Genomic DNA, 143,140 nt, shown 5'->3' with positions numbered 1-143,140 from the left:
CAAAACTTTGACTGAGAGGCACATCCTACTGTGCAGGTCTCCTGCAAGCTGTCCCTAGCCGAGTGCCAGTATATGCGGCGGAATGGGAAGCCGTACCCTTCAACTGGGCAGCCCTGGAGCTGAGATACTACCTCTCTGGGCATCATTCTACCTTGGACCACATACCCCTTCACGGGACAGCCAGAGCCAAAGACACCAATGTCCTGGGTCACCAGGTGCTTCCTTATACTCCAAGACCTTCAGTCTGCAATACAACTCCATGCCAGGGTGACCCATGGCAACGGTGATGGCATGTCAAGCACGTATGACGGACAGACTGGCTGGGCCACTTTGGCATTTCACAACTCCTGCCTTTCTGGTTCTTCCCTGTGGGGGGACTCGTTTAATGCTTGGGGTTGAGGCTGTAATACCAGCATTGCTGGGAAATCAATGCATAGCCAGAAAAAGTAATGATCAGGTGTGGCATTGCCGAGTGACTCCCAGGGGCTAATCCAGCCACTCAGGCCCCCAGCCCACTGTTAAAATAGCGAGCATGACAAGTGGTGAGTGCGGCTGCTAATCGTGTGCATTCTGCCAAAAGTCCCTTTGACGATCGCTCGCTGCCAAAAGAGCACTGCTATGGACAGACAGCCTCAAATTAACGCACGGCAGCTGCCTGGCGGGCTTTTACCTTTGGGATCATTGTGGGTGAGCAGCTGGATGTTAAACTCCTTCGCAAAAGCAGTCAGGTCAGGAGGCATAACGCAACAGGAGGCCAGATTCACCTGATTGCTGCTGGGCTTCACCTGAACGCAGTCGTGTAGAAAGGAAGAGACACAAAATTCAAGGGTTACCAAAGGAGCACTTCTGCTGTAGCAGGTCATGCAGCATATTCACATTCACAGATTGCGTTAAAAGGTAAAGCAGGAATGACAGGCAGCGTCTGATTTCCAGTGCACAAAAGACGCAAAGCCACATACCTGAGCCCAGCTGTACAGCTGCTCCAGGAGAGCTTTGTCCAGATCGGATGTGCCGATGGCAGCAATCTTCTGGCTCTGAACCAAAGCCTGCAGATCCCTCCAGAGGGGCTGAAGGTGCTCCACAGACAGACTCTCTCCTTCAGCCAACGGAGGAGGGGCGATAATCACAGAGTCCAGCTGCGATACACCCAGTGACTGGCAGGCTGGATGCAAAAATAATCAATTACCAGACAATCACATTCATGCTAGATTGAAACAAAGCACCTGGAGGTCGCAGTGACAAGCAGCACTTTGAAAGGTCACCGAGGCAGAGAAGATCTTCATTTTGCAGACCATGGCGTCACATGAGAGTCAAAACTCACACGCGTAAATATGCGACTCACCCAAATTTACAGCGTCCCTGATGGATGAGCCATCAAACCGGCTGAGAAACAGCTTCACTAAAAGAAGAGAGAAAGCAAGTCATGTACAGGTCATACGCCAACACTGCAGCACGGCACGAGAAGGAAAGTAATGCAAAATCACTGCTCAAAAACATCTCCTCCTGTTCCTGCAAGTCAGTGTGAAGAAATACCTGGCCAAGGATGTACTTCACAGCGCCGGGAAACTGACCCACTAAAACACATCTGTACTGACAAACAGTTACCTTCAGGTAAAATCACCCAAGGCAGAAGCCTGATGTTCTTGTAATCCCACCAAAAAGGAGCAATATGGTTCTAAACTTACTTTGTCCAAAGCTGTGGGAATTGTGGCATTCCTGAGAGTCACTTACCAGACACCTTGAGCTCCTCTCTCTCTTCTAATGCAATAATGTCGGCAGCTTCGGCAACAGAACATTCCAGAGTACTGGGCAAGCCCTAAAATCATTATTCAGTTACCACCACAGATACATTAGGCTGATCAACAGAGGGCATAAAATTCCAAATTAAGTGTAATATTAATATTATACCTTAATATTAATTACTATAAGTGTAATATAGAATTACAAGTGTAATAATGGTACATGTGCTTTTCTGGGCAGGCTTGTTCTAGGGCCTGTTTGGGAGACTCACACTAAACTTTCCTATGGGAGTTTAAGATGGTCCCTATGCTGACTGAGCATGCCGCTGTGGATTAGCTGACCGCAGCAGAAATGAGGGGGAATGACCACCCACCCCCAGAGCGCCCTCTCTGGTCGTGCGGAAGGTCTCATATTTTACCAGTCCGAGGTGGGGAAAAACCCCACTTGAACAATATAACTAAACTGGGTATCAATGGGCCTCTTGCAATACATATTTGCATAACCAAAATATCACACATACACCTGCAGAGGGTGATATTCCAGTGAAGTGTTTTTAATATATGTTTAAAGCTGAGCCTTTGTACACTAAATCCACGTCCAGCTGCCTCAGTGCCTCATTTTGCAGTTCCTGCAGGCATGTAAAAACCATAAACAGATTATTATAACAACTGGAATCTAACATCAAAGTGACTTAGTCCAGTTAATATTGGGTGAGGAATTAAACCTATTGCTAAACACTGGCTGTAAAGTATTATGTCGTGCCCACAGCAATGTGGAATCAGCTCTGGGTACTGCCAGTGGATTACACTGCAGTCCCTCACTGCCAGGATTCCCTCCCCAGGGTCTCTGTGTGTGGAGTTTGCATGCATTTCTTCCAAGTATCCTAACGCCCTTCCACAGGCAAAACATATGTGGTTTAGCTGCAGCGGTTACCACTCTGGGTCACACCTCCATGGCTCTGGCTTCGATTCCTTCCTTCGGTTCTGGATGTGGAGTTTGCATGTTCTCCTTGTGTTCATAGGTAAACTGGTGATTCCAAATTGTCCGTGTGTGTGTGTGTGTGTGTGTGTGTGTGTGCACGCGTATATCCTGTGATGGACTATCATTCCACCCAGGGTGTCCCCAGACTCACCAGGACACTGTACCAAATACACAGTCAGGGACTGATGTTCTTGTAATCCCACCAAAAAGGAACAATATGGTTCTAAACTTACTTTGTCCAAAGCTGTGGGAATTGTGGCAGACCATTCATTCAGGGTGGCTTGGATACAATCTTGCAGCTGAAACGATAATGTATTGCAAATAAGAGGCACTCTCGCTTAGCTGACTGATTAGAAAGAAAGGTTTGATGTACATAAAGGCGGGACAGGGAAAAAATACCTTATAAACAAATATGCCTACACATCATGACTAACTTCATCTTCCTGGTGGTTAGTTTTCAACTAACAAATCAACAAGCTAAAAGTATGCTGTGTTCCATCAATGGGACTAGACAGGGAGGCCATTTCAGCATGAATTTCATTCAGGTTTCATTAGTTATCCAGTCACCATCAAAAAGGGTAAAGGCGTCTGGTGTCCATTTCAACATTCCAGTGAGAAAGCGATCAGACTTTCCGCTTCACTCTCAAGGCCTTCCATCATTTGTATGCAAGTTTTCCCTCATCACATCTCCAAATTCAGCAAAATTTACCTGAAACTTCAATATGACACAAGAAAATTTTATCTAGGATATCAAGGGGATAGGAAAAGATTTTAAGTCCAATATGGGCCAGGACCATCCTATGCTACGATCTGGGACATTTCAAGGATGAAGGATTTTTATTCATCGTTGTACCAGTGGATTACACATTTACAAGGAAATTTAGTAACTGCCGCAGCAATGACGTACAATCTACCCAGAATTAAAATGCTATACAAACTAAGACATGGCAGTATATATTATCTATGGGAACACAATGGGGGGCGGCATGGTGGTGCAGTGGTTAGCACTGTTGCCTCACACCTCTGGGACCCGGGTTCGAGTCTCCGCCTGGGTCACATGTGTGCGGAGTTTGCATGTTCTCCCCATGTCGTCGTGGGGTTTCCTCCGGGTACTCCGGTTTCCCCCCACAGTCCAAAGACATGCTGAGGCTAATTGGAGTTGCTAAATTGCCCATAGGTGTGCATGTGTGAGTGGATGGTGTGTGAATGTGCCCTGCGATGGGCTGGCCCCCCATCCTGGGTTGTTCCCTGCCTCGTGCCCATTGCTTCCGGGATAGGCTCCGGACCCCCCGCGACCCAATAGGATAAGCGGTTTGGAAAATGGATGGATGGATGGATGGGAACACAATGAGAAATATTTTCAGTGAATTGATGAGGCAAATCAGTATAGCGAAAAGAAACATGACACTCTCGTTTGACAATCTAATGACGCAATAAGCATGTGGTCGACCAAGCTGTATAGTGACTGCGCGCAATTAAACTTTTTTCTGTGAGCACAGTGTATTTGAACTTTGATAAGGGGGCATTTTCTACACACTCCGTGACAAGTCACCGTTGCATTTACTATGGTCTTTTTGAAACCTACCTATGAGGATAATAAAGACCGCTTATAAACAATCTTTTTCAATATGAAAGTTCACTTGGCAGCACATTAAGCAACCAGACCTCGGCATATATATCCATCAATGACATTAACGAAATACCGCATCGTGCACAATCATCTTAACTGATACACTTATACAAGTTTTTCATTTTTATCTTTTTAAAAAGCCCTCAATGCGGATTTCAGCCTCTACTCAAACCTAGCCCGATAATAAACAATACCCACAGCTGCACCTGTGTAAAGAATAGGTACAATAAAATGAAACATTAAGACTAACAATTCCCAAAGCAAGTTCTGATTAGATATTGGCACATGAGCGTGAAACTAAGGGAGAATACATAATTCACTATACAAATTTAAAGTAAATAACTGTCGTAAAATGATCTCACTAGTTAAGCAGCCAGTTAAGCCCCCTCTAAAAAAAATGACGGATCCCGCTAGTTACCGGCTTGCATCTACAATACAAAAACTATTCCTGAAATATATATCTATATATAGTAAAGTGCACTGATCCAGTAAAGGCGCCCGCAGTGTCCGGAGCGCCGACCCGCGCACTGCACCATGCAAGGCGTCCTCGGCGGAAACGCGGATCTCCGCGTCGCTACCGCGGCCAAGACCGGAGAAGCGCCCGCTGCAATATGACTGCCAGATGACCTGCCCTGTTTAACAGAATCAAGGCCTCCGGCGCTTTTACCTCTTCACTGGGAGAAGACGGACACTTTCTCTTCAGGTGGCTCCGGTTCACCAGGTTGCCCGTGTGGAGGTTGAGGGTGGTGGCGTGGCTGAGCAGCAGCCCGATCTTGCAGGTCTCCATCCCACTCCTATTGTAGCACGATGACTTTGCATTTGCCAAGTAATAACAAGCAGCACACCCACTGTAACAGTCCGATTTGATCCAGCCTACTCCGTCAGCGCTCTGGTCCTCCCCGCCACCGAGGAATGCGTGAAAACGCGGCGTGGATCACAGTGGATCGACGCGGAAACTCAGCGTGCACAAAGGAGATCGGCGCGAAAACACGGCCTGGATCACAAAGGAGCAGCACACACGTAAACCCAGAATACCCTTTTACAGTATACTATATACCAGCAGCGCCAGTTGAATCCTTTGTGAAGACCCCCCGAGGAAATTTCAAGCTTGTCTTTATAAGCTCCTCACACACACACCTGGTTGTTATCCCATTGTTTGAGACAACTAATTCAAATATGGCCTTCAAATGAACTGTTAATCACAGAGGTTCAAATATTTTTTCTTCTCATAAAAATACGTAACATTGGATCATTTTCCTCAGTGAATAAAGGAACAAGTGTGATATTTTTGTCATTTGTTCATTTGGCTTCTCTTTATCTAGTCTTCTGTTTACATTATGGGTGATATTTATGCAAAACTGTAGAAAATACTGAGGGCTTCACAGGCTTTCTAGCAGTACGGTACAAATGAAGCTACATTTTATTAAACATTTCTTTGAAAAAATACTTACACAGGAAATGTTTAAAGTGGTTACAATTTCTCAGACGTGTGAGCTGGATATGCACCATTCATTAATGAGTCACCAAAGTTAATTATCACACAGCCATACAATGCGTCAGACATATAAGACTGGCAGCACCAGTGAATATTCTTTATTCACTAATGTACTGATGCTTTTAACCATTTCACTATACTACACATATTCAATGTATATACATTATTCAAAAGTGTTATAAATATCATGTATATATTACTTATGCCACTGGTCACTGCTGTATGAGCCAGCTATGAAAATTTGGGAGTACAATTCACAGCTTTATGAAATGCTTTAATACATCCATGCAGAATGCCTTGTTAATGGTTCATGTTCACCATTCTTAAAAAAAAACAGTGAGGCATAGCTGTCTGTTGTGTCTGCCTGATGAAAAATGAAGACCATGATGTTAGGCAAAATAGCCCCAGAGAAAGACATTGACAGTGATTAATATGAGAGCGTTGGTGTCGCACACTTTCTTCCAGACAGGCTCCTCTCTGATGCTGCTGAGTTTCCTCTCCAAAGCCAGCCGTTCTGCAGGGCTGAGGTCGGGCTGGCTTTGATCAGAGAGGCCGCACAGCCACAGGCCTGCCCGCCTCCAGCAGGGGGCAGTCTCTGCAGCGTGCTCCGAAGTGTCCCGTGTCTTGAGTTCAGGTGCTACTGACAGTGACCAGGGGTCTTCAAGTTCGACGCGCTCTTCCGCACTGTGTCTTGTCCACCAAGTCAGACGAACAAGCTGTGGCAAAATGAGACACATATCTTAGTGCTCCGACCTGTCAGCCATGTTCCTCTACCTTGTGCCCTGTGCTGCCTGGAATAAGGTTCTGGGTCTCCCATATCAACCTGTACTGGGAAAGTAGTGAGAAGTTGGATGGGTGAATAATTTGTCAAGGTATCTAAGGTTTTGTAAATATAATCATCCATCCATCCCTCCCTCCGTCTATCCATCAACTTATCCAGTACAGTGACATGGTATGCAATGGTATGGTATGATGGTATGCAAGTCCATTGCAGACTTATTTTTAATCTAATTTAATAATATTAATATTAATTAATATTAATATTAATAATAATTTAATAAAAAAAACCTGCAGACATGGGGAAAACCTACAAGCTCCACGCACTGTGGGTGTGAGGCAGCGGTGCTACTGGGGGGGGGGGCACCATGCTACCCCTAATAATAGGGAGGAATTTTTTTTTGCCTCATTTACACCCTCTTCTTATAATAGATTCATACCAAGCAAGCATGTTCGGTGGATTCAATTTTAACAAAACAAATAAGTTCATAAAATACAACTGCCATTTAACCATGACTTAATTGAGAACAGGCGAGTGTGAACTCTGTTCCATATAAGGTGGACAGGCGCAAAGTCTGGCATGTGAGGTGTGCATGACGATGTGCTCACATGTTGGTCATGGATGGCTGGGGTACAGAGGCTAACTGCAGCAATGACCAGGGCAGTGACTGCTAGCAGGATGAGAGCAAAGTACAGGTAGTGCACGTCCCTGAGGATCGCGGGACGCCGGTCCTCTTCACCACAGGATGGCGAGCCGTATGCAAATTCGGTGATCATTCGGGCAGAGCCCAGGGCCAGCCCTGCCATCAGGCCCCAAAAGGCCCCCTAAGACAACAGCCAATGGACAAAAATGTGCTAGCATATGAGCACTGATCCATCACGCAGAGCAAGGAGTGGATTGCTTAGATCTGAGTGTTACTGCCCAATCAGAAACTAGCAGACATTACAACTGGGAGCCTGATGTCCAGAATAGTCCAGAAGAGCTAAATGTGCAATCAATGCGGGATTAAATTATGGCTTAATAAAAAGTCACTCCACATATGCAACAGAGGAAAAGGTGTTTACACTTTACTTGATGGAGCACAAGTAACTTAGTAACTCAATACTCAAGTACAAATCATGAACAAATATAACAAATGTATAAAATATATGAACTGTTATGATTGATTAATGACGAATGGACACCGGATGAATAAAACTAAACTGACATAATACATTCAGTGTACTACTACATTTTTTTGTGCCTCCTCAAGTAAAATGTTACCAAAAAGGCTGACATACTCTGGCTGAAACACAAGAGTACGTTATATTTGACAAGGAAACTGTAGGGATACCTGTTCGTTGACACGTTTCCAGAAGATGGCCATGAGGAACACGGCGGTGATGGGCGGGGCCAAGTAGCTGGTGATGGCCTGGATGTAGTCGAAGAGCTGGCCGCTATTGGCTGACTGGATTACAGGGATCCACAGGATACTGAGCACCACCAGCACCAAGATGAACACCCTAGAGGAGCACCACCATGTAGCATCACTCAAATTTGACAGGGTTTACGTCAAGCAATCAAGTGCTGCAATGGAACATGCCTGTGTGTGTTTAGCTGGAAGAGCCAACTGTGCAATTCAAACAAGTGATTTAAGCCTAAATCATGAGGTGAATTTTTCGCAACACAGTTACCAAGGCGCAGAGCAGCTGCAGGAAATGCAATGTTTGACCTCATTTTTGGTCTGCATTTTGCAATCAGTACTCCTCACTTCCCCTATTAAAATCAAAGCCTGACAGATTGTGTGTTTACAATACATTATTCATTATATGTATATATAAAACATCACTCATTACAAAGTCAATACAATTGTGTGTTGTCTAAAATTATCCATATTTACTTCTATTAGGGTGACCAGCCCTGTTACACCCCCCACGACCCAGTAGGATACGCGGTTTGGATGGACGGATATTTGTTACATTTAATGTTGCTAATTCACATTAACTCAGAGTCAATCCCCAACCCTTTTTTTTCTAATTTTCATAACGCATGCGTAAGCACAGCACTTCCCCAACATGTTTTGCTAAAGTGAGCCTGAAAATCACAAGGTCCAGCAGACACACCTGAAGCGTATATAAATGCCGAATAGCTCAGTGCAGTATCTTTACCTGCCCACAATCATCAGCTCACTCTCAGAAGCCTGGCGGCGGATGCGCTGCCATATATCCATGGTAAAGAGCGTACTGCTGCTGTTAAAGATGGAGGTCAGCGAGGACATGAGGGCGGCCATCATCACTGCAATCATAAGTCCCCTCATGCCTAGGAAACACAGGTAGCAAGACATGCAACGTAATGAGGAGGTTTGGATAAACACTGTTTCTGAGCAGCAGATATGTTTGACGCTAGAAGAAATGGCCATGAGTTACTCTACCGACTGGCATGAGATTGACCACGAGTTTTGGGTAGGCAATGTTGGAGCAGCCCACAGTGGCCCCACAGATCTTACTGCACTCCTCAGGAACGACACAGCCGACTTCATCTGGGGGTGGAAAACAGCATTATACCTTAGCTGAGTTTGGGGTTTATGGGGTCCACCACAAGCCTCACGCTATGCTGCTCTGAGACCTTCTACTCTGGACGCACTGTAAACTGTATTTTACATTTACACCTCTAGGTCTGTAGCTTCACCACTATTCTTCTTCTTCTGTGGTGGCACTGACCTGGAAAGAGGGCTCTGCTGATCATGCCTGGCATCACGATGAAGAACATTGGCAGCATCTTCAAGTAGCCGCCCAGCACCGAACCTCCTTTGGCATGAGACAGGTTCTTGGCGGAGAGCGACCTCTGAACTATGACCTGGCGCCAGCAAGAGCACAGGCGTCGATGGCAGAGAAGAGTCCCTGATCAGGTCATTATCAAAGGAGCACCATATACACATATTCCCATTTTGATTTGGACTGCAAGGATTATGTTACAGCACTACTAACAGTATATCTGGAAAAATGTACAGTCTTAGTTAAAAGTTGATGAAATAATATACCATTATCAGCATATGCTATGGTGAAATTAGGGGAATTTGCAATTGGTGAAAAATAAAATAGCCGCTTTGTTTTTAAACTTCAAATAGGGATCTAAGATTGTAATATTTACACCTGTATTTAACATATTGAAGTGTATAAATTGACTGCTACTTTGGACTTCTTCTTCTGGCCTAAAGAGGATACCTCCATCCCAACCCCCCACCCACACTTCGAGTCTGGTTCCTCCCAAGGTTTTCCTGGCTTTGGACAGGAATAATGCAAAGTGCTTTGAGACAATTTAATGCTGTGAAAATGCACTATACCAGTGGTTCTCAAACTCGGTCCTCGGGCCCCACTGCCCTGCTTGTTTTCCTGCTATCCCTGCCCCACACACAAGTCCCAGCTGTCTTTCAGCTTCTGACTGGCTGAACATACCTAATCCAGGTAATCAGCAGTGTGTAGGGCAGGGATAGCTGGAAAACAAGCAGGGCAGTGGGGCCCAAGGACCGAGTTTGAGAACCACTGCACTATACAAATAAAACTGAGTTAAGTTGTATAATATTTATTAACACTGATTTGTCCTATTTTCCCCATTTTAAATCTGTAAACTATCCTCAGTCTGTCAGTGCAGAACCTGGTCAGTACACCAGTTCCAGGTGGCCAGCACAGTGAGGCCGAAGACCAGGCCGGGCCAGGGCAGGTCTCCCGTCAGGGGGTCCCTGAACATCTGGAAAGCATCAGGGCGAGGGAGGTGGCAGGTGGTGTTGGGCACAGTGAGGCTGGGCACTGCCACCTTATACTGCGCCAGCAGACCTTCATACCAGCCCACTCTGTCAAATGCTGGAGGAAGAGAACAACATGTACCAAGAGTAATGCAATCATGAAGCTACGGTGCTACAGTTATGCTGGGTTCAAGTTAAACAGGAGATTAGCCATGTCTTCCTGCTGTTTGGATTGGTACGAGTGGAAGAGCTATATGATTCCTGCTTTGACATCTAATCTGTGACTCTTCAAAGACTAAAAAATAAATCGAAAGATGAGGATATGCGAAACCAGAAAGGTTCAGGAAGACCCAAATACATCATCTAGATGTTGACAAGCTGATTGTAATGACCAGTGTAAATCTGCCGAATCAGGAATATGGAAGGTATCCATACTAATAGAACAATAGGAACAATACCGCTACTCTAGGTGCAAATTCAGAAGTACCAAATGACAGGGAAGAAATAATCTGCCTGGGAAATTGTAATAACTACCTATGAACATGAGAGTGAGGGCTCCTATCACCATGATGACAGTCTGCACGGCGTCTGTGTAGATTACTGCCGTCAGGCCTCCTGTAATGATTGAAGGCACACAAGTAACATCATATTCCATATGGATCCAGAGCTGTTACTTATTTGAAAATCACCCATCACCTGCTATAGTGTAGACTGCGGTCACTATGAGGAGCACTGCGGTGGAAAGGTACAAGTCCCATCCAAGAGACACCTGAATGAACAGCGCTCCAGAGAAGATGTCTGTCTGGACAGGAGCAACAGTGAAGAAACAGCCCGACTGAATTAGCCAATCCAACATCAAGACCCGAGATGTCATAAATCCAGGCGGAAGGTTCTAAAAGTTGCCGCATATGTGTCCAGCATGTTAAACTGGCCGGACTATAAATCGACGATGTCTTACTGATATCTTGGTGAAGATGTAGAGTATGAGAGAGAGGACTGACAGGTATATTCGAATACGCTGCCCTCCAAACCTCTTCCTTAAGTACTCCGGCATCGTGACCACGCCAGCGGAGATGTAGACAGGAACAAAGATCCATCCCAAGGCAATGAGGACCCATGATGCCTGAGAGAAAGCAGCAGTATGCAGGCCCTGCTCACACCTTTACCCTTCCTGAGTATAGATATGGTCGCATGACACAGCTATACTATTGTTGTTTTTGAGGTTGGGATGGTTCCACTTACATTCCACTCAAATCCACCCACAGCAATACCTCCGGCGGCCCCAGTGCCGGCGAGACCGATGAACAGGCCACTGCCCACATTACTGGACATTAGAGAAGCTCCAATCTGGGCAGAGAGGACATCCACATTGCAAAATGTACACTATGAGTCATCTGGCAGGCTGGTTTGCGCATGCAATCCCACATCCCGTTCACTATGTTTTCGAAATTCACATATCAGTGAGTGCGAAAATACAGCTCTGGGAAAAATTAGGAGACCACAGCAAAATTTTCAGTTTCACTTATTTCTCAATTTATGGGTATGCAAACTCCTGCCTGACCCTTCCTTGCTTCTCATTGACAAAGCGATTCTTCCTTGCTTTATGGGTCTTCAGTCCTGGTTCTAGGAGCCTGTTATGAATTGCCCTAGCAGTGCACTTCACACCACTTAATGTTCCCAATTCCTTTTGAAGGTCACTTGAGGTCATGCTCCAATTAATGGGTCACTGCCAGATAAGTTGATGGTCAACTGTCACATTAAAAAGTCACTTCTGCTGTCTCCCTGACTGGTTTTAGGTCTTTCCCAGTGCCTCCTACTTCACCTTGTTCTTGCCGTTTTAAAAACTTTGAGTCTGGAAGTAGCTGCCTCGCAGTGTAGCCTTCTGCCAGCAGAACCAGGATTAAATCAGGATTTAAAAGTGCAGATTCTTAAAAAAGGTAGAGTGGTCTCTTAATTTTATTTCCAGAGCTGTACATGTATGAGCATAATATAATAAATGCCAAGACTATGAACAGCTTCTAAATATTTCCATGAGACTATCTTTTGTTCGTTTATTGACCTTGAAGCTGTTCCAAAACATCTAAGCACATTTAAATGTAGTTTCTCAGATTGTCAGTCATCCTGCAAGTCACACAAAATTGACTTTTTCCAAATATTCAGTACAAGGATACTAGTTATCGGAAATATCGAAACAATCCTTGACATTGCAGGAAATACAAATGGAGACTTAAGAGAAAATATAAATACTTAGCATATGATGACAGAAGAGCTATTTTGACACAGTGCAAGCTTTTTATGTTGAGCTAGCCGTAATGGAGACACTTACAGGCCACCACGTCATGGACCTCCCGGCCAGAAAGTACCCCCCTACCGTTCCCTGATTCGCCCGGATGGAAGACTAGGAAGGAGTCGAGACATTGAAGAGGAGAGCAGAACACATGACAATGATCAAAGGAGGAGAGAAGAGCACGACAATGGTCAAAAGGGTCTGCCTGACACACAAGGAAACCACTGTGCTTCTACAGAAAACTAGAAAAGCTACCAATTGGAAAACAGGACACATTCATAGTCAGCATCCAAACAAAGATGCTCATTAAACACATTCTCACACTAGCAAATCTTGCTGTTGTTTTCCAGTAAACTTACGTTTTCACACAAGTATGTTACAAGCCATCAAGCAGCAGCTACCCCCAAAGAACAAAGCAGAAATGACAGCACCCTGCAGCAAGCAGTAAAAGCATCACTCGCCCATTCGAGAAATTTGGCGGGAGAACATACCCATATTCCCACACCAAGGACAAAAACAAAATAGACGACGATAACTATGATATCGGGAACCTCTAGCGTAAACTGCCCATTCGTTTCTGGAAGCGAAGTCGTTGCAGGTGTGGCAGTTGCTGGAGTCATTTTAGCAGTGACAGACCAATGTGTATGAACTTTGAGGCAAGGGAGTAGTTAAAAATTAATAGTAACCTTATCGAAACCAGATAATAGATCACATATAACCCAGAAGATCTTACACCAAAATATCGTGAAATAGCTGCACAAGGTAAATAATAAAAAAAAAAACACAAAAAGAAAGCACGATATGAATTTTATATAGCGGCCCATTTTAAATGGTGAGGCTCTTTATTTTATGAAATACATATTACATAAACTTAAACACTCGAAATGGTTCAGTGAATAAGAATGATTAACAATAAGGAAAAGGTTCACATCTGCTTTATTAATTAAAGCGCTATCACACTCTCTCACGCCCACACACACAGACTGTGAAATCTTCACTTTGAATGATGCTAAAGTTCCAAACAGGAGTCATTTTTTCCAATATTTGCTGTAATCGTCAACTTTGAAATCATCCTCAAACTCCTCCGCTGCTGGTCTGACCTCCACTCTCTTCTGCTCGTGTTTCTTCAACATGGCCTTCTTCTCCTCCTCAGAAAGCGTGGAGATATCCAGCGGCATCTAAGCATGGCAAAAAAAAACATGCTGTGCATCCGGTGTGGAAAAAAAAACTAAAAACTGCCATGCAGTTTTCTAGGAAATACTGGTAATGAATGTCTGTAATACACTGGATTCATTAAATTGCATGTGCTGGAAAGACAGGAAACGAATATGCCAGGGATCGAGTCTTAGTTCAGTGAAATATTTATTGCACATTGATCAAGCTGGATGGAAGTCTCTTACACGGTTGCCAAACTTAAATTTTTTGTTTTCACTGACATGCCATATTTTCTCCTATTATACCGCACACAGTGGGTATTTTACCCTATTTATTACTTTAAAAAGCTTTCAAATGGACTTACCGATTTACATACAATGTTTCAGACTGTCCGTAAATATACAAACGGCTGGCAGCCCTGGTCTCTTACCATCAGGATCCTCCTGGGCTCCTTGTATCTAATGCTGACGGTGGAACCGTCGGGGCGCACTAACAGCACCGGGTAGCTTCGCTCGTATTTCCATCTTCCACTGCGTGTTACGGAGATTTTATTCGAGTTGTGCCGAGTCGCTGTTGTGTGGTAAGTACAGGCTGGAGGGAGCAGACTCTCAGCGACCTGAACAAATCTGTCAAAATATTCATGTCCAAAAAAGTTTGCACAAACAACGGAGATATTTCTAGCATAGTGGATCGAAAAATCACATATCACTGACCTTGTTACCCAAATAGGTAACACAAATATAGACACTGGCGATGTAGTAAAAATGAGCAATATCTAATACACGTACATAAAAATCTCTCAGCACACATAGGATTTAGCTGGCGAATTCTAAATGAAAGGTAGGCTTACCTACATAATGTGCCCTTTGCCGTCCATACTTTATGTAAAGCCATAGTCTACGACGGGAACAACGCAAATATTATTATATTTATCTAAGAAGAACATACACAACGCTTCATTTCATGCCCGCCGAATAAGGTCAAGAACAGGAAACAGTCCGTGGCAAATATATCCCGTGTATCGAAAAACGCGCATTATATTGGTTCCGGTTCTCTCACATCATTCGATCCGTTCATTTTTTTTTATGATATCCTACTCACCATAGTTTCTAAATTATAAATAGTGGTTTATTTAAATGAAGTACAGATTTACCGCGGTGTTATTATGGCTTTTTGTACATAACCGTTTGGATACATAAGTGGGATGACTACTTTTATATGAAATGTTTCATATTACATGAACGCCTGGTTTAGAATATGCCAAACAACTTAAAAAAAAAATGTAAATGTGAATGAATGTAGTTATATATATATATATATATATATATATATATATATATATATATATATATATATATATATATATATATATATATATATATATATATATACATTCATTCACATTTAGTACACATACAGTACAGGGCTGCCAGACAGGAAGCTCTAACGTCTATTACAGGGAAAACCTTGTAAGGCAGAGGTTTTCAACTGGTGAATCAGGACACACCATGCACAGCGGCTGAATAATGCTGCATTAATGGAAAGTGTGCCGTGGCAGAAAAAAAGTTGGGGAAACACTGCATTTTACACACAGTGAACATTGAGAGACACTGTTCCACCACACTGCAGGTTTTTGGGCTGGATACTTATATGTTCTACAGACGGGGGAGGGATTCACACCAAACACTGGGAATCTGGAGATGTAAGCAGCAATGGTACCTGTGTAGTCACCATACCACCATCCATCTTCAAAATGTCTGTAGGGATGGCAACTTTCACGCATTTGGCGTGACACTTATGCTTACATCAAAAGGTAATAAAACCGTTACATAAATGTAAATGTCTGTGTATGTGTGTGCAGATTTGTCTTGAATTGAAAATCTTATACCACTCAACTGACCAAAGTTGGAAACCCTAGTGAGGGGGTCTGGAGCCTATCCTAGGCAGCACAGGGCACAAGGTACACCCCGGACAGGATGCCAGTCCATCACAGGGCACAAGGTACACCCTGGACAGGATGCCAGTCCAGCACAGGGCACAAGGTACACCCCGGACAGGATGCCAGTCCATCACAGGGCACAAGTTACACCCCGGACAGGATGCCAGTCCAGCACAGGGCACAAGGTACACCCCGGACAGGATGCCAGTCCATTACTGGGCAAACACACGATTAGAGTAGTTTAGACATGTCAGTTTGCTTAACTGTGTGGTTTTGGGTTGCATAAGAAAATCAGAGTACCTGAAGGAAAGTCACATGATATGAAGAGAAACATGTGCAAACATCACACACCGAACAGAGATTTGAACTTTCAACCCTGGAAGTGCGGAGGAACAGCACCACCCCCTGAGGCACCATGCAACCCACATTACACGACGTAACATCCCATCTCACCTCACCTCTAAATATACAATGTAAAAATAAATTCACTCATGGTAAATGTCACATATAATACTGGGTATTAAACCACTTGCACTAGGATGCACTATTGCTGTGTCAGTGTCTTTCTTTGCATTGTCAACATGATAAAAGCTTTAGAAAACGTAATAGTTTAAAAAATATATATTTTTATTAGTTCCAGTAGTTTATCAATAACTTGCATAAACAAAATTGGCCAGACAAACATTCTTCATTTTGCACTGCTAATATTAGTATTACTATATTAAAATAGCACTTAGTAGACTATATTTTAATTTGATATTTAACATAGCATAGTTTAATTTCTAGAAGAAAAACTAACAAGCCTTGTCAGTTGTCTAGTAAATCAATTAGTTTTAGCTTGAAGCTAAGCATCAGAGAGTCTTTGAATGACGTCATAGTACTGTTTGAATGACGTCATAGTACTGTTTGAATGATGTCATAGTACTCTTTCAATGACATCACAGTACTGTTTGGGGCTCCAGAGGCTCTCCTTGGTGCTGAGCTGGGAGTGGGCAGTGTGAGGCAGGAGATGCCGCCTTTCCGTAATGCTGAACAAGCCTCTGTGCTTCCCTTTGCCCAGACAGCAGGCCCCCCTGCACTGTGCTGTACAGGCTCTTCATGGTAGCTTCTCCAGCAAACAGCACCTGGAGATCCTGAAAACAGTCCGTAGAAGTCCCCAATGCAACGGGGCATCATTAAAACAGTCAACAGGTGCAAATGCCAACACATTTGCAAAACTGCCATCAAAACAAATAGGACAAGTGACAGATGTAAAAACATGAAGGTAAAATATTTAAATGATCTCCATCCGTAAATAAACATCAGACCTACCGGATTGGTGGCCTTGGTGCCAGAGAGGGGCAGTGCCAGCGTGTCCATAACCTCAGCGTCAGTGCCAACGGGGAGGTAAGTGTAAGCCCCCCGGGTAAAGGGGTTACTGTGCCACTGTGTGCGGAACATGCTTTTGGGGGGAGGGAGAGATGGGTTCCCTGGCCGACCACAAAAGAGGCATTTCAGCATGTCTTTGTTAGTGACATTCATTTTACCTAGACCATCTTAAAAACTCAGTATTCATTTTCCATTACATGTCACCATTACAGGCAGTCACCAGATTACAAATAAAATCCATTCCCTAAGCCTGCATTTAAATCAGATATTTTTAAGTAAGTCAGAACAACAACAACAATAATAATACAGTAATAAAAGTAACTACATAGAGTACTGAACTGTACTTGGAGTCAATGGACTGCTGATGAGCGTCACACAGTAGTGTGTGCATTCGTTATTATAAAACATTGTATTTAACTCAAATTTTTTATAAAATAGCCTTGAGTTGTCATTAAATCACACATTCATAAGTAAATGCTCTGAGGTGTTCAGGGATACTCACGAGTAAATGCTCTGAGGTGTTCAGGGATACTCACGAGTAAATGCTCTGAGGTGTTCAGGGATACTCACGAGTAAATGCTCTGAGGTGTTCAGTAATGGCCGCCAAGAGATCTTCTTCCTTCATGGTTTCTGTCAGCTCCCCAACCCTTCCTGCACACCATCCAATTAGAACATTGCCAAATCTGAGGAGGCAGATTTGTTAGAATTGTCATATATCCATTGGAAATAGCACAGATTGATAGTTCAGGTCAAAAAAAGTAAAATTGTGTACTCTGGATTTGTATTTTCTGGACCGGAACTATCCACCTCTGGGAAAGGGTATCTACTACAGAATAATAAAATGTTTTAAAAGGTGATAATGAACAAAGAGCTTACTTCTCCTTGGGTTTCATGACGGAGAAGAAATGTAAGCGCTTAATCCAATGGGCAGGGTCAGCATCCAACGAAACAGGAGACTCATCCTCCCACAACAGACTGATCTCACTCACATCATCGCTCCAGAAAGCCTCCTCGTACACCAAGAAGATCTTAGTGAGCACGCCAAACCTGACATGGTCAATGGCCTGAAGCTTGTGTTCAGGGAGTTGAGGACTGAAAAGTGTGGAGGCCTGTGCTTTCAGGCAGCCTGCGAAAAGTGATTCAACTGTGGTGAGCAGGCACCAGACATGCACACTGATCACATCCTGTGATAGATTTCTCGAGAAATTACAGAATTTACAGGATTCATTACTCCACATAACATGTTTCCACTGCGCCAGTGTCCAGTGTCAGTGCGTTTTTACACCACTCCATCCGACACTTGACATCGCGCTTGGTGATGTGAGGCTTGCCCTGTTATTTTATGTGTTCTGCCAGTTTATGGCTCAGTTTCTGAAATTCCTAAATGCTTCCACTTTGCAATAAAACCACTTACAGTTGTCAGCGGAATATCTAGCAGGGAAGAAACTGACTGAGGTGGCATCCTATAATAGTACTATGCTTAAATTCACTGAGCTCTTCAGAGTGATCCATTCTTTCACAAATGTTTGTAAGCTCCTGGATTCGGTCCCGGGTCCTTTCTGTGTGGAGTTTGCATGTTCTCCCCATGTTCGCGTGGGTTTTCGTCGGGGTGTGTTAGCGACTGCCCAGAGTTGGTTCCCGCGCTACGCTTATTGCTCCCGGGATAGGTTCCGGTCCCCCCCGTGACCCCAGTTGGGATTTAGCAGTTTCAGAAAATGGATGGATGGATGTTTGTAAGCCTGACTGCATGACCAGGTGCTTGATTTCATATACCTGTGGCAATGGGTCTGAATGAAACATCTGAATTCAACAATTAAGAGGTGTGTCCCAATTCTTTTGTCCATATGGTGTGTGTATATGACCATGAGTGTGGACATACCCAAGGAGATAGTCACCACAACATGATCAGCAAGTATCTCCTCCTCATCTCCAAACTCCACACGCACTGGGTGCTGTTCTCCATTCCCAGTTCTGAAGGAGCCATCCCACTCAATCTTCCTCACAGGCTTCTTCAGAAGTAAAAATTCATCTGGAAACTCCTTCAGTAGTTTGGATGGCAAATCAAACATGTACCTAAAGCGTAAAGATAGACCCAATATAGATCAAATTATACTCAAGCATTGCTTGAAAAATATACCATTACATCGTAATTTCACCAAACTGCAAAACATGTGGTGTTCGGAATACCCTTCAATGTTTAGATCCTCGTTATTATCGCCTTGGAAGTACTTCCACGATCCCAGTGATACGCTATTGAGGTCAGAGGCTCCAATGTCTATAAGCAGGTCTTTTCCAACAATACTCAAGATTCCGTTTATCAGCCTCTTTTCCTCGGTGCTGACCTCCCAGCTCGCTACCAGCTTTTGGGCCTCTTCTACAAAATGCTCCCCAATGCTTCTTTGGTGATCTTCATACCGCTTCCTGATGAGCTTTTCTCCTGCTTCATACACACGCTCTGCAAAGTCCTCATCGATTCTGCTGCCCTTTTCACTTAAAATACTCCACCTTCCTTCCTCATGAGGAACATTGTCTAAAATGCCAAATTTCTTGCTGAGGCAGTAAACAGGGTTTGTCTCACTGGTCCCATGGATATATTGAGCTCCTGTGTCTATCCAAGCTTTTCCTGTTGAAGCATTTGGTTACAATTTATAGAACACATATAACAACAGCTAAACCAGAAAGGTTATCTTAGCAAGTATTTATATGTAGTTGTATATAAATATAGTTTTTATTTCATTGTGTTCCAGTAAGGTTACTTATGTTCACTCCACACACTTTTACCAAAAGGAAGTGGAGGTCACAAGTTTTTTTGTCTTCTCAAAAAACACTGAACAGAATTTTCACATCACAAAAGCATGCAGTTTCGCTTCTCCTTTCGCTGAACAGAAATTTCAAGGTTTTTAAAGAATACTTCAGCTCCTTTGCGACAGAATTTGGATGACAGGCATTACTTCTGAAGAATACCTCCAAATGGCACATCAAGCACTTACCCAGCTGAAATTTGCCAATTCTTCCCCCAATCTCTTCCGTGGCTTCCAGGATAGTCACATCAGTGAATCCAGCATCCCGAAGTGCGGAAGCGGCTCCGATTCCTGCTATTCCTGCCCCCACCACCACGATCCTTGGAACCTTCTTCATCCCGAATACTATGAGAACTAAGAACTTTATTCTTGGAAATAGATAATGACGTTATTACTGTATATACTATGCACAAAACAATTGTTCCCGATGGAAAAAGGCACTATATATGTATAAACAATGATCCATCGTCTCGAATTACTGTAATCATAACACCTTCCTCTAGTAGGTTCGCAAACTCATATTTCAATGAACTCCGATACGATACTGCGAATTTGGGGAAACTGGGATCATTCAGTAGTTTCATTTAATTACCTATGTCCATGTCACAGTAAATGGCACACACTGAGTTATTTAAAACATACTATTGTATTTCCATTTAGTTGTGACGTCATACATTGTAAAGCATCATCGTTTTATATTATTATATCAAAGATGATAAGATCGTTATAGACATATTTACCCCTGGAAAAATCGACTGTGTTTTCCGTGGCTTGCTCTGCCGGAGCTGAAACGGCCCGCCTCTAACCCGAAATGCCTCCCTTTTCCTTAAACCCGATACTTTCTGGAAAGGACGTTCTTTCCCTTTAAAGGGACACATATGCATTGTACGCTAGTAAGATGAAGAAGTATCATCTACCAATTAAAAATTTAGATAAAACGTCAGCAATCACGCATTTAGTATAATGCATAGTCTGCTGCAATATACCGAAATGTTGTATATAAAATGTATCCTCTATACTAGTGCGCGTGGTGTCGTCCTACTTTTGACACATTTCACATGAAGATTCTGCTTTTTAATAATCATGTTTTTTTGTAAATGCGGGACTTTGGGGCACCTTTCCCCTTATAATTAGACAGCGAGAAACGTGGAGAGGGAAACACCACCACAGATCTAATGTGCTCAGGTCACGTTAGCCGCTAGATGGCAGCCTTATACAGCTCAGTGCATCACTGGTATCGCAAACATGATGTTTCAAAGTTACGTTTCAACACTTGACTACTTAATTTTTTTAAAGGTTCTTCAAAGTCAGTTTTCACAGCTATAAAGCCAACTGTTGTAACACTACAAAAACCGCACATGTGTCAGCTGTGAGTTAGAATGTTTACCCAACATCTTTCCATTTTCCATAATCGCTTACCTTAGTGCACAGCACAGTGGCTGAATGGGTAGTGATATTGCCTCATAGTTCCAGCATTAGGGTCTGGAATCCTGCTTGCACTCTGTATGAGTTCACATGTCCTCTCTCTGTCTTGCTCGTTCCTAACCACAGTCAAGATAATTGGCATCTCTACCCCATAGTCTGTGAGTGTTTACCCTGTGATGGACTGTCATCCCATCTAATATATCTCCACTCTTTGCTTCCTGGGGTTAATTCCAGGCCCCTTGTAACTCTGCCCTGAGTATGTGGTTGTGAAATCAATGGATGAACTTAGCCAAGCAGAGTTGCGGAGTGCTTAAAGTTGACTTCACAAAGCGTAGAAGACACCGTGGACTAGTTTCAAAGGGAAATTTAGATGCACCAATCACATCTGTTTGGAGGATAGGATGAAACAAGATTTACCCAAAAAACACAGGGAGAACATGCATATACCACACACAACCAGAGACAGGGTGAGGATCAATCTGACAGCCCAGAGGTGTGACCCCACAGGGTCACCACCTGACACAAACCTTCTACGCCACGGTATGTGATAAAATGCTGCAGGGTGACGCTTCCAAGTTCAGCTTGTTTGTTTTCTTGCTTGAGACACATCGATTTGACTTTTTCTTATTAATAAATAAATAAAAAAGCAACATAAGTTTTAACTGACACTTAATCACACCACAGCCAAAGGAATACAGGAGGGAATCATCGTTCCTGTAGGTATTCTATACAAACACACCAAGAATATACAAACTCAAACATACATACAGAGACAGAGCAGGGGCTGGGGATCGAACCCACAAATCTGGCAGTGTGAAGTGACTGGGACAGTCACTGAGCCTTTATTAATTAATGTGGGGGGTGAATGCAACATTTGTGATCAGTCATAGTAACTTCACTATAGTAAGATTATGTGTGTGGATCCTATCCCAGTAGGTCAGAAAGAAGACCAAACTCAACTCAAGTAATATAAATCTTCAAGAAAAAAAACTCTGATAGCAACCACCTGTAATCTATTCATCATCTCCAACCAACCTCAGACGTACCATCCGCAGCTGATCCATCACCCGCAGTGACAGACATGCAACTTTACCCACCTGTAGCCCGCTCCACACTCAGATACCGGATTAACAAACCTTTGGAGCTGCCAGTCTATCGTTCGGCAGGCTTAAAATCTGCAGATCCAGGACCTCGAGGCATCCGCACAGCCACAGAAACATGCATAACTTCAAGCAAGAGACGGCCTGAGCTGCCCTGCTGCTTGGAATGCAGTGAGATACCTTTCAAAGCCCCATTATATTCAGAAGATCCTTCCTCGCAGATGACAAATCCATCGGTCATGCTTACAGATGTCAATGCCCACCTTTCTCAGCTCTGCTGATGACATCTGCCTGGAGTGTACTCCACACAGACGACTGGAAAACTAAACTGGGTTGGCATGGAAACCAGCTGCCCATCAGACCTTCATGCCAAAAGAAGACCCTAACAGTGGGAGGAGAAATGGCAAAAAAATAAAATCGCCTCCTATTGCATGATGTGTGCGCCGCCACACTATTAGAATGGTACACAATCTTTTCAAGATTCAAAGATTGTTCAACAAGTGTTTTTTCAGCTAGATGTTCGTCTGCTTATCTCGCGTGTACAGGAAGCTCTTAGCAAGGCACCTTGTCTCATTTCCTTCACTTGGAAGGGCAGCCCAGAGGGCATCATATTCTCTCCAACATCAGGGTACTTAATAACAGCACCCTTTTCCACTGGAAGGGGACCCACAGGCGCCATTTAAACTAATGTAAGGGTATAGAGCACAGCATCACATTCTCTGCACTAGAAGAGAACTTCATAATGGCACCCTTTTCTATTGGGATCATTTAGACCGGGGGGGGGCGCACTTTTTCAGCTTGCGAGCTACTTATATTTATATTTATATATGTATCAGCCATGGAGACACCAAAGGAGGCTGTTGCCCCCCCCCTCCCGGTCCCCCTCTGAGTCCACCAGTGGACTCTTATTGACCTTAGAAGAAGCATCAGATCAGTAACAACTGAATGTTTAATAGCTCAAGCTGCCTCTAGGAGGCACCATTCTGTACCATAGTCCCATCTCCTCCACTTTATTGATATGATCTCCCAACAACTATCAGAACTTCTCAACCACCTCCTGTATTCTGACGAAAAGCTAACAATCCACATTTGACTTTTCCAGCCACAAAATGAAGACTCTGAACTTGCTATGCATGAATTTCAACATCAGCACTAACCATCCACTGTGCACACAAGCTATGCACCTACGAGAAGAGTTTATGCAGTTTGCATTCTGGTTGTGTACGTCACTCCAAATAAAAGTGTGCGCTGATTGCATGTTTCGAGTTACTAATATATTTCTTTCTCGCACCTGACATTTAATCTTCATTGTTTCTAGCCTGAGGCCTGATAGTTTTTTAAAAGCCAGGTAGAGATTAAAGTGTTGGCTTCAAAGGATGGAGGCACAGTCCAAAAATGGCAAATAAACTTACCTATCTATCCCAGTACCGGGGGCACTTATATGCCCTGTTCCAGAAGCCTCTCTGGCTAATATTATGCATTTTTAGCACCAGCAATACAATATGTTTAGATTGTAGATAGATATTTTTAGATATAACCAATGAAACTGTTTTAATAATTACAATAAGGTCTGAAAAAACTGCTTGGTTGATATGCCCATGAGTAAGACAAAGCTTAAACAAACATAATTCATTCTTTAAGGAAAATAGCAACAAAGTACTTTTTAGAATTCCCAGCAATGCTGATTCAGCCCCAATGAATGCCAAGAGAATGACATAACTGTGGCACTGAACTATTACACAGTGCTTTAAAAGTGCCTATAATTACTAAATAAAGACATTTATACAGAGCGGCGATTGTATGACTAAGCGTGAATGCAACAAAGCAAAAGCCTAACTGCTACAGTGTAAATAAAACATAGCTCTCCAATCCTGCATTTTAAAATCAAATGTAAAATAATGACATTCATTACTCATATTTAACATCAAAGGTATTTGCCTTTTCTAGGTGTTTTCTGCGAAAACTCACACCGAATGATACAAGTAATTAAAATAAGAAAATAGAAAGTAATTAAACCAGACAAGCATAATTTAAAAGTGAATGTAAGCTGGAAATAAAATAAAATATAACATGGGGTGCTTATTCTTAGAAATATAATTTAACAAAAAAAAAGGGGGAAAATGACCTTTTTCGCTACACATACAGTCCAATCGTGCATTTACAGTCGTGCATTTACAGTCATGCATTGGCTCAGGCCATTGTATTTGGTGCAGTGAAATCAACCACGATGAAGAACTAGCCTTTTATTCTTCTCTCAATTGCCTTAGCAGACATTACTGTCATGTATCATTCTGCTGTCCTGTGTGTGGTTGCAGAGTGTAGTATGCAGCAGGTCATTCCCTGTAGAGCAAGGAGAGTGGTTGCTAGGGTCAGTGGACTCCACTGTCTGCTTCCTACAAACGCAGCGTCATGAACAGCCCTATGTCAAGCACCTACCAGAGTCATCAACAGGGTGTAACATGTAAATGTAAGCAACTTCCTTGAAACTTCGATTCTCTGGTCAGGAGATTGAGAATAAATATTTTTATATGATGTTTCAGGTGTGTTTATGAGCTTATTGTCAAGTACCATGGCCTGTTTTTCAGGAAGTCACTTTCAAGGGGACAAATCAGACTGACGGTTTGTTACGGGTTTCACTCGGCACCATGCTGGCTTGTCAGGACAGGAGTGCCTAGGAATTATTCCGAACGTTACGTCTGTGTGCAAGCTGTGTGTAGCTGAACAGTTCCACAGCACTAGACCAAAGCAGATCAAATTGTCCCTTTAAGCCCCATTCTGTCAGAACGCTGATTAGGAAGAATCTGCCTGGCAGGCTGGTTTTGCTAGCGGACAGTGGGTACAGAGAAATTCGAGAGTCTTGAGATAAAACCTGTGAACTGAATGCATACTGATGGACACATGAGCTTTTTGTTTATATGTGGTACAACATGGATTCCACATATACAGGCCAATGTAGCACATCCACACTGACTAGTTAAGTCTTTGTACATATAAAAACAACAACAATAATAATAATAAAAAAAACTGTCAGTATTTCTTGCACGGTCATAAATGAGATGCAACAATCTTGTAAGTGGATCAGTTTTCTAAAGGTACTTGTTTGGGCAGTGTGAACAATGTCCTTATGTATGACTCACATGGTGGTACTAGAGTAGATTGGCACAAAGCAGACAATGCAGAACATCTAGGCCCTTATGTAGCTCTGAGCTCCGTGGGTGCCCTCATTCCTACACTGGTAAACAGGAATGCACTGCACACAATGCTGTTCCTGTTGTGTGTTTCTAAAGGACCAACACTGTTTCTGTCCATGACACCCTCCTGTCTTTGTGGACCAGTCACCCTGCCTGCACCTTGGCAGGAAAATCCCAGGCTGTATATTTTGCCTGACTGACCTGTAAGATTCTTGCAGCTGTAATTTCAGGAACGCAGAGAGGAAGGCGAGATTGTCACCATGCTCTGAGGATCGACACGCGTGTCTGTTTGATGATATTATTGACCTCAGACGCAAACCAGAGACGATGTAAATGCAGGGTTCTGTCATATATCACTATGTAATAGTAGCAACATACCAGCATAGCCCACATCGCAGAAGGTAAATTTAAATATAAGATGACATATTTGCATGCAGCTTTTCTCTGTTGGGTTACAAATGTAGAAATAAAAGTTTCTGTGGGGATTTCCTGGGGGTTGTGTAATGAAGACATGTTCATCTGACTCCTGAAGTCTTACTGATTCTGCATTCCCGTCGTGCCAAATTTTTTTTTAACAATCCCTGATTACCTCATACTAGCTTCCTAGTTGTGGGAGTTTCTGGCATTCCGACGTGTCTTTAAGCCGAAAAAAAGAAGAAAATTGCCTGCAGACACTTACAAAGCTGAGCATTAAGAAAGTAATATACCTAAGCTTTACTTAGTCAAAAGAATGACGTTCCCAAAGAGCGACCTTGACTAACCTTGACCTGACTCTTAGTCATGGGTTTATAGTCAAGTTATTAACTCTTATAACATCAACCTTCTCATCCAAAAGTCAAAAATGAAAGGGTAGAAAGTGTGGCTAATTTTTAAAAAAGTAATTTTTGTATGGATGAAATTTTCCAGTATTTCTCCGATGGTCAAGGATCATGTGTTCTTCATGAAGCGCCAATTCGTATTCTGGATTTTAGCGTTAATATTAGATTAATAGGGGTTTGACGTTTAATAATGACATCTGTTTTGGTACATTATGATCATCATCTTGTTATTGTTGTTCTTTTGTGGGCAAACGTAAATCAACGGGTTTTAGTTGCGTTCAACAAGAGCTAGTGTTTCGTACCAACTATAGAGCGTATTCTTATAAGGTAGCTGTGTAACATACATATCTCCAGGGGATGGCTTGCGGCAGTATGACAGGAATGCCAAACGGAACGCCTCGGAAGAAGCAGCTCCCCACATTCCGAGAAAAGAGAGAAAGGGATAGAGCACGGCGTGCCTATGTGCATGCCTGTGTGCATGCCTATGTGCATGCCTGTGTGCATCCTGACTCGCGCCCAGGGGCTGCCGATGCTCACCTCGCAGCGCGTGTCCCCTGCAGCCCGCAGGACTCTTAGTGTTTTGGCTGCGACTTCTACTCGCCGCGTTTATCAATCTGCACGGCAAACCCGCTGCAGTAAGAAATAAACCAATTTCCATGTGGACTGGTTGTTACTCTACACGAAAGTGTAGCCTTTAAAAACTGTGATTCGCTGCAGATTTTGGGGGCTACCTTCTGGACATTTTTTGGATAGCCTACTCCTTTGCTCAATTGCAAAGGTAAGTTTCATTCTTTTAAAATACATAAATCAGTATATTTAAAAAGTATAAAAGTTTTGCTGGCATAAAAAGTAGGTTCATGCAGTACATTAAACGGTAATGGTGAACCTGTACAGTTAGCAGTACAGTCTCTGCGTGTCTGCGAGTTTCATCAGAGTATTGCATTTATAAGTCTCAGAGGGGGGCAATAAAGGGAGACATGCATAAAACATTTCCATCTCTTGATAGGGAGAAGGTAATACATTGTAGTGGTTCTTCTGTGTGTCACGTCTTGCTTGTATGCCCAATGCAATCTCAGGAGACGCTGTGCTGTCATCGGTACTATTTCTGCCCCTCTGACAGGCGGCTGTCGGCAAGCTCAGGCACCATATCCCGTGTTTTTATGAGACTGTACACCCTCCTCACTTTACATTCTTGCTTCAAAAATGAAAACATTAAAATCCATTTTAAAAACTCCTATTCTGACGATGTCTGCACATCTTGATTCCTATTTTATATCCGTATGGGATGTTTGTATTTAAAGTCACAAGGAGCCTCTAGAATTCAATTGCTAAATTGGTTGCAATTTCAATAGTCGAGCCTTCTGGTAGTATTTATGAAGAAACCGCGGCACTGCGGTACAGACCCTTTAATGTGGTCCCTTTATCGGTAGGCACGTGGGAGAGGTGTCTGGGAGCGGGCTCTCTTCGGAAAAAGTCTGGCCGCAGTGGGGGCACTGCTACCCCAGCACCGTCTGACACAGTTAATGACCTCCGCTAAACCCGAGTATTTCCCATGCGTGCAACGAAAGAAAAACGGTGATGAAGTAATAAGTAAAAAGGTATTAATAATTTATTTTTAAAAAAGTACAATCATATATATAATTCCAAGAAAGCTTGACAGTATGCATGATAAAAAAGTGTCCCTGCTCAGTGCAGTTCGGTCCAATATAAATGAAAAAAATATATGCAAAAAAAAAAGAAAAAAAAAACTGACGAGATTTCAAAACTAAGCGGATCGATACCAGATGTAATGACTGCGGAGCCTTTTTGTTACTATCAGGCTTCTGACACGATGCTCGTCCCCGCGCTCCTGTGAACGCGCAGCATCCGCGGTCTCCTTGCCGCAGCCGTGACCCTCTTCGAAATTTCACAAAAATGATCGCTGGCAGAGCGTCAAGCTGGTTTTAAGGTCCCCTAAAGGATTAATGCACCATCTACAGGCATGCCCACTCATATTTTGTTGTACCTCATTACAGATGCAGTCCCTTCCTCAGATACGGATTTCTAAAGAGTAACGATTTAACCTTAGTGCAAAACGGAAAAAAAGAAATTTATTGTCTGGACAATATAAAGCCGTTACCTACTTATAAAACCTTTACTTACTAATCATGCAGAAAAAAATGCCCATCATGTTTAAGTTCAGATGTTAACAAAAACATTTCGTACTGTTCCCTTCATTAAAAACATATTTCATCCTGTTGATATCAGATTTAATGTTAAATGTGGTTTTTCTTGAACCTCATACCTCCATAGACCAGACCCTTATTATGTTCTAGAAAATACCTTTGCTCAACCTTAGCTGGATTCATCAAGGAAGTGTTATCACAGCCCATTTCCAAGCAGGGATCTAGTCAACTAACCAATAATCAGGCTGCTGGTTGACAGCCATGGTGTCATGGGTAGCCAGCACTTTTTGGGTGATGTTCACTTGCTCCAGATACTAATTATGTATGTCTAATCAGCTAAAAAACTGCACTCAATTTGCTGATTTCTTCTCATTCATTATGGAAGAGGCTGAAATGGTGACTGGAAGCATCACTTGGTGAACACAGGGGATGGTGACGTGTGATGAGCTCAGTCACCAGCAGGACTGAGTCCAGAAAAAAATCACTAAGGGCACATCTGACATTAACCAATCATTTTTCCTTCTGTGCAAGTAAAACTCCCATGAACCTGCAAAGCACCCATGTAAACCCAGGTTTGGTTCCCAGGAATATAAGAAAAAGACCTTACAGTTAGATGGAGAAAATGCCATTGGTGATAACTGTCATCTATAATGAATTGTGCTGCCTTCTTAAAAAGAGGAATTTACATTAAAACCTCCACTGTGAGGGGAAGTCTGGTCAGACCACGCTCATGATGCAGGCCGGATGTGCCCCTGACTCTGTCCTGCGCACCCCCGTGCCTTGGGAATTAGGCTAGCCTTCAAGGCCATGTTCCCAGGAACTGATACAGAGTTTCAGGGCTCTTCCTGTTTTGAGAAGGCCAAGGACCCCGATCCCAATGGGAACACTTATATCAGCGCATCAATATTTTTAGTCCAAGGCGCAAAAGCTTTTTTTTGTGTTCTCTTTTGACTGTTCCTTAACATGAGCGGCTCTTAATTTAAATAACTGCATAATTGGTGAATTAGTCGTAATAAATGATAATGAATGGTATTAACTTAGCTTAGGTCACACCGTATCTTTCCTTCTCTAACCAGTAACAGAAAATCCCCAATAAACAGCAGTTTAGTATCTTTCTGTTTACAATGTATCTGCAATCTGACATCTATGACAGTACATGACTATTACAGTCCACTTAACCACTATAAGTAGTGGAGTTATCATTTTTGAGGTAATGCATGAATGCATGTATTGAATCACTCATAATCTGGCAGTAGGGGAGAGTGGGGTAAGTTGAGGCAATTTTTACTTATAAAGTCCTCATAGGGAAATAAAATGAGACAGAAGTAAGATGAAAAGATGAGAAGAATGTTTGAACATCAGAATGTATCTATGACAAATCTGCCCGAAGAAAAATTATCTAAAAAAAGTGCCCCTTTGGCTGAATTTGCCCCATGTTAGGGGTAAATTTATCAAAGTCATCGTGTGTCTGCGGGTAAACTGACCCACCGAGTTTTTTAAGTTTAAACATCAGGAACCTGTGCATAATTCAGCGTACAAACATTTTCACAGATGTGAACTTCTGAGAACAACCTACAGATTATTTCCAAACTAGAATTAACAATCAAAACAGTTACTCAATATTTCAGTCGTCAAGGTTGCAGGGAAAAATGAACTGTCACTCCCTCCTTGCTGTTACACCAGCCTTCTGAGGTTGAGGTAGCTTCTTTAAAACATCACTCAGTGGAAAAGATGCTTCATCCTTCTTCTCGAATGCAAAGGTGGGTTTCTCACTGCCAGATTTCCCCCGAATTCTTCTGAGCATCTCAAAATGCTGTGTCTCTAAACTAGGTTGGAATGGCTTTGTAGTTCACATTTTTGACAGTCAGGGTGTGATTACTGATTCTTAATTACCATGCAGACAATTACAGACTCTCGCTATGTGGACGATGACAGACGATGTCCATGTAGCCGATTTGTGATGTTATGAGCAGTGAGCCAGTTGGCATGGAGACATCTTCTATAAACAGCCCATCATACATTCACTTCATCTGTACCTTTTCACTGATAATATCAGATTGGCCTCTGTTTTATTCTCTGGGACCACGCCTTCAGACCCTGACACCTAATCCCAAAGTCACCTGAAACCTAGCCCAAGACTTGGTATCCATTTGGTTTCCGTTTGTGCCAATTGTCTTGAAGGTGGAGTTGCCATACAGTATTTTTGTTTCTCTGCCTTGGTTTTGTTAAATCTGACTCCCCTTCTGAACCCAAATAATATTCCTATTCCATGCTTGCATCTGCACATCACACCATGCTACCATATTGCACCAGGAGAAACTCTTAGCTTGTGGGAGTTTACACTGAAATGTTCTGAGGGCACAATGAAAAATGATTGGTTCCAAAAGATAGCCAATCAGATTGTTGAGGAGGTGGGTTCAAGCAACTAAAGGAGGCAGGATCAAGACATTTGATTGGTTGGCCCCTCCTCCTCTAATTGCATGTAGCCACTTCCTCTACAATCTGATTGGTTACCTCTCAGAACAAATCATTTATCCTTTTGCCCTTAAAACATTTTTGTGTAGGTAAAACTCCCATGATCAGACCCTTAGGGTCATGATACACGGGGAAACCTTTTGAGCAACAGGCAACCAGGTGAGCTAATCAAGACAACTGACAGTTGGCATTTTGTAAAAAAAATTATGTCTAAATTACAGCCTGAGTACATTAAATTATGAGGCAAATTCCCTGTTTTCGGTTTACATATAAAAACTTACCAGTGTAAAAAGACAGAAGATTGTCTTCACTTTATTGCCATTGAGAGGCCATCATTTTTGTTGAATGTTCTTGACAGTCCAAGTCGGTCATGTGAGTGGCTGCTAGCAGTCTGATTGGAAGATATCAAAAAAGTTGCCCAATGAGATTAAAATTTTCCAGGTGGAATTTTTTTGCCCATTCTCAATGGGAAAATGATTGAGCAATGTCGCTCAGCAACACTGCCAGGCAACACTGCTAGGCAACACTGCTCGAAAGGTTACCCCATGTACCATCACCCTAACAATGATCTTACCTTAGGCACGCCAGGTCTGTAAGAAGAGCCTCACTGCTTCATAGCTGATATCACTGGTAACAGCGTACCACTGGCAATGGATGCCGACAGGCCCTGGGTGCAAGGTGGAATTTCTCCTGTTAGTATGAACATTTATTACTAGAGAGAAGGGGCTTCCCGGCCCGAATGGAATGCATGTGCTCTGCCATATTTCACATTGTCCTGGCAAGAACAATCTCCTTATTTGTATCTCACTGACACCTAAATAAAGCTTTATTAGTGTCCATTAGAATGTCAAATCAAAGTTTAATTAGAGCGATACTATATTTTGTTTTGCAAAAAAAGGGGATGCCGGGGGCAGGGTGCCAAGAAAGGCGTCAAAGCAACGCAAATACGCAGACAGAAAATATTCTGGGTGAAGAAAGCGAACGTCAACATGAAACAAAGCGAAATCCCAGACATTTCAGGCATGTTTAGGTCCCAAAAAGGAGGAAGAGTCTGGGAAAGAGGATGTATAGTCACTTTAGTGTTATTATAATATTTAATTTTAACTAAATATAAAAAATGCATGCATATATATATAAAGAAGAAAATATAGGCCTGAACTATTTATTTATTTATTTTTACCGTATCTGAATATGAAAAATAACTCTGTACCAGAGCTCTACTGTATGTGAAATCGCTGTATTCCTTGGCAAATCTGAAACACTCTCAAATCTCTCAACTGTCCGGAAGTCTGGGGTTCTCACCCATAATTAACATCTTGGCTGCATTAACAAGTCTGCTATTCCCAGTAAAAACTTGGCTAATTTGTTGTACATTGTTAGACATTGACTTTGACCTAATCCGTCATAGTGTTGACGGAAAAAAAAAGATTATGCTCGAGCACAAGATAACATTGAGTTTTTGGTTTCCATTTTTAGGAGACAGGGAGCAACAATTTCTGGAGTGTCAACCGTGAGAAATAATTTAATTTATTAGTACCTAATCACATTCTACAGTGTGCTATGTAAGAAATTATGCTTATTTTTCTATATTTCTGAACAGCTAACATGTTAAACTAATGTACCATTAGCATTTTCTGCTAAATCGTAGTTTTATTTTTCGAAAAGTATGAATGTCCTACTATAACTCATATGGGAAGTAAGAGGTGAAGTAGGTACATATAAATCTGATGAACCTCCATAATCCATGATGTAGGATAGGTGTGTGAAAAATAGCTTTTAAGAAGGTTCTGTAAATATGCTCATGTTTCAAATAAATAATACACCCTAATACAGGATAACACATAGAGGTAGTGGAGTGATTTAAGTCTCCTACACTCATATCTTAAAAGATGTCTATTTTCTGGTCATGCCTTATCTTTATTCAGTACAAAGCAGCAATTAAGTAATGAGTCTGAAGCGATATTTCGGAAATGCACGCATGACCAGCATGACACTGAAAAGTTAAGCTGCTTGTTGAATGGCTGCCAGGCCAGTGTTCTTCATCAGTATTCACATCAGTGCCTGTTTTAGCCTCTTATCTCTTATGCTGGGGCGGGGGGTGGGGGCACAGCTCGGGCCTAGCAGGCCTTGTGCAGCATTGCTATGACTCATGGCCAATGAGTCAGCGTGCGCATGGTGTGTCGTAGTCCGTGCCTCTCTCCACGCACCCCAAAGTCCCACAGACGACGAGCTTTCACACTGAAATTCCGGAACCTAGCCCTGCTTCCAAGTTCCTGGGCCGTCTCAACCAGGGACTTATGTGGCTCCTGGCCATTCTTGTGTGTCATTTTCACACCTCACAAAAGGAACTGGGATCTTCATGCTAAATAAGCTTGTGTGACGCAAAATGGTTGCAGGTTAATCTTCACCCATCATTTCGCACAAAACTACACCTCCAGGTAAAAACAATGGAAGATACATTTTTTTTGTTAGTTATTTGTTAGCTATTGGGGGGATTAATCATGATCAAAATGGGATACAGACTTTCATTATATTCTATTTTTATAACCTGCATCTATAACTCACTATTGAATCTGGCTAGCAGATCAATCTTTCGTTTTCCACAAAATAAAAAATTGATATATTTTGCCAAAAAGCACTGGTAAGTTTCAGTGCTGGCACCGACGATAATACACAAAAATACATTGGTTATTGATGGAATTAATTATTGCCATTGTCACCTCCCCAGTAGTTTGTATTCCAATGAAAAGTACCTAGTATGGAGTAGGTACTAAAAAATGGTTCCGGAACTGCCTCCAAGGAACTGCACTGGGGCTGAGCTCCTGAACTGTGATCATGACAAAAGTTGCTAGTTTCACAAAAAGGTTCTGGTTCCTGAAAAAAAAGTTCCTGTGGTGTGAAAGTTCCCAAGGACATTCCAAGGAACTGACAGTTCTCTAGAGATGGTGCTCTGCCTTTATCCCATTCACCGGTACCATTGAAATCCAATCCCACGAGCCACGAGGGTCAAGGAAACGGTTGAAGTTCTGGATCATCGCCCACACAATGTGTTTACTACAGTTAGTACTTACTTAATGTTCTTCGCTTTTGTGAAGTTGTGCTCAGGCCATGTGTGTATGTGCAGTAGGTAGGGCTGAGACTCTTGGTGGCCTTCTAAGTTCTCCCAGCCAGAGCTACAGGCTGATTCTCCACAGCGTCTCCACATCCCATTTAGAAATGCGCCAAGTAAAAGCATCCGGATCAAGTGAGAATCTGCTTCACCAGGAATGTCTGATGATGCCAAATGCAAACTACGTCTTAATGCACAGAAACACATAAATGCCAATCTTTGGACACCAGAGCATGTGGAGGAAGCCCACACAACATGAACCGAACATGCAAACTCCACACAGACAGAGCAGAGATAAGATTTAAACCCCAGCGCCGGTGGTGTGATACACCAGTGCTACCCGGTGAGCCACCATGCTATGATATAAAGAGAAATTAGTGTAACACAAGTGACATAGTCAATCCTGTGATATAACAGATTAGAGGATTTAAAGACCCCCGTATGTCCTGGATGCTTTGGGTAAACAGAAGTAGATAAGCATATACTTTATGCAGGCTAAGGACCAGCAGCATGTTTAACGATGTACTGTAACAGCGGCAATAGTAGCAACACCTGACATTCCTGGCAAGAAGATCTTTTCGTGATTGGCCGCCTTGAGGAGGCACTTTCGCAGACCGTGAGTTCAGCTGTGGTGGTCCTCGTGGAGGATCACTACGGCTTTACAGCCACATTGTTCCCCTGGGGCATTACGAGCCCTGGTTTTGCACCTCCAGCCTGATTTTTATGGGCCATTATTTAGGAATGCATTAGGGGTTATTAAAGTGAAGGGGGGGAGGTTGTTATCTGTGTCAGTGGCAGATGTTTGCATCAGGAGAAATCGGTAATTGGCCTGGACCAGGAAGGGTGTCAGAGGGTGAAAGCTCTTAATCACTGTCACTCCCAGAATGGTGGCTGTTCAAGCCGAGGCTGACCGCAGGGAGGGCTGACCCCAGCGAAAGCTCCCTGTTCAGCACCAAAGCCCAGTGATCCTCGTGCCCTCACTGGTTTTATGTCTCCCGGCTGACGCTCCGACCCAAAGGCTAACAGCGTATGACCTCTCTGCAGTGAACTGACTTTACACCACAGTAATTCACTTCAATGACCATGCTCTGGGCAAAAGAAATTGCACCCCACCTGGCATTCACCAACCGGCCCCCAGGGGCCCAAATACCACCTCACCCAAATCATCTGACTGAAAGTTAAAATACATGTTTATTTTTAAATACACAAAGTATAAACTGATAGCAGCATTCTGACAACAACCTGTCTGATACCGCCTCTAGATTAGGGAGAACTGTTGGGGGCAAACTAATCTCGATCTGGCACCCCTGGCGTCCTGACATCGAACAGTCCCAAAGTTGCCAACTCTTCCCCTTTGTGCGGATTTTAAAAAGAGCTGAAAGTTACTGGACAAGCCGGGAGTCTGGCCTCTCCCTGCTGTAACGTGACACCACAGGTAGAGAGGCAGCACTTGACAAAGCACTTTTGTCTGAAAGGTGATGACATGCGGTAACCTTTACCTGGCTGAGCTCAAATGATGTCTCAGGGCACTGTCACATGGGCGCAGATTTCAAAAGAAAATATACATTCATTTTTATATATCAGTAAAAATTTGCATGTACCATGGGGTTAGGATAGACATCCTCTACAAAAACATGTAACTGGTTTCAAGATAAAAGATTTGAGCGATACCCAAATGATGTCTTCCTGACATGTAGGGTGTGTAAAAACAAATCCACTAGAGAAATGCCCTATTATCTGGACTAAATCATTTTTATGAGTCTGGATTAGTCACAACATTCATCATTTTGTCAAAACTGCGAATGAATCACTTATTATTCAGGTCTGATGCAGCTGAAACCCTCCCATGGTCACTAAACCTCTGCATTTCCTTTATGGTTTTTGCCTTATCAGGGACTCGACCTGATCCTCTGCAGTCCTGAATGCTGTCGATTTAAGCCTCATGCTACAACAAACCTCCTGAGGCCCCCTGCACACCCACGGACGCCCCCCCCCCCAGGTGACACAGCTCTGTGGGAGAAGCGGAGGGCGTACCATGAAACACATGCCCATTTCTAAATGGCTGACCCAGCTGGACCTCCGGGAGTACCTCAGACTCTTTGATGAGGAGTACGATGGAGTGGAGGTAAGAGGTTCTCTTACGGCGAGGAGATCACCCCTGCAGGCCGATCAAAGCCTACATGCGACAGCAGTCATTGCGCTACATGTTATAACCCAAGGGGTCCAACTTACAGTAGAGTGTTGGTATTAGAGCAAAGAATATGACCCTGCTGACAAGTTACAGTTTAATAGTTGTACTTAATTCTTGCTCATTTATCAATTCCAATGAAAATTTCGTTGATAAAAGACGCTGTGTTTTCCTTGTCCGTAAGAAGGTTGAAAATCTTAGGTGAAGTAGCAGGAACAGGAACCTGATAAAGATGACACATTGATGTTGAGACTCATGACTCAGTACGGTAGCAGTTACGCAGTTACTCACTGAACTAGGGCACTGTTTCCCCTCTCGCTCTCAATGGCTGGCGGCTCTGCGTTTCGCCTCTCCTGGATTTCACTGCACTGCGGGCTGCCATTTATCACATGGAGACGTTATCCAGATCTCAACAGATGGATATTTGACACACTCTTGGTGCCCGCTGTGCCGGTTCGACACAGCTGTCTCCGCGATGCAGGGCAGAGGAGTCGGCTCACAGTGGCCAATAGGTTACCATGCCAACACAACCTCTGTGAGCTTAGTGGGGATCATACGATATGAACGTTTGGAGCAAACACAAAAAGAAAATGATCACTGTAGCCATGGAATTTGACAGGGTGTTATTAACAAAGTGTTTGGGACTTTTTTTGAGTAAATTAGTGAGGAAATGGAGAGGCTGACCTTAGTATGACGTTTTCCCAAAGCCTGGCATAGCCATGAGTCAGAGCACTTCATCCAGTTAACAGCTCGTCAACAGTGTGTCCAGGCTTCCGAGGCAAAGGTAGGAAGAAGCATTCAAATCGAGTAAACATGCCAGAAGTCTGTAACTCCTGCTCCCCATTCACTCTGAGTCATGGTTACTGTTTTTGTAAGAAATCGCAGGCCTTCAGTCAAGGCACACATCAGTGCCTCTGAAAAATGTGGCGCTTTCTGCACACCGCGTAAACAGGGGGCTGACTACACTAATCCACACACCTGGAATCAGGACCAAAACACTCACAGCAGGATGGATTTCATGGATATGTGCTTTTCAAAATGTCAGCAGAGTATGCTGGACGAAGGAATGCTTACAAATCACTACTTACAACATTTAATGAAACGTAAGTGGACACAAAAAAGGATGGAATTATGATGTCTTGTCCTTTAGCAGATGGCATCGTGTGTTACTGTTGGAGGCAGAGGCCGCTTGGCTTACTGTGTGGGGTCCCTTGTCCACCCGCAGCCCCAGGTGCAGAACTGACTCACTCCTGCTCTCGGCTGGAAAGAATGGGCTCGCTGTGCACTTGCGAGAGGTTGTTAATAAGCCTGATTCCCGAACGTGGAGGTCATCGCATCTCCTCACGTCCCTGCCATGCACTGTCATAGTCTGGGGACGATGACGCTATGCAAATGGTCACTGGAGAACGAACTAAATCCTGTGTCTGCCGACAAAGTAGGTCACCTGTTCTAGTGAAATGCTAGAATGCCACAGGGAAAGACACAAAAAAGTTGATGAAATAGCTATTAGCACTTGATGAACAGATAGCGCATTAGTAGCTGCATTAAAGTTTTCCATTTCCCCAGAGACAGCGGCTGCTCCTTAGGTTGTTTATCTGGAAAATGGGATCAAGTTAGAGGAGAAGTGCAAAGGACAGAATGTGGGAACACTTATGATGAAGGAAATCATGTATATGGGAAACATTCAGCCCCCCCGCACACCGGGACCCCTATGATTAAAGTTCATGGGGGGGAAGGGGGGCATATCATGAAATACAAGACAGATTATGAGCCGTACTGGTCCAAAACTTCAAAATTGGACACATGATTTTATTTTGAAAACAGAGCAATTCCATGAAACAGTGTTTCCCAATCCGGTCCTTGGGGACCCCAACACCAGTCCACGTTTTCAGTCTTTCCCAGCTTCCAGTAATGTGGACTGTCTGCCAGGGAGTTGGGAGGGAGGAAACATGTGGACCTGGGGGTCCCCGAGGACCGGATTGAGAAGCACTGCCGTAAAATACAGGATGATCCTCTGAAATACGGGACAGATAGCAGCTCTGCTTGGAGCTGGAAAGCAGAGTGCCAGTCACAGCCTGATCCAGCATGGGCCCGACGTGGGCAGGCGCTTGCTACTCCCAGACAGTGCTAGTCTGAAGCAGGCCTCGTGGTTATGGAATCCGTGGGCACTTTCTGTGATTTCAAAACCCCTGAACCACCCCAGCTTTTTACTGGAGAGACTTATCGTAAATCGCTGTTACAAGACGGCACACGCACGGCGGGGGCATACAAAGAGGTGCAGATCACTGCAAGACGTGCGTGTTCGGTACAGTCATCCCCCAAGCTGCCTGAGTTCCCTCCGCTTTCCCTCTGGAAATTCCCACCATCCGTGGGGGCATCCAGGGGAAGCCAATTCAGGACCGCCGGAGTGATAGCAGGTCAGAGGATGATCGCAGGGCCCCAATGGCAACCTGAGGCTCACTGTGCCTGTTGATATGGTCACAGCCCACCATGAAACGGGGCAATCAATTCATCTGCTTGTTATAAACGTAACAATAATCTTCCACCATGCTTCATTAAACCGTGGCAACAGGCATAGACTGTAACATAGTTAGCTAACAGACCTAACTTCACTGCACTGCACTGTACCGCCAGCCATGCTAACAGGCTGCAGCAAGGGACAATTTTCCAGTGTGTGAAACAACTAAAAAAAGGTAAATAAATAAATGAAAATATTTTGGAACCCTCACATAATATCAATGATTCAGTAATTACAGTATGTAAAGAGGCAGTATTAGATATGCATGGACCGTAATTATTGAAATAGAAGACGGCAGTGCTGTTTGTCTGCTCAGGTTCGGTGCTTCCCCAGTGAACTGCGGCTGTAGAGAAAAGATTCGCCTCTAAAAGAAATGTAATTCTGGGCAAGAAAAAAAATTCCACAAAAATGCAAATATGATGGGGATGGCCAATGGGATGGCCAGGTTTCAGTCTGGGAGGGGGCATTGCTGCCCCTTGCACCCCCCAGATCCGCGTATGGTTTCATATCTGATCGCATTTACTTTTCCTTATATAGACTACAGACCTACGATTTGCCACATAGTGGACGTGATTAGAGGCTGAGAGCTCGGGGCGCCCCCATCTGGCCGAAGCATGCACCGGCACTGATACTGTCCCTTTCGTCCTTCACGCAGGACCTGCTGGGCGTGACGGAGCTGGACCTGCAGCAGCTGGGCGTCCACAACCGTGTGCATCGAGTGCACATGCTGTCCAGCATCCGGGTGCTGCAGGAGCGCGACAGGGCCATGGGTAAGTCTCAGTAAGATCTACATCCGCAAGTGATTTACTCGACTATTTGTCTGAACGTAAGGATCAGCTGACTTGCCTGGGTCTTTGAGTCAAGCCATTGAGTTGGATACTCCTGCTAAAAAGGGTATGAATACAAACAAGTACCCTCACAAGGTGTCACTTTGCAGGGTGATGCCATTTGAGGCAATGTAGGGCCAAAAAACAGGATTAGGACTCGATATGGCAGCTTTTCTCTCTGTTTATACTGACGCAGAAACAACACACTGGGGAAGCGGGTGTTTTAAGCAGTGCAGAATCGCTCGCTTTACTCTAAAATCCACACGGCTGACCAAACAGGACTGCCTCTTATCGGCTAGATCTGCCAGGCCTGTTTTTACAGACCATGGTCAGGCCCTGTTCGCTGGGTTTCCCACCTCCTGTGCTCTGTTTATGTTGGGCTGCTTGTGCCTGACAGGGTGTCTGGACTGAGAGGGAAAAGAGCTTATTAGGCATTAACGCGAAGGCCGGGATCATGCGACGGGAGCTGCTGCACCCACAAGCTGAACCTCACCGGTCCAGAGATACAAGATGAATGGCATCATCTTCTGAGAAGGAAATCTCCATCTGCTACAGCACTGTAGACCACCCAGAGGAGCTACTGCACGCCCTCTTAATGACAATGCTCTTCAAAATCTGCCCAAACACAAAGCAGTCACCGCCTTCTTTGAAGTCAAGAGCACTTACTGGCTGAATTTCCTTCATGTGCATCCTTTGTTTGGCTCCTAATCCAGAGCATACTATTGAGCAGGAATTAATGTTACATGCTGACTGGGTATGACCGTGATTATTACAGTGCTATTAGGGTCTCAGTGAAGGCAATCGGGAGAACCGGAAATTCATTAGAATATAAATACGGTCAGAGAAGGGAGTGCCGATTGGCTGCCAGGAAAGAAAGACATAACACCTCATTACAGTAAGCACAGATAGCACGCGGCTCTGTCTCTGCCTGCAATGTAGACACAATGACATGCCCCAGCCCCCGCTCCCGCCCCCCCCGCCGGGTCAGAGGAAGCCACGGGTAGTGGGAGCGCATCCCAGTGTTCAACAGGTGATTATGCACTCGTCACCCCGGCGCTGGGTGCAGAACCGGCAGTCGGCCCTGCAGCAATGAGCCTCGCTGTGTAATTAAGCACTAAGGGAGCGTGTATAAATTATCGGTACGGATTGCAGGCAGGCTGCTGCTTGCTTGCGGCACATCGGGAGCAGGCAATAAGGAGATTTGCATTCAGAATCACTGGCTTGGTTAACAGGCTCAGCCCAGCAGGACTTTGCCAGGACGTTGCCTCGTTTCCTTACCTTCCGCGGGGGGGGGAGAGGGACCGGGAACCATGTGCAGGGGGCTTTTCAGTAACACTGGTATCTATTTACTCATTAATCTGTGCACTTTTAGTTTGACATGTTCTAGGGACATCAGACTTGTTGCTAGGAGCCCTAAGATAGCAGAGGTGGGGAACATATGGCCAGGGTTGCCTGTTGAAGTGTGTTAAAAGTCCGTGTAATAACTGACCTTTAATAACTAACCTTTTTCATCAACAGTACTAGTGAATATGCTTAGCTTATACTTATGCTTATGCTTAAGACGTGGATAGAGAACAACCTGTCGAATGTTCAAAATAACGCTACCACCATGTCAGCATTATTTTGGAGACCACGAATGCTGGGTTTCTTTAGGTAGGACCATGATGCGTCATCCTGATGGAGGAGGGGGAGCTCAGCATTGGGACTGTCGTACTGCGGCTTCACTGACATGTCAGGTGCCTGAGAGCTGCCCCTCTAGGCTAGATCTGTGCTCCCCTTAACTGCACCGTAGAAAAGAGATCCTCAGAGCAGAGGACAAAGACCTGGCAGTGTGCACTGGAGCAGCAACCCACTAACCTGAATGTGGACTCGAGTGAATGGCTGGTAAGCTGTCACCGAAAGAGGGAGACACAAGGTCCGGCTCACTGAAGAGGAAATCAGGGAACAGATTAATAGAGTGAGCAAATGAATAAAGACAAGGCCATCCTAACATGTCCGAGAGATAAAAATGGGAATGCAGGTTCCATTCTGCAAGTGCAAAAACAAGGAAACAGCAGAGAGTGAACAAAACTGGAAATGAGTGAAATGACAACACAAATACCACAGCAACATATGGACATTTCATGAAAAATATGATAAGGAAAGAAACCCATGAAAGGAAACTTAGATACAATTGCATGGTTTGAGGTACTATGAAAACAGTGTATAACTTCTTGTTTCAAGAGCATTTTGTATTAGATTTCTTAAATCATGCTCATTTCCTATATGTATCTCTATTCCTTGGTCAGGCAATATATATGCTTTTGGGACCAGTCCACCAACACTGCCAGAGACACTTCATTGTTAGCGCAATAACTCAAAAAGTATTTGACAGACCTTTTTCAAAGTGTACAATCACATTGTCCATATGATAAACTGGAATGGATAAAATTTTAAAACAGATCGCCTACTGATAGCAAACAAAATTGCACTTGAGCCCATTAGTGCGATAACTCAGAAATTAGTTGAAGGATCTTTTTCAAGCTGTGTATTGTATGGGTAACGATCTGGAAGGGTTCAAATTTTAAGACAAATCGCTCCTAAAATTGAAGCAATGCTGCTTAGCGGCAGCAAAGGGAAGGGTGACTGCAGGTGACATTTGACCTTTTATACAGGATAACTTTCTTTGGTTTTATTACTATACTTACTCTGTTCGATTTTTAACAGATGATTTTATGAGTGTTGTAATATTCATCACAAGCCCACCCCTCCTCTGCAAATTTTATCAGTAGCAGTCCACTAGCTGGTCGGCAAAATTTATCAATTTAACTAAATAAATATTTTTAGAAAGGTGGGGAGAGTGCATATAGTAGGCTTGGGTGGCATTATGATGATATTTTCCTTATACGGTACTATTTTTATTTTCATCTTAGATGAACCACCGGCTCAGTAAAATTTATCGTGGTGGAATTTGATCGTGTCATTTTGGCCTTATTCTTGACATTTGTGGAACACGAAAGAACAAGCTGGTGAACCTGATTACATTAAGACAAGTCAGACAAAGTAGGACTACATTAATAAATACAGGAAACCACCTACCTGATGAGGAAAGATTGTGCAAATTGGCATGTAAGCGGAATGTGCAATAAATTAATGTGTAGTTTCAGAGGAACCTGTCATGACTAGAGCTCAGAGCGTTTATTGGCTTTTACATTTCCATATGATCATTCCAGTAATTCTAGAAATTGTAGTGGTTGGGGGTGTGAGAGGAGATTAGATGGGGGGAGGGGTGGCAGGGCTGTCCGGGGAATACATTGTTCTCATTCTTACAGAATCTTTCCTAATTATTCATTAGCATTCATCAAGGGCAGCCTGGTGACTCAGTAGGTAACATTGTTAACATCCACCAGTAGGGTTGTGGGTTCTGATCCAGTTCCTACTTTCTGAGTTGTGTGGGTTTTCGTTGTGCATTTTGGGTGTCCTCAATTTTGGGATCAGTTACAACAAACTGGACAAAACGTAATTAAAGACGTGGATAGAGAACGACCTGTCGAATGTTTAAAATGACGCTACCACCTTGTTTGTTCTAGATTACACCAAATCCTAGAGGACGCAGAATGTTTTCGATGCAGCAGTCCCACATACAGAGAGCAAATAAAGTATTGGGGCGAGTGCCTGAGTCATTTTGATAAAGGAAATTACAGCTCTTTTGAAATGAAAGTTGCTCTATTAACAGCCACTATATACTACCAGGCACAGACAGAGAAGCCAACAATTTAAACAATAATTACAGTTATCGGATATAACAAAGCACACACATTTCATGGCAAACAGTACATGGTTAAGAAATTTGCTATTAGCAGAAATAGAGAAATACACATATTAACTTACAATATTTGAACTGTCGTGTGGTGTAAAGCATGCCGGTAACTGCATACTGTAATTAGTCCTGCTGACCAACCCCACAGCATCACATTTAAGTCATGGACAGTGTGAGAGATCAGATGCATTGGTGGACTTTAGTGCCATCTGAAGTATTCGCTAATCTGTCTTTGGTAGTCCAAGCACTTAACAGTATCCCATCATTCACACTTTTGACTATCATGTACTGTTCCTCTTTAAATCTTCTCTTGACCTCTACTTGATGACAATTCAGAGTAACATGAGAGGCCAGATGATGTTTGGTCATGCAGGAGCATGCAGATGAGCTGTTATTTACGCCTGACGGAAAACATTAGTTACCATGGCTAGAAGATTCCACGTCGGGTTCAGCTGAGACTCTGATCCAAAGATAGCATGTCACAGCATCACCAAGGATGTCGGCGTGCCTCCTTAGGTTTCCATGGGTTGAGATTTGCATTTGTAGTCCTGGATAAAAAAAATCTTTTGGGGACTGAAGTGAAAATATTGAAAAATATAGTTTCAATTGGAGGAAGTAAATACATGAAATATATCAAAAATAAGTATCACAAAAATATGAAGAACCACGGCGTTTCAGTACGCAAATGTCCGTAGCTCTTTCTGAAGTTCTGACGAAGCTATGAAATGCCTGTGTATCTACTAAATTCACATAGTTATCTACAATTTTAGTGCACAAGGCACTTCCAGTATCTGTCCATCACACTGTGTAATAAACTTCATTTACTCCGTTTTGTCATTTTAAAGTTTAGCTTTTCAGAGCTGTCTAAAACGGTCAGAACATCCGAGGAAATGCTGACAACTAATGGGGTCATTTGAGTCTCATTTGCGTTTTCTTTAAAGCTGTTTCTTTCAGCTTTGGTTCCTGTGGTCAAACAGACAGAGCATCTGCCCAGAAGAGCCAAAACAAAGTATTCTTATCAATGCTATGGCTGGTATTTTTATTGAATACTTTCTTTAGTGATTGACCCATCACAGACTGTCCAGCAGTTTATGATCGTCTCTCGCTTCTTCACGAGTCATAAATGAATAAATACTTTTGGCTGGAAATCAGGGATCAGCAAATTCCTAGAAAGTTTTCAGGATTAAGTATTTTGTCCCCAACTTTAGTTCTGAGAAAAGAGCTATTTGAAGTTTTTTTTCATGTTCAAAGCTTATTAATATTCGAGGTGGATAGTTAGGGTCCAGAAAGAAAAAAAAATCAGACCAAGATATTGTTTCAACCCACCAGTTGAGTATAAAGAGTCATAATTACAGATTACTCAACTGGTTGGTTGAAACAATATCTTGGTCTGATTTTTTTTCTTTCTGGACCTGAACTATCCACCTCCGATTAATATTCATTCCTTCATTCTCCATACCCACTTCTCCTAAGCAGGGTCATGGAGGTCTGGAGCCTGTCCTGATAACGATGGCAGGGTAAGGTTTATTTCAGAATCTCAGAGTACACGAATCTCTACAATACTTGCCAAAATAATGAAGCCTCCCTTTAAAAGACACGTTTCACTTATAGAGAATTCAGCACACAGACTGATAGCATCTTCCCTGCGATGGGGCTGGCCTTGCTGCAGGGCAGGTGAGCGGCTCCCGCTCTGCCTAGCTGGACGGGTCATGACGGCTCAGCAGCCTGGGGACGCAGAGCATCAGATAAGGGCAGCGTGTGAGCAGGCAGGTCCAGCTCCTGCTGGGCGCCGTGGCCATAAACCTTCTGGACACGGAATGAGTGACAGGGCAAGCGGGTAAATGACAGTGTGGCTCGTATACCATCTGCTATGCAGACTTTATTTTAAACGGTGCCTCTTATTAGCTGCCCGGACACCCGCCTGTTGCATGTAATAAGAAGGGATCATTCAGGCATCCAGGAAGCGCAGGAGTGTCAATGTACGACACAAAACAAAAAACACACAGCGTCTGCGTCCTACGTCATGGGGCATGGTGTTGGTGTGAAGCTGCTGCAGGAGGAACAGACAAAACATGGTGTTTACTGTGGCCCACGCTGAAGAGCTCTGAACAGATAAGGGGAAAAGAGAGCTGATTTAGCCACAGATTCTTTTTTTCCCGGATTTATGTTATCGTATGTGATCTTTCCAGCCTTGTTGTCAATGTAACTAGAGAATAAGCCTTTCTCTTAGTGGCACATTCGCAGTTTAAATACGCAGTGTGACTGCCTTGTGAGAGAGCACTGCGAGACAGTGTGAAAGTTTGGGTGAAGTTATAAACTTTCTCGGGTGAGACCGTTACCATCTGGCAGAGAGTGGGCCTGGTGCTGGGGGCGGGGCCTGGACCGGCCTGGCTCTCTGCTCTCCCTCTGTTTCCGCCCAGCGTGGAGGGTGTGGCTGGAAAGCTATAAATCACTGTAGTCGCGGGGAGGTCCCACCAAGCTGGGCCAGAGAGGGGGAAGAGAGTGCACTGACTCGGGAGGGGCCAGAACACCGGCACAGCGTAGCACAGCAGGGCTCGACCGGACCTGCAGTGCCCAGCACCGGGGGAGGAGATCGTGTGGTATTCCTGCTGTTGGGGGCCTGTCTGAGCACATGCAGTATTGCGGAATCTGACTCAGTCCTCCAGAACTGGACAAACCTTCCAACTGGATTTTGCAAAAGTTAAGAGAGGTAAGCTGTGGTGATGGATCTGCTCTGGGGTCAGTCAGACAGAGGTGCACCTTTTGCCTTAGGTGTGTTATGGAACATGCGGGGTAAACAGCTTGAGGTGGAATGACACAGAAAGACGGTTCGCATGCACTTATTCTACAATCTTTATTGGGTAAGTTACTGTGCAGATTCTACATTTAATACTCCTGGAATCTTGCTGGTGTGTAAAGTGAAACTTCTCAAGACATTTAGAAGTGAGTCTTAACAATAAGCGTAATAGAAGATGCAATATCTGATTCTTGCAAACTGGCAAGACAAAGAGCCATTAGGTAATTTTAATAAGTAAAGGGCAGATTCGGCTTTGGAGCTGGAAATGTTGACAGGAGTCTCATGGTAACGCTGGTGTGAGCTTGAAGTTTTCAGCCATATAATTTGAAAGAACGTAGGACAAGCCTGTTCGGGAATGACTTTGCGGGACACGGGCTTTGTGGGATAATGACGGATTATCTGAGGAGCCGTTTCATGTGACGGGTGGCGAGCAGAGTGAGAAAACACAACTACTGAGTGTAAACTAAACAACACAAAGGCAGTGCGGCGGCTCATCCTGCGTGTGTGTGCGTGCGTGAGGTATCACCAGGGCAGCCTGATTTAATGACTGGCTGATTAATATGTCACATGCAGTGATGCCGGCTGAAAGCCGCTCTGGGGGGAGCCCTTCCCACCAACACAAGAGGAGGCCATTAAACCCCCCCCCCCCAGTCTCAACAATGCAAAGATGTGAAAGCAGTATCGTGTGACTCGCAGTTATTGTTCCCCTCGGCAGTAAGGAGTGAGCTGGCTGCGTCTCGGCTGCGCTGCCTGTCTGCGTCTGCGCTGCCTGTCTGTGTCTGTGTGTACCGCTGCATGCTGCTGCTGTTTCCCCGCGTCTTGCCTGCTTATCTGCACTCTGCATTTTTTCCTGCCTCAGTGCTTCCTCTTTAACGAGCTCCCCAGTTCAGAGGAGTAATTAGGGGGCCAGGCTTGTCACATGTGTCTCTGAAACGTGTGCTTGCTGACGCACGAGCGGAAGGCCGCTGGGGCACCGGGCCGCTGGGGCACTGGGGGCGCCCCACGCCGCAGCCTATTGGCTCAGCACGCTCTTTATTTTTAAACTTCCCCTTTCCGCTGATAAGCCTCGCGGCGTGGGCTGCCCGAGCCCCCTGAAGATGTGGATCTGGTGAGGGTGAGCCAGGGCCTGCATGGAGAGACTGGAGTTCAGGAGGAGTGAAACAGATTTTGGAAGGACTGTCTGATATGTGGGTGACAAGCCGAAGTGGGCATGAGCATCCTGCAGAGCTACCTAGCCTCCCCACTTCCATCCAGCACCTCCTCCATCTCCTCCCACTTGCCTCCTCCTTATAGCTAACTCTCCACCTTCTGAGCTGATTCCTTACCTCCTCATTTTATCTGCCTATCTGTCTTCTCTTTCTTCCACCTGATTCCTCACCTCCTCATTTTAGCTGCCTGTCTTCTCCTTTTTCCACCTGACTCCTCACCTCCTTCTCCTTCCAGCTACCTCCTCACCTCCTCCTCTTCCTAGATATTTCCTCACCTCCTCCTCCCATAACCCTCCAAACTTGTTGATCCCATTGTCTGTGCAGCTCAGGTCTGAATTCATTAATTCCCCGGCTTCCCAACAGAGTGCTGGGGGCAGGGATAGGCTTGGAGACCCAAACAATGGAAAAGGCTGTCTTCTTTTGGCTCTCCACATAGATTTTTAGATGGCATCAGTACGACCGGCAAATTAGAAATGACTAAAAAGGACTGTCGGTAACTTTGGCTTAAGTCTGCACATCATGTGACCTGGCCAGAGTGTCACATCTATGGCATGGTGCTTCAGCGAGGGGCCCCAGATCTCACAGACCTCCACCAGGACAAACAGCTTGGATGCAGGATGAAACGGTGGTGGTGGGGGGGGGGGGGGGGGGGCGGGGGCTTGGGTTTGAGCTGCATAACGCAAACTTTGGGAGAGACTTCAGCCATGTTGCACTGGATGGTATGGAGAATGATGTCATTGGCAGGAAATCGTCAAGTTCGGTGTGAATGCAGTGCAGCAACAGGTCCAGATCAAAAAGCGCATGTCTGATAGAATCTGTGATGGTGTGTGGAGGAAGGGGGGGGGGGCTGCAGCTTTGGGGGTGGGTGGGGTGCTCCCAGGGGCAACCCCTGATGTCATCTTTCACTTCAGCAGCCGCACAAAAGCGGGTGGGGGGTACAAGTTATTCAGCGGCATTCCTGAAGGACCACGCTCTTCTGACAGAACAACTGAGAGCCTGTATGCCAGCACTCCATGGGGGTTGGACCACGGCAGCCAATCAGACGTGAGCCCAAACAGATTAGACCGTGGAGGAGTTTTAGGGCAAAGATATCTAACTCAGTACAAGGAGGCGTGTTATTGGTCTGCATCTGACCAGATTTGGGTAGTTTTACATAAGGCGTAACAATGAATTAGTCATAGAGATTTCAAAATTTTTCACTGGTTACTTGATATATTTCAGGTCTACATGACATTTTATACTTGTACATACTGTGGAGAAAAAAAAGCATCAAGGTATCACAGATTCCTTAGTCAGGATTATATTTTACGCCAGAAAATCATACCTGGCCCATTTTTGTACTTATTTTTAAATATCCTCTGCTTGTTCACACTGTTTTCTGCTGCTAAAACACCTTTAATGCATTAGTGCCCTTCAGAGTGATGTCATATGATGTCACCTGGTTTGGGTTCATCAAAAATGGGTGTGTTTTTCTTTCTTGTGAATGCCTGAATCACACAGGATCTCCACTGTACCCACTTAGAAACAAGCACACACTTCCAAACCCGTGTGAATCCCACAGTCCAGCATGTGTAACTCTGCCTGCGGCCTAACGCCTTGATCACCCTGAGAGTGGGGGGGTGGGGGGGTGGCATTGCCTAGGAATGGTATAGGATGGCAATGCCCATTGACTTCTGGTAGGAGGCTTTTATTTAACCATCAGAAAGTGCTTGAGACAGCTTTGAAGTCTTGTCCCGCCCAAGAATGTCTCTATCGCCTGGACCTCCAGTGAGAGAGTGCCCCTAGGAGGAGGGGATTGAGTTTCACGCCCTAAAATGCAGCACCTGTGCCTCAGTGCGTGACTGAGTGTGTGCTGAATGGGGATGATGGTGGTGGTTAAAGATGTTAGCATACTTTCTGCGCTCAGCTGCTGCCTGGGTCACTTGGTTTTGCTTACCGTCTCTCTTTCTTTGGTGCTGCGTCCATAGGAAGTTCGGTGCATGAAGGAAGCTCTTGCTGCTGCGTACTTATTTTCCTTTATATCTGTAAAACCGTAACATATGAAGTAAATCAGAGCTGGTGGAATGTGTATTTTTAAAGCTTCACAAATTCAAAACCACCTGCAGATCTGAGTTTTAAGCCGTAAGACATGGGATTTCAAACTCCAAACACGGAGGGCAGGAGCCCTGCACGGTTTTGGGTTTCCCCTCAATTAACACATCTGATTCAACTCCTTGTGCTAAGTACCATACTCTTGAGCTGAATCATTTGTGGTGGAACAGGAGAAGAACGAAGCTACACAGGGCTCCGGCCCCCCAGGACTGGAGTTTGACACCCCTGCCTTAACTTATAAAAAAATGAAAGTTGTATTATATCAGGGGTCTCCAGCCCCAGACCTGCATGTTTTTGGGGTTTCCCCTCATTTAACACACCTGATTCAACTTCTCTGCTAATTACCGCCCATTTCTGGAGTTGGGGCACAGGGGGGCCCAGGGAAGAAACCAAGCTGTGCAGGGTTGGGGCTCTCCAGGACTGCCACTGAGACCCCTGTATTATATTATATTATTATAAAAAAATAGGTTCCCAAGAACAGGTGAAGTGAACACTGGGGGGCGGCTATGAAGGGGAGGGGCCAAACCCCCAGATTTTACTAGTCTGTTCCCCTGGTTGTTTTGTGTTGGAAAGTCAGCAGTAATGAATAAGCACGTCTTCTCTGTCAGTAGATTCTTCATCCCAGCGTTACAATTAGTGGCGTACAAGCCTTGACGAGGAATGCTGAGGTAAACATGTTTTGGGCAGAAATCCCAGTCCTCTGGCCTGTGGTTAAAGCACCACAGAGCTCAGCCTGAGGCCATTCCAGCACATCTCCTCACTGCAGGCGTACACTGCAGCCTTCCGGCCCTACAGTGCTAATTGTGCGTGTACTGAACAGACCAGTAAAAATAAACAGAGGCTAAAGGTCATCTGAGACTGATGACAGCTGTGACGGAGTGAAACTCTGACACCTAGTTTAATAAAAAAATAACCCTGATCTGATAAGCTTTAGTGCCCATACTTTCACCAAATGTGATGTCATAATATTGTTGTTTGTTCTGTGTGTGATGTCATTATGGCGTTGCTTGTTCTGTATGTGATCCACAGAGCTGAGGATGATGTCACAGGGGAGGTTTGCCAGTCTGCCCCGGAACGTCCACACGGACCGCCAGTGCTCTCTGGCCTCCTCCATGGATCTGCTCAGCTGTCGGCCAGCTGTCCTCGACGTGGAACCCAGGTTCCGGGGCGTCTCCATCCACGGAACCCTGCCCCGTAAGAAGAAGGGCTCCTCCCCGGCCTGGGCCATGGACACACGTGGCCACATGGGCACCCTGCCAGCCCGCTCGCGCCTGCGGTCCCCCCAGCTCGTCCACAACGTCATTGTGGAACACGGGCCCCCGCCAGCTGACATGGAGTACCCCCCCATGAACAGGTGACCGCAGCCCAAACCTTTTCTTGCTCATACTCTCGTTACATCATTCATTTTGCTTATGAAACACAATCCTGGAAAATTATGCTTAGAGATGGTGACACCTGCAAAGTTTTGGAAACAAGCTGTGAGCTGTAAACACTACCGGAAGCTGCTGAGATGTGCTCCTTGGTATTAGTGACTCCCTCCCTCCATCCATTCATCCATCTATCCATCTTCTAAATGCTTCTCCTGGCCAGAGTCATGGCTCAGTATAATATATGAAGGGCAAATTTCCAAAATGATTTCAAGAAAATTCCTGTGGACTATTTATAGTGGGGAGGGGGTGCTGTTGATCACCTGGAGGTGGAAGGGATATTTTGAGGACCTCCTCAAGCCGGCCTCAGATACATCTACGTGCACTGCCTTTGAGACATCTGAGGGCACAGAGCCTGAAGGGACCGGAGTGAACTTGCCCATCACTGGGGCTGAGGTGGCCAGGGTGGTTAAAGAGCTACGTGGTGGCTGGGCCCCGGAGTTGGACGAGATTCACCCGGAGTACCTAAAGGCTCTGGATGTTGTGGGGCTGTCATGGCTGACATGCCTTCTCAACAGCGCGTGGAGGTCAGGGGCAGTACCGCTGGTTTGGCAGACCGGGGTGGTGGTTCCCTTATTTAAGAAAGGGGACCGGAGGATGTGTTCCAACTACAGGGGGATCACATTTCTCAGCTTTCCTGAGAAAGTCTATTCCGGGGTGCTGGAGAGGAGGGTGAGATCGATAGTAGAATCTCGGATTCAGGAGGAACAATGCGGTTTTCCTCCTGGCCGTGGAACACTGGACCAGCAATATATCCTTGCGAGGATATGGAGGGGGCCATGGAGTTTGCCCATCCAGTCTACATGTGATTGTAGACTTGGAAAAGGCTTACGACCGGGTTCCTCGAGGTGCCCTGTGGGGGGTGCTTCGGGAGTATGGGGTTCGGGGTCCACTATTGTGGGCGATTCGGTCCCTGTATGAAGGGAGCAGAGGTTTGGTCCGCATTGCCGGTAATAAGTCGGACGTGTTCCCAGTGCGGGTTGGGCTTCGCCAGGGCTACCCTTTGTCATCAGTCCTGTTTGTAATATTTATGGACAGGATGTCTAGGCGCAGCCAGGGTGTTGAGGGTGTCCAGTTTGGTGGCCTCAGGATTTCCTCACTGCTTTTTGCGGACGATGTTGTCCTGTTGGCTTCATCTGCTGGGGACCTCCAGCGAGCTCTGGGGTGGTTCACAGCCGAGTGCGAAGTGGCGGGATGATGATTAGCACCTGCAAGTCTGAGACCATGGTTCTCAGCCAGAAACAGGTGGATCAAAAGGAGCCAGTTGAGGTGGTTTGGACACCTGACATGGATGCCTCCTGGGCGGCTACCCGAAGAGGTTTTCAGTGCATGTCCTACAGGGAGGAGGCCCCAGAGCAGATCCGGGACACACTGGAGGGATTATATCTCTCGGTTCGCCTTGGAATGCCTTGGCATCCCCTCCGAAGAGCTGGTAGAGGTAGCTGGGGAGAGGGAGGTCTGGGTACCTCTCCTGAAGCTGCTACCCCCGCAACCCGAACCCCGGACAAGTGGAAGTTAATGGATGGATGGGTGGGTGGATGTATGGATGGATGGACTGTACCATATGATGAGGAAGCCTGAATTTAGGTCTTGTCTGTCTCAACTCAGAATAAACAAACAAAAAAATAAACTGATTTATTTTGGGAAATTTGCTCTTTATACAGTATGCGATGTTTAAATATGTAATTTGTGACACACCCCTCACCCACATCCTTGTCAGGTCATGTCCCACTCCATGAAAGATTACTAGTACTGGCAACCACAAATAACCGACTGCCTCAAGACATCAATGTCCTTTCGAAACCAACCCAGGATATTCAGCTCTCTCTTTAGAAGGGCAAAGTGTATCAATGTAAATTTTGAAAATAAAAATGATATGTGAGACGTCAGAGTAGAGAAGACAAAACAAACTTCAGGCTCTTGGGCGGAAAGGCCAAGTGGCTCTTTGCCTGCTGTGAACCTCAGGCAGATCCTTCAAACGGCACCTAGGCTTGTCTTCCTGGCACACTAACAAGGTCGGCGGAGATGTAATCACTGTCCGCTAGTCTGCACTGGCTCTGGTCTGCTTCATGCTTCATCCCGTCTCAACCAAGTCAGCCAGTGACATTGGCCAGATGCTATCTGGAGTGAATTGGATCCAGTCAAGCTCCAAGGCCTAAAACTGCACTCCATCGGCCCCATTTCTGCTTTGTGTCCTCCTGTTCAACCAGGCGTTCACCTGCAGTGCTGATCCTCAGTTCCATCTTAAAGCAGTAGCCTCAAACATCTTAATCTAAAATGCAACAACACTGAAGGAGGTCTTGGCTTTCAAAGCAAATCTGAAAAAACATTAATCAGTCTTAATCAATAATCACCAAAAGACCAAAGAATTAACGACCAAAAAACATAACATATTTATAAGTGCAATATATGAAGCGTTATTTTTTTATGATATATGTATGTTAATATTTTCATGTTAATTTACTACTTCACCTCTGTTAGCAGACAAAAGACTTTAAAGTATTTAATTTAAATAGAGATGTAGAGGTTTGTTTTGGTCGGTGTTACTTTGGTGCAGAACTGGCCTAGACAGAGACCCAAATATTAGCCCCCAAGCCGCGAGCAGAGATAAGACAGACTCTGAGAGTGTCGCTCTCCCGCCAGCCCTGTGGGCGCTGAGCATTAGACAGGAGCTGTGCGGCTGGACTCCGGCAGGCGTGCGAGGGCGAGCAGCATCAGGAGCACCTTCTCACTCATTTCTTTTTCCCAGTTATTGGCCATGTGACATTTAAAGGTTAGTGTTGATGGCGTTTTGTTCTGTATCCATCAAAGCAATGCCGCTGGTACCATGATGGTAATAATGGACCAAGGCCACAAAATAAATTTCCCCATATAGACTAACAGTGTTAGCAATGACCTCATACGAAACCTGGGTTTCTGTGACAACCGCCCCCCTCTCCGCACCCCCCGTCGGCTGCACATGGAGTGGTGCTGCCATTTAACAGCAGCAGAGACACCAGCACCTAGGCTCAGAGCGGGAGGCAGGCGGGAGGCATGGGGGGGTTCCAAGGGGGATCCCAAGGTGCGGTCGCTTCTTCAAGGATCTGATGGCACCTTCTGAAAAGGCAAGCTTTCGTATTTCAAATAGAGCGCAGCTCAGGTTTTCCTAGAAGCAGACAGAGGAAGCTAACAGTTCAGATATTGTTCAAAAGGCACTTTACCTGCTACCCCTGACAGGAGTTACAGCTTAAGATGGATACTTCTTCCCTTGCAGGTCGGATGCTGTGTTTAGTGTAAGATGTAGGTCCTTTGTTTACCTGGAGGAGAACATCGGAGTCTATAAAGTCTATTAGCAATTAGCGATGGGGTGCACAGCTAGGAGACTCTATTGATCATTTTCACTGCTCACTAGGCATAGTCTGAATGAAAAAAGGAGTCCCGTCCTGTTCATGTTCAACTAATTACTTTTAAAAAATTTTGTTAAACACACGCTGGTTTTCATTCTGGTGAAAAAAACAATTTTACATTTTATTTAAACATATGATTTATCCACCATTTGACAATTCATAGTGTAATTTGACTTTCTTCTTATTTAATTATTTTAGAAATATTTGGACGTTTCGCACATCCACTTAAAAGAAGAAAGTTTTTCACTTCTTAGTGGTAAAAATAGTAATTAACTGCCAAATACTGTGTAGATTATAGGATCATGTAATAAGTCTTGGACTCTTAATACTGGTAATATATATTGGTAATGCTTGTAATATATATTGGTAATACTGGTAATATATATTAGTAATACTGGTAATATATATTCTGTCACAGCTGCTACTGTGAGGTAATAGTTTGTGACGGTTCAGTCCAGCTTCCAGAACTAGTGGGTAAATGTTAGTTCGACAGAGAGAGAATCGATATGACATTTCTAACAATTTTAATCCTATTGAGGCTATTTGGTCTCTTTTCTTGAACTTGCCATCCGAGTTTTAAAGTCATACAAAGCTACTCCGAAGACACTGCATGTGTCTCACCCCCAGCTCTCTGGGCTACGATTGCTCTCTTTTTGGTCTAGCAGTACTGAACTCATCATTCTGTTTGTATACAGACTAGGCTTGCTGTAGAGAGGCAACAAAACTTTTCCCAGCAGAATCAAAGCTAAGGACAGAAAGTAGGTTAAATACTTTGGAAAGTGGGCTGTGCGGGGAAGTGAATGGCAGAGCTGGGCGTCCAAAACACTGCAAGCAAATAAGAGTGTTTGTGTGCGTTTCTCGCCGCCATAGCCGGATGTTTTCTGTGCCGTTTGCCAGCGCATATCCACTATCAGACGAGTGTCCGTGTTGGGAGCCACAACGTCAGGTGTTGACGGAACAACTCGCAGGGATTCTGATGTCAGGCTGTCCCTTTTTGGAGTGTTGTCTTAATGATATCGGAAATAATCACCAAAGACTCAAGGCCGGTGTGCTCTGGCACCTGACCTGTGTTTGCGGCAGATGTCTGCCGTCGATGACTGGCGAGCAGCCGGCCTTTATGACTAAGGGCCAGGTGCAGTTTCCCATATCTGCCTCCATGTTCGGAGCTTTGCGTAAACACAGCTACCAATGTGGCACTGAGGCCTCTAACAGCCCAGTGCTCACACAAGACGTCAGACGGCACCTCGGGCTGCAGGCAGCGCTTCACGCTTACGAGAAACGAGAGCAGGACCTCGCAGAAAGCGCCAGGCTCCAGATGCTTATCACCGGCAATTTCGTTGAGCTCTGCTTTACGTTTACATTTTTTAATTTACGTTTACACTTTTGTCCAAAGCGATAGCAAGCAGATCAGTTGTGATGGCGATAGGTCGTACATGTGCTTAATGAAATGCTGCCTCTTTACTGTTAAGAGAAACAGTAGTTTCCATGGAATCCAAGGCATGTCCTGATTATTTACTCATCCATCTTCCACATGCTTATCCTGAGCAGCTATGGGAGGCTTGGAGCCTATCCCAGATAACCCAGGGCAGAGGACGGGGGTACACCTTGGATGCCAGCCCATCACAGAACACATATACAACAGGAAAGTCAGAGATGCCAATTAGCCTAACTGCCTGCCTTTGGACTGTGGGAGGAAACCTGGATGATATGGGAAGAACGTGCAGACTCACACGGCGAAAAGACGGAATTCAAACACTCCGCCCTGAAGGTGTGAGGTAGCAGTGCCATATAAAATTTTGCTAGCGGAATATTTTAGAAAAATCCTGATTCCCGAAGAGCCATTCTGGACATGCATAGCTATCACCTGTTCTGGAGAGCGGCTCCCCCTGCTGCCAGAGCTATGCGATGACATGGGAGAGTGAGCCACAGTAAGACCCGATTACTGCTTTACTGTGAAAACTACACGTTTCAGAATCAGCGCCCGTTAAGAGGCTGTCTGAACACGCGGACGCATGGCTGCGCGCAGGTTATCATTCACAGCCCGCTGCCTCCCAGTGCTGATCATCAGGTCAGGCAGTGAGGGGTGGTAAGAGCCAGTGGTCAGGCACGATACCAGTTTATTTTCTGCAGCACAATACAGTGGTTGCCTGGCGCAAATACAAGCAGAAAGAAAAGCTCTTTTGTTTGGCGAACCCTTCATTACGTTCTGTGGGAAATGTCCATTTGTGCATAAAAGGCACAAAACAGGAAGACATTAAACAGGATATTTTAAATCACAAGGGCTCTTTTTCAGGTTGAACCTGGCGATGGGGTCAGGAAGAACCTCGTCCCAAACCCTCGCATGGGGCCTTGCAGCGACACACATCATAAAACCTGTTTTTTTTTTTTTTTGGAGTGGTGTGACTTCAATGAGGAACCACTATGAACTTTAATTCGCTGGGGCTGTTACGCCCAGCCACCCACCCTGAGGAAAATAAAGGCAGGTTTTTGTGTAAGAGGAGATGAAAGAATCATAAGATTTGAGCCGGAAGTTTCTAGATGAAAGCTGAACGTGTCCTGTGCGGGTGACTGGAGCAGACTGCTGCAACACAGGACCTGCATTGCATGCTGGGAGACTGACCGGGCGCCCTGTCGTCCTGAGGCTTCACCCACCTGTTTTCTGACAATATAATTACTGAGAGAAAAGAACAGGATGCTATTAGTAGGGCATGTAGGTAAATTTGCCTTAGGGACATTTACACTCTATCCATTAGTCGAAGTTAATTCTGATTTATGCAAACATAAACTGTTTACTGACATTTCGTGGCTGTTTTATTCTGTTTGTTCTTTGATTGTTTTTGACCCCCCAGCCTTGGGGGACATGTTGTGTAAGAAACTTTGGATTAATATTTCTGATCACTATTTCAGTATATGGGACATGAATTCTAACCCTCCGTGTTTTGTTAAAGAGGAGCTTCATGTAAAGAAGAGGAACAGGAAGCTAAAGTAAACAGGCTTTTCATTCAGACCAATAGTAGTTATCTTTGTCGGTGTTATGATCTTTAATGGGTCTGCTTCCTTTCATCCAATGAAAAGGTTTTTTTATTCACCAGATAAGTTGCCATTTTAGAACCTTTTAGAAAGTGTTTTTTTTTTTGAGAGGGAACAGAAATCACAAGGTCTGACTGAGCCCCTCTCTCTTATACGGTTGGCGAGGGGCAGATTTGCAGTTTCCTGCTGAGTGAGAGATTGTACGGCTGTGCGAATTAGCACTTGTGGACTGTAAACAGGAGGACGCGTACCTGCGAGGGGCAGTCCTCAGCCTCCCAGTGTCGCAGTGCACGTCAGGAGGGACACACACACTCCCGCAATGCCTCTGGACCCCAGCACCTAAGGAAACCTTCTCTCTCCCCTACAGGGACTGGCAGAGCCGGGACCCCACCATGGACTACGTCAAGGTAAGATGGATCCATTTCCATCGCTCAGTGGGGGCAATATTCAGGCAGCCCTGTGCTTCTACATAACGCCTGACAAAAATCCTTTCTTTGTGCTTTTGTGCCATAAAACAAGTTGCGTAATGATAATATCATCATAGCATCAGATTTTTTTTTAACATCTAGAATAGGGATGTAGGAAAAAGGTTCAAAATGGTGGCATTTTTCATCTCTCAGGTTGTTTGGTTGCCTAAAAGCTTCTATTGTAATTCACTTAGAAATACTAATGAAGCACATTCATCCTATAGCAGCATTTTCATCCTGTAAGGTGGAGACCTATTGTTACAGACATGTAGACACATGTCCGCTATACAATCGGACGTTGCCCACACACATTGTGTGGTGTTTCGTGTAAGATGATGTTTTGAGGCTCTATGCACAGCCTAGTAAACATGACTGGAAATACTCTACTTGCTATTGTATTATAGGCTGAATTACTACCTAGATGGATGGTTTATACAGGTAATAAATCAAGTGTAATGAACAGAAAACACTTTAAGTGCACTTTCAGAATGGTATAGCTTTAGTTAATCCTCTTTCCTTTAATTAAAGCATCATTTACATCAACTTCTGTGGTTAGAAAAGGAGGCTTTTACAGAACGAAAAGATTATTTAAAGAAGTAATTATTCAGACGGGGCTAGTAGCTGTTAGCTCCGTTTATGTTGCCGCAGTAGCAGACAAAGCAGGGGGCAGGAATGTGATTGTGATCACTTTTATTCAGGACCGTTTTCTCTTGAGAAGACCTGCTAGGTGATCTCAGATTACATTACAGAGCCTTTTTGGGAACGCAGAACAACCATCTAAGTCATAATCAGATGATTCCAAGATGCTAAGAATAAGAAATATCTTTTGTCTGACATTATGAGCATTCATTGTTGGTTCTGAATATTCATGCTTTTAGCTACTGTTCTTTTCTGAATGACATTACAGGTCTTGTTATTAACCTGTTATGTTGATCATGGACACAAAGCATATGCTTGTAGATACACACACATTTGTATTCATATCATTGTGGGGACCGTTCATTCATTTCTATGGGAAAAAACTCTAATCTTAGCAATGACAACCTTAACCCCCTACCCAGCCCTGACCTTAACCACAAGTTACCAAACAAAATACAAAACTTTTGGCATTTTTAGTTTTATGATTGCAATGCAAGATTTTGTAATTTTTTTATTTAGAAAACTGAGTTTCCCCTTGTGGGGACTGAAGAAATACCCCCACAATGCCAAAATGAATTTTTATTACATTGTGGGGACAATATGACTGTTCTGCATAGAAACACAGACAAAGACGCTGATTGCTTGACCGCGGTGCACGGCTGCAGAGGTGATACAACTAATTGCTTGCTATTGCTGATCACTGGAAGTTTCTCAAACGATAGGCGGTGCAAATATACCAGGTGGGGTATGCTATTTCCCCGCGACCCAGTAGGATAAGCGGTTTGGAAAATGGATGGATAGATGGATGGTATGCTATTTGTTATTTATTTTCTTATTGATGGAAGGAATGAAGGAAGGAATCACTATAAGACGACTCGAACTGCGGCATCGTTTCCCCAGACAAAATGGGCCAGTCTTGGGTATAAAACTCCCGGGCTGAAAATGAGTCTCACTATATGCCTGGCATGAAACAGCAATGCAGATTCCCATGCACTGTCCGCGTCTCACGGCTTCAGTCCGAAGCCCACCGCTTGATTTGTGCCGGCCTAAATTTGAGCACTGCCCCAGCTCTGCCTGATTTGCGAGCGCTGAGTGGCAACGTTGTGCCCCGTCGCTGGGCCGTGACCTCTCCCAGCCATCTGAGATGCCAGCAGCTGCTCGCTCTCCTCAGTCTGCCTCTCCTTTCAACCTAGTGTGAAAAGCAAACCTTGACAGTGCTTGGTAACCTCACGGGAAGGGCAGCAAACAAACAGGCAGCCAGAGGGCGTCGTAAGGTGAGCCATGTGCTGTAACTCACTGGAGCCCTAGTCACCCGGCTAGCTGCCTCTTCACAGAAGGGGCTGTGAGTTTCCTGTATTCTACAAATAAAACTTGACTGGCTTCAGCTTAGCAGATAGAAAAAACAGCTTTAACAACAGGCTTCTGCTTCACAATCGGCAGCAGACTTTCACACCTCCAAAGTTCAGCATTAAATCAATGTTCTTGCATGTGGTCTGGGGTTTCTCTTGGACAGCTGGGTGTCATATGTGACAGACCTGTACCAGGTCAGCCAACCAGTGGCCAGGATAAGCTGGACCTGCAAGCTGAATTTTCTAGAACAGGGCAAGTAGGGTAATTTGTATGGGTGTGAGAGAAATAGGAGCATGTCGATGTATTCTACATCAAGGCTCCTGACATCTGCTGGAAGCAGTCCCTTATCTGAGCGCGGCGTCAGTCTAAAGCTTGGAGTACTCACAAAGGCCGACTTAACTGCACGTTATGGAAATTGACAGGTGGCCCCAGTGTTGAGTATAACCTTCTCCTAGCTGATGAGAGACTGATTAGAGATGAGAGGAAATTATGTTTGAGGCTTCAAGTTGTAAAAGCACTGCTGACGGAGTTTTGTGAGCATAGTCCTGGTGATTATCCCTGTGAGTGTCGTCTGGGTTATTGCCTGTGTATGCAGATTTCATGCTTTGTGTTTTTAAGGACCGATCCTGTGATATTCTACTTATCTTGAGTATAAAGTGCGTATGTTAAACAAACGTTACGCAAGTCACCTTGGAATGAAAAGACAAGAATGGACACTTTTCACGACAAAAGATAAATGATCTGCCAAAATGTCTGCATTTTGCATAAAACGGTGATTGCCGAGGGAAAGTGTCGGCTCTCAGATTACTATTGTCCTGTCTTCTAACCGAAATACAGCGAATACAAGGTGAGGCCACGCACTCTGTTCAGGGCCACCAAGACTGACCACAGTGCCACAGAGGAGAAGAATGATGGCTTTTGGTTCAGTCGGCAGAAGGCAAAATCCACAGGGCGCTTGCAGGGGCCACGTTCGGCCGCAACGTTTAGTCAACATCCGAGAGAGTGGCGAGGGAACATGAGGTGGCTTGAGACAAACGTTGACAGCAGCAAGCGATTCAATATTGCTGCCTGTTTGTGTATCATTCTTCACCCAAAGGTGACAGTACAATAGCCCTCAAAAGCATTTCTCCATGCAAAATTCATGAGTCCATAACATCACATTCAAATAGGCCTGTTTCTCTTCATAGCACTGAAATTACTGAGCAGCTAAAATGACTTTTTAGATGCAGGTAGAAGAATGTATCCGAGGAGACAAAACATCAAGACATTGATGTTCTGAAGCTGTTTCCTGAGGCCTGGAGATGTGGGATTAAAGAGTGTGCTGGTCAGGATAAGGTCAGCATCGGTCACGTTCGTAGAGCTGACGACTGAGGGGATAAAGCCTCCCGCTGTTGCCCACACGCGAACACTGAGGCTATAATCTGGCTCAGAATCAACGAGGCAGGACCGTCGCGTGTGAAATGATCATTGCTTTTTTGAAAATTAGAAGCAAGCATTATCATCAAAGAAGATCTTCCAGGCGGGAGACTGGAAATGGCTCGAGGAAGCTTTAGCGCCTAAAAATACGATTCTGGAACAGGGTGGGACCCCCAAGGGAAATGTTACTGTACAGAGCTGAAAAACGACAGAATCGTGCATCCCGTTTTATGAAGGCGTTCCGGCACTGATTGTATTTAATTGAATTGCATGCATGCAAAGCACAGGGCATGCCTGCGGTCTTGTACTCCCATAAAACAAAAAAATGAAAAAAATAAAACTGCGTAGGTCAGATTCACTGTCCCAAGAATGTATGCAGAAACACAAACCCAGTGTGTGATCTGCCGCTCTCTGGACCAGCGCCAAACGATGTCCCGAGACGAACCGGGCTTTAGCAAAGCTACCTGGCGAAATGCGTACTGGTTTCCATGACGTTGTGGGTAGTTGGGTGTGCAAAAGCTAATTTATATGCTTATCTGTAAATAAACACGGCCTGTGAGAAAAGCTTTGGCAGGGAAAATGACATTTTTCTTACTTTTTTTTTTTTTTACTTTAAAATGTGTTTGATCTCATCAAGGGAATTACAAATGGCTGTAATTCTTGTTTAGCATCAGATCTTCCATTGTCTAACATGTGCTGTTCTTTTCCTGCACATGGCACAGATCGAGCTGGATCGATGGTATGCAGTGAGCCCCCTGTGCAGTGAGCCCCCTGTGCAGTGAGCGTTAGCTTGTCATGAAAGAGCCCCAGGAAACAATGGCTCTCTGTCTGGCCTATGGGGTTTACAGCCCTCTCTGAACCCAAATAATAATGGAGCCTTTGGCCATCAGTGCGGCCCATTCTGCTGGAGCAGGAACGCGCCTCCTTTGTGACCGGTAGACTGTGGACAGACGCAGAGGGATCTGAGACAGTCTCTGTCAGTAGAAGGCTGTCCCAGGGACCATTAGACACCTCTATGCAAGTCTCAGTCCTGTCGGTCGAGTTACTTCTCACAATACAATGAGTCTTCCTCCAGAACCGGGCTTCCGTAAACTCAACACATCTGTTTCTCTCCCTGCTAAAGCTTCATGTGTTTGCCTTGGGGAAATGACACACTTTGGGTCATGTGTCAGAGGTGGGACACCAGCATTCAGATAAATAGATGGGTAAATTTGTACTGTAATTACGCTCATCATACGGCATGAGAAGCCAACCAGTTGGGGTCTTATGACTTATGAGGCTATAAAACTGGCAGTGGCAGGTGCTTCTCAGGACAAACGGTGCCCATTTTCAATTCAGCGCTTCAAGCCATGTTCTTCCCGGCTTTGATCTATTCAATCTGCAGGCATCTCTCTCAAACTGCCCAGTAAAATTACAAAAAAAAAAGGAAAAACAACAAAACCTGACGGAAAGAGGGACAGCGCCTTCTAGTGGTGTGAAGTGGACTTTTCATGAAAGCAGAAAGCTTAGGAGAATCTGACATTTCCCGAGATCTAATGTGTTTCATCCACCAAAACTCAGTATGCTGCTTACTCTTATTAGGTGCAAACTGATCAACTTTTAATCATGTGAAACAGTGAAATAAATCTGCAGAATAAGATTTTCAATCCTGCCTCCTTCTTCAGGCACAACATCCACACCACGCAGATCCACAGACCACCGGCAAAGATACAATGATACATCATTAATTCTAAAGGGAAATTGCAAAAAAGTCAAGAGTGGGGTTCAAATCCACTACCTTAGCATTATTAATGCTACAGCTGAGCTAGCAGGTCATGGATGCAATGGGTAATATGAATGTGATATGAAAGTTCTACCTTATAAGGCAGAGAGGTGAATGTGGCTTAGAGTGGGTCCTAGAGGACAGATTTACATCTTTGGTGATGCTTGTGGACCTTCTGAGTGCAGAGCAGGTGTGGGTACCGCTAAGTGTCATTATTACACAGTGCTCAACTCTGTGAACTGAGTAGCTTGATTCGGTGAACGCTGTTGCTGTTTTCACTAGACAAAGTCGTGACATTGCTCAGGCCTTTGCGTCGCCTCTCTGAAAGGGCCGATGGAGTGGCGATACCCTGCGAATCCCTGAAGCCTCTCACTACCTTCGCCTCTAGCGGGATCCCCTTTCCCAGGCTAGTTGTGTACATTTGATTTACTTCCAGGCGGCTGCCGCTTTATTGAGCGCAATTAAGTTGTTTAGCAGATTTCCCTTGAGACAACATTCCTTCATTTTAGGAGGGTGCACCAGCCGGCCCAACGTCTGTATTTACACATTATGAGCCTTCCAAAGGAAACGGGAGGCTCACGGCACACTGTAAATAACCCCATGCAAACCTCTGGCTGGTTGCAGGCACACCCATCCCAGCGGGCTTGCTTATAACCACAGCTGCAAACTCATCTTCATGTTCTGATTTAACATGAGTAGAGATTCAGAGGCAGACAGCAACTTTGAAAGGGGAAACTTGTGGATCCAGGCGCTGGCCTCAGGCACCACGGGCTGCACTTTGAAGGCTCCAGCGAGGCCCCACTCTCGCTCCAAGCTGCCTGAGCCCCCTCTGGGTGTGGCACCCCCCCGCCCCATATCTGACTCTGCAGGCTCTTCATATTCACCCTCAATGAGCAAGCAAGCTCCACTCCTTTCTCATCATCTTGCCACGTTCTTCTGCACATCACTGCCCGTCTTTCTAGTTCTCATCGTAAATCTGCTGTAATTCTCAGTTTAATTGCTCTGAACCAAACTCTGATTTCCAGCCTCTGAACAAGCTGTGGGCTCCTGCGTACGACTATTGGATTCAGTCAGACATATGAGATACATTTGTACACAATGCAAACTAATTGCGGTCATTCCATCTTTGTCCCATTAATTAGCCTTGTCAGCCTGTTCATAACATGCATCGTGGAGAGCGCATCGCTGCAAGAGAGAACATGCCACTGTTTTGGATAGCTGATGGATATTTATCACCTATCAGCTGTGGGAGAGGTTCAGCTAAACGTGAGAGTGATATATCTCACAGGGCTGATGACAGCCCAGACAGGCTTTCCGTAAGGTGCTAACGCAGCACTCTGCCAAGATGCTCTACATATGTCCTCCATCCCGAGGAAGGACGACACCAATTACAAGTTAAGCGTTCGGCAATGTCAGGACTCGTCAGCCTCCGCTGAGCCCTGGGGAGGCGACACTGAGGGGTGCATCGCCTTGGACATGCTAAGACCTACCAATGGGTGTCCCTCACAAAAAATTAATGAAGGCAGAGTCGCCAAAGTCTGCCCGTGAGATCTCCTCCTAGTATACTCAAAAAGGGAGTTCCTATTCAACGTAAATGTTCCATGAACCCGGCTTTTCAAACACTGGCTCCCGATTAGGATGCCGGAACCTTCTGGCACAGGCGTCTAATCAGGTGACTCCCAGCAGGTCATTCTGAGCAGCCGAGCCGCTGTGCTGTGCTGTGCTCGGTTTAATCCGTCTCTGTCAGTGTGCTGGCAGCTTCCCACTGTGCATCACAGTCTGCTCGCATCATTAATGTGGGTGTCAGAGAACACCACACTCCCAGAGTCACTTTCAGGCACCATAAATGTCTCTTTTAATGTTTTTGGAGCAAAGGAATCCCCTAAACTTGTGTTAATAGCAGGCAAAAAGATACCTAGTGGCCAAAGATTAGAGACACAACAGTTTTGAAGGACTGAATAGATCGAATTGTTGAAATGAAACATTTACAGTATGGGCTGCCATTTGTTCTCTATCACTAGTCAGTAACACAAACTGGAGTGATGCAATATCGTCTAGAGTGTTTTCTCTCACACCCCCTTCCACAATCTGCTGACTGAAGCATAACTGCATTAGCACTGAGAGACTGTCCCTAATGAATTGCAGCTCGTTAAGGACTCACACTAACGAAAGCTATGCCTCCCCCAGCAGACAGACTCTGTCCTCACTCCTGTTACGCAGAGGAATCTGGATTGTGACTCTCTCCACGGGGCCACGGTTGCTTACAGATAGTTATTCACACACAGAGCTGCTCCCAACATCTGATAAAAGGAAAATATAAGCATCCTTCATGCCTCCTAGATTCCTGGTTGAGGTGCGACCAGCGGACACCTTGAGGTTCATTCAGAATGCCCCCCCTGAAATTGTGCTCTGGCTGCCGGCTGTGTTACTCACGGTAGCCCCCTGCACACACTGGCCACGTTACGTATGGTAGCCCCTTGCATACACCGGCCACGTTACATACGATAGCCCCCTGCACATGCCGGCCGCGTTACATACGATAGCCCCCTGCACACGCCGGCCGCGTTACATACGATAGCCCCCTGCACACGCCGGCCGCGTTACATACGATAGCCCCCTGCACGCCGGCTTTATCAAACAGGAAAAAGGTCCTTTAGCAATGCAGTCAATAAGGCTGCCAGAGCTGCTTCAGTCGATTGTCTGTCTGGCGTTCTTCCTTGTGTTTGCAGATTGTACCTCAGGTTTGCACTGCATTTCCATGATACTGTCGATCCTTTACAACACAAGGAAACCATATCATAACAGCTTTTGATATAAAAAAAAGAACGAGAGAGTAATTTCTAATTTGGATGTGTAAACAAACACAGCATATGTGTTACTCATCACCACAGCTGTGAAACAGACAAAAAAAACTTCAAAGGCGTTTCCAGAAAGAGCATCACTATAAGAGTGGTTATTTGGCGGGGGTGGGGGGGGGGGGTGGGGGCTACCTAATGGTCTTTCTCACAGAGGTCCTCCCCCTAAACAGCAAGTGTGTGTCGGGGGGTTACAACTGTCTCTGGCAGACCACTCACACATGGCTAAGATTTCATTCGCGGGGGAGCGAGATCACATGGGCCGTTCTCTTTCCATACATGGAACAGCGGGCTGAGTGGAACCAGCGTGTTTTAGCAGTCAGAGCGCTGACAGCACAAGGAGACTGTCAGGCAGCCAGGCAGCCTGCTCGTGGGCTGCACAAAGCACCAGACACACTTTTATTACTGGAACTGTGAACGCGAGGACCGGCTGAGCCATGTCGGAGAGGTGCAGCGTCCTGCGGACCATCACGGCCGCTTTGTGCTGCTTCTACCAGAAGAGTTCAGTCATCGGGGCCAAGGTGAGTCAGGTCTATCTGGAGTTCATGTGAAATGCGCTTGCAGGGTCCGAATCAGACTCTCGATCTAGACTGACATCAGAATATACAGAGTCTGTCATGGCATCTTAGTCAGGGATCTAATGTTACTCTTGTTTATAAAATTGTGTTTTTTTTTTTTTATGAGTTGTGCCTTTGCAGATATCATAAAAAGTACATATACAATTATACATGGAATTCGTATTGAGTAAATCTTTCCCATGCTGTCATCTTCCTTGCTGGCTTCCGGCTGCTGTGCGCACGGTTGGGGATGCATGCGCTGGGCACAGGTGGGCGCTTTTCAGGAGGATCGCGCCGTGATGTGGCGTGGGGGGTGGGGGGGGGGTTTCCTGGACCTGACAGCGGACAAGGCTTTTAGGGAGGCTTCAGATAGGAGCAGTGGCTGCTTTTATTACTGCCTCACGTGTGCTGCTGCAGATATACAGCTCTGCTCATTACATTAAGTGAGCTGGTTCACTGGGCATCTGTCACCAAGTGACACCCGCTACAAAGGGACAGGGGCTCGAGCAGGCAGTGTGCGTCCTCTCGCAGGCAGTGTGCGTCCTCTCGCAGGCAGTGTGCGTCCTCTCGCAGGCAGTGTGCGTCCTCTCGCAGGCAGTGTGCGTCCTCTCCCAGGCAGTGCGCGTCCTCTCCCAGGCAGTGCGCGTCCTCTCCCAGGCAGTGCGCGTCCTCTCCCAGGCAGTGCGCGTCCTCTCCCAGGCAGTGCGCGTCCTCTCCCAGGCAGTGCGCGTCCTCTCCCAGGCAGTGCGCGTCCTCTCCCAGGCAGTGCGCGTCCTCTCGCAGGCAGTGCGCGTCCTCTCCCAGGCAGTGCGCGTCCTCTCCCAGGCAGTGTGCGTCCTCTCGCAGGCAGTGTGCGTCCTCTCACACGCGCGTGAAGACACCTCGTCCTGGGATGCTGCACCGAGTGCACTGAGGCCGAAACACACGGGTGCCATGTCGGCGGAGGCAGTCTGACGTCGCGGCTCTGTGCGGATTGGACCGAGAGGCTGGAAATAGAAAAGCTGGCCGGCAGGGAAGAGCGCTGCTTGTTTACAGCAGTGATGCTGCCCCGTAACGTAAGGAGTGTGAGGTCACAACCCCCCCCCCCCCGGGGCTGTCACACACACGCAAATATTATTAATAGCGGTGTTTCCGCGAAGGATCACTGCAATTCTCACTGAAAAAAGAAAACCCTTAAAACATTATATAAAGAGACATTATATATAGGTACAAAAAACATGACCTAATAAATAAACTAATCATTCTAATCTGTCTAGTCTACGGAACTGAAATATACTGTGTGTGTTATTTAAGATAGCAACTAAAGTATTCCCCATTTATGTTCGGCTCCGACATGGATATAGATTACCGAATTCATGAGTAAATAACGTCCACAAGCGTGTTGAAGGAACATCATTGCAGAGGAATGGAGGATCCGTCAATGCATGTTGTGTCAGTTATGGGGTGTCCGGTACCTGCTTCTTACTGTGAAGGTGTGACCCGGAGCACGGTAAAGCGCCGTTTGGGGAAGCCAGTGAACACCCTCTTCTCTCTGTGGCTACTGTGAACAACACAGCCCAAAATAACACAGTCATGTCTGGTGGTTATTTCCACAAGGCCCAAGTTGGGCCTGCGAAGATATTTAAAATATTTTGTTGGTTTCTAACTTATTATAGCTACAGGTTGTCATGGAAACGTTTCATTTTAGTCTGCATGGGTAGACATAGGTCTGGGTGGTGGAATGTGTCCCATTTCCAGTGTGATGGATGATATTGGTTGAACGGTTCTAAAGGGGATTTCAAAGACTTCCTCCTTGACTGGAAGATGTAACAGTCACTTCCTTTTCCTGAACATGACACCTGGCGGCGTTAATTTTAGCCGTTTAAAAGTCAGCTGTGGGAGCAGTCATTATACTACTGTGAGAGTAGTCATGTACGGCTATGAGAGCTGTCATATAGCTGTGAGAGCAGTTATATACAGCTGTGAGAGCAGTCATTATACTACTGTGAGAGTAGTCATGTACGGCTATGAGAGCTGTCATATAGCTGTGAGAGCAGTCATATACAGCTGTGAGAGCAGTAATTATACTACTGTGAGAGCAGTCATATACAGCTGTGAGAGCAGTAATTATACTACTGTGAGAGTAGTCATGTACGGCTATGAGAGCTGTCATATAGCTGTGAGAGCAGATATTATACAGCTGTGAGAGCAGTCATACTACTACTGTGAGAGTAGTCATGTACGGCTATGAGAGCTATCATATAGCTGTGAGAGCAGTCACATACAGCTGTGAGAGCAGTCATTATACTACTGTGAGAGTAGTCATGTACGGCTATGAGAGCTGTCATATAGCTGTGAGAGCAGTCACATACAGCTGTGAGAGCAGTCATTATACTACTGTGAGAGTAGTCATGTACGGCTATGAGAGCTGTCACATAGCTGTGAGCGCAGGCATATACCACTGTGAGAGCAGATGATATACAGTTGTGAGAGCAGGCATATACCACTGTGAGAGCAGATGATATACAGTTGTGAGAGCAGGCATATACAGCTGTGAGGTATGTGCATGTTGGGGGAGGGGGAAGTGTCCCTAGGGCCAGAAAAGCCAAACAGTGAGAGTCCAGCTTTATTAAAAACGCTGGACTCACCACACTGCCATGTTAGCAAGTGGATGCAGGGCACAATTCCTGTTTCCAGCCTTGGTGTTTGCCTGAAAATTCCCTGTCCAACTTAGTGCTATGAAATTAAATAGCAAACACATACAAATCCCCTCTAAATGTCTAAATGGTGACAAGCTCAACACCCCATTTTGAGACGGGCCCGGCCTGCCCCCTGGCCTGCCCTCTGGCCTGCCCGCAGAGCTGTGTCCGAGCTCTGACTCCTCACAGCTCCTCCTCAAGGCCTCCATGGCAAAACAGTGGGGGCTCCTTTATCACAAAACCTGAGCTCCACCCAGCCATGCTGCTGTCAGTCAGGTTCCAGTACCATAAAAGCCTCATGTAGCTGCGCTGTGTTTGGTGGAGGAGGCAGCGAGCTATAATGCCCACAGGAAACTCTTATTAAATATGTAATTGGGGCAAGGGGAGCCCTGGCTGGCTTTTGTAACAACTCAGAGACAGATTTCTGATGGCAAGAAAAAGACGTGAATTCCAAGAGATTCCCTGTTTAAAATGGGAGCCAGTGAGAGACGGATTCGCAGCCAGTGTGACAGGTACGAGTCGGCGGTGTCACAGCGGGGCGGGTTAGCAGAGTAGGTGGATGAGACGTGTGCGAATGTGATGGGGAGATGGCTCTCAGTTTACAGAGAGGCAGGAAGGGCGGGAGCCCGCGGGGGGGGGTGGCTCACAGGAAGCAGGCGCCGATGAGGCAGTGATAGCGGGTGCAGGCTCTTCATCTGCACAATCTGTGAATATCGTTCAAGCCCCAGAGGAAGTCCAGAGAACACGCCAAAGGGCTTAATTACCCCTAACTGCATCTTTCCATGTAAATATGGCACTGCTGTGATACGCGAGAGCACCAGCGGAAACAGTGGCATCCTGCATCCAGACGACTCGACCCCCCCACCCCCACCAAAGGCGTTTGACATGTTACACCATGAAATCTTTGGGACTAGTGATGCAGAGAAGCACAGTGGATTATCTGTAACTATCAATACAGATTTATTTGTGACTAGTGTGACTGACAGAGCACATGCGTGTGTACTGTGCCGCTTGTGAGTCGGCCAGGCAGAGACCACACAGAGGCACCGACACCATGGCCTGCCTCCATCATTGACCAGTCAGACACAGTGGCGTTCTATCCATCCCACCCGCTGTCATGCGTGTATAACCCCCCACAGAACCTTCCTAGAAGGCCTTTCACTGCACACAAGATGATACAAATTCCCATGTCAGAAACCTGGAACGATGACACTTTGATCGTCTTCAGAGAAACTGAGCTGGACAGAGCTACCCGCCGTTTGCTGAAATTAGTTAATCCTGCTTGGATTCAGAGAGCCACCCCCTAGTAAACATTCTGGCCTCGACTTCATAGGCGCTCGCAGCCTCCAAGGGGCTGAGCTCGTGTCTGGCCTGATCACCACTGCGTCTGGCCCTCTGTCTGAGGACATGTGGCTGGGAAAAACCAATCCCGAGGAATGCCGCTGCCCGGGAACGTCACTGCCCGGGAACGCCGCTGCCCGGGAACGCCGCTGCCCGGGAACGCCGCTGCCTGGGAACGTCGCTGCCCGGGAACGCCGCTGCCCGGGAACGCCGCTGCCCGGGAACGCCGCTGCCCGGGAACGTCGCTGCCCGGGAACGCCACTGCCCTGAGCCACAAATAAAGCTTGCCACATTTTTGGGATCAGGCGTGAACTTCAGAGAACTGCCGAGGAAAACAACGAGGGAGAGGACGTCTGTAAAAACACACTCGATGCGTAGAAGGTGCAGCTTTATTAAAGGAGACGGCTTTCTGCGGTTTCACTTTCATCATTCTGGGATGATTCTACTTTCAACCACGTCACCGGCGCAAGCTCTAATGGCTTTTAAAGAGTGACTGTTTATTAAACGAGTGCTCTTTTAAAGAGTAGTCACGTACTTAATTAGGAAAGACACCAAGAAAATAAACACTGTAATGAAATTATTAAAAGAGCTGCTTTTAATACATACAGCTGTGGGAGTTTGGGGTGGACAAGCACACTCTTTGCTTAGCTGTTTTCTCAGTGCTGTTGTTGCGCAGTTCAGTCATAAGCAGAGAGATATGAAGATTACATCATGAGTCTGTAAACAGGATTTGCCTGGCCACCAGGATGTAAAGATCGCTGGTGATGAACTTTCTGAAAGGGCTCCTCAAATCTTGTCAGCCCTGAGAAATAGAGCTGCTGGCCCCCAAACCTACAACACCACGATGTATCAAGGTTTACTTCCAGCCAGTCGAGCCTTTTGTCAGTCTCTAAAAATATGGCGTTTACAGAAGCAGACTCAAGGGTGGACAGGAAGGTGACACTGTTTTGCAGGGGGAGTATTTTTGGCATAATTAGGACTCAAGTCGGGGGGGCTCACTGTTGCTAACTCCTCCAGGGTTGGGGGGGCTTCACATCCTATCCGGGGTGTAGTCCTGGCGTAGGGTTCAGACCCCTTCCCCCTGCCACCCGGACCAAGATAAGAAGATGGATTTTTTTATGACTCTTCGAAAACAAGGCAACCTTTGCTGTCATGTATAGTGGTGACCGTCTGGATTTTACACCAAGTTCTTCTCCTGCCCCAGTGACTCACCGCAGTTGGGGGTGACTGAACTTAGGAACGAGCTGCATCTCAGGGCACCTGATAATTCCTCCTGGCAGCAGGAGTGCATTGCTGCCCGTCAGAGCTCTCAGACCTGGCCACCTCCCCTCCCCACGACCCTCGCCGTGTGCTGACAGGCGTGACGAACATGACCTCACTGCACGTAACTCATCTTCAAAGGCTCCGGGAACTCGAGGCATCAGTGGACTGGCAAGTGTTCAAAGTGAACACAAACGGGCCTCCCACTGATGCAGCAGTGTGACCGATCCGTCTCTGAAGCGGACCTGAACAGCTGGCCTGTCTGCCACGTTCTAAAAAACAAGGGGACATCACTTTCACTTTGCTGCCCCAGAAAATCCCACGGTATTGCTTGTGCGTTCAGAAAAAGTAACAGTTAATCTACAGGAGTAATTTACACATGCTGAGCCTCACGATGGGAACCAGTCTTCCCAGTGCCTGTGGTGGCTTCCCTGTGCTGTAGATGATGGAATGTAACGTGAGATAGGTCCGTTGCGCCCCTCCCCCCTTTCCCAGCGTGGAAAGCCCATGGGAAGTCAGGGAGACGGCCACTCAGCCCCAGGACACCTGATGCCACAGTGCTGTGGTCCTTTTACTCATTGCAGTGCTGAGGACACATACGCCTGGGCAGTAATAACCATGTTTCCAAAAAAAAAACACCTTCAGACATAATGGGTGTTTTTTAGAAAAGCGATAAAAAGCTTTTCAGGAAAGTATGTTATTAGAATAGTTCTGAGAGTTCGCTCGATCCATGTCAGTGCGTACGGCTTGGCTGCGATTCGGCCTGTGTGCCGCGCTCGCTCCATGTCAGTGCGTACGGGTTGGCTGCGATTCGGCCTGTGTGCCGCGCTCGCTCTGTATTGGTCTGTATCACTCCGCCGTGACTCTCTTGGTGACCCTGGCCTTGAAAACACCAGCAAACATGATGACTTTAGCATCCCAGACGCCCAGGGCGCCACCACCATGCTGTATTGCCAGGGTCTCATTTTAATTATGAAGTCTGAGGTTTGCTAAAAGACAGAATGCAATCTGCTCCTAAATGAAACCATAAACTCTATTTTTATCCAGGGTGGGGGGGGGGGTCACATACCCCGCACATTCAAGCAGAGCTATCTAATAAACAATGTATATCATATATTATTCCACCGCTGATGGAAACCCTCTCTAGCAAATTACTGTAAGTACTTTGTTAAAAACACAAAACACGGCCTTGATTTAACTTTCCACTATGGTTTTTCCCCTCGTCTTGAAAATAAACACAATACCCTTCAGACTTGTTACGGTGGTATTTAGAATGTAATTCGGCCGACCACAACAGAAAAGCAAGACACCCAAGGCCCTCTTTTATTCTCTAGGGCCTAGTTTAAGTATAGGCAGACATATTTAGCTCTCGGTTTGAAGAACTTCAGCATAATGTTCGTGTGGCCTTGCTCTCTAGTTATCCTGCTACATCAGGGAGTTTTCACACTTTACATGCACCTTACATGTTCACTAGGGTTTACGGACGTGACACTACAACCATATTTTGCACTTTTTTTACACTGCTGTAATTAAAAACTCTGTAATGATTAATTTCTGCACGTTTGATTCTCCATTCTGCAAGTTTAATAGTAAATCACTAACAAATAAACTGTGAAAGCTGTAGGTTCAAGGACTGGCAACACAATTTAAATTTTTTATTACCAAGTATCCTTTTGTTTGTATGCAGTATATTGATATATACCAGGGCTTTGCTAAATACTGTTTTCTTATTGGTCCAGAGATATCACATACTGTAGGTGTTATTTATTTTTGTGTACATAGGTAGTTCCAACAGCCTAATAACTGTCCTATATCAATGAATTTTAATGTCTTATTAAACATATAAATATAAACACCTGTATGACTAAAAGGTCATAAACAAGCAGCCATTTTTATCGGCATAATTCTCCTTCATTTTCAAAATGCAAGCACCTGTCTGTTCATGGATTTTATGGTTACTTAGTGACAACTAGCGCCGGGCCGTATTACACCAAGCTGTCATGGATTATTTCCGTAAATCTTATCATGGTTTATCCTTTACAAAATAATACTTAATAACAAGAGTCTACTGCGTACTGCGTACTACACACCAAGTTAATGACACAGGTCAAAGTTTGCTGGCGAACACACTGTGTTCCATTTTTCCGCTGTTTGACATATCTGGTTTGGGAAGTGGTTACTACATATGATCTATAATATCCAGCGGGTTCAGGGTGTCTTCGATAATCTTGCACCAGTACAGTATTGTGTTTCAGGAAGTGAGCGGCGAATAAATGTAACAGTAATCCTCCTGCTTCCCAGCCCTTCTGGGATGTCACACAGACCTCCAACACTCCGATGACTGATACACACTGGGACATGTTACTGGTCGTATTGTTTTTTAACTCAGGCTTAGCCATTCCTTTAAAACTTATTATAAAAAAGCAACTAAACAGGGGGAAAGACTCAGAATAGAGATGACAGTGAGTCACATGAGAAACAAACATACACATGATCCACGGAGCTCCAGAAAACACTTTTGCTAATTTCATTTCAGCATGTTCTGTCGTATTTGGGCCAGAGTCTCCTCTTCCATAACCCTGCAGTGTCTTTCTCCGATCCAACTGAACCTCCTGTGAAATTTTCCATCACATTCTCTATATCCTCTGCAATCTTTGTTATGCAAACTGGGCAAAGAGAACCAAAAGAAGACAGCAGAGGAGTCATCCTTACCACAGACTCTGTGACTCCTTCAGCGGTGCTGACTCCAATCTCTCTGTGATTCGCTCTGTAGTGATGACTCCAGTCTCTCTGTGACTCGCTCTGTAGTGACGACTCCAGTCTCTCTGTGACTCTCTTTGTAGTACTGGAAACCAAGAAAAGTGCTGAAGCCACAACTAATATCTAAGTGTATACAATGTCAGTCAAAGCCCATGTGGCGCCCTAGGTGAGCGTCAGCATTGGTGCCCCCCGTCCAAGACGAAGTGAAATCAGCTTGTTAGGTTGGCACCCCAATAAACAAACAGGCTTGCCGAGGCTGCAGCGTAGGGGCCAGAGTGATCAGGGGGGCATATTGGCCCTCTAGTATTTTTTAATTATCATTTTTTAAAGTGATCCTTTATTGGTTGTTTATTTGTTTGCAAGTTGGTACATCTGACTTTTTTTTTTGCCTGTTGTGCATTTTCTGGTAATGCGTATGTGTGGCCTGCATCCTACATAAAATGGATTTTACAAACCTGATCAATGAGCTTTATGGCACAGAGGAAAACACTATAATACTAGTAATATTAATATCTTGTTTTTAATTCTTTTGCAATTTTCCTTTCCCGGTAAAGCTATATATGCTCATTGGTATCTATGGTGAACGTATCTCGGTTGCACATCGTGGATGCAGTTGACATGCACTGGATCGGAGTGCAATTTTTTTAAGGTCCCCGTTATTGAGATGTGTGTATTCTGTGAGCTCTCTGTTACGCTCTTTCTGGTTGCTGCATACGACTGATGTGAAACCATAAGCCTGCCCATTTGTTCGTTCTGATGAGATTGCTCTCATTTGCAAAGGGTTACATTATCTTTATTCTATAGTTATTAATTAATAATCGTATAGCTAATTGTTGTATCATTTTGGGGAGTGGGGGGTCCATGAAGGGCCCCTGCCACTGGGCGGCCCCCTCCGGCACCCCCATGGAGTATCTCTGCTTTACTATACAACCATGGCTCTCTGTCTACAGCTCTAGGAAAACAGTTTAGGCAAAATGAAATGATTGTTTTTGGGCTGTAGGTTAAAGTGTGAATAACAGAGAGATGGAGAACAATGTAAGATGCGCCAATAGCCTGTGCAGAACAAGCTGAAGCAGAAATAAAGCTACTGTGGACGCCAGAATACCGTCTCTAGTCGGCTGATATCACTTTAATAAGTATCGCGGGTTACCGGAGGTAGGTGCTGGGTGCCCCACCACGGCAAGGAGAAGGCAAAGTCACTGGGCGGTAATAACAGATCACAGGAAACGTTAGATGAAAGGTGTGCTGGAGGGAGCGGCGATCCCCGACGGCGGCCTGCGGATATCTAAGACGATCATATCGTGCTTTTCTCTGTGTCAGTGACACCACCTCCGCACTGTGGTGAGTCACTCACAGGCACAATGTGGGCTCAGCCTCACCGGCAGGTAAGGGTGGGGCCCTGGGGACGGGCGCGTACCGTCAGGAGTGCGGGAGATGAAGACGTAAACATCAAAGCGGGCGGGTACAGCCCTCAGATGATTATCGGGGGGGGGGGGGTTGTTTGCTGAGAGGTCACTGCCTACAGTAGCGAGAGGGACGGGAGAGAGGAAGGTGCTCGCGACGAACCACGGCTCAGAGGGCGCTCAAGCCGCCTGTCCTTCCTGTCCATGTGTAGTTCTCCAGGGACAAATACATCATGGAGGGCCCTCCGGAGAAGCTGCGCAAGGAGCTGGAGGAGGAGCTGAAGCAGGCCAGTGAGGAGCCCCGCAGCCACGCCTGGTACCACGGCGCCATCCCCAGACAGGTATGGGCGAGACAGGAGGGTCCACTAAGTGGGGTGGGGGGGGCGAAGGGTGGATCAGAGAGGCCACACATGAGAGCGAATGCAAAATGATTTGGCTCCGACCGACTTGTACGTGGCTCATGCCAGATTTTTTTGGGTTCACTTATAACACACATGCCACCCGCTTCTCATGTGGCCACGCAAACTCTACGATAACGAAACGAAACATGGGCCGCTGAGCGCCCCCCCCCCCGCGTTCCAGGCCGTCCATGAAACACGAGGAGCCCCGCCAGAGTGTCCCGGCTGAGGAGGGGCCTCCGGATTAACCATGGCAACGGTGTGGTGTCCCATTGCAGGCTTCTGCTGATTTCATTAACGGGGAATTTGGGGTGCATCATCTGTCACACAGCAGGGCCACCCGTCTACCCGAGGCCGGGGGGGGGCCGCATCCAGGGAGAATGCCACCATTTGGGAGGGGGAGCAAAGGATTAGAGATGGCAAAAAGAGATGAAAAGGGCAAAAAAAAAGGAAATGATAAAGAAATAACCTTTTCTAGAACTTCAAAGTTTGCTTTGCACGGGCCCACAGCCGACGAGGGGCATGACGGAGTGTGACGGTCTGTTAAAACAGCCCATTTGACAAGATCTGCCAAAAGGAGGTCTGGTGTGCGAGATAAAAAATAAAAGGGGAATGAAAACGATGAGTTTGGGCGAAGGCTTCCGTCAGGTGACAGGATCCTGCTCAAAAACAAGCCCAGGAGCTGAGAGGAATATTTATAACTCTAGCAAGATCGGAGCGCTTGTCGAAGAGACATTCAGGCGAACTTACCTGTGCTGCTGTGGGAAAGTCAAATTTGGGGCATGAAAATCAGCCAAGCAGCCTGTGGACAAATATGATGATTATTGTTATTATACAGCTCCCTACAGACTGATGATTGTAGGCGCGAAAAGCAGAGATAGTGATGTCAGCTGTGCGAACGGACCTTGTATGGTATCAGTGAGTCATATAACCACAAACGATCATAACCACTGACTAGCTGTCTACTTGGTGACCGGTCGTTGTGGGATACATCTTATCAGTTACCAGGTAATGTGTACATAGCGCTATCACTGTAAACACCCTCTTCATAAAAAAATTATTAAATATACAGTATACTTTCTTTGAATACCTGCCCAATATTTTGATACAACATACCACTTTGCATTTGTATTTGTCTACGTCTACAGGTTTTAAAGGCCCCCCTGGTATTCCAGCACCTTTGCACTGTATCTGTCCTGTAGCTGCTTTCCCTGCCAGCTGACACGCTGTACAGTACCTACCTCTCAGGCCTTTCACTGCGCTTTTCACCTCAACCTTGTGCTTTCAGCAAGCGCATTCAGCCGCAGACGACTGGCACTCTCCGCCCAGCTGGCGGACACTGGAGCTTTCCGGTGGGAGTGAGCCGAGAGGCTTTGGGCTGGTCTTGATGTGACAACACTGACTGATTACTGCCGATGTTGCTCGGCCACAAAAGACACTATTTCCCACATGTTTCCGCCTAAACAAACTCCACTGTCGTAGTTCTCTTGGAACTAACCCATACCGTCTCAGAGGAGGCTTTTACCATTTCCTTAATCCTTGTTGGCTGCAACCTAAAATTCATGTGCACCGGCAGACAAAGGCAGGTGTATTTCAATCTGGGCGAGTAAGAATCAGACAGTATATGAGGTGATCCACGTTCTTCAAAGGCATGGTGACGTTCCGCATTTTCCCACAATGTCACACGTAACACGTCTTCTACAAACAAACACACGACGAAAGATGTCAACTTGCATGGGATGCTCAGGGACAGGCGAAGAGCAGTGACCCGTGTGGGCTGGTGTCAAAGTGCACGTAGGTTTGGGTACGTGGGTGAGGGGGGGCAGTCACAGTCAGGAGGGTGAAGCAGCTCCCAACCATGAGATCCACAAAAAAAGAAGCAATAAAACAATATAATAATACGGTGCAGACTGGGGGGATGTAAAAGGGGGCTGATTGTGACCGAGGGAGGCTGGATTGCTGGGGGTCCTCTCCCTCGCACGGTAGTAGTGTTTCACGGCCACACCTTTTTTTCTTTTAATCAGAAAACACTTTTATACCTCCCCCCCCTCCGGAAAACAAGGCAGCCACTTTGTTTATCTTAATCCAGTTTAATAGCCTCCCTCCTGGCAGGAGCTTTATAATGAAAAGAAAGTATAAAATCTCTACATTTAATTAAAAAACCAGCCCCGCTAGCAAGAAGGATTATACCTATAAGCAGGGATGAACGTAACTGGTCCGCAAGTACACATTCACGTGACACGATACGCGACACAATCGATTGTTTGTAACAGTGTAAATGCATACTTATTTTATCTGCATTTGCGCTGATATGAGAATACCTTGCATTTTAGCCTGTATACCACAAATGAAGTCGAATTAGCATATAAAGATTAAAATACGTTATATCTTGTTTTCATATCAGCACAAATGCACGTAAAATAAGTACGCATTTATACTGTTACTACACTCGAGTGTCACACGTATCGTTTTAAAGGTGAATGCGTACTTGTGTACCAGTTACGTCCATCCCTGCTTATAAATACTGAAATTAAGCTGGAGGCCCAGAGTTGAAAACACACACTGGGACACCCCAGTTTTTAGCTGATGCCAGATTTCCAGGGCTGAGGGTCGCGCCCCTTCAGAACCCAAACACTATTCAAATAAGATGCTTTGAAACAGCAGTCGTCGCGGTAACAGCCTTTAAGAAAACAACAGACGACTATTTGTTATTGAAATTAATAAATGAAAAAAACAAATTGGTTTGCATGTAAACCTCTGTGACCCATCAGGTTGCAGAGACCTTCCTGCAGAGGGACGGGGACTTCCTGATCCGGGACTCCGTATCCAGCCCAGGGAACTATGTGCTGACCTGCCAATGGAAAAACAGTCCACAGCACTTCAAGATCAACAAGAAGATGGTGGCGGCAAGCGAGGCCTACTCACGGGTGCAGTATCTCTTTGAGAGCGAGGGCTTCGACAGTGTGCCCGCCCTGGTGCGCTACTACGTGGGCAACCGTAAGCCTGTGTCGGAGGTTGTCGGGGCGATCATTTTCCAGCCCATAAACCGGGTCCTTCCACTGCGCTGTTTGGAGGAGAAGTACGGGGCAGCACCCATCCGGCAGGAGCCTGCCGCATTGGGAAGGAAGTGCCTACCCACCAAGCGGCTCAGCCTGAACATCACGAACGGGCACGGCCAGGACCACCCTCTGACCCGGGGGAATCTCCTGAGGTGAGGCCCCCCCCAACAAGGGAGGTGAAAGAGCAGCGTCACGCCAAGGGCCATTCCACAGACATACGACTTTCACATACATGTACATCGTTCATACTTCAAATCGATACCAAATGACACTTATTGGGCTTTTGGCAGTAATAAAACGTGTGTTTCTCCAGGCGTATAAATCAGAATCAGCAGTTGGCAGTTTCATACAGTTGGCAGTTTCATACAGTTCCCAGAGAGCATTTTGCAATCAAATGAACCATAAATATTTTAGTCTGATAGCAGCAGAATTCATGGGAACGCACTGCACAGTTTACTACACGTAGAGCGCTCTAATGAATAAAAAACATGCTGCGTATCGAGGGAGGCACCTCACAGGCTGATGAACAGAGTGACCTAGTAACTGGTGGGCTGGAATTCCCTTTAAGTAATTAAACATATCATTGTCTAAACAATAAACACTGGAATCTGTGGATGCCCTTAAAAGTTCTACAGTATGCAGGTTTTTTCATAGTATTTTGTTCCAACAAAGCATATAAACAACAGGACTATAACAGTCCCGTCTGACCAACACACATAAGTACATGTCTAGGATAAACCAAGAACCTCAAGCTAGGAGCACCAGCGAAGATGCCAGGGCAAACGACAACAGAAAAGCCCAACAAATTACAAGCTTCTATTTACATTACATACATTTATACATGTATCAGGTCAGGTTTTTTTTGGGATTTCCATTGCGTGCTGCTGACGGCCGAGAGGACGGGATAGCTTCGCATGCTGAAGTGCGCTGCCATGTCCGTCACTGTCCCCCCGCAGGAACAAGGACAAATGCGGGAGTCAGCCGGCATGTCTGAACCACGTGCAGGAGAGACGTCGACCCCTGAAGACTCACCAGTCTGAGAGCTTCCTGCCACTCGGTAAGAGTCACTTAACGTCAACTCTGATGAAGCAGCGTGCTCAGCAGTTAGGTGTAGCTCATTCGCAAACCCGACAGAAATACAACATGCTAGTGTTACGTAGGAGACTTTAAACACCTCCTTTTAGAGACTTCTAGGTTTCTGTAACCCTGAAACAATAAAACGTGATTCCATCGTAAAAATATGGGCCTCTCAAATCACTTCATTTTCATTATTCATAGTAAACAACTTAGGTCAAAAGTGTAGGATTAAATGTTTTATAATTATAAACTCTGTACTGTAATTATAATACTGCATTTGTATAAAGCTTTCTAACTAGATCAGATCAGAAGTAAGAACTTGTCATTTGTGCATGGTCATTCAAATTGCAAACCGCTGCTGTGTTGGGCAATGGACTAGTAATCTTGGTCATAGCCTCCAAGCAGAAATCTATCCAGACACTGAAGAAACTATTTAATCCAAGAGCACAGGAATGGCTGCAAGTTTCCCATGCTCATAAAAGGCTTTATCTTCCAGGTTGCAAGCCACAGTCCCATACCCAGTCCCATCTCATGGATTCCCAGTCGAGCCCCAAGTCTCCCGTGTTTAGAACGGGCAGTGAGCCCGTTCTCAGCCCCACTGTCCCACGGAAACCCTGTTTCGAGATGCACACTGGACAAGCGATTCGAGGCTCGGATAGCCAGCTGTACCCCAAGCCGCCCCCGAAACCCAGCAAAGTGCCCTCCACCAAGATTCCTCGCTCCCCACGGCTACATCCCATCGCACCTCCGGCTCCTCCAAAGAAGCCCCAGAAGCCTCCACAGGAGCTGAACCCCGAGCTGAGCGGCTGTGAGCCTGGATCCAGCACAGTGGCAGAATGGGACAGAGCCACTGAGACGCACCCCAACGACGGTTATGTGAAGCGGCTGAGATCAGACGAGGCGAACAAGAGCTGCCCCGTGACAGTGGAAGCCAGCTTCTCCTGTGGCTCGGTCAACCGCAGCTCGTACCACAGAGCCATCGAGGCTCTGGAAGATAGCAGCGAGGAATGGAGCGCAGATAGGCAACACCTGGATCTACTGGAGACTAAGATGGAGAAGGAGGAGGAGCTAATGGAGGTGAAGGCCAAGGTTTTCAAGCGGCCTGTATTTGAGACGACTTCTGCATTCAGACCTGCAGAGTTCGAAACCAGGCTCCTCCCCCCTGAGAACAAGCCCCTGGAGATGCCAGTGCTGAAACAGGCCAAGCAGCTTCTAGTCTCTCAGGACCACAGAACCATCGCCAAGACCCTGCTGTATGCTGACAGCCAGGTACCCATCACTGCTTAAGACCACCGCAGACTGCTCTCCACAGTCTGAAAAAAGAAGCCCATGACTGATTAGCTAGCAGACAAGTGCTATTATTAATTCTGAAAAATAAAAACAGTAAAAAGCCTACATGCAGTTGTGGAATAAAGCTTGAATTCACTTTGCTTTTCACCAAGTGGGAACTCATAGTCAGCAACACAAAGTCCCTAATTGTGACCAAGTCCAAAGCGTCTTATCAAATTGGCAGCAACAAAACAATTATTTTAAATGGAACAAAGGCTTAGTCCTCAAAAGCTCAGCGGCTTATTACAGTGATTTCTAAAGCTTTTTTCCTTTAATGAATGTGAATGATTGCAGAGCTCAGAGAAGCTTTCTTGCTATGGAACTGAAGTTGCGAATAGCTGGCTTATTACGAGTGCTTATCTTTCAGGTGGCCAGAACTCTGAACGTCTCTGAAGAGATGAGATGCGCGATGGGAGTGAACTCGGGGCTGGAGCTGGTGACCCTCCCCCACGGCAGACAGCTGCGGCAGGACCTGATGGAGAGGTAGACATGGCAACCAGGCAGGCTGCCGCACTTGCACATGGCTTGGTGGGAATAGTCCGGGATCTTCGGAAACATTCAGAGTAGATATGCTAGATAAAAAAGTTCAGTATCTAAATCATGTCATCGTTAACACGAGGGAACTCGCCACAAAGCATTCCCGCACTAACCGCGATGTTGTACTTCAGCCCAGCTTGTAAGTGCCCCAAGGAGAGGTTCCTCCAAGCTATTGTCTCAGTCATAGCCGATTATGATCGAACTGTCAGGGTCACAGTGGAGTGGAGTAGCACAGAACACACTAACATGAGCTTCCTGCCTCAGGCACAACACCATGTCCATCGGGGTGGCTGTGGACATCCTCGGCTGCACAGGCACTTTGGAGGAGCGAGCCGCGACCCTTAACCGCATCATACTGGTGGCGCTGGAACTTAAGGACTCCATGGGGGACCTTTATGCTTTCTCAGCGATCATGAAGGCGCTCGACATGCCACAGGTAATACACTGGGCCAGATCGGGCCCTCTGGGGGACTACCGGGTGGAAGGATGGGAGTTTCTTGATGGATGTGTGTGCCTATGAGTTCATCGCTTGTGCTGTCCACAGATCACACGGTTAGACCAAACGTGGACCACCTTAAGAAGGAAATACACACATACGGCTATTGTGTATGAAAAGACCCTCAAGCCCTTTTATAAGGGACTGTATGAAGGCAGTGGTGAGTATTCAAAAGACTTCATTAGATATTTGTCCCCTTTGTTATTGAACTCGCTAGATTATTAACATTAACAACAAGGATCTGGAAGTTACTGGGGTTACAGTTTGGGGGGGGGGGGCACTGTTACCAGACCTCCAGCACTGCAATCCCACCTGTGTATCAGTGGGTTTCTTCTGGCAGGCCAGAGACATGCAGCTTGGCCAACCGCAGCTTCTAAATTGCCCATAGTTAGTAGTAGTGATGTGGGCCAATACCCATCCATCCATTTTCTGTACCCACTGATCCTATTCAGGGTCCGAAGCCTATCCTGGTGGCTATGGGCACAAGGCAGGGAACAGCCCAGGATGGGGAGCCAACCCAACCGATACTGATAACCACTATATTTCTGTCCAATATGATCGATAACCAGCTAATCTCTGAACCACTAACGTAGGTGGTGAAACTTGAGCTGATTATTTTTTATATGCTGTACAAAAGGAAACACTGATCTGTGGACTAAATTAAATTATGAATTGAAAACATGTCATGAGTTAGAACTCTGAGTGGTGAATGAGCTGATGAAAACTCTCTACGGGCTGATTGTCTAATGCTATCATCTCCGTCATTTTAGCAGTTATGCCAGTAGATCTGAGGCTGGCCTTCAATAGTGACTAAAGCCTAATTATCTTGCAGCAATTTTGGTCAAGACTGACATCATCACACTGATGCAAATGTATTGATTTTTAACAGATATATCACCTGATACCGATATGGTAATCGATATTTGGCATCTCTACACGTAGCCTATGACTGTGTGTGCATCTGCCCTGTGAGGGACCGGCTTCCCATCCGGCGTGCTCCCCTGTCTTAGGTTCCTGCTTGGCAGAGGCTTCTGGCCTCTCTGTGACCAAGATGGAAGATGGATGAGGCTTCCTGTTGAGTTCAATTCATGCTGGATACTGATTTGATTCCCGTTCCTTTTGCTCACCTCGGAGTGGGAATTAACGTCGTCTTGGCTTCTATCACCTGTGCAGTTGATGTGCCACTAAAGACCACCACTGTACCGCTCCTGGTGCCCCTGCTGACCCTGATGGAGCGGCCTGCAGTGGCCTTTGAGGGCTTTGAGCACTGGGAGAACAATGACCAGGGCTGCGAGATTATGCTTCGTCACTTGGAGGAGGCCAGGAAGATGGCTGACAATGCAGACGTGTACACCTCCAACACAGAGCGCATCCTTCAAGGTATCAAGCCCACAAGCCATAGAGTCTGAAATTTATACATTTTGCAGAAACTTTTATTCATACAGTAGCCAATTAAACATTTAGGCTGGAGAAAGGAAGGCCTGCTGCAGGGCTCTTCAAATCTGGCCCTGTATTCCAAATCCAGGCCTTTTTTTCAGTTGTCCCAGGTAGTGAGTGTAATAATTACTGATTCTGATTGGCCACAGAGGCTTCTCACCCGGCTCACAGGTGAAGAAAGGCTGGAATATCAACAGTGCTTGGCCCTCGATGACCGTGATTTGAATAGCCCTGGTCAACAGGACAGGAACGATTAACTTTCTCTTTTCTTATGTCTTCTCCACAAGACTTCCAACCCAATGAGGACTTGCTGGAGATCTTCAAGACAGACTTTCAGCTGCGGCTCCTATGGGGAAGCCGCGGGGCAGCAGTAAATCAGGCAGAGAGATATGACAAGTTCAAACTCATCCTCACAGCTCTGTCCCGAAAACTGGAGCCCTGTGTCAAGCACACTGAACTATGAACGAGAAGGAACTGGGCAGCATGTAAATACCCTAATGATGAGCAGGGTAACCGCTTAGGTGTCAATCCACTGCTCACCCGTAAACTGCAGTTCAGTGGCTGAACCTTTCAACAGGCTGGACTTCCTGGTACTGTGGTCATGAAAGAATCTCTCTGCCCTAAAGAGCAAGGAAATAGTTTGTGTACATAGACTGTACTTATACTAAATAGGTTTTTATTTATATATATATATATATATATATATATAACAAAACTACACCAGCTCTCCTCAGACTGGTCCTTAGAAATAGACCTTCAGCATACATCGATCTTTATGTTCTTATTCTGATCTGATATACCTTTCCTCCACAAGTTAGCAATCCCGTGCTTTGACAAAAATACAGTACAGGTTGCAAATGTGATCCGTTCCCTAACTTTGTCTAAGTTGAATTTGTAGGTAAGTTGGAATAATACAGTAATAATAACACTACATACGGTACAGTAATGTACCTTGAACCGACAAACCACTGAAGCCATGCAATGTTTTCTTAAGCATCACAAAGTAATGCTCATGTTCGTTATTACAAAACATTGTATTTAACTCACATTTCTAATATACTAGGCTTTATTGCAGTCGATTCATAAGTACGAATTGTCCGCAAGTCGGACATTCTTAACCCAGGGACTTACTGTTCACCTCCTATTGCATTACAGGAGTGTCATTCCAGTAGCTGTGTGCAGCAAAGTTGTATTGGTTTAAGAAGGCCATTGCAAACTGGAATACAAAGTTTTTCTGAAACGAATATAATTTCATGTGTCACTACAAAGTAATGAGAAAGGCCCACTGCTCTTTTGAAAAGCCATAGATGCCTAAGTTATAAGAATGTCTTATCAGGGAATTCTGGGTAAATATGGGAAATAAGGAAAGAGGTAAGCTGAGTGTGTAAAATGTGGGAAGCGGACCTGGATGGAAGGCTGTCCTGGTTTACGAGGGGTTTAAAAGTGCTGTACGAACAGCGGATTTTCTGTTGGCACGGTATGTTGTAGAGTCAGAAGCGGTTGTAAATAACAGTCACGGTCAGGTGTGAGCATGTTAAGACTGTAATATGTTCTCCTGTTGAAACTGCCATGTATATAATCCAAAAGTCCTACTATGGAGGGGCTTGGTGGAGAACTTAGCAAAACATGTGTTAACAAAGCCCCACCTCACTGATCCAAATTAGTACCCAGCACACCCTGCTTTTACCATCTCTAATATGGGACCTATTCTCTGCTTTTATGTAAAATATGCTTTTATGCGAAAGTGTTTCTCAATCCAGTCCTCGGAGACCCACGTTTTTGCATATAGGTGTATTGTCTGGAAGGGAGCAAAAATGTGGACTGTCTGCCAGGGAGCTGGAAGGGAGCAAAAATGTGGACTGTCTGAGGGCCCCCATGGACTGGGCTGAGAAACACCGTCTTCCAGTTCTTAGGACTTGAACCATTTTCGCTTAGAAAACAGATGGAGAGGTTTCAAGGTTTACCACGGCACATTTGGCAGCATAAATAACGAAGAAATCAAGACTAGAACATACAGGTCCAAAAATCAGAGCCCCTGCAGTCGGTGTTAGTCTGTGACACCCTCCAGCTGTACTTAAAAAAAAAAAAAAAACTGGATTAAAAAGGTATATATTTGTAAAGCTATGTAATTAGCACCTTATAATGTTAAGGAATAACTGTTATGTGAATATGGCTCTAAGCAAATTATGGACTGTTGTAAAGTTTCCTTGAGATGTTTAAGTAAATTATTACCCAAAACTGATTCAATTTACATTCAAGTAATACAAATTCTGGAACTCAGAGACGGGGGGAAAAATGTGATTCTTATTTATTTTATTAGAACAAATTCAAATTCTCAGGAGAGAGCAGTCTTTCAAAGTGTCTCAAGAATAAAAAGTATAAAAGAAAAATGTGCTCTGCAAGATGCAGAAGTGCAATCACTGTCATTGTTCTGATTATTCCAAGTCCACTCAGTCAGATTCATGTGAAGGATACTGCCACGGGGATCCTGACACACTAATGGAACATACACTTGAGCAATGGGAACATTACGACAGACACCCTGCTTAGTACCCTGTTTTTAATTACTCAACTGAATCACTTATGTCACAGTTTTCAGTTTTCTTCTGTTTTCATTCATTCCTTCATTCATTCGTGCATGTTGGTAGCAAGTTTCATGACAATGACAATTAAAGCACTTTTACTTTATTCCTAGCAGGAGCAGGAAAAATTAAATTCTGATTCATCTATGAATTCTGTTGTGAAATCTTACTCTTACATTGTTCTGTTCTACTTAATTTAAAGAAGTCGTCTGCAAACATACCATAGCAAGAGAGATGTTGCAAGTAGCCTTAAGAAAGTTGTTTTTTTTCTGGGTAATTTGCATGTAACAAACATTGCAAAGAAGCATTTTTCTTTATACAAAAGGATTTTTCTTAAACCAGAAATAGTCTGTGGATTTCACCTTTGAACAACATACCTCCTCAATTCACATTACTTTGCCCACATAAATCCAGACTGAAGTGTTCCCATTTACATTTAGAAACGCTGCGATTACTGTCACCTCATAAACGCGAATCAAAATGAATAATGAACTGCGATACAAAATACACCGACAAAACAAAAAAGGTGTGATGTTAAAAACTAATTTACTTATCAACATTCTCATAGACTCTTTCAGTTCCTTCACTACTTGAATGACATTCAAATACGATTCTTGCATTTATATATATATAAAAAAGCCTTTTAAAATGTAGTAAAAGTACAGAAAGTTCAGCAGCTCACCAGAACAAACTGAACAGCTTTTTAAACCGTATTAAAAGTAAAACATCGACTTCACAGCTTTGAGTATTAGGATTACAGGTCAAAACTAAACATCTGGATGTTATAACTGACGTCAGTACTTATAACGTCTGCTCTTAAATATCTCAAATAAAGGCAGTTAAGCCAGGTCTTAGTGAGTAATAACGTCTCAACATCTCCCTCCACATACCCACCTTGGTATTAGAATCGTGAAACTGACCAGATTAACTGCGTGGGAAGCAGCAACTACTTGTCTCTGTCAAAGCGAGAGAAATACGCAACACCATACCAGCACCCCCTCAAACGTTTGCTTTCGGCACAGAGAAGACAGTGTGCATTTAACCAGGCAAATGTACTGGCCCACAGGCTCCATGCATCAATACTGTGAAGAGATGATGGCCAAACTGCCATGGAGCCGTTGTGAGAAGAAAAGGGGGGAAACTGAGTATATGCGTGTAAAGTGTGATAACTACTGTGTTGCTGCACGTCAGGTAACATAGAGAGTCAGTTTTATTCATTAATTTATTCATTATATATAAACGTGATAGGGAAAAAGTGCATTTAAGTAATATTAGACCAAGTCCCTATTCCAAAAGATGTTCTGAAGAAAAGTATGATTACTACGTACTACTGACACAATGCTGAAAAGTGAGTATATCACCTGATTAAAAACCCTATAAAAAGTCACAAGAGAAACACATTCAGTATGAAACAAAGGATGTTAATACATATAAAGTCCAGTAATAAAACTAACTAAATATATACATATATGTATACACATACTCACATAAATATGCATACACATGATTATATGTACGATCACATTCACAAAAATATGCGCTAGACATGTAAGTTTAGGAGATGCACTGCTGTCGCCCCCGAACCACAGCATGGTCCCCCGGCACCTGCAGCACCTGGAGAAGCGACGGAGGATTCCATTGCAGAGCAGCGTCGCGGGATGCCGGCCCGTGCTCTGAGCAGCCCTTTTATGTGGCTTGGGATGGACTGGCACTCAGAAGACTGAGGCTTGTTGCTGAGATTCGCAATAAGGCAAGGATCCCACAGTAGAACTGGAGTGCTGACTGGCAACTTCGTCTCAGTCTCAGGGTCTTCAAAGCTTTGTCACAGCGTGCTCAGAAGCGGTGGGGAGAGGAAGCCCCCTGCTGGCCGCTCGGTGGCACTGCGCCCTCCCATTTCCCAACAAGGGGAGGTGGGGGATGGAATGATGGGGAGGCTGCGGGACGGGCCTTCTCGTCGCTACTGCAATTCTGCCTCTAAACTCAAGTGCTCATGCTAGGCGCAACACATATGTTCACGACAGCGCAACATAAGTTACAATCGGGAATCAGCAGGGGAATGTTGCAAGAGAGAGGGAATGGACAAGATACGATAAGAACAAAGAACAAAGTGACAGGAAGATGCAGATGGACGAGGAGGGGTTATTTCAAGATGGCAAAAGAACCACCCAGAAAAAAAAAAATACATATTCCATGCTGAGGCATGTTAAGGCGAGCATGTAAGGTTGGTACAGGCAGACATTGCTAATGTTACGATGGGGTGGGGATGAGACAAACTGTTAGTGCTAGTCTGAAGGTGAGCGGCTTTCCTGGCACTGCTCAAGCCTCTTTGGGTTGTGGATGCCACAGTCGGCAAGCTACCCTATAATTACCCACAGCTCTGGCCTGTTATGTCAAATTTGTGCATGGCTCCGGGGAAAGGGCCAGCCAGTCAAAGAGCGCCGGTGACCTCACAGACCTCGCCATGGCGATGGAATGGGGTTAATGGTAATGGATGTCTGCATGCACACATGCAACCTGTCTCTAAACCTCCGTAGGTCCCAACCCTCACCAAAGCCCACTACCAAAAGAGACCGAGAACTGCATGTACCCTCCGCCAATGCCTCGCCAAATGTGACTGACACCCACACCTCCACTCAGGAACCTGCACGGGGAGGGGGGAGAGAAAGGAGGGAGGAGCATTACAGACACCACCATCACATGACAGGGGCAGAGAGACGCCCAGAGGCTAGCCAAGTCCCCATGGCTGTCAGAGAGCGCCGCCCCCATGGCCACACTTAGGCAGGACATCACAGGGCCCTGAGATTTGGACTGGAGTTTATAGGTAGAGTAAAGATCAGCTGCAGAGAGGAATTTGATACAGAGTATATAAATACTGAAGTTACAAGTGAGTGTGAGCAGAGATTCATATATATATAGGTATAGAGCCATTTATAGAAGGTTCAGACACTTAGACACTGACATTTGTTTAAACAAAAATTGGAGAAAAATAAAATTAAAAAAATAGGAACAACTGTCAAGGTTCCCATTTTAATAAATGCAATAATTTTCTGGACAGAAAAATATTTACAAAATTTAGCAGCTAAAATAAGGTTTGTTTTTCATATGGAAAAAGGAAAACAGAAAATAATAAGGAGCTCAGTGGACGAATCAGGAAACACGATGGATCCACATTAAAAAGATTACTTTCAAATAATAACTTTATATAAATAAGCCCGCTGGTGTCTGTGGAGATGCGTGAGGTCTGGCGCATAGTGTGTGCTGCCGAAAGCAGAGGATCACGTTAGGAAAGGTCCTCCACACGCTGGCGGGGACTAACTACGGCGAGACGCGCAAGCGGGTGGCTAGCATCCGGAACGAGCGGAGCGCCGATGTGTGACGTGAGGTAGCCGTCGGTTGGTCAGACTGCCGTGGTCCCGGGCTGGGAGCTCATATGTAGGTGACCGCACCTTTGCTGTTCTTCTCCAAAGTGATCTCCACGTAGGATGTAGGCACGTAGCCCTCCTCGCCCCCTTGCTTCCGTGCACGCGTCCAGCCATCTCCCTTGTCCTCCTCGATGATGTACAGCACCTCGTCCTCCTTGAACGCCAGCGTGCCCTCATTCTGGCCTGTGGTCACACACGCGATGTGGTCAGTGCAGACAGCCCAACCCTCCAGAGTAGACAAGCCCTTCCGCATCCCACTTCCACATAGAGCGATGAATTCGGAAACGTGAAATTTAACTAGATTACTAGATGCCAAACATGTCTTAACCTAGTAAGTCAAATTTTCATTTATGAAAGTTACTCAATATTCCAAAACAATGACAAAAGGAAACTATACTGCCAGAAAATAAATAAGTAAAATATGAATTACATAAACCAGCAAAGGCTAACAGAGCCAGTTCTTCTTTGATTAGTCACATCATGAACCCTTCAACTTATGTGTCTTTGGTATCGCTCTGTACAGCAGCATCGATTCTCAGCATTGCAGATCATGGTAGGCGGGATGATGTTGACTTGGTGTGGTTCACGTAGCTACGAGGCTAACAGAAAAGCTACGCGCTCAGACAGAACTCGGGAAACAAAGCAGGAGACAAGAGTAGATCACACTCTACACTTCTATGAAATCTTGAAATGCAGCCATGGGGCAGATGTCTGTCTTGCATAGGGCATTTGTCTCATGGCCTGTCGAGTCCAGCTTTAATTAGATCCAGCCCCAGCTACAAGGTTCGAGCACAATCACTAGTGCATTATGCCAGTAGAACATTCATCAGCTAACTCAAGTGATAAGCTGTGACATCTCTGAACAATCAAACTAATTAAAATAAAATTCCATCTCATTCGAAGTCAGTCGTTGAAGTCTCATCAATTCACCCAAGGGTCCAAAGTCCGTTCATTTGCAACCAAGGGGTCAGCCTTGGCCTGAATGCTGTGTTCTACATGCTATAACCAGTTCCTCACTTGGACTGTGTCTCCTTACCATCAAAGGCGTAGAGTGCTTTGCAGTGCCCAATAGCTGGAAGAGGATCATCATCGTCAAACTCATCGTCAAACTCATGGAGGTCTGGCTGTGGGGGGCTGCGATGCTCCTGGTTAGAGTCGTCTGTGTAGCTCCCTTCAGGACTGCAGGGAGGGAGAAAGCAAACACATGGAGGGAAAAGGTTGATACTCAGGGTCGGCACAGAGATGCCCAGAGATAGCAGAACTATCACAAGGTAAATTCTTAACGTAGTTTTCGGTTATTGTGTAAAATGGAAACATACAGCTTGTTTGCATAGTGTCAATTCGAGGACAACTTGTGTTTCCCAGGCTGTGGAGCCCTGTTGATCATTCACAGCCTACTGACCTTTCTCTGCCATGGGGAGTGTGATGGTTGACCTCTGAACTGGGTCGTCTGTCTGCTCGCGAACTCTGTTTCCCTTCCACCTCTGACAACCAGCTCTGAAAGTGAGAGAGAGAGACGTTACAAACTGCTCTCTCTCACTCAGCTCAGACACCTAGAGCATTACAACAGGAGAAATTCCTCACAAAGGAAATATAATATTTAGATTTATCCACCAGGTGGGGCTAGAAACATTCAATGCAACTGAATTAATGCTTAAACGCTTAAGAGCTTAAGGAGCTAAAGTTTGATATACGGATTTACTCCGATTTTGGTATCAGTGGTTTGAGGATTACAGACTGAGTAGCAGATTTCCCCAGATGTACCTTTTCCTCAGTGGTGGACCCCACACTTCAGAATACAGAGATCACCTGAATAATTGCTTTTAAAAATATTCTACCTACTTATTTTGGTTATAGTCATGAGAGGCCTGGAGTCTGTCCCAGCAAACATAGGGCACACGACAGGAGTTTGCTCCGTATGGGATGGCAGCTGTACCCCATAGTGAATACACTAAGTCACTAATGAAAAACATAATCACCATCCAATGCAATATGTGCAAATTTTCACAACGGAAAACACCCACCCCAATCTGAACACGGGTGCATGATTCCCAATCACTTAAACATCGGATATTTACTTAAAGTAAACCGAATCTGTTTCCAACATCTGGACACCATTTGGGCTGGTGTGTTGACAGACGGATCTGTGACACTAACTCCAGCATCAGTCATCTCGAGTTCCATGCCATCCTGACTTAAAGAGAAAGCTTAGGCCGTTTAGGGGGATTCGGGTGGGGGTCACTACCTCATTCTTATGGATCTCCGAGCGCAGCCGTTCCATGTTACAAATGGTCTCTGAAATCTTGGGCTGTAGGCTGCTCGGGTCGCCCATCTGAGGGTTCTTCTCGTACACGTCTTTCATTTTGTTCAACGCATCTCTGAAGGGGAGACAACAATGAGGATGCGAGCCTCTTCCAGTCACAAATGAGTATCTCATTGGGAAAAGATACCCAAACATTATGAAAGGCATGCATAGGGATACCAATATTAGGAGACCTAATCTTCACAGCCTCAAAAGCCGTGTCTCCAGTTGACTGTACATGCAACCACCACTTCCTCAGACTCCACACTAGTACCTTTGGTCCATTTCCTTCTGCAGCTCCTTGCCAAGCTCGTCAATCCTCTGCTGTAGCCTTTTGCGTCTTTGTTCAGGCGGAAGATGGCTGAAATCTTCCAGCGTCAGTGCCTGCAGAGGCCAAAGAAATGCCACATGCATCAAGGGCTCTCTGATAAAGACGAAGTCCACCTCCCAACTGGCACTTCAAATAGATAGAAAGGTGAGATGCGAGGGGCGAGACGCACGGCATTTCACACGTGAGAGAGAGTCTTGGAAGCCGGCAGCTCTGACGCAGCTTCAGAAAAAAGGTCTGAAACTCCAAAATAGGTAAGGATGGAAAACAAGCTCTTAGAACCTTATCATCAAGGTCTCAGTTAGGCTTTTAACTTCAAAAAAATGAAGTAAATGTGAAAGTCACTGAGATGTGGACAGTGGAAATGACAAGGGATTTGAAAGTCGAGCTGAACAGCCACTACATTCGCAGGAAAACACCTGAATTCTGCTCATGGACTAGCTAGACAGAGGAAAGGAAAACAACTCAATATGCCACCACTCCAGAAAGACATCTTACCAGCTTCACTGATGACTGGAAAGTTAAGAAGAAAGTTTTCAGGCTCTTAGGAACTTTAGCAATTTCTAAATGTACTTTAAACTAACTGTGATGAGTAAAATGTGCATGCATGTTTACTTCTACGAGATCAACGTAAAACAGGATGTAAGAGCTTTACTACACGACTCGGGTAATGTAGACGAAGTTCAACCTTTACAAAAAATTTTCTGCTTCTTGTCGCTAAGCAATAAAACATCGCAGCCTCGGTGTGTCCGTCTGTCAGGCTGACTACCATTCCCACTCTGCAGTGATTTACCTCTGCCACCCATTAGGAAAATTAAAGCAGGTTATGGAGACATTCCCAGATGACAGGCCGCCTGGAATTCCAACTACCCGGCGCATTCACATATGAACGGAGGGACAAGACAACTTTGCCATAAATTTGATCCGTATGATTACAGCCCCCTACCCCAAAAAACCGTAGCACTTCTGGAAATGCCAAAACAACATACCGGTCGGCGGAAAGTTATAAAATGTACTATTAAGGGCTAGTGCTCTGTTATCGGAAAGGATTAGTTGAGACCTCTGACTTACGCATGTACAACGTGTACAAGACCACTCACACAATAGTTCAATTCTTACAGTAACATGTTTAATGTAACAACTTAATGTGTCGATTAATGTTATGTTAAGAATGAGTACAGGATATTTAAAGAAAGTGTGGGACAAAGGGAGTAATTTTTCCAGTAAATAAAACTCACGCTGGCATCTTCCAAACATTGTGGTGAGACATCCCTGTTCTTCTCAGTAAGCTTCTATCATATGGGGGCAGTATTGTCAGAAATTTAGAGAGGTAGAGCAATGCTGCTTTATGTGTTCCGTGTGTATTGTCTAAACCATAATATATTGTGCATTGTCTGTGGTTGCTTTTTTTTATTTACGCAAATTGAATTTAAGGATGGGAATGGTAGCGCAGAAGCAGAGCCACAGCCTATATAAGGGATCTGTGTAGAATTCCAGGGGGGGGGGGTAACAGTGAGGTCTGTGGGGAAAGAACTCCTCCCATTAGGGACTGGGCCCATTTTCGTTTCACTTATTGATGGAGTTTTTGGTTTGCCTATACAGTGTGTATTGTGCTTTGGCCCACTGCAGAGGTTTCACACTAGTAGGGAAATATCACTTGTAAATACCATTAAACAAGTAAAATGAAAGAGTCTTGCTCATACTTCCCCGCCTCTCCTCTTTGCTTTTCAGCAGCTGATGGCTATCTAACATGTACTACTGTAGTATGAAACATCAAGCAAAAGACATGAGAGGAAAAAAAAATAAAAAATCACTGCAAATACTGCAAGCTCACACATGGATAACCTCTTACCACTCGCTTCAGACCCCGGAACGATGGAATCCTGGGTTTGACCGTTTTCATTTCAGACAGACAGTAAGCTAATGGATCACTGGTAAATTTAAGAGATGGGGTGTAGCTGGAAGTGAAAGTGGGACGAGTGGGGGGAGGGGAGGACGGGGGAGACTGGGGGAGCAAATACGGACGATCAGCTGTGGCCCAAAGCTAGCCCTGGAGGAACACTAATGTCACAGCTACGAGCTACGAGCTAATTCTGCAGCGAAAGCCAGACACTGAACAATCATAAACACATTGTAGTAATATAAAATGAGTCTCGAAAAAAAAAAAAAACTTAGACAAACAATGCATGCGCAACCACATATCAATGTTGATGGACACTGGGCGTCGTCTGTGCTAGAAATTATCGTTGATTTAGTACTGAGGATCAAGAAAACATCTCAGAACATGAGTTATGACGAGCAGTGCCCGATATTATGTAACACATGCATGGCTTACAGCAAACCCCTCCCATACCTTGGGCTTCTTCCCAAAGAGCCAGAGTTTGTTCTTGGACTTTCCCATTGAATGCTTCGGGTCCGGCTTAACCCCTTCGTTCTTGGGCGTGCTGATGGTGCCGTCGGAACCAGTTCGATAGATGTTCTGACTGAAATCCTCAAAGGGGAAGTCGCCAGGGGGCTCGAAACCGGACTTGAAGGACTCCACAACAATAAACGAATCCTGCAGGGTGTCCGACAGAAAAGCGGGATAAGATGTAAGCTTTCAACATCATAGTGGGGAGACGTTTTATCGAGATGTGCCGGATTCCCACAGAACTCACACAACAGGACAATAATAAAGAACAACATGTCACGTACGACTTAAGGAAAGTAAATAAATATCTGCTGGGCGGTAAGGAGCGGCATTTATCAGAAACTATCCTACGCAAAGTTGCACAATATCGGTAACATCCTGCAGCCAGCCTAATGCAAGTGACGGAGATACTCTTTCCATGATTTCATTTAAGAGGAGCTGGGGAACAGTTGCTTCAGTGCTGGCATGGATCGTAGGGGATGACGTCCAGCACTGGGCCCAGACTCACCCGCTTCTCATCCACGGCCTTTGCGGCCGACACCATTCCTTCCAGGCATTTGGAAATGATGGGAATCACTCGCCGTTCCACCTCGGCAAAGCCTCTGTAGGTCTCGCCCAGCTTCACGGTTCGCCTCTCGTCCATGTCCTGCAGATTCTGTGGGAGGGCAGGGGGGGGAGGAGATAATGAGTCTGGGCAAAGTCATCTGGCAAAGGGGGCGGCATGAAATCTCAAGCTTAAAAGTGGAACTTGACACCCAAAACAGGGAAGCTATCGCTTCTGAAGTGAAGGTCACCTTGAATATCTGTGGGATGGTGACGGTGAAATGCTTCCACTGTTCAGCGTTGAAGTTCTGCAGCTGGGCCGCGTACTCGTTCTTGCTCTCGTCGGCCATGTGCGTCCGAGCATAGAGCTGCGTCTTCGCCTGAGACGTAAACGGGGTGAGCATTAACCTCCAGCAGACTGTTGAAGGATTCTCTCACCATCCAATTGACATACGACTTCAAAATAAATGTCTAAACAAAGACCACATGCGTGTTTCACAGATATCTTAGTTATCTGGTGAATATGGCCAGATTCCATCAGCACAAAGACAGAACAATGCAGATGTGTAACAACAAGATAGAGAGAGAGATAAAGAACATCAAAAGGCAGAATCGGTGCTTCAACTGAGCGAAATGAAAGTGAGAAACCTGAATGAGGCGGTACCTTTTCTACTTCTGACTTTGTGGCATTGATGTCACTATCTAATCTCTCGTAGAGGAGCTGGGTTTTTTCTGCTTCCCTGCACTCCCGTTCAAACTTCCTCTTGCTCTGTGAACATATGACCAGTGACAATAAGTCTTCAGTGACACAGTTTTTAGTTACAGACTTCTGCTGCACTTACAGCCCTGTGCAAACGGTCTGTGACAATCAAGACAGGACCCACAACAGACAAGTGCACGGGTGCTCAAAGGAAGGTAGCCAGCAAGTAGCCAGGAGATTACGGACCACACTGGCATCGACAGATGTTTAAATTCTTCTGGAATGTTTCAAGAACATGCAACTGGAAGATTTCATGTTATGTATTGAGAAAGGTATACAGTCTGGCAAATTTCCCAGCAGTGTCTGGAAAACAGCCCAGCTGGACCAGTACAAAAGACGCTGTGAGCATCGCTGGGCGGAGTAATGAGCAGCAGGTCATCCGTGTGCCTGCGGATCTCCCTCCATGCAGTCTGCGTGAAACGCCGCCTCTACTCACGTTGTCCATCTGCTTCCAGCAGTGGTCCAAGAACTGCTGTGCTTTCCGGCCCTCCTGGAGGTGCTGTGAAGTAAGAGCGCAGTGTGGTCAGGGAGCAGACATGCTCCTTTTCATCACTCCACCAGAATGCCTCCTGACATGCCACTCATCACTGATTTTGGTGGTACTGGCATTTACACTTCAATTCACTTCCAACCCAGAACCCATCTCGGCCTGGCTGTGCATAGATGAGCTGGTCTTACATGTTTCCTCTCAGCCTTGAGGTCCTGCGAGTATCTCATGAGTTCCCCATACACCTTGTGGCCCATCTCCTCAGCCACGACCTCCCTCTGGCCCGCGTAGTCATTCAGCTCATTGAGGACAGTGTAGAAGGACAGGCATGACGTGAACCTGAGGGTGGAGAAGAGGAGAACTCATCAACCAAGGCTGGGAAGGATGGCAGACATTTACATTGAAGGCTGAGGGTGCATCATTTGAAATATTTGTTTTATGTAATATTTACTCTGTTTGTGTTACACACTGCATGATAGACGCCTACATCTGGACCAGATTATTTGTCTAAATCCCATGACATGCTTATTTCAGAGGCAGAGAATTAATGTCGTACCATCTGCACTCATAAGTTAAATTCCATTTACATCTACTTATTTTGAAATACATCAGACCAAAACTCTCACAGCTGAGGTAGTATGTGCATGCATATTACATATTATTAAATGTTTGTTCCATCCAGGCGTATAACTTTAATTAAATTAGATGGGGTTCTTTTTCCCTTCCGATCTACTTTGAATTGCAAATTTTTTACCATTCTGTTTAGAATTGCTAATTTGTTTTGGAATTTTTGTCAGAGTCAGGATGTCAGAGCTAATGTAAAATTTTTCCTGAATGTTTGCACAGGTAACACTGAGGTAGCTGCAGTCAAATGCACATCTGATTTAATTTTTGCTAGCTAGCTAAGTAGCCAAAGGAGAGGACCAATGAAGTTAACTTATGTGGCCCTTATCCAAACCCCTTTCAGCTACGCAACACAAGCAGCACTGCAGGGACATGACTTGTATGTTTTAAGGCTTTTACATGTAATTTTCCCCAAAGGTTGGTATGTTAACATAAATGACGGTATGTACTGATTTGCTAACATGATCTTTCTTGATCTATCAACATGACTTCCTTCAAGTTCCCATAATCAGGCAAATAATTTTGGACACATCAGAAGAATTTAGAAAATCGGATACGACATTACCATCTGTGTCTGAAACACCCCCCCAACCCCCCGATTTCCTCCTAATCCGGCATGGCTAATCAGTCCCATAGATGTTCACCCCCCTTAGTGAATGACACCCAAATTGATGTAGGAGGGGTCAAACCTAGCACACTGCCCACACACCAGCACTCCGAGTCACCCGCTTCTATTAAATCAGCAGGTTCTAAGGGGTAACATAGCACACCATCATGTACCTGTAGGAGAGCTTCAGTCCCTAGCCCATAGCCCTGAGGCCCCCTGCAGACAGTAGGTGTCACCATAGAGCGATCAGTGGATGAGGAAAGCAGTCTAAACGCCAGATGAAATGCAAACCAACTGATTTCCCTGGACGTCTTCACCACCCACTGCCAACCCCAGCCCCAGATGTAGGATGTACCTTATTAGGGTGTCTTACGTACATGTATGATAACTGGCAAACGGATATCTCTTGCTTTCAAGATATGCATTTATGCGTGTTTATTTTTTGATGTATTCTATACAAATTTACTTTTACATTTAGCTAAAAATAGATTTGGTTGGCAGTGTGGCTCAGCGGCTCGGCCAATGGCCTTGGGGACTGCGTGTGGAGTTCGCATGCTCCCCAGTGTTTACACAGCATTCTTCCTGGAGTCCAAAAACATGCTGTGCCTGTATCACCTTTCTGTGCCCATTACTGCATTATCCCTTGGAGACACAAAAAAAGTGAGATCTCACCACAAAGTGAGAGCTATATCAATTGGATTTCTAATAAAGTCCCTTTTTCAGTGTTTACTCAAGTTACTCATTGCAGGGCACACAACAGCTGCTGATCTTTACTTACTTATGTTTACTAATTGTAAATGTTAAACATCAATCTGGAAAATACATATTTTTGTAATTCTGCGTTACAACTTCCTTTATGCCTGCCTTGTGTGGGTGTCTTGTATGTGAACTGCTACTCCAACACAAAATAATCCCCTTGGGGATAATTAAAGTATTCTGAATGTCTCTGTCTCACACACACACACACACACACACACACACACACTCCATATCTTTGGGGGAAATTTCAATTCATTTTTATGGGTAAAACTCTAATCCCAACTTGACGACCTTAACCCCTACCCAGCCCTAACCTTAACCACCATAAGTAACCAAACTAAATATGAGAGTTTTGGCGTTTTTAGTTTTTTGATTGCAGTCACAGATATTTATTAAACAGAGTTCTCCCCTTGTGGAGACCAGAAAAATGTGACAAGGTCAAAAGGAGGTTTTTATTTATATTGTGGGGACATCTGGTGGTAAATACTAACACTGCCGTGCAGATTTGTTTACAGGGGGCAGTGCCAGCTGTAAGTGCAGGTAGAGTTGAAACCTTAGACAAGCCCACAAATGCAAATGCAAAGGGACTCGGGTGGGACCCAAATAATGACTTGCATATCTTCAGTTTTACAAAAAAGGCCAACCGCCACCCCCCAGGGCCTGGAGGCACAGCAATGTGTGTACTAATGTAATGCATAGGTAACACAGATAATCCATGGGCAGGCTCTTCATGCTGCCACTTTTCGTTTTAGTTGTTCATCAGAAGAGATGCAGTATTACTGGTCTCATGATTTCACTGTATCTTGTCACAATGGGGCTCGACAGCACTAATACACATTATTAAGCCACAGCCGTTTGCTGTATTCAGATCGAAACGGACGTCAGTGCCTAACCTCGGTTCTTCATCTTTGGACCGTTTGGGACAGTATTTCTTCACTAGATTCCTGTAAGAAGAGCAGAGGGACAGATTCAGCATTATGAACATGCCGTCTTACACGTGTACATGTCACATCGCGTGAGGCTTTTACAATAGACAGGAGTCGGCTAAAAATATGCTTTATTCAAAGCCAATTCATTGTTTTGCAACAAAAGGCTTTTTAGATCAATAAGAAGGGAAACTGGATTTGCGTTTGCACAGGGAAGCTACGTCCATGCAAGGACTGTGAACCAAAGTAGGTCAAGCGCTCTGCGCTGGAACTGGAAGCATGATATTTTAGTTTATTTTCCCCCCGTCGTTCCCAAAACATCCAGAAGACAGTAAATGCAGAAAAAAAAAAAAAATCTCTGATGTGCGTCAGCTTCCCTCCTGAGAAGAATCTTTAACAGCAAAGAACACACTTCCCGCAACCATTCTAAAACTCTCAGGGCCTGAGAGTCTAAATTTTTACTTTAACAAAGCAGTCACCCCCCCCTGAGCTGTATCTAATTATCTGTAGCTTCCCTCTCCTTTACGCCTCACCAAACCAAAACAAGGTTGGGGAAATGCTTCTTAAAAATATGCCAAAGGGGTACAATTTGAAATCCCTTTATAATAAAATAAGGTTCTGAAAAAGTTAAACCAGAAAAGAGCAACACAGAACACTCCCCACGTGTGAGATACTCCCCACCAACTCGCCTAGCCAGGTTTGGACACTCCTACTCTTTTGAATGACCAGTTTAAGTTAGCCTAACCATTGTTCTATTGTTCTTTGGTTTTAATCTTTAGCAATAAGAAATTCCACACAGAAAGCTATACCTCAGACACGGAACAGGAAATGCATCATACACCAAACAGATGATTTCCTCTTTCAGCAGTTAAGTCTATTTCACGTTCCTAGCCACTCCCTGCTCTAAGGGTGCAAAGATACAGCGGGAAGCTTTATAGGGATGGGGGGGGGGGGGGGGGACTCATGCTCTGCTCAGTCCTGTATCCAAGCAACACCACAAGGCCCACGGGGCCGCTGCCTGGGAGGCTGGAGAGCGCTGTATTGGAGACGGCCATTCGCCCCGCGGTGGGAAGCGCGACACTTAAGGGGGTGTCGACACAACGATATCACATGCATAAAAAATTAACCCTTGAACCCTCAAGCAATTTATCTTTATAGAGAGACCCAACAGGGATTACTCGTGTTTTTCAGATTGCAGTGGTGATTGTTTAAAAGTTAAAAATAGGAAGCCCGGAATATTATACAAAGGAATATGACCTCAGCAGAACAGCACAAAGGCCGTGTCTTTTTTACCAGTTAATGGGTGGGGGTTCATATGCTATGTGGCCAGGCTGGTGAAGCTCACCGGTATACTGTCAAACTGAAAGAATGGCCCACACCACAAAAACCGCTATGAAACAATAAAACTAAATTCCTTCAAGGGGCTATAAAACACATTATCTGATATCAGATGCTCATGGAAAAACTAATAATCTGGATTAATAAACAGCTCTGGAGGAACTCAACAAGTATAAACTCTACTAGCTCAGTGGTCTGGCCAGATAAAAGGGCCAAAACGTTCGCCAGACTATGCAGAATCTTTCAATTGCCCCCCCCCTCATCCCCCCTCAAGCAGGCCTATGTTTTTCATTACCCCAGCAAGGCAAATTAAGTGTTTTTTATTATTATTCTAGTCGAGAGGTCTTTCGGAATATGTATTTGGCATTAGATTGTCCATGAATACAAAACAAAAATTCTCCCAGGACAAAGATGGAGGAAAAATAAGTTGGAGAGATTCTTTTACATGAATTTGCTAACAAGAAATACTTTTAATGTTACGTCTAAGACGACGTTTCCTCAGAGGACACTGGTGACTGACTCACTCAGGATAGAGATGAGTTTACTGCGCAATTTATTGCCCTCACTGAGACAATCAATGCAGAGCAGAATAATAAGTTAAAGGCAATGAAAAAACCGACAATTATATTTAAAAATTTGGAGACGCTGGAAATGTAGCAGCCTGACAAAGGCCGAGAGCCATGGGACCTTACCTCAGCTGCTTTGCATAAGCCTGCTCGATCTCCAACCTCTCCCTGACGAACTTCGCATACCTCTCCAGGAAGTCGATGCCCCATTGCGTATGCTTGTCAAGGTTCTCAAACTGGTCCTGAAAAACAAACAAAAAAAAGTTAATTAGCTAGGTTTGCCAGACCAATCATCTCAATTTGAAACAGTTGCACACTAGTCATACGTTCTGTGGTACTGAATATCGCGCAAAAAGCACAGTAATATGCCAGTGGCAAGACGTTTGCTTTACTTCAAACTGCACAACATTACAAAAAATTACACCTTGAAAACCCTGGAAATAACGTTTAGCATCATGTTCCTGAATATTTACTCCACTGTTTTACAGGACTGCCAACGCAGAAAAAAAATTGGTGTTCAGTAAACAAAAACATGCTGAGCTCTGTATGTACATTAATGCTAGAGAAAGCAAAGATGTGCTGTTACCCTTACAGACAGCAGTGAGCGCTGAATACTTTCAAAGAACAAGGAGGTAAGCACCACGCCAGTTCGCACATTGTGTCACTGGTGTTCACAAGTCTAATCTCTGATACAACCATTTATCTTAAGGTTTCCTTGAAGATGGACCAAAAAACATGTAGTGTCATACATTTGAAATCCTGATATTTCAATACTGTTAACTTGCATACACCAACATATTCTACAAATGGAATGCACAGCAAAGATGACTCTCCAGGACTTGTTTGCTATCAGTATGAAAGGATTTCTGTTCTGTTGCAGGCAGAGAGAAAATGAGATTCACAGGTAGCATTTCCTGCTGCAGAAGCAGACGCTTTGGGGGCCGCATCCTAAGAACTGTGATGATTCTAACAGCCACAAGGCTGCACTTTACAAGGCTGATGCTGTGCTACAGGAAGCGGGGGAGCGGCAGGACAGACACAGACTCCCAGCATAACTCCCAGGACTCAACTCTACATCTAGAGCCCCTCGATGCTGACTGGACAAACTATGGAACAGGGCGCTCTCACCCAGGGACATCTTAAATGTATTAAGCAAGCCGTCAACGTCCCACATCACCAAGTAGACTGGCCGGGGGTCCTGAGGGGGCAGGCAGGGAAACGATGGGTGGCTGATCGAAGGAAAAAGCCCAGGCCCCATGGGTAAGAGCTCTGCAGGAGCACCCAGCCGCTTCCCACACGCGTTGGGGCGGGCGGGGGCGTTAGCTGGACATCCGCCGCGGTGGCTGGATCTCGTGGATCTACAGGGGCCTCGGCGAGAACAGCTTGGCCCAGCAGCCAGGCAGATGGAGACGCCAGCACGGGGAACACGCAATTAACGCCGCGGGATTCCCGCCGCTAGCCAACTAAAGGCACGTGGTGCAACAGAACCAGGCAGACAGCAGCATTTCAGAAAAGAAGACCTGCTATCCTCAGGAAGAGGAGTGCCCGAATCAGGCAATGCAGCCAGTCCCAGGCCTAAACACGCAGGACTCCATGCGAGAAAAGAACTTAGTCACTCAAAGGAATCCTTGGCATCACACCAGACTGACCGGGTCTTCCTCCACCCTCAAGTCAAATCAATGCGAAGCATACCTTTGACCTCACCCACCCCCACATCTGGCGTGGAAAACTCTCCTGGGCCTGGCGGTGTGCAACGCACTCAGGGACGGGCCTCTGGACAAAACGCTGCACTTCCGTAAGAGGACACCAGCCATGCGAGAAATTCTCGTTCTTACAAGAATTGTTCGCACACAGGAGGAGAAAAGGCCAGTCATGAGTACGTTACTCATCATATCTACACCTCTCAGTGTTAAAGAGTCACTCTGACCAGAATGCTGTAGCTGTGAGCACTGAAACCATATGGTTTTCCTTCCTGAATCACTGCAGTTTCTGACAGTCATGAAGATGTACCGTTGCACTCACTCAGAGTAAGACCGGACGTCTGCCATGAACCATAATTAGCAGGATGGTTATATGGTTCTCGACGTCATTTACTGTAGCCAGTGGCAGGTCTGATTTGATGAGTACTGAAGATCACACCGATTCTGTACGGCAGTAAATGTATAAAATATATGTATAAGATATTTTGACTGCCAACAAAAAACTAAAAATGCCTAAAGTCTTGTATTTTGTTTGGTCACTTATGGTGAAGGTTACGGTTGGGTAGGGGTTAAGGTTGTCAGTAAAGTAAGGTTCAAGTAAAGTGAAAATCTGATTATCCTTTTTTGGAAAGGAGATATTGTGCGTCTTGGTGCTTCCAGGCAGCCGACAGGCTCACTCAGCTATAAGCTGCTGTATCGCCCTTCATGGCCGGGGCAGGATTCCTTAATCGGCAGCGTTAAACATTGATGACACGCAAGCACGCGTGACGGCAAATCAATATGTACAGAGTTACTCATTACAGGTGACGGAGGGGCCAGTCTCTGGGAAGGGCTCCTTTCAGGGAGAGGAGGAGGAGAAACTATGATAAATAAATGAGCCAATCCTGTGCATGATGACGCCAGCACCGGGGGGGGGGGGGGGGGGGGGGGGGGCTGGGGTAGGCGGGGCCTCAGAGAGCAGGAGCACATTACTCACAGGGCGGCGAGCAGCAGGCCCCGGGGCCATGCCACACCGCCCTCCCTCAAGGAAATCAGTTTAGCGGCAGACTGTGGCTCCGCTCGAGTGGAAAAACAGAACCGGCACGTCTGCCCACGAGCCGCTATCTCCCCCCCCCCCCCCCCCCCCCCCACTGGCCCGACCAGCCCCACAGCCCCGCTGAGCTTAAAGGCTGAGCCGAAACAAAAAAAAAAAAAAAACAAACAAACGAGCATAAAAGGTACCGTGGACGCCCTGAGCGGATTTCATGTTCGGCCTCTCGGCTCAGTACCTCGACGGGGGCTGCTCAGGCCATTCAGTGCTTCCTGCTTCTACTGCTGAAGACGGACCATAAAATCCAAAGTATACAACCGTGTCATATACAGTTAACAGGATGCCACCTGCGAGGAACTCGTGACACGCCGATGCTAGAAAGCGGAAGTGTGGCGGTTCTGGCCGAGGAGGACGCCAACAGGCTCCGGGCTTGTTAACCCCTGTGTGTCAGAGCTCAGGTGCGGGGGTGGGGTGCCATGGAAGGAGGGAGTCGCCCGGTATTTAGAGAGACAGGGGACCAAAACCAGCAAGGAGTTCCAGTCAGGACTGCAAAGGATCAGCACTGATAAATCAGATAATTACTCTGCCTACAAGGATGGACTTGTTTCTGCCATGTAAATATGCCTCACAGACACTAATTACAATTGGGGTATGAAAAAGGCTCTTAATAGACACATTTGGTTAAATGCCAGTCGTTTGCCTGGCATCCCAATAAAGCCTGATATGTCTGACGCACTCAGAAAGGCCTCATGCGGCTGTCTGGGGGTTCCTGATTGGGGAAGCCGCATTGATTAATGGACATTTTCAATTAGAAGCTCCAGTGTGAGATCATAGCAGCCCAGAACCCACCAGCTGCTCTCCACTGACACACCATGTCACATATGTGCCTGTAATTTAATTTGAACATGTTATTTAATTTCCCAAGTGACATTACCCGTCATGGTGGAAACATCATACCAAACCGGCTGGGGGGGGATGACCAAAGGGTCGAGAAACCGCTTGTTGTAAACAGAGCTGGTGATACAGCTGCCCTCAGTGCCACAGGGACCGTGAGCTACTGACTGACGCTGCTCTGAGCAAATTACTCACCTTAAGAATTCAGAGAAAAATCAAGAGGCAAATTTCATGTTCCTGAAACAGAGCTAATCTCGAGACCCAAAGCCCATACAGAAAGACCTGAGGAGCACGAGCTCACAGGAACCTTCCTTCCTCACGTCCTCCTCTGGAGGTCACGGCCGGGAACAGACTCTCCTCCGAGGCCTGCCTGTCACCCCTGCTCCCGACACACCGACAGCTCTGCTGCTCATGAATAATTGACATCGTGAGCTCATGTCCTGGACCCCCCACTCTCTCTGCTGTAGATCCAGCTACCAAAGATCACCTTACACACCTCGCGGCCCCATCTGCGGCCCGCCTGGCCCTCTGACAGCGAGGCGAGTGGTGCCTGTAGGGCCCCTCCGCCCTGGCTAATCCGTGCCACGCTGAGTTTACAGCTCACGCTTTGAAGGGTTTATGTGCTCCTTTTAAAGGCGCTAGTCGAGGAAAAACAGATTTAAAAACAGAAGCGGCACCCTCCTCACTGCTTTCTGTGGAATTCCCACAGTGGCAGCACACCAGATCTGTCCGAGAGGTTCCCCGGGCTGCTTCCATAACCTTCTCCCCCTCTCCGACATGTCTGAGGCTTGCGATATTCCCCATCTGAATCTCCATGCTTCGACCCAAGATGTTTGCTGTCCTTGAGCTTCAGTGTTCAGATTTCGATGTCTGTGGCTTTTAAACAAGTTCTCCGGTTTCATATCCAAAGCTAGTTTTTCCAGGCCACACTCTGCCACATCCACCCCCCCCCCCCTTCCAACTACGGAAAGAAAAAAAGTCACAGAAATGATGAGCAGCCAGACAATAAAAGACTGACATAATGACCAAAGTCCTCCACACATATATAAACCGCATATAGCATTCACAATGGCTACGGTGGATTTCACACAGATCTGCATTTACAGAAACACGTTACTGGAAAAGGAACCTTGTGATGGAAGCTCAGGACTTCATAACTGGTTACTTCCTGGCATGACCTCTGAACCATCACAGAAAGCATGGCTGATCGCAAGACAACTTAAAATACAATAGGAGCTTCACATAAAGCCCACATTTGCCATATCAGGACCTGAAGCCTTTAGCTTCAGTGAAGCGTGTGTATTACATAGTGTGTTACTGACACAATGTTTGTTATGTATAAAGAAATAGTTCAACTCAGTATCCCATTTGCAATAAGGGTAGTGTACAGATTAAAAACATTCCAATGGGCGTAGAGAAGCCCAATACAGCACCTCGAAAGGCTGCCAAGGTCAAGCATCTTCGAGACAAGGCTGAAAATGTCAACCTGTCCAAAAGGCTCACATCAGCTTGGAGACGCCCCGGGTTATGCACTGGGTAATGCTCAATTGTGAAACAATGAGGACAAGGGCAAACACCTAAAGTTCCAAAGAAGAACTGTTTGGTTACCATTGGACCAAATTATAAGTGAAAAAGACTTAACGAAACCTCAAGAAACATACAATGTATGGCTCTGAAAAGCAACAACGACCAAAAGCAGGCAAATACCACCAATTAATCTTTTTGACTCAAGTTCCACAAGTCATACCCTCATTTTAGTCTCTTAACAATCGTTCCATAAATGTTGCTTGGGAGAAATATGTGGAGAGGGGCCTGGGGGGTGGGGGGGCTGGTGGCTGCTAGTTAAAAGGCCTCAGCGGGCAGGATCCCGCAGCTCTGATGCTCACCACATCCTCCCAGCTACCTGCTGCCCTAATGAGTCACCCAGAGGCACAAACCCCCTCTCCATCAGCACCGCCAGCCCTCATACTCCTGTCTACCCAAACAGGGCTTTGAAGTATGTGTGCATGTGTTTTTTTTGGGGGGGGGCACCTGGTATTAAAACTGTATAACACCAGCTAGTAAACAGAGTATAGCACCCTTTAGCGTCGTGACCATGGAGACAGAATGCCCCTCCCCCCCCCCTAGGATCATAAGCTGATTGTCATACAGCAGGCCCATGGGATAAATTTTAACTCGCTGCAAGTTAAACATTTCAAACCTCTGTTATTCCATTCACAGCTGAAACGTGCCATCCGGGGGCGCGGACAGCTTAAGGCTGCCTGCTAAGCACATCGACCCCGTTAGCTGTTCTGTAAGCCATGTTCAAGTGACTAGAAATACAGATGTATCTAGGAGAAACAGAAGAATGAATGATCATCTCAGAGTATGGACAGTTCGTGAGGAGGAGGAGGGAGGGAAAAATTGAAAAAACAGACCGTTTGGACACATACTTCCGGAGATTAAAATGTTAAACTTATAAATGACTTCACGGGCTAGCAGCTGCCGGTAATAGCATGGACATCTACGAGCCTGAAAGGGCTTTATCTCTGTCTGGTGTCTGCGTGGGACCTCAGGCCGGGTTCGAGTCATGGGTGTGGGGTGTCCCACAGGGACAGGTGAGGCAGCAGAAGCTGGGAACCACGTTAATCTGATCGAGCACGAGGTCGGGAGCCGCGAGACCGCAGGGCCCAGGCCAGGATTCTAGGAGAGTAAGCAAGGTCTTTGCTGGCTTTGGGGGAGAGTAAAACCTTACGGAAATAAAAGGTCACAGACGACAATAAGCACTATCCCAAAATACAAAATCGGCTGCTAGAAATACAAACCACACTCCAAAGAATTGCATTTTACATAAAACGTTAATTGGCTTAATTCATTAGGAGCGACGGAAGTGCGCTATGAAATTTGATGTTTTTGTCCTTGTGAATTTCAGGAAGTTCAGCCAGGTAACAGCGGCTACGATTAAGAAGGAAGGGTGTGCTGGGGGTTCCCAAGGCAAAGCAGGCATCTGCCGGCCGGCAGGTACCATCGTTCGCTGCATTCAGTGCTGGCTTCCTTAAGATCGGAAAATGTAGCCACCGACTTTTTGCCAGAGACACTGGCCTCTGTTTACAGTTATTTTATACTCCTTAATGACTCCCCGACAAGATCTGAGAGAGTTCAAATCTAGGGTGTAGCATTTGCTGAAAACCGGAACACCTTTCCCGAAGTTGACAGATCTCACTCAACCACAAGTAAAGATTAACTGTTCTACTAATAATGGTTTTTTATATATATATTTAAGCATTATCATTATTTGTGAGCTTATTTATATTTTACTCACTGTTAATATAAGCTGTTTTGGAAAATGAACGCATCACAGGACTCAGTCACAGTGGCATACCAGTACCTCACACGTTGACAAATACCATTTATAAAGGCAATTCACATCATATCGTTAACCACGTTTCAATTTTAATTAGGTGAATAAATTACAGAAAAATTGAAAGCAGCACAATAAAGGCATACCAAAGAACCCACTAAATGTCACCAACACAGGAAAGCTTAGAAAGGAGATTTCTAACAAGACTTCTAAATCCATATCAAGACGCTGAGCGTGTTTAGGTGGCACTACTGAGGCGCGTTGATCTTCTGTTTATCTTCATTGACTTTCGGTTTATGGAACACATGACAGACTCCATATGAACGTGACCAGCAAGGGTCAGAAACTCCTCTCACTGTAATGCCTAAAGATCACATCATGGTGCTGAAGCTATTCCCTGGCCCCAAATGATCCAACAATGACCACTGAGCATTCGTCAACATTGCGTCATTAGAGCAAATGCCACCAATGACAGTCCAAACGGCAACTAAAGATTTTATAACATTGTATAGATTGTTTTTATGGATAAACATAAATTAGGCCTAAAACCCCACGTGGATGGACAGGGGAGGGCTAAACGCACATGAGCAGCCAGGAAGCATCAGGCCAAAATAAAAGTCAGGAGAACTGAAACCAAGCCACCACTATAATTAAAAGCAATCAACATAGGCTCTATGGAGAGAAGTGACAATGGCCTCTTGTAATATAAAACAGTTCAGTGACATTATGAACTTCTGGGCTCTCAAGCCCATTCAAAGCACAATAGTAACATTGTTGTGAGGAACAAATACGGGCTGAAGTGACTTAATGAACCATGGTCTATAAACTAAATGTTGTGAGTTGAGGCGCACGTCTTCAGGAATTCCACCCGAATTGCGTTTGCATGTTAGCGAGGTCCGGCACATTCAGAGCACATTGTGAGAGCCCCTGTTAAAATCCATGTTATAGTAAGCTGCTGTCCCATTCGGGTAACAAATTCAACAGGATGTTTAAGAGGGTGCCTTAGGGACACTGGTCTGTGTCAAATGCTTTAGTGGCCATAACTGCACATTACGTATTGGCAGATACGTATTGTTTCATCTAGGAGTGGGCGATATGACCTCAAATTATCATCACGGTATTTTTCACTTTTTGGACGGTGACGGTATATCGTGGTTACTTTTTGCAAGTTTTGGGAGCAGTAGCATAATTACACAAAATATGTTTATTTTGAATTTGTTGAACACTATTGCAACACTTTGTCAAGAGTGCGTTTTATAGAAAACTGACACAACACAGATAAACCGGTTATATATATATACACCATTAAAAGACAAGTATTTAGACTACAAATGAATCTTTGAAGAATATTAAATGCTTTATTTTTATAAATATGCTGTTGGATAATTAAAATGGTGAATTCTCGCGGTGTTAATGGTATAGTGTAATTCCATATCGTGGTGGACAATCACACCGGTAATGACTGACACCAGTGTACCACCCACCCCTAGTTTCATCTCTAAAAAAACATCCGACTGGATCGAACCCAGGTGACCTAAATAGGCCTCGGCAAGCTGAATCACCGGCATTTTCCCATAACCTTTCCAGAACAATCCAGTTCTCATACTATGGACCATATCTTAATCCTCCCATCAGCCAGGAACAGCAGGAACCAGAGAATTCTGACGAGGAATCATCTGTCCTCTCTTGACGCACCTGGCGTTTAGGTTCCTTAGTCCGTCGTAACAGCACTTCGCGATTTAAGCTGACAGGACACTAGCTGCTATACCCGACCCATGGTGACTCGTGTCCTACCGCATCTGTCAGCTTCCGGCGCTGGTTTTCCTCAGCCCACCGCAGCGGCAGGTCCATGATTTTTGCTGACAGGAGTGGAAGCCATAGAGCTGCAGCAGCTGTGATCTATGACGACTCTTGCGTTCTAACAGGTTTTCCGGTACCGACTATTTCTCTTGAACTCGACCGACCACCTGCTAACACGGACTGTGTGAGATGATCTCCAGCATCCTCTGGGTATTGTGCTTTCTGGAGAACTATCCTTACAGTACACAAAAATCTCCAAATAGATTTACATGTTTTTCCCCCCATATGGGCGGATTTGGTGCCAACTTCCATGACCCATTTAAAGTCCTGTAAGGAATCCCTCTTGCCATACGGAGCCTCCATACCTTCAGCATCCTGTTTACCTCCCTCACACAGCAGATGGCCCATGCAAAGCTACCTCTGACTGAGCAGTCAGTTTAAGGGAAAGCATCCTTGTACCCAATGAAAAGGCCATATAGTAACACATGAGTATCTGTTCGCCACAGTGTATACCCGGGAACCTGAATGACACCTCAGAGGAGGGGCGGAGCTAATCCGCTGTGTTCATTCTGCATGGCACTACAGACAGGCCTAATCACCGTCACATGGACATCAAATGCTCGCTTGCACAGTAATGGCACCAGCTGACTGAGGCTCCCTTCCTCACGAATATTTTAGACAGTCTGCCTGTAGAGCTCAGTCTCTGGCAATCATCTATCATAACACGACCACTAGAGGTCGGTGATGCCGGTACCACTGTGGAACAGAGCTGACCATAACATATGGGCAGGGCAGTAGCTGGTGAGGTCATCGCTGCTCCGGAGCCAAGTGGTGACATATGACTGGGTGTGGCTATGAAACAAACCCCACCCCCCACCAAAAACGTCCACTAGAACACACACAGAAAGAAAAAAAAAATACAGAAATAAATTTGCACTTGGCATGTTGTTTTTTCACACACAATGACCAGTTTCCTCAATTCTTAAATCCACCCAGCAACCAGCTGCCCTAAAGAAAATGCTTATGAGTTCTGCAATAATTAATATACTAAAGGTGAGATCGGGTTTCAGTTCATCATCAACATCATCTCATGTTCAGCAGAAGTCCTGAATCTCATCTACATCTAGTGCTGGAAACAAGGAGAAAGTGGACCGTGAAGATAAAAGCAGGTGCACCGGCCATTATTTCCAGGGAAAGAGGGGCCGTTTGCAGAGACTGGCGATGAGTTAATGAAGAAGGCCCCTCTGTGGCCCCTCCTTGGCTGTGCGCCCCGCCTGCGGAGCAGACAGGCCTTCCTGAGGGCGCTGGCCACAGGAAGTTGCCAGTGAAGCCCACGCACCGTGAAAGACTCTTCAGAAGCTGCCAGGGAGAGCAGCTCTGGGAAAGAGACACTGATAGATCTGATAACCAAAGGAAAACCAGTCCCTAGAAACCTGTTTGCAATGAAACACAAAGATGGTGTAAAAAAAAAACAAAAAAAAAAAAACAATTATAAATATTAAGACACACAGAATACATTGACAAGTTACACCGTTTAATGAGACACATTTAGGACAAAAGCAGACATCTTTCACCGTAGACAATGGACATCAGTTCACTGAGCTGCATCACACGTAATTAGATTGCCCTTTGACCCTCATTTTTTTTTTGCATGTGTAGTAACCAGAGAACATCGCGACGTTACAGGTGAGTGTGAGCGTGTTCTGAGACGCTGGACCTCCCACGTCTGCAACCAACCATCAATCTCAAATCACCACGATCGGGTGTCTTAGCTGTTCTAAGCTGGATAGGTAGTGAACGTCCTGTCTGAGTGCTGCGTGTATTTGGCTGCAGACACATGAACCGCGGTTTGCTGATACATGCTACGCGTATCTCCCTTGAGTAGGCGAACTTAATAACGTGCCCACTGAAGTATATATTTACTGTCTCACCAAACACTCCCTGCTGTCACCCCCTACATGGTGCTTTTTGTTTCCATTCGCATGCACGGGTGCACACAGACACACACACAGACACACACACAGACACACACACACAGGTCACCTCACTGCCAGCAGAATCTTAGAGCTAATGCAAACATCCAGCAAATACGGTCCTTGAAAAACAACCTACAATGTGTTATTCTCCCGCCACCCAGCTGAGTGCCTGCACACCAGCAGCAGGACAGACCTGGGCATGCCTCTACACATCAGGAATGCCGGTGTTTATGTTCACTTGCCCCACCGTGCTGGAATGCAGGTCAACAAAACATGATATGCGTGGCCAAGTTTGCAGAACATGCGACATGCACTCAGCACACGAGAAACAAGACGCCCACATGCAGCATGAGAACTGAGAGGATCGAGAGCGCTATAGGGAGGAGTGTGTGTGTGTGTGTGTTTGTTTTTGCGCATGTCATGCATATATTACATTGTGGGGACCAAATATCCCCACAATGTGGTTAAAAAAAAATGTTATTTTGAAGTAGTGGGGACCATTTTTCAGTTTGGGAAAACTTGGTTTTATAACAATCTGTGACTGCAATTGAAAAACTAAAAACGCAAAAAGTCTTGTATTTCGTTTTGTTACTTATGGTTAAGGTCAGGGCTGGGTAGGGGTTAAGGGCGTCATTGTTGCGATTAGGGTTTTACACATGAAGTTATGGATATAAACGTGTGTGTGTATGTGTGTGTCAGGTACAGGGACAACTGGAGGGAACGTCTGAGATCTTTGGACAGGACAGCTTTGCACACTCAGCATCCCAAGGTTTAGCCCAGCTTGCGACTTGCCTTTATCTAATTAGTAAGCATGGATAAGGTTGCGATCTCCTTCAAGCCTGAACAATCCAAATTAGCCAGAGTGCCGAGCTTGTAGCTGTAGATTTTCAGCCGCCTAATCTGAGCTACGCCCTAGGCAGCACACTGAGCTCCCCATGAACAAAATGGGGGTTTCAGCACCTGCCCAGGGGGGGCCACGTCCTCGGGGGGGGCACCACACAGCTCAAACCCCCCCCCCCCCCCCGTAACCCTCCCCAGTCCCATTCACAAACATAATTTTACAAGTTAATATGATTTAATATGATTGTACATTGTTCTTTTAATTCGACACTCACTGAAAATCCTATGAATATCTTCCCTGTCGGATGAATTTATGCATTTCATGAGCCACCAATTAGCTCCATTTCTTGCGAAACCTGATATCATGATATATGTGTGCCGTTGCCCTATGGCATTTAATACTCTTAATGCGGCCCAGTGCACACCCAAGGGCAGCTCCTACCGCCAACTCATTTCCCCGCTTTCTGATGTCATGCCTGCAGGCCACCCTTGACCTGTGAACAAGGAAAGAGTCATCAAGAACATCCTTTCCTATCCTGCTGTGTCGTACGCAGAAAAACTGCATTACAGGCATTACTAAGAACACGGAGTCCGCAAGGGGGGCTCATGGCTCCTTTGATGGATCCCGACCCGCCAAATGTCTCCAAACATCCGTTATCAATTAAAAGCGGCGAGCCAGCAGGGAGCAGGAGCAGGGCCTTCCTTCCTGACACCCCTTTCTGCTTCATTCACAGAGTGCGGGGGCGGCTGGAGCGGGAGAGGGAATGCAGAGCATGGGACGCCCCCATGCTGCCGCCATCGCACCAGCTAACTGCCAGCCGAGCCGTGGGATCCACATTTTAATCAGCACAACCGGTTCCATAAAAGAAGAGTACCAAGCGTTTATCCACGTTAACACAAACAACCTCTCTGTTTAGGGGGGATTTTCATAATAGCAACAATACTTTCTTGATCCTTGATGATACTGTATTGATCTTCATGAGTCTTGCTCTCAGTGACACAGGTGAGAGCGAGCTTGGCAGCGAAGGGCAGCCACCGTGGAGCTGGGGGTTAAGGGCCTCACTCAGGGGCCCACAGCCATGACTACACTGTCCAGGCCGGGATCGAACCGGCAACCTACCGATCAGAGCCGCAGAAGCTTTGCCCACTGAGCCACACACTTTGCTACTAATGCTAAAATAACTTTGGCTTCGCTAACAATAGTCCTTCTGCCCCACTGAGACACACACTACATAGCCATTAATTCCAAAAAGGCAAGAAGTCATGAAACGTGACCCAAAAAAACGTAAAACCAGTAAAAGAACTCCTCCGTTCCGGTGGGGCGCTAATTACTAAACAATAAAGGTGACTGACTAACTCCGGTGAGTCAAAAACAAATGAATTACTCATCCAAATACATACTGAAACATCGCTAAGAGAAATGAGATTGAAACATAAGTTTGCAAAGCAAGCTGGCAGCTTGGGGTGACAGTTTTTACTCAGTCTACTCAACTTGAAGACAGGATAATAAAAAATAGCCTCACCAAGACTGGAAAGCAAAAGAAACAAACTCAGCCAGTGGCCCTGCTTTTATGATGAAAGCAGTGAGGTAACAGCCAAGCCTTTCGGGGATGCAGGCAAACAAAGGTTTGCTGTCAGCTAAATTTATGTTGAAGGGACACCTCCGGCAATGGCCTTATTATCCCTCTTCAGGTCCCAGGGACCTTTTTGGAGTTTGCCGTTACGTACATCCGGATAAGTCAGTACCTTGTATTATTGCTAAACACCTTGTTTGCTCTCCAAAGAGGAGAAAGCTTCGTCACAAAACATTCCACAATGACAATGGTCATAAAAAAAACATCAAAACACAAAACGTTAGGTAAAAATACCAACATCAGCCCCATAAATAACCACCTCAGTCTTCAGGCCTGACCCCCCCAGGCTACATCTATGGTTTCAAGTGGTTTCAAAAACAGACTATAAAAAGCAGCCAGAAGATCATAAGGATGTAGAAACATTTTGCACTGAGGAAATGATCAAAGTGTCAGGACCTTGTCCTGGCCAAGAGAGGAAGCACGAGAAGGCCACAGGGCTCTTGGTGACTGTGACTTTTGTTTTACTCATGTATAATCATTATTCAAATCTATTTTTAGGCATGAAAACCTCATTGTTTTTTTTTTTTCATCTTATCAACCTGTATTTGTGCGTCTTCTTATAACAAGTAAAAAAAGAAAAATCTTTCACAGACATTGTATATATACATCATTTTTAGAATTGTGAGGTACGTTCTTTAGTCTTTAGCTGAAAAACTAGTAGCTGGAGAGCACCTGAAAAAGCAGTCAATTAGGCAAATGAACAAGTGGACTAATGCGTCCCTGAATGCCACAAGATGGGGAAATAATGGTTTTATAAAAACGCCTCCATATCCCTTACCCTCTCCCTCACAAGCTAAGACAGGAAAATGCTCACTAAAGTCAGAGGAGCGTATGTTTATATTTAGGGAATCGTGTTAAATGGCAACGTGGCTGTATTTGCGAGATCTGCTCCCACCGAGAGGCATGGGGCTAGAAAATCTGCTGCGATCGTGTCAGTTTGGCTCCCTCCCCACCTCTGCCCCCCCCTCCCTTTAGCGAGCACAGCAAAGCAAGCAATCAAATATGCGATAAACAATGTCCTTCCCACACAGCAAATCGAAATAATGGCAACAGCAAAACAAGGTTTTCCCTTTTCCTGGAAAGGAAAGTGAACCGGCAATTACTGTGCCACGATACACACAATAAATATCAGGATCATGGGAATGGGGGGGGTGATCAATGGGTTTTTCCTAAAAAACTAAAAAGTGACAGGGTAACCAAAGTGCTGGTTGAATAAATAATGTGCTGCTTCTGTCCATACTTCCACAATCCCACGAAGCCCTACTGGGGGAGCACATTCCAACTGCAGCTGAAATGTTGCAGAAATGTAATCTCAGCTCTACATACACATAACCTGACAGACAAGTATTTCCCCGCTTAATGAATTTCACAGCGATGCCTTTTGGGCTGGAATGGCAGCAGTAATGAGGAATGAGGGCATTTAGTCTTCCCCTCCTCAATGGTGATCATACAACAAACAACTGGTGGCAGCCAATCAAAGACCAGCTTTTCGGTGAACAGAGAGAATATTATTAGAGAACGTTATGCAAGATCGTGTCCTTCATACTGTTCAATTGATGAGTCTTTTTCCATCGCTGCAGGGAGCACAGACAGAGAGCAGAGACGTGCTCTTGCTTTTGGCCAACCGACCCATGGAATACCTGAGAGTCAAGTTTGTATCCGTGCAATGTAGTAAAAGCTAGAGAGTGTGCACCTGTAATCATGCATCAGAGAGGGAAAATGTAAATAAGAGGAGGAAGGGGTCCAGCTCGGAATGCTGGATGGGAAAATGGAGCATAATGCAGGTGTTTCAAGGTCTGGCGCTCCCACATGTACTGCTATTCATCATGTAGGATCAGAATAACAGGATTACTCAAACAAATCTCCATCGATTGACTGGACATTAATTTTCATACGTTTCCTTCCCTCTGCTTTCAGTTAAAGTTACTCAAAAATTAGGCTGTGAAAGGGGAAAATCTATATTTCAACCATTTGCAATTAATGATGAATAGTTTACGTGTAATTCATTTTAAATTAAAATATCCCACTGGCTGGCTAAGAATAATGCGATGAGCTGCATGATGTCTTCACGCATTTCTCATTTTCTGATTGCGAGGAAGGTATTTGTTGGGCTCAGTTTTTGACATTTAATTAATTGCAAGTGTTCAATAACACAGCTCTGCAGAGTCAAGCTGGGAATTTGCTTAAGGGGAGGAAGAAGAATGTGGCAGGGACCTCCGGTGACCCCGCCTCCTTCCCCTGAACATTTAACCCTTAATGGGAATGTGTGTGCAAGCCTCCCAGATCCAAGGCCAGCTTTGGGGGGCAGAGGGGAGGAAACCAAGCTGAAGGTATTTGTTTCAATTCTAATAGTGACAACAGGGACTGTTGAAAAAGGGCCACACTAAAGTTAATTTGTTGTTAAGACTTGGAAAGAGCGGATTGTGTACCTTTCCTTACTTTTTACTGCTTTTCATGGTTACTCAAGATCAAACAGTTAAAACTGATCACTTAGCACCCCTGCCGACTTCAAAATACCGTGAAGGTACAGGAGATTTCTGCTAGCTCCAAATACTTAAGCATATCACCAGTGTTCTTCCCGGTAACCTCTAAGAGCTAACCTTTTAGTATGCAAGTCACTAACGCTCCGATAAAGCCCTGCAGCTCAGCAATCTCTCATACTTTACTGCTCTCCTTTGTTTGGTGTTGGAAAATGGCACGGTAACCATCAATTGGTAGTTCCCATGGCCAAAAGGCCATGCAGAACTCACTGCTTCTTACAGCGTAAATCAGAGGCTAGAGCAATTATTTCACAAAGCAGCCAGGAGTGTAAAAATCACCAGCATCTTTTAGCGTTTGCTGTTCGTCAGACTTCTTGCTTTTCTATCGGCTTTATAACGAGACCCAAACTATTAGTCAGACTACAAGAGGCCCCGTCAGAGCACATGGGGGGCTGGTGAACAATGAGCTCTGCTCCTTCTCCATCCAGATCCAGCCAGATCCAGAGACTCCCTCCTGCAGCTGAAAGCGTTCTCAGTACTGAGAAAACAAGGGCGACCAAAATGGTTGTTAAAAAGCCCGTGGCAGGGCAGGGGGACTGGCAGAGCAAACTCGGTCAAGCCCTGACCTCGGGCCGATCTTCAAGATGAATCTGAACTCTGCGCACGAACTCCAAAAGCTACCGAGTCACCCACAATTCTATTTCTCTTAATCTGAGGTCTTTCCTAAAGGTCTCTATCCAACAATCCTTCTCTAAAAGCAAAGAGATTTCATCACTGTGTAACTAAGCAGACTGAATGTGACTGAATTATACTTTTATGTATAATTCTATAACTTTAAGCAGTACACCAGCTGATGAAGGAAATGGACTAGCAGTGTCCCGTACCACTGTCCATCGCAACAGAACCAAAGAATGTGCTGCTTGCGCGATCATATTCTGACAGCCCATGGGAATGGCTGAGTCTGCACATGCCGTGTTGTTCACACATGGGGAGGGTGGTGTCTGAAATCTGCAGGACGAACGAGAAAAAGTCCATAATACAAGCCTCACATCACATATGGGAAAAAGAACAACAAAAATTCACAGATTCAGAAGAGAAACTATTTTAAAGGAAAGCCCTTTCTCCCCTAATTTTATAAGCATTCTGCAGGGGGGGGAAATACAGAGCAACTGATACAGTACTGCATCACTACTGGCACTGTAAAGAGGAGGGGGGGGAAAAAATAATCGACGTTCATACTTGATCCCAATTAGCACACTCATTAAACCACTCTTAAACTTGGAAACAGACAAAGAAAATGTTATTAAACAACCAAACAACAGGTCAGGTCAGGTTGAAGAGCATGCACTGCTGCAGTACATTGCCGCACCCATCGGATAATAAATAATAATAATGTTTTATTTATATAGCGCCTTTATCACACCCAAGGAGGCTTTATGATGCTAGCAATAATACAGATAAAGCAGACACAACAGCAATAACAGGAGACCAACGGGAATGTTACGTAGTAGTAGTTATAGCATTCATCGAATAAATGAGTCTTCAACTGAAGCTTGAAAATGTTATGACGAAATGTAATGCATGACGAAATGCCTCGGGATTCCGGCTGGTGACCCTTCATGCAGACACACAGTCCAGTCCCACCCTTCCGGAAATGGCCATCCATCTGCCACGGACAGGTGTTACGTGAACGTCCCCTTGGCTTGTCCCCTTGGCTTGTGCTGGTCCAAGCACTCTGGCCCTCAGTCATGAGGATTCATCGAGCCTGGTCACTCTTAGGGAAACGTGCCACATGACCGTAATGCTGCAACTGATGCTCCCTCACAATGCAGATAATCTGCCTCATTTGGGACGACTCTAGCAACCGCTCATTCGACACAAAGTCAAACCAGTGGTACCCAAGGATTCTCCAAAGAGATACAGTTCCAAAGGAGTCCAATCTTCATCTCAGCTCACTGGATAATGTCCATGTCTCACAGCCATACAGCAAGACAGGGAGCACCAGAACCCTAAAGACTTCGACCTTCGTCCTCTTGCAAAGATATCCGGAGTGCCAGACATCCCTTTCCAGCGACCTCATGACCCCCCCATGCTCTCCCAATCCATCTGCTGACTTCACAGGAGAGTCACCATAGGAGAGTCATGAGAGACATGAACGTCGCTGCCGAGGAAAGTGAACCTCTTGACGAGGTCAACATTTTCCCCTCAGACAGTCGTACTAGTGATGGTTGTGTCCAAGAAGTCTTTAAAGGCCTGGACCTTAGTTTTAATCCAGGACACTCGCAAGCCCAGACATTTAGACTCCTCGTTCAGTCTCTCAGAAGCCCCAACGAGAGCCTCCATTGACTCCGCAAACATCATAGCATCATCGGCAAAGTCAAGATCAGTAAATCTTTCTTTACCAACAGATGCCCCACAGCTGCTGGACCCCACGACCCTGCCCAATATCCAGTCCATGCAAGCCTTGAACAGAGCATGAGCCCATACCCCGGAACATACCCCTGGCGAACTTCAGAATCGACTGGGAAGAACACAGAGGTTCTCCCTCTACTCTGCACAACACTCAAATTACTAGTTTACAGGCTGGCCATGATGTGGACCAGCCTGGAGAACTTCATCCCGGATACCATGGATCCCTACGGCCTTTCCAGCCCACACGTGCAGTCTCAGTGAGACTGGGGAGAGCAAAAAGGTTTCATGCCTTTTTGGTCCGAGCTGTCATGAAATGTTTTACGGTAACTGGAGTGCCAACTCCGCCATTGACCTCCAAACAACACTTTGGCGAAAATGAAGGCAGCCATGATGACAAAGAGTTCCTTATTTCCTCTGAGAGATTAACTTGCAGCACCTGACAGCCACAGAAATGAAGTGCAGAACAAACTGATCGTCCCTCGCCACTTCGCGCTTCAACTTTCGCGGCTTCACTCTATCGCAGTTTTTTGTATATTCATTAAAAAGTTGATCAAGACAGTGAAAATTGATACATCGCTCTGCATTGGAAGCATCTTTGCTCTTCCTAATAAAATGTAATATGATATTTGTAACATCTAATGTCTTATTTTGTCTAATATATTGGGTAATACTAGCGTACTAGGGTAATACTACTGGACCCCTTATTAACCACGTGTGCAGCCCCATTCGTCATCTGTTTTCTGTCAGTTTTTTCGTCCAAATAAACCCTTCGATCCTGATTCCTCGTCTCCCCGTTCCTGCTTCCGTGTCCAGCAATCATAACAGTAATGGTGACTATGGGTGTTATTTTATGTCTAATAATGTTTAAAACCGTATTTAGAAGGTCGTAAACAGGTTTTCTATGCTCTAACTACGAAAATATTCAATTTATAAATAAAGAACAAACAATAATAGGTAAGCAATCATTAAATAGCATAAAGCCAACCAATTCTTAAACTACCCCAATGCTTCGTGCAAGATCTAGGTCTTTAAAGTCTTTAAACGACTTTAAATAAAATTAACTAAAAATCCCTGCTTAATCCTGCAGGCGTCATGATTGCAAATTGTAACAGTTGGCGTAGGTGCTGCTCGCAAAATTCACATCAACACATCCATGTCTTTTGGACTTTATTGCACACTTAAAGCACCTTGATATGAACAGGGCCGAGTTGGACAGCATTCCTGGGTCCTGAGACTGGTGGTGGTGGTGGTGGTGTAGCTTACTGGGGGGTGGCAGGCGGCTGCTTCATATGTAAATAGGGCTGCCTGCAAAGCAAAGGGCTCCCTCACTATTTCAATCAGCCAGGGACAGCAGGGCTAAAGCCAACTCCCTAATCCCACTGTGACACATGGAGCCCAAACATTTCTGGGAATAATTCAGAATTAAGGATTAAGAATACAGTTTAATTTCATTGATCGATGTCAATCACAGTGTGTCAAATCAGAAAATATTAAAAACCGCGTTTCAATACTTTATCCATGAAGCAATAGTTCTGCATAATACTTTGCAACTTCATGGATGGGAATAGCCTGGAGTTAACGTGGCTGTTCATAAAAGTGTTAAAATTCCAAGCAAATGAGAGTATTGGCAGGGCACGCAGTGAGAGTTGGGGAAACATTTGAGGAGCGCGCCGGCAGGAAGAGCACGCCAGCTGTGTTTTCAATGCGATTGCTGAGGGAGACGGGAGCAGCGCCAGCCCAGTTCACCGAAAGGTACAAAGGAACGAATTGTGTGTTAACCCTGCATTAAATTCAATAACCCACTTCCTGTAAATAATTTACTGACAATATATAAAAGTCAGACATGGTTATAGGATGCTGTAGAATGTAGCAGCGCTGTGAGTGCTTTGCATGTAATAAAATGAGCCAACTCGACAGACGCGTATAATCTACTTTGTCTATGTTTAGAATTTGCTAAATATAGCATTAGCTACGTTTGGCACTAAATGCACTTATGACAAAGAATGCAAAAATTATCAAAAGAAGGTAGGTCATTTATCATCAACCATAACAGTCATTATTCCTTTTTAATACTGCAATCAGATAATATAGTGTATTCATTAAAGTAATTAGCCATTCCCATTTAAGCCTGCAGAACACGGGTACAATACGTCACAAGAAATACGTTAAAAAGTGGGCAAATTTGTTCATGGTGGCCTTTTAAAAGATAACGTGGAAACATAGGCTGGATAGTTAAAAAGACCAAAAGGTGTCCCTGCATGACTACAGTATAATCACGATATAATACATTTGGTTATTATATTATAATATTATTTAAAGTACCTTAACCAAGGCTGGAGTTGCAGAGAAATCCCAGGCCAGTGAGCTGGATCGCTGGAGGAATTATGAAGTTCACAGTTCAACAGGTTACCCTTAGCTTAACTCCTGTTGTAACACTTCCTTCCAGAAACACCAGTTCACGGGGACAGGGCCGCAGTAACAGGATTACTTTCAAGAACAGACTAAACCAAGTCATAAAAAGGCTCTGTAAGCTTTACCGGCAGCTGTTTTCTCAGCCTGTACGTGAAATACGCTCATATTAATGCATAGCGGATTTTTGCTGCGTTGGCTCTTTCAGATAGTGATGTCCGCTAGGAAAATAAAGCATGCGAGTAGTTACACACAGCTGCTTCAACCCAGCCTCACAGCTTCAGGACGACGAATCCCATAACAAAATGTAACTGGTACGCCAGCTACACTTAGCCAGGACTTAAACACGACGTCGGCAAAATCCAGAGAACAGCAAATCTGCTAGAGTCCACAACGCCATCAAACTCGCACACACTGCTGAAAGTTTCCTGAACCCAACAGGCAGTTTATCCTACTTTTACGCACAGTACATTTATACAATGATTTATGAACTGTGTAGTACGCACAATCCACCTGTACGAGGGACTCTTCCCTGACGTTTTAGAGCAATCGAAATAATTCGTAAAGAAAATTCTTCTGCCAATACTGCAGGGAACACATTATTAATGACACCCTCCCAATAATTAATTTATGGTTTTCCAAGACCTCTCTGAAATATACAACATATTTGAAGACATAAATTATATATTATATATATTATAGCATTGCGAAAAACTAGACATGGGAACCGGAGGAAGCGAATATCATAAAATCTGTAAACTCATGATGTCCCACAACCTGAAAATAAATCTCACCCTTATACTGGTTGTTTGTAGCACTTTCAGAAGAAACAAATGCAGCCCAACCCTTCATGTAAGTACTGATCAGTCACACACCTCATTCTGGCTTTTCATGCAGATCGGCTTCAGTGAATCTTTGAACTAAAGGTTTACAAGCCTGAACTGCTAATGTCAGGTCAGTCCACAGCACCATGTTCAGATATAAACTTGCTGGAGTGTTTCCGGTCACAGTCTTGCTGATCAGCACAGCTGCACTTCAGCTTTGGCTCACAAAACACTGGCCTGACGTCCCCCCAGTAGAATTCCGTCTCAGTTCCTTCTAAGTAAAGCCGTCCAGATCTTCATGCAGAATAGCTGCCGCAAATTACACCCAAACCGTCTTCAGCAGTCCGAAGAACTCCCATGCTTTTTAGTTAGCTCAAGATCACCTTCAACTCACTCAGCCCAATCTTATCCACTCTTCTGTTGGAGGCATTTGGTTCAGTTCAGGCAAAAGATGCTTCAGGGTTCCTTACACCTTCCTGGGAGTCATACCTTTTGATCTCTCCCTATGACATGCCCATTCAGCCTCCGTCTTTAGTATATGCACAGGTCTGATAACCTGACATACAAAACCGTATTTGAAATTGCACACACAAGTAATGTGGACAGGGTTGCACAGTGACGCAGTGGTAGCACTGTCACCTTACATCTCTGGGACCATCTCTGCCAGAGTTTGCATGTTCTCCCCATGTCATCATGGGGGTTCCCCCCACAGTCCAAAAACATGCTGAGGTTAACTGGAGTTACCCACCTGCCCATAGGTAAGCATGTGTGAGTGCACCCTGTGATGTTCCCTGTAGCATCTGGAATAGCACCTTCGGACCCCCCGTGACCCTGAATAGGACCAGTGGGCACAGAAAATGGATGGATGGATGGATGGATGGAAGAAACGTGGACTCTTCAAGAGAGCTAGTCCATGTCAGCCATGTTATGAAATATTAGTCCTTTATTTCTAAACAAAAGATGTATTAGTCACCCAGAGAGTGCTGGTTGCCAGGAGTGAGTTGTCCTCCTATAGCACTCCTACAAGTTATCCAGTCTGACCTGCAGTGTTCAGAGAGACATCATGTTGACAAACAACATACTGAAGGAGTGACGATCTCACCTTCAAAGAATCTGAGATCTATGGTGACAAATCCAGAAAAAAAAAACATCACAGAGTTCTACAACTGCAGAAGGTAAGTGTGGTTTTACCCTTCAGGAGGTACGGAGGCCATCAGGATACTAAAATTATACACAAAGATGGCAGATTCACCAAATACACTCGATTAAAAATTTCGGATTCTAAAAATCCTTATTTTCAAGCATTGTACAAAATGTACAGCACCATCATGTAATTTCTGTATTATCTATTCATCAACATTTCTATATGTTCCATTTTGCAAATGACATTATTCAGAACACCATGCCTATTCCAAAATGTGTGAACATTTTCTAAAAATCCCTACCTATAAAACATGAAACGATGTTTGCTAACAGTTCCTCCATAAGTCGATACATTTAAGGGTAACACAGAGAAAGGTTTTGTTTTTTGTTTTGCATTGAAACAGGTAAAACTGGTCCAGTCAGATCAGGCCGACACACCATGATACACAACATTAAAGCCAGGAGTGTAATCTCGGCTCATTCTGAGCACCAATCTCCAGGTGAGTGTGGGCACAGCACCAGCAGCCTGAAGGACACAGGAATCAAGAGTAAAAAAAAACTCCAGAAAAAGGCTGTGTCATTTTTAAATAATAAATAAGGTGGAAAATTATATATGAGGTATTGAAATACAGCAAGGTACACCTTTAGGAGGTAAAGTACCTGGAAAAGTACGCTGCTCCTGTCAGAAGCTGCACGTCTGTGTTGCTTTACTGAACACTTCAGTCGTCAAACTGATGATTTGTGAGGAGTTTTCTCCCCCCCGAAATGTAATCTTAAAATCACACAGAAAAAAAAAAATCTTAAATATGTCCAACAGATGAATATTTAGGGACCTGACCAGTCAGAAAACAGCCACTACAGCCAGAAATGCCTACGGTGGTGCACTTTCTGTGTGATTCAGTCAGGCTCTCGCAGGCTGACAGAGGACTCACTCTTGGATTGTGGTTTCCACGTCTTTCCGCAGAATCGCAATAAGACTAAAACAAGAAAGGACTCCAGGCCTGTAAGACACTGGCTCTCATGCTTGCAAACCGCAGCTCTGTCCTGCTGCTTTACATGGTCTTATTTCTATACTTCTTGCTGCCACAATTCCACACCACTCCCTAAAAATGAGGACATCTTCACAGTCATGTGCAAATACAGACATCTCTAAATGGCAGATGAGATAAAATGTTCGTTGACAAACGAAAAGCCTAAAGCTTACAGACAACACACTTCAGATTTCACTCGAGTTATGAAAACCTGACTGATTTCACAAAGAAATCAGAAAGAGTCTCAAAACGTTTTCAAAGAACTCAATGTACCATGCAACCATGTACCATGAACACATCAACACTGACTTCCTGGCAGTTCAGTCTCTGTGCCTGGAACTCGACGGACTTCCTCTTCTTGTCAATGGTACCCCCGCCTCCTCTTTGTTCTGGTCAATTTGTAGGGCTCCAGCCATGTTTCCCCTCGTTGTTCACTCCGTCCCCATGGGGACCAGGCAATGGGCCGTTTCAGCAAACACTACTGCGTCCAAAAACAAGGCACTGCCCCTCCCTGCACTATTCGTGCTACTAACGGCATCCCACCACGCATCTGCACAACGTCCTCTCTGCAGAGAATCATCCACCTCCCCACAAGTGGTGTTGAAGTATTCCAGAAGATACCCTGAAGATACCCTGAAGGCCGGATTCCCCTTTCACATGTTATGGGTGTAATAATAATAATAATGAATGTAAAAATAATAAATATGAATATCTGAGAAAGGTAGAGTCTTGTTCCATAGCAGGAACCACAGCCAGCATTAATCTGGGAAGATATAAAGTGGCAGGTATGAGTGTAAGGATGTTTCCAACAGCACAACTACAGACTTAGCGGGGCAGCATGGTGGCGCAGTGGGTAGTGCTGCGACGTCACACTTCCTGGGCTGTTCCACGTTCCTCGAAAGCTGGTCTACCCTCACTGGCATCTCGTGAGATTGCGTGCACTGGCAAACCATCCAGGATATTCCCCGCCTCACGCCTTGTGCTTCCTCGGACAGGCTCCAGTCTCACTGCGTTCTGGCACTGGTTATGGAAAGCAGTTATGCAAAATGTATAGATGGAATTTCAAAGTAATGTTTTGTGACTGATTCTAATCTCTGCTTGAGTCATGGCGCCTTGTCATAGTTTATCCATTTTGGGGGAAAAAAGTGTGTTTAATTACACAGATCTAATGAGTTACAATGAAGTGAATCCCTCACGCGAGCATATAATTTAGTAAACTGGCATAAACTGAAAGATACTTAACCTCTACAGCCCACGAGAAACTGACCACACAAAACAATAGCGTAAGGAAAAGGTCAGGACATCTACAAAACAGACAGACACTGACCTTGACTCACAGAAGCCCATAATGACAGTTTTGTTCCATGCACTTATTTACAGGCATTGAGTTCAGAAATATTATAGCCTACATAGAAATCTAAACTGAATCAGTCTCATTCGCTTATAGAATAACCTGTTTATAGTAACTTTTGACTACTGGAAGTAATATTACTGGTTCTTGATTCGTGTTAAACTACAGTCGACCTTGATATTGTAATTTAAACCTAGGAAATACAACTATGTATGTCGGCATGTAGTTTTGCTCAAGGCTCCAAATCCCGACATACCAATCCTGATGTAACTGAAAACTTTAAAATTAGTCCAGAAAGATCCTGAATTGTTTTGGTTATTGAGAAATGACAACACTTCAATGCAGCAGATTAATTAGGCCTATTACAATACTACTGCAAAATTAAGGACCTAGAATCTACTTAGTCTCTCTGCGTACACATGGAGGGAATGAAGCAGACACTTATAGGAAGGAATATATTCATATTAATACTAAGAAATTAGTAGAAATGTATGAATTTAGCTGTATGTATATGTGAAGCAAGCAATTACTGAAGCTTATATTTTTAACATCCCCAACTAAGCCAATAGTCATGCAAAAATGTAAAAGGGTTTTTGTACAAGTGACTGTTTTTGCTTAAGAATTTTAGTGCAGGCGAAACAATGAAGATCTCTTTGTGTTATGCCTGTTTACAAGGACAGACTTCCAGGCTAAAACCAGACAATCAAATTATCTCCCAAATTGGTGGGATTTCAACAACAGGAATAATCCTGTCATCCAACATGTGTCTGTTATTCTCAAATATTGAACAACCATGCTTGATCCACTGGATCGTGGTTTGGTGTGTGTGTGTGTGTGTGTGTGTGTGATTATGTATATGACAAATATAAAAAAAGAAAAACATGCATTGTCCAATTCAAGCACGTGCAAATGCCTGGGTGAATGCCACTCACTGGTTTTCTATTGTAACCGAGGTTTACAGGATGACATCACTGTCAAGGATGCTGCTTGAAAAAAAAAAATTATGCAAATACAGATTTTATTTTGTTTTTGTCTAAAATAGCAGCAGCAAACACACCCCCAATAAACTGCAATGCTTCCAACACACTAGTGACAAAGCAATTAAGTATGACAACACACCTACAGAAACGACTGCTTTATGGGCACTGAAAAAAAAACTCCGGCGCCGGTTAAATGTATTGAAATAGAGCGTGTCTTATTTATAAGACATGTTTTCAAAATGAATTGTTTAAATAGCTAAGTTTCACGGAGGAACCATCGTGTTTCTGCAGAGACTTAAATAGCCTACTCACTAGCTCTTTGTTTGCTATTTTATTATGATGTCATAATAAAACAAAAGCAATGAAGGTTCTAAACCCACACCAGCTTCATTTAAATATACCGTGGAATAATGTAATAAATACGATTACGGGGAAAAAAAATCACCGGATTATGTCGCATTTGTAAGCAAAGGCAACTGAAATAAAACTGGCATGAATTAAGGTGTATACCGTGCTGCATTTGCGATGTCAATTATAATGCGGTGCGCGTTCAGCTGCCCTGTTATCGGCAACCGAGTACAGAAAATGTTTCATAATTAATTTACAATACATTTCTGAAATGCACATATGTATGGTAAAGCTGGAATGTGTGATATGAGCGATGGATTTGTCGGGTTTAAGCAGGTGTATCGTGAATGCAGCTTCTTGGTTTTAGGGCAACACCCCTCCAGCCAGCCAGCGGGCCAGCACGCATCTCACGCCGCTCATTGTCCCCGCTTTTCCGGGGCGACGGCAACATTTTCAGCCTCGCGTTTCTCGCAAAGCGGCCCATACCGCCGCACACTTCATGTTTCAGTAACTCACACATCAACAGCCAGGGACCGCGGACACCAGAAAATAAGCAACAGCGTGTTTAAGACAAGGGGGGAAAAGCCAGGGCTCGCCTAAAATGACACTGGTTCAGATTCCCCAGTGGAATGATCCTCCAAGCCCACTGTAGGCATATCGGCTACTGCGGTTTTCCACACCACCATCCACTTTACTAAAACGTTTGTCTACACAGCCTCCAAGATGTACACATTGTTAAAAGTACTTAATTAACAGGCCTATTAGATAATACATAAACAAAACAAAAAGAATCAGGGTGCCTACCAAGTTAGATTACGTATGTATGTAAATACACACATACAAACACATACGTGTTATACGTGACCATACATAAATACACTCTCAAAGATTTGGATTGAATGTTTAACTTGCCTTCTATCTATATCACTGTACGCAAAAATACGATGACTTCTTTGTACGATATAGCCCTTAGGACATCAATTTATGCGTGAACGATATGAAGTAGTCGGGGATTGGGGCGCTTAACGGTAGTTGAGAATCGGATCTAGTACAATATATTTCATTTTAGTTTTTTAAGATACGCAAATTCCTAGCAGGACCAAAGGAAATGAAGCGTTTCCCGACTTCACCATTGTTTATGGCTACCAAGGTAAAGGCTCCCCTAGTGCTCAACGATCCCACTGCCTACCACAGCGCAGAAACCACAAAAAAACACCTTTGTGTTGATTTTTCTCGCCCGTACCGCAACGCAAACTACTGAAGCATGATCAAACAAAAAAAGCGATTGTTTCACTTACCCAAAGCTCCGTGCCCCAACTCATTTCTAGTTGCTCTGTGATCAGACTCGTCGATCGTCAGCCTACCCCTGCTGGAAGCTGCTCTCCCCCGCCGTCTGCCGCCGTCTCCCTTCCCACAGCCAGTATCGATTCCGCTCCACCTCAGCAGCGCAGACCCGTTTTTCTCATTCAGCGCTCGCAGAGGAAGTTGGGATCTTGGAGGACGCAGCGAAACAGGAGCTTCAGGTTCCTCAGCTAAGTCAGGAGATCCAAACCCCTATGACGAAACGCCAGCTCTGCTCATGCACAATGATTCACCATTATTATTACAATTATTAAGTTTTTATTTCCACAATAGATCTATGTGTTATCTCAAGTATTACCCTTTCTGCCTTTGATAAATTTTCTTTCCAAAACTAGTCTCATCCCACAGTCACTTACGTGGTGCGGAAACGTGACACATATGTTGTCTTCATTTGAATTTACTAATAAAATCTAAGAAGTGACAATTTAACAAATCACATCTAATAAATTCAGTATATTTATTAGAACTTAATACAGGAATACTATAGCAAGAACATAGATAATTCACCTACCTATAATTATAAAATGTAACATAATCAGTAAAAGACAATGAAAATAATACATCTGCTCATTAATTTGAATCCTCCCCTGTACACCATTATATGCTTAGCATTACAGGTTTTATAGTTATTACAGGATTTTATAAATCCCAAGACTGCCAGATGTCAATGCCATAACATAATCTCCTCACAAGTTCCATGAGTCAATGCTAGTCATCGTCTGAAATATAACTATGTAACCCGTGTATAAATGCATGTTCTCATTTTACATAAAATGCTGTCACAAGAGGTTTGAGGGCACTGAACTTTCCTCCACTTACCAGAGAATGTTCTGCATATATTGTAACTTACACACTTTTTTCCTATTACAAAAGAGCAGTTGGATCCAGGTTCGTTCATTCGCTATAGGCCTATATGCTATAACCATAGCATAACAAAACATATCAAAATAACTAAAATAAAAATTTTTAAAATAAATAGTATGTGCTTACACTAAAGATTTCAAGTAAGACTATATATATATATATATATATATATATATATATATATATATATATAATCATTTTCAATATTTTCAATATATTTATGTATTTTTGGCTAACGCCAAAAATGCACGTCAGCCACATTCCATTTATGAGGAAATGGCGCTATCTAGTGGAAAGAAATTGACAGTCGCTTTTAACCTACAAGTATATCGAGTGTGGGGCGGGGAGACCAACACAAGGAAAGGCGTTCCTAAATAATACGAAAGTTATTATATATTCAGAAAACGGCAAAACACTAAATCAGATAAAATATTTACTGGTAACAAACTGGTCATGGACACTTTCAGTAACAGTATCGAACTATGTGCCGTACATAATTTCTAGACCCAAATCAACTAAAAATTGAATAAATAATTCCTACAGGATATCAGAAATTCAGTTGTAACTAGTTATAACGTATGTTTCTGATATCAGAATTTCAATTCTGGTCAACATGCCAATTAGCGATATGAGAAATGAAATTTGAACTATCAAACAATCACTTGGATTGTCACATCACATTGCTGGTACACTGGTACAGTACATGTGAGTGAAATTCTTGTGTGCAAGCAGTAGTGGTATACAAAATATACAATACAAAATACAAGAATAAATATGCACATATATATATATATATATATATATGTGTGTGTGTATGTGTGTGTGTGTGTGTGTGTGTGTGTGTGTGTGTACGGAATGTCCATAGATGAATGTTGTGCTAAAAAGGCAATTATGTGCAGTATGGAGAGCATATAGTGTTGAAGTGTCGGGCCAGTGAAGTGTCTCTGAAGTTCTAGTGGTCAGTGTTCAGCAGGCTGATGGCCTGATGTAAAAAGCTGTCCCTCTGCCTGCTGGTTCGGGACCGGATACTGCAATACCTCCTGAATGACGGAAGTAGTTTGTGACTGGGGTGACTGGAGTCTTTGATGATCCTCCCCACTTTCCTCAGACACCGGTTCCTGTAGATGTCCTGGAGGGAGGGAAGCTCACCTCCAATTATCCTTCCAGAACACTGCACCACTCTCTGCAGAGCTTTGCGGTTGTAGGCGGTGCTATTGCCGTACTAGGTGGTGATGCATCCAGTGAGGGGGGGGGGGGGGGGGGCTCATGCCGAATCTCTTCAGTCTCCTGAGAAAGAAGAGGCGCTGTTGTGCCTTCTCTGTTTTGACCGTGTGAACTGACCATGTGAGATCCGCTAAATGTACACCTAGAAAATGGAAGCTATTCACTCTCCCCACAGCAGCGCCGTTGGTGGTGATGGGGGTATGTGCACCTCTACACCTCCGGAAGTTCACTATCAGCCCTTCGGTCTTTGCGACATTGAGGGTGAGATGGTTCTCCTGGCACCAATGTGACCTCCTCCCTGCATGCCATCTCATTACCATTGGTGATAAGACCCATCACTGCTGTGTCGTCTGCGAACTTCACAATGATGTTGATAGCTGCTAGTGGCCGTGCAGTCGTAGGTGTAGAGTGAGTACAGGAGAGGGCTCAGTACACACCCCTGTGGAGCACCAGTGTTCATTGTGACATAGGATGAGGTGATGCTGCCCAGTCCAACCACCTGGCGCCTGTCTGACAGGAAGTGGAGGATCCAATTGCAGAGAGAGCTGCTCGATTATAAATCCTGCAGTTTCCTGTCCAGGTTTGAGAGAACGATGGTATTGAATGCTGAGCTGTAATCTACAAACAGCATTCTCACATATGTGTCTCTCTTCTCCAGGTGTGAGAGGGCAGTGTGTATTGTCAGGGCTATGGAGTCATCAGTGGACCTGTTATGGCGGTATGCAAATGGTAGAGGGTCCAAGGAGTCAGGTAGCGCAGAGCCGATGAAGTCCCTGACCAGCCTCTCAAAGCATTTGCTCACGATGGAGGTCAGGGCTACCGGTCTCCAGTCATTCAGTGATGAGATGGTGGAGGATTTGGGTACAGGGATAATGGTGGCCGTTTTGAAGCAGGCTGGGACTACAGACAGGGAGAGGGAGAAGTTGAAGATGTTCGTGTACACTCCAGCCAGCTGAGCCGCGTGGCCTGGGATTCCGTCAGGACCTGCGGCTTTCCATGTGTTCACCTGTCTGAGGCACTTTCACACCTCCTCTTCATACACAGTGTGCGTACTGACGCCATCCTCAAAGTGGATGAACTAGTTGAAAATCCAGTTTCTGATATCAGAAATTAATTTGTAACTACTTATCACCCAATATTAATTGGTGAGAGTTAAGGCTGAATTCCTGACATCATTAATTTGTATTTTAACTAATTACAACTGAACTGAACTGAACTGAACTGAACTGAACTGAACTGAACTGAACTGAATTCTGTTGGGTATGTATATCTCTAACCTTCTATCCTCTTAGTCACAAACTGTGCCCCTCACACCTTTCACACTTCCCAGTCAGCTCATGGCTGGACACTTATCAGGTAGGCGGTTACCACATGGAATGATGGGAAGGGGATATCATGCTTATCCAATCCCCTTGTGCCATGCACTACATTAATAATGTTTGTCTTCTATGTACAATCTTTAAATTGTACTTCAAAATAACATTGTGGTTTTCATTAGACAGACATAAAGGTAAAATTGTCATTTCACAAAATGCAAACGTGATTCCCATAATTAAAATTATATGCTTTGTGTGTGTGTGTGTGTGTGTGTGTGTGGGGTGGGGGGGGGGGGCACTGAGCTTGTGATTTGCTAATCCTTTGCAATCTATTATTCTGCCTAGCTGATATAGGAAGTAGTTGAAAAGTCCTGGGAAGCTATGGAGAATGTAAGGGAGGTCAGTAGTTGGAGGTGTGGATTAGCTCGGGAAGCACAGGAAAGCCCTTCCATGTCAAATCTCTGACCCCCATGGAATGCCGCTGAGGTATAAACCGTGAGACTGAATACATGTCAGCACAGTATATTCCCCCATATGCCTCCAAACTGTATTTTGCCCTACAGACATAGTAAAAATGCATTAAAATGCACATTTGAAATACCTGTGCAGACATGCATTTTTATACCATGTCAGCAAGGTAAAAATACATTCTGATATCACAAATTTGCATTATAATCCAATAGATCTGAATCTGTGATATTCTCTAGAAATGAATCAAAGCTAAAATGTCTTGCCTTATCAGTGTCCAAAGACATAAGAATAGCTGTACGAACCACCATTTAATATGGTTTCATCCACCAGCATTAAAAAGATTTTCACATTCAATTTAAAAGTTGTCATCCTGATATAAGATTCTGTCCTTTGCCATTACATAAGACCGTCTTTCTCAGTGGACACAAAGTGTCAGCTTTGGAATGAGATCTGTGCATGCTGCATTTCCCACATATGACATACTGCAAGACCAATCACATGTACTAGCTAGACGACAATTTTTGTCTCACCTACTGCTAGGCCTGCTGATGTCGTAACCCAGGGTTACCGCGCTACAACTTTTCTCAGCTGTTCTAAATAAAGCTGAAATTTCTTGTGCATTTCGCCGCGTCCTCCTCCAGCACGTTTGTTTAGCTTTACTCTTCCTTCTCAGCAACACCTCTCTCCATTCTTCTCAGTTTGCTGTGTATTGCAAGTAGGGATATGCCAATCGATAATGAAATGGAACAGGGTTTGAACCGCTAGTCAGCAGGGCAGCCCAAAATGGTCAGAAAAAAGAGAAGGGCAACAGACAGAAGGGAGACAGATTGATCGATATGCCCACCCCCCCACCCGACAAAGTTGTTATTGTAATGAATGTCAGTATCGAGATCAATGTCAGTGATACCAATCGTGGATCGAATCCAAATTGATTCGAAAAGAAAATCAGCTGGTATCGACATTCTCTACAAGTTAAATTTCATGCAAAGCAGGTCTCTACCATTAAAATTTTTTAAATTTGGGAGCTACCACCACCTTTTATCTGTGATGCCACTTGGGAAGGGGCAATATTACCACAGATTTACTGCACGCAGTTGAATTTATTTATGAGAATCTGAAAGGGTGTGCCTGGCAGCTCAGCTCGACCGGCTCGGAAACGTCATTAGCCCTCCGGGAGATTTCCACTCCACTCTTGGTCAGAAGTTTATCCCTCTGCCATAGACTGCAATAAATCGCAATACCTAGTGGCAGTCTCGAAGAAAAATATCCTTGCCCTTTTCGTAATACATTTTAGACAAGTTGGAATTCACTTAGGTATTGGTGTGCGGTGGTCAGTATGGTGGCACCTGGGGGGGTTTGGATCCTACCCACGAATCTTTGTGTCTGGTGGCATTTCCATGTTCTTCCCGTATTGTGTAGGTTTCCTCTTAATACTCCAGCTTCCTGCCAAAGACTGTGAACTGTAATGTCCAAGTTTCCCATTCCGTGTGATTAGATGTGTGACAGTGTGTCCTGTATGGACAGTGTGTCCTGTGTATAACTGTCCCAGTGGACCCTGTGCTTCCTAGGATAGGCTCTAAATCCCACTGTGACCCTGCGTAGTATAAGTGGATGGAAGATGAATGGATGGATGGATTTTCTCTTTGGAAACTTTGTTTCACTAATAAAATCAAAACTCTAAAACTAACATATATGGAATTTTGCTCTCACAAAAAAGTATTAAACAAAAAATAATATTTTTTAGGTGGGGGGAGGAGGCGTCTGTGCTGGTTGGGACTCAAAAGGTTGCTGGTTCAAATCCCGTGATTGCCAGAGTGATCCCAGCATTGGGCCCGTGAGCAGGGCCCTTAACCCCTGTTCCTCCAGGGATTGGCTGATCCTACTGTCTCCTCTATACCAGTTCCTTGAGGTGGCCTCCTGAGATGCTTTTCCAGCTGTCCTGAAGGAGGTTCCACATATATGCTGAGCACTCATTGGCCACATTTCCTACATTCTCTGGTCGAACTGCTCCAAGTTATGTTTAGGTCAGGTGGCCATGTCATGTGATGCAACACTTTCACTCTCCTTTGTAGGTGGCTTGGTGTGTCCAATCTTCTGACTGGTACCATATAACCAAACTTCACCCATCTCATAACAAGGCATAAAGTATACAGTGTATATTGCTATGTGAACACCGATTATTCATGAAAAATTAATTCCACTGCCATAATTGTATCATCATTTGATGAAATTGTATTTCTTGAACAATTATTAATCACGAAATACATTCACTTTAGTGTTAAAATTGTAATATTTTGCTTTTTGTTTAAATTAAGCATGTGTGATATTTTTACATGTCCAACTTATTGTTCTTGAATGTTAAAGACCAGTTTTACCAGTAATGGCTTACTCTCATTCCTGAAGAATGGGCTTTTTCATCCATTCCCTTTCATTTTGCTTATTTGCAATTATTACATTCAATTAAATTAATCTAGTTTTCCATTTATTTAGTGAAACATTCATTTTAACCACTAAGTGGAGGAAAAGACACTCAAATTTTATGCTTAAGTAACACATCAAAATGACTCAAGTGAGAGTATACTGTAAAAGTCATCCAGAAATTGTAAGTGAAAAACACTACACATACTACACAATTTATTGAGCTTACAAAAAGCAATCTATCCATTTAAATTCACCAAACACAGATTTAAATTTAAATTTAAAAGTTACAGTGCATCACAATAAAAAATACCAAGTAACAAGAGGATAACTGGATATTTTTTATTGAGAAAATATGCAGTTTATAGGTAGCTTGGTCACAGTTGGAGATCACTGCAGTGTATTAAGATACAGACACTTGAAATTTAAATCAAAACAACCACTCGATCTAGCATAAATGTGTCTTGCCATATCTACTGCATCACTCATCAGAATGTAATAATAAGGGGATCTAACCCAGTCCTACAGTACAGTATCTTTACCGCTGCACTGCCTATTTGCTGCTCCACTGAAGTGCACTGCATGCTTGTCATGTTTTTTTTTTTATTGAGTGAGTAACAATGGTCTCGTGTAGAATATATTGGAATAAAAAGTCATTACTTGGCTCATAAACGTAGCAAAGTGTACAAAGTACTTCGTTACTTTACACCTTTGACCAAAGTAACCATGACAATGGGTGTGACACATAATTTACATATCTAAATCATTTGTGGTCAAAATACTTCTGTTATTTTTAATGGGTAAACACATGGCGGCAGAACTTAACCGACATGAAACAAACACAGGGCGGCAGAAACAATGAACAGAACTTTCTCAGAATTCTCCCTTCCACATAAAGATGAATCAGGCAAAATCCTATTTAGCTTGCATGGAGTAGCAGAAACCCTTCTTAGGAGGCTGATATAATGCAAGGGCCAAAGAGTGAGCCTGTAACCTATCTGATGAATTACAGGGCACAGTGGCATGATATTGTAAGACGCACACACAAGGACAACTCTTAAAGACAACATCTCACCTAAATCACATGTAATTAATTAGTCATGATGGGGAAAAAATAATGTGGAAGCAAGCCATGCAAAATTTTGCAGGTTCTCACCAACTTTTTAGCTGTCTACAATGTGTTCATTGGTTTCCTATACATGTCCCTCAAAACAAAACAAAACAGATAAGTAAAGGCACATCTACAGCCTTTGGCAAAGTAACAGTGCAGGAATTGTACAGACTGCAGTATTCTGGGCTTACATTCTGTGGGAATCTGGATAACGACGACTCACAATAGTCTTCTGGCTTCTGTGGGAGCATTGAAATGAGACATGAGTTCTGGCCTGGCTCTAGTGCCTTGGCAGGTTTAAAAAAGGAATGACATTTTAGTTACATCAAGGAAGTCTCCTGGGACGGCATTAAAAAGGTTAGAAATGTTATAGTAGGCTTCTACTTTCCCTCCTTTTGGCTTCGAATTGAACACAGGCCCACATACTCCGGCAGAACAGGCTAATGTGGCATTCAAATTTATGCCAAGTGCAACATAGCCACTTCAGTTGAAATGACTCAAACAATTATTCTTACTCATCACTGTTTTTCTGTGTTTTTTTTTAACCTAGCATTTAAAATAAGAGCATTGCACAGCAGTCAGGATGCCTTGCATAATGGCTTTAAAGTGTCAGGCGGTGAGAGATGTACAGCACTGCTCCCTGCAATGGTGAAGGAGCTAGACACTGCATATCTGTGGGTTTCAGTGAAAAATCGAGTTTTGAAAAAAAAAACAAGAAGGATTTATTTATGGTTCCATTAACAGATTGGCAGGAACTGCAAATGTGACTGTAAAAAAAGAATAAAGCACTCTATGCACACTTTGATCAGCCTTGTCATTTTCTCCTGTTCAAAACAAGTTTCCCAATTTGTGTGTGTGTGTGGTGGGTGGGGTGGGGTTGGGCACCACTCTCTCTCCTAAGAGTAAATCAGTGTTCCTGCATGTTAGTGGGATCTGCTTTAGTTTAATGATAAACCCAAACCCATCGCTCTGCATTCAGTAAGTAGTTGTAGTTCTTGAATTAACCCAGAATTATTGCAAATAAATATTTCCTCTACTTACCAGCACCAAAAGAGAAGTTGATCAGCACCAAAGAGAAGTTGTTGGTCTACTAGTCTGTGTAGACCTACTGTAAATCGGTGTTAATTGATTGTTTTGAACTGCCTGTTTTCAGTCTTGCCATAAGATTGCATGGAGATTAATAGAACAGAGATACTTTATTAATCCCCAAGCTTCTGCTTGGGGTGACAGTGCACAGTCAGCCGGCGTGCAGCACTTCTGCAGCCGGGGGGTTAAGGGCTTTTGCTCAAGGGCCCACGGACATGTGACTATTCTGCAGAGGCTGGGAGATCTTCCAATTACAGGCACGGAGGCTTAGCCTGCTAGGCCACAATCTGCCCTCCAACTTGTTTAATTAAAAACTGTTCAGACTTTTTCATTCAGATGACTGTGTAGCTTCATGACCCCATGGTTTCCTTTTAGCCTGACGTTCCCTAGAAAGTAACACTGCAGAATTCATGATTCCTGCTCCAATTTCAGATTGTCCATCACCTATTGGAGCAGAGCCTGCCCAAACAATGACACTCTGTGACAATAAAAAAAAAATCCACTTTTAACTCACCTTTGTTACAGAATCCTGAAGTACTATGCATGCAGCATATGCAGACCTGAGATTTAGATTAGCAGTTGATTAATACAGCAGACCAAAGTGACGTGTAAGTGAGGGAAATAGCACATTGCAAACATGAGATGGACATTAACGAGATTTTCAGATATGCTCTTAGAAACATTAAGGCAGGATTACCACTCAGCTTTAGTCACTACTACTAACCGAAGACATCTTTTTAATGAAGGTCTTCAGTCAATATTTTCAATTGTGACATTATTTATCTGCTATGTACTTGACAGGTGATACAATTGTGGCAGTGTAATTGACAAGAAATGGCATTCGAGAAGCTCCAAAGCATGTTCTATTATGTTACACACGTTTGTATTCATATCTATGCATTCACTTCTATTCATTGTGGACAGTGGTGTCTTAATGGTTAGGGAAGCACACTTGTAATTGAAAGATTGCTGGGTCAAAGGCACCACTGAGGTACCCTGAGCAAGGTGCCGCCCCCAAGCACTGCTCCCCAGGTGTTGAATTAGCTGCCCCCCCTGCTATGTCATGATGTCACATGTGGGTTAAAAGCAGAGGACACATTTAGTTGTTGTGTGCTATGGCGTATCTCAACATGATGACCTTAACCCTACCCAGCCCTAACCTTAACCGTAAGTAACCAAACAAAATACAAGCCTTTTTGAAATTATTACAATATTAGATTTTTATAAGATTGAATTTCCCCTTGTGGAGACTAAAAAAATGATCCCCACAACATCAAAATAACAGGTATTTAACACATCATGGGGATATTTGGTCCCCGCAATATAAGATATACATAACCTCACGCACACACATTATTATTATTATTATTATTATTATTATTATTATTATTATTATTATTATTATTGGCTATTTCCCAGATGTCTACGCATGAGGGAGATAAGATACATTGTGGGGACTGGCAGGTATCCATCTCAAGCTGGTTCATAGGTTGTCTTAACACATTTTTGCCTGCGGAGGGGGCTAAAGCTCTACAGTACAGCAACAACATATGGCTCCTCATACATCACATTCTAAGGTGGATGATTATTACAGGGATACAGAGACCGACGTACAGTGGCGTGAAAATGCCCAGTAAGATGAGTCCCTGAGTATCTGAGGATGCCCTCATTTGCTTCATCTTGTTTCTGTCGGCCAGTTAATATTGGTGTAAATGTTAGCTTCCTAATTGGCGTTTAATATGACTACATATACGGTTAATTACAAAATATTTTACATCAATTAATAAATAGATACATGGAAAGGGTCTAAGGGGGTTAATCGATCCAGTACTGGTTAACCTACTAAAGTCACAAAATGATTCAATCTAATTAGGTAACCATTCAATTTTAAATTGTAAATGACTTACAAAATTGAAAGTGATCCCCACCAGCCTGAAGTCCTGATCTCTGCCACCCTGAGGAGTGAGGTTCATTAAACCCAAATACATATTAACAAGGAATGGGAATGAAACGTTTCATCTTATTGAAGCCTTCTGTGAAAATAGTATCTTTATTCTTTTATTCATGTCTCAGTATAACCAATTCAGCTAAATAAAATTAATTGTTTCTAACTTAATTATAATGTTCGCCTTCGGCTTCACATAAACACAACCCTAATATGAAATCTAATAAAAATGCCTTTTCTCTTCTGAATTGTGTTTATATATATATATATAGTACAGATATGCATAGAGACATATATTATATGCATCTCAACAATCGTCATTAGATAAGGAAAATGGTGGGCAGTACATTCTGTTTCTTGGAAGCTGGATTTCATTAACAACATTATCCAAAATTGCAGAAACACCTTGGAATTGCCCCTTTTCCTTATTTCCATCTTCTCAGACATTAAGGGCGAGTTCTTTGTCCTTCAGTGAATCTGCAAATTGGCCCCCTCCTTCCCAAGCCTTGAGGAAGCTCGAGATGCTTCTGTGCCTGGGCCGAATCTTCTTCCTAATCCATTATTCCGGTGTCATTTCCTCTAATGGCACAGCGAGGACGTGAAATGAGCGCGTGAGAGCCTCTCATGTCAGACGTCGGCAGGCAGGTGCGGATGAACGCCGCAGAGTTCAGGGAGAGCTGCGGCATTGATGTGTCAGTGCGGTCTGGCCTGGAAGTTACGCAGCTCAGCCGAGCGTCCGAGCCCACCGCCGCTGCGTAACGCTCTTAAATATGTACCACTCAAAAGGAACTTCATCCTATCTATTCATATTAATATTCATAATATCCATATTGAAATTGGTAGTCCTAAAATGCATATTAGTAAAAATCAGCATTATGTCGGCCCATCCTGTTTCATGCGTTGTGCTTTTTACATTTGTATAGCACTGCCAACCTCTTCACTCGTGTCACACTCCCTGCTTCCATAGTTCCCTGCGTTCTGGAAGACAATGCCTTCGTTGTCACAACGTGAACCGAGGTTGCGAGACTTCAGTCAACATCCTGAAAGATATTATTCTATAAAAGTTACTAAAGTTAATTTACTTTACGAATGATTAATTATAACGTAAAAGCAGTGGCAGAAATTACCTTCAAAAGTACAAATTCTTGAATTTTACACAGGTACATCTATTAGTGATGAAATAGTCTGGCTCATTAAACCGAAACGTTATCCTTGAAGGCTTTTGGTCCTATTGCTCCATTATCACTGCAAGTTTGTAGTGGTAATAAGGTGCAGCAGACAGCCGGTTTACCACATGAAGTGCCTGCAGAGTCCATTTATGTCGGTATGAAAAACACTGCATAATGAGGCCCATCTTCTGGGGAGAGAGCCGGTTCAGTTGAGGAGCACCTTCATCTACAGGCTCATCTCCTCCAGCTGCATGGCTGAGTGCTCCAGGCCCTCCCTCCTTTCTTCCTGCTGCCATTCGCTCGCCCAGCGCTTCACTGTCATGTGCCCCTACATTAATTAACCACCTTCTATGCTTGCTGTTTACAGCAATTTTCCAGCTTATCTTATAAATGGCCAAGTACATTAAGTAGAGTATTACTCTATAAATCCCTGTATTAATATTCTTTGTGTCACATAATCATTAAATACATGTTTACTGAATGTCAGTGAGGACCAGCGAATGTGAATTGCCCTGACATGAACAGCAGTCCCAATGAGTTACACCTCAAATTCAATGGCCTGCTTTTGTTGCACAGGACCCCTAAAGATATACTACAATCTGCTTTTGCTTAGCCTTTGCTAAGAGAACCACACTGAGAATGGCTTGCTGTAGGGTCAGTCTGGTGCCGTATGACTGTCTGAATGCTCTGGGGCTGCTCTCAACCTTTCGCTAAACCACTTCATCTTCAGCTGTCCATCTTACCCCTGAAGGTTTACCAACTTTATTCTATCCTATTCTGGATACTGCACTTTTTTGTTTAGCTCTCAGACGTTCTCCGCAATCATGTCTCATCAAGTAATAGCCAAATCTCATTAGGTTGTCATTAGGCTGGAAAGCCTTATAGTCAAAAAGCCAACATTACACATGCATTAAGTTTATTTGCATATAGATTAAGCCGTCTCTGCCGTCAGACAAAAATCTGCACCTCCCTGATATATGCTACATGCAAATACCATTATAATATTATGTAAATTTCTTGCTCAAACTGTTTTACGCATAAGTGGTATTGTGAGTATGCAAAGAGTGGTTTGGTTTCTTAAAATAAAATGGTAAATAGGGCAGTACAACAACTCTGAAACAATGGAACAGTTACCACAGATAACAAAATAAACAAAACTGATCAGTCAGCTAGAACTTCCTTTTATCAATGATCCTTGGCCCTGTTGCTAAGTGCTTCAAATCATCCTTCAGTGGTGATGCACTGTCTGTACTGAACTGCATTTTCTTCAATGCTCCACAAATGTATTTGATTTACTTAGCTTGAAACATCCCCTGAGATTAAATGTTGCTCCAGGTGAACTGTAGTTAAGTCCTATGCATCAGTTAAATATACAATAGCTGTCAGCTTGCTCACACACGTGAATATTCCAGATTGAATAGTTTGAAGTGCTTAAACTTTGTGTGTGTGTGCTCTTTTTTTTCTTGAGAGTAAATGCTAGCGCATACTTAAGTACATTGTTTAGCTTGAGAGTCCCTGGGGGATGGTACCAGCCTCTAACAGGTTGAGGGCTGCTTCTCTTTCAGGACATGAAAATGGCTGAAACAGTGACTGATGGGGAGTTGGATGGATGCTGCGTTCAGCTGTCGCTGGGTCTATGTGGTGTGTGCGTTTGCATTATTTGTGGGATTAGACTTTGACTGGGGTTTCATAACGTTCCAATAAAACTGAAATTCCTTCTGGTGTTGAGGCCTCCTGTTCACAGTAAATGGGAATTTTAATATGAATGGATGTTTATTTTAGCAATATAGCCAAATAATCAAAAATGTATTTGAAGCACATTGACTTAAAGGTCAGCTATGTTCTGGGATATTGCCCAACTGATGACTTCCTGTATGCTTGGAACCTCCTCTCTGTAGTTTCTGTTGATGGAGAGAAGAACGTTGTATATAAATATATATATATAATCTGAAATAAACTCTGAAACAATCCAGGAGTTATTTCAATACTAAAATGACATTTTATCATGGAGCCCAAGGGGTATGCCAAAGAGAATGTTATACCTTATTGTTCAGCGTT

The 143,140-nt window shown here is 44.7% G+C and overlaps 6 protein-coding genes across 13 annotated transcripts in view; 1 reads left to right on the top strand and 5 right to left on the bottom strand.

The window, feature by feature from the left end:
• gclm (glutamate-cysteine ligase, modifier subunit) overlaps window positions 1–5,258 on the bottom strand; it is a 7,343-nt gene extending 2,085 nt beyond the window's left edge. Inside the window, exons 1-6 of the mRNA XM_048977218.1 lie at window positions 5,019–5,258; window positions 2,955–3,020; window positions 1,732–1,816; window positions 1,343–1,399; window positions 960–1,162; window positions 671–785 (exon numbers count right to left, since the gene is read on the bottom strand). Coding sequence (XP_048833175.1) covers window positions 671–785; window positions 960–1,162; window positions 1,343–1,399; window positions 1,732–1,816; window positions 2,955–3,020; window positions 5,019–5,138 — 646 coding nt within the window. The 5' untranslated portion in view covers window positions 5,139–5,258. The remainder of the gene's footprint in view (window positions 1–670; window positions 786–959; window positions 1,163–1,342; window positions 1,400–1,731; window positions 1,817–2,954; window positions 3,021–5,018) is intronic.
• A 490-nt stretch (window positions 5,259–5,748) lies between these two features.
• slc5a9 (solute carrier family 5 member 9) lies at window positions 5,749–13,403 on the bottom strand. Its single transcript, XM_048977202.1, has 13 exons — window positions 13,124–13,403; window positions 12,672–12,743; window positions 11,588–11,692; window positions 11,304–11,468; window positions 11,042–11,147; window positions 10,880–10,960; window positions 10,258–10,463; window positions 9,324–9,459; window positions 9,035–9,142; window positions 8,772–8,922; window positions 7,958–8,126; window positions 7,233–7,448; window positions 5,749–6,562 (listed from the first exon to the last, which is right to left on the bottom strand). The coding sequence occupies exons 1-13, from the start codon at window positions 13,250–13,252 to the stop codon at window positions 6,236–6,238; spliced, it is 1,971 nt and encodes a 656-aa protein (XP_048833159.1). The 5' UTR covers window positions 13,253–13,403; the 3' UTR covers window positions 5,749–6,235.
• A 148-nt stretch (window positions 13,404–13,551) lies between these two features.
• On the bottom strand, window positions 13,552–14,796 carry mrpl55 (mitochondrial ribosomal protein L55). Of its 2 annotated transcripts, none has more exons than XM_048977222.1 (3): window positions 14,638–14,796; window positions 14,218–14,413; window positions 13,552–13,810 (listed from the first exon to the last, which is right to left on the bottom strand). In XM_048977222.1, the coding sequence occupies exons 1-3, from the start codon at window positions 14,679–14,681 to the stop codon at window positions 13,661–13,663; spliced, it is 390 nt and encodes a 129-aa protein (XP_048833179.1). In that variant the 5' UTR covers window positions 14,682–14,796; the 3' UTR covers window positions 13,552–13,660. The 2 variants fall into 2 exon arrangements, with proteins under 2 accessions (XP_048833179.1, XP_048833180.1); XM_048977223.1 differs by having other exon boundaries at window positions 14,642–14,795.
• A 1,536-nt stretch (window positions 14,797–16,332) lies between these two features.
• paox1 (polyamine oxidase (exo-N4-amino) 1) lies at window positions 16,333–20,747 on the bottom strand. 3 transcript variants are annotated; one of them, XM_048977208.1, is made up of 8 exons: window positions 20,636–20,747; window positions 20,085–20,240; window positions 19,282–19,717; window positions 18,974–19,167; window positions 17,971–18,220; window positions 17,665–17,777; window positions 17,038–17,195; window positions 16,333–16,859 (listed from the first exon to the last, which is right to left on the bottom strand). In XM_048977208.1, the coding sequence occupies exons 2-8, from the start codon at window positions 20,230–20,232 to the stop codon at window positions 16,665–16,667; spliced, it is 1,494 nt and encodes a 497-aa protein (XP_048833165.1). In that variant the 5' UTR covers window positions 20,233–20,240; window positions 20,636–20,747; the 3' UTR covers window positions 16,333–16,664. The 3 variants fall into 3 exon arrangements, with proteins under 3 accessions (XP_048833165.1, XP_048833164.1, XP_048833166.1); XM_048977207.1 differs by having other exon boundaries at window positions 20,085–20,263; window positions 20,636–20,738; XM_048977209.1 differs by having other exon boundaries at window positions 20,085–20,249; window positions 20,636–20,728.
• A 6,125-nt stretch (window positions 20,748–26,872) lies between these two features.
• Window positions 26,873–87,003, top strand: bcar3 (BCAR3 adaptor protein, NSP family member). Of its 3 annotated transcripts, XM_048977199.1 has the most exons (14): window positions 26,873–27,207; window positions 36,072–36,303; window positions 39,540–39,654; window positions 50,636–50,960; window positions 57,817–57,856; window positions 76,150–76,278; window positions 79,107–79,546; window positions 80,351–80,451; window positions 80,968–81,740; window positions 82,168–82,283; window positions 82,602–82,773; window positions 82,882–82,993; window positions 84,007–84,213; window positions 84,558–87,003. In XM_048977199.1, exons 2-14 carry the CDS (start codon window positions 36,214–36,216, stop codon window positions 84,731–84,733), a joined length of 2,796 nt encoding a protein of 931 aa, XP_048833156.1. In that variant the 5' UTR covers window positions 26,873–27,207; window positions 36,072–36,213; the 3' UTR covers window positions 84,734–87,003. The 3 variants fall into 3 exon arrangements, with proteins under 3 accessions (XP_048833156.1, XP_048833157.1, XP_048833158.1); XM_048977200.1 differs by lacking the exons at window positions 26,873–27,207; window positions 36,072–36,303; window positions 39,540–39,654 and adding an exon at window positions 45,984–46,220; XM_048977201.1 differs by lacking the exons at window positions 26,873–27,207; window positions 36,072–36,303; window positions 39,540–39,654; window positions 50,636–50,960; window positions 57,817–57,856 and adding an exon at window positions 66,090–66,459.
• fnbp1l (formin binding protein 1-like) lies at window positions 86,559–129,644 on the bottom strand. Of its 3 annotated transcripts, XM_048977206.1 has the most exons (16): window positions 129,415–129,644; window positions 102,051–102,166; window positions 99,988–100,038; window positions 97,296–97,443; window positions 97,054–97,116; window positions 96,522–96,626; window positions 96,109–96,237; window positions 95,823–95,969; window positions 95,258–95,461; window positions 94,757–94,909; window positions 93,403–93,417; window positions 92,851–92,960; window positions 92,520–92,652; window positions 91,677–91,771; window positions 91,311–91,453; window positions 86,559–90,457 (listed from the first exon to the last, which is right to left on the bottom strand). In XM_048977206.1, the coding sequence occupies exons 1-16, from the start codon at window positions 129,436–129,438 to the stop codon at window positions 90,279–90,281; spliced, it is 1,815 nt and encodes a 604-aa protein (XP_048833163.1). In that variant the 5' UTR covers window positions 129,439–129,644; the 3' UTR covers window positions 86,559–90,278. The 3 variants fall into 3 exon arrangements, with proteins under 3 accessions (XP_048833163.1, XP_048833162.1, XP_048833161.1); XM_048977205.1 differs by lacking the exons at window positions 93,403–93,417; window positions 94,757–94,909 and having other exon boundaries at window positions 86,559–89,493; window positions 90,299–90,457; window positions 129,415–129,637; XM_048977204.1 differs by lacking the exons at window positions 93,403–93,417; window positions 94,757–94,909 and having other exon boundaries at window positions 129,415–129,637.
• Between the last annotated feature and the right edge of the window lie 13,496 nt (window positions 129,645–143,140).

Source organism: Brienomyrus brachyistius, chromosome 15, assembly GCF_023856365.1.
Source record: "Brienomyrus brachyistius isolate T26 chromosome 15, BBRACH_0.4, whole genome shotgun sequence".
In the NCBI taxonomy this organism is placed as follows: domain Eukaryota; kingdom Metazoa; phylum Chordata; class Actinopteri; order Osteoglossiformes; family Mormyridae; genus Brienomyrus; species Brienomyrus brachyistius.
Note: the sequence above shows the minus strand (reverse complement) of the source record. Positions and strands in the feature narration are given on the sequence as shown.

What these genes read in the sequence shown, in the direction of transcription:
- bcar3 (XM_048977199.1), top strand. Translation starts at nt 36,214, where the DNA reads ATGAAACACATGCCCATTTCTAAATGGCTGACCCAGCTGGACCTCCGG. An exon ending in CCACCATGGACTACGTCAAG is followed by an intron (nt 57,857 to 76,149) that starts GTAAGATGGATC and finishes GTCCATGTGTAG; the next exon opens with TTCTCCAGGGACAAATACAT. An exon ending in TGCTGTATGCTGACAGCCAG is followed by an intron (nt 81,741 to 82,167) that starts GTACCCATCACT and finishes CTTATCTTTCAG; the next exon opens with GTGGCCAGAACTCTGAACGT.
- fnbp1l (XM_048977206.1), bottom strand. Translation starts at nt 129,438, where the DNA reads ATGAGTTGGGGCACGGAGCTTTGG. An exon ending in CAGAAGGAAATGGACCAAAG is followed by an intron (nt 92,653 to 92,850) that starts GTACTAGTGTGG and finishes TCTCCCCTTCAG; the next exon opens with AGATGCGTTGAACAAAATGA. An exon ending in CGGAGATCCATAAGAATGAG is followed by an intron (nt 91,772 to 92,519) that starts GTAGTGACCCCC and finishes TCTCACTTTCAG; the next exon opens with AGCTGGTTGTCAGAGGTGGA.
- slc5a9 (XM_048977202.1), bottom strand. Translation starts at nt 13,252, where the DNA reads ATGACTCCAGCAACTGCCACACCTGCAACGACTTCGCTTCCAGAAACG. An exon ending in GGTCCATGACGTGGTGGCCT is followed by an intron (nt 11,693 to 12,671) that starts GTAAGTGTCTCC and finishes CTCTCTGCCCAG; the next exon opens with ATTGGAGCTTCTCTAATGTC. An exon ending in ACATCTTCACCAAGATATCA is followed by an intron (nt 11,148 to 11,303) that starts GTAAGACATCGT and finishes GCTCCTGTCCAG; the next exon opens with ACAGACATCTTCTCTGGAGC.
- paox1 (XM_048977208.1), bottom strand. Translation starts at nt 20,232, where the DNA reads ATGAAGAAGGTTCCAAGGATCGTGGTGGTGGGGGCAGGAATAGCAGGA. An exon ending in GAGGATCTAAACATTGAAGG is followed by an intron (nt 19,168 to 19,281) that starts GTATTCCGAACA and finishes TTTACGCTTTAG; the next exon opens with GTACATGTTTGATTTGCCAT. An exon ending in ACACCTCAGAGCATTTACTC is followed by an intron (nt 17,196 to 17,664) that starts GTGAGTATCCCT and finishes GTGGTCGGCCAG; the next exon opens with GGAACCCATCTCTCCCTCCC.
- mrpl55 (XM_048977222.1), bottom strand. Translation starts at nt 14,681, where the DNA reads ATGGCTTTACATAAAGTATGGACGGCAAAGGGCACATTATGTAG. An exon ending in GCAAAGGGCACATTATGTAG is followed by an intron (nt 14,414 to 14,637) that starts GTAAGCCTACCT and finishes ATATTTTGACAG; the next exon opens with ATTTGTTCAGGTCGCTGAGA. An exon ending in AGCCCAGGAGGATCCTGATG is followed by an intron (nt 13,811 to 14,217) that starts GTAAGAGACCAG and finishes TGCCATGCTTAG; the next exon opens with ATGCCGCTGGATATCTCCAC.